The sequence below is a fragment of the Syngnathus typhle genome, linkage group LG11 (genome assembly GCF_033458585.1).
Source record: "Syngnathus typhle isolate RoL2023-S1 ecotype Sweden linkage group LG11, RoL_Styp_1.0, whole genome shotgun sequence".
NCBI classification, from domain to species: domain Eukaryota; kingdom Metazoa; phylum Chordata; class Actinopteri; order Syngnathiformes; family Syngnathidae; genus Syngnathus; species Syngnathus typhle.
In genome coordinates, this window is record NC_083748.1 from 3,009,400 (window position 1) to 3,126,144 (window position 116,745).

General features: G+C 41.6%; 5 protein-coding genes and 1 long non-coding RNA gene across 7 annotated transcripts; 2 read left to right on the forward strand and 4 right to left on the reverse strand.

The window, feature by feature from the left end:
- Positions 1–15,896: 15,896 nt before the first annotated feature.
- inka2 (inka box actin regulator 2) lies at positions 15,897–23,156 on the reverse strand. The gene is made up of 2 exons (XM_061292192.1): positions 22,895–23,156; positions 15,897–18,129 (listed from the first exon to the last, which is right to left on the reverse strand). The coding sequence occupies exons 1-2, from the start codon at positions 22,946–22,948 to the stop codon at positions 17,008–17,010; spliced, it is 1,176 nt and encodes a 391-aa protein (XP_061148176.1). The 5' UTR covers positions 22,949–23,156; the 3' UTR covers positions 15,897–17,007.
- Positions 23,157–26,478: 3,322 nt separating this feature from the next.
- On the reverse strand, positions 26,479–59,754 carry LOC133162479 (potassium voltage-gated channel subfamily D member 3-like). Of its 2 annotated transcripts, none has more exons than XM_061291690.1 (6): positions 58,619–59,754; positions 34,089–34,251; positions 31,807–31,908; positions 28,408–28,500; positions 28,077–28,327; positions 26,479–27,909 (listed from the first exon to the last, which is right to left on the reverse strand). In XM_061291690.1, the coding sequence occupies exons 1-6, from the start codon at positions 59,719–59,721 to the stop codon at positions 27,684–27,686; spliced, it is 1,938 nt and encodes a 645-aa protein (XP_061147674.1). In that variant the 5' UTR covers positions 59,722–59,754; the 3' UTR covers positions 26,479–27,683. The 2 variants fall into 2 exon arrangements, with proteins under 2 accessions (XP_061147674.1, XP_061147673.1); XM_061291689.1 differs by having other exon boundaries at positions 28,077–28,360.
- Positions 59,755–74,676: 14,922 nt separating this feature from the next.
- On the forward strand, positions 74,677–86,555 carry cttnbp2nla (CTTNBP2 N-terminal like a). Its single transcript, XM_061290756.1, has 7 exons — positions 74,677–74,809; positions 77,847–77,951; positions 83,001–83,228; positions 83,424–83,531; positions 83,616–83,804; positions 83,881–84,051; positions 84,140–86,555. The coding sequence occupies exons 1-7, from the start codon at positions 74,804–74,806 to the stop codon at positions 84,953–84,955; spliced, it is 1,623 nt and encodes a 540-aa protein (XP_061146740.1). The 5' UTR covers positions 74,677–74,803; the 3' UTR covers positions 84,956–86,555.
- LOC133161986 (uncharacterized) lies at positions 81,656–90,866 on the reverse strand. The gene is made up of 4 exons (XR_009716150.1): positions 90,727–90,866; positions 88,495–88,639; positions 83,407–83,498; positions 81,656–83,234 (listed from the first exon to the last, which is right to left on the reverse strand). It is a non-coding gene; the product is annotated as an uncharacterized LOC133161986 (long non-coding RNA).
- LOC133161985 (protein Wnt-2b-A-like) lies at positions 87,396–95,145 on the forward strand. Its single transcript, XM_061290757.1, has 5 exons — positions 87,396–87,839; positions 89,785–90,005; positions 90,773–91,050; positions 91,619–91,877; positions 93,603–95,145. The coding sequence occupies exons 1-5, from the start codon at positions 87,715–87,717 to the stop codon at positions 93,815–93,817; spliced, it is 1,098 nt and encodes a 365-aa protein (XP_061146741.1). The 5' UTR covers positions 87,396–87,714; the 3' UTR covers positions 93,818–95,145.
- A 3,318-nt stretch (positions 95,146–98,463) lies between these two features.
- Positions 98,464–112,089, reverse strand: st7l (suppression of tumorigenicity 7 like). The gene is made up of 15 exons (XM_061290755.1): positions 111,885–112,089; positions 111,374–111,456; positions 110,987–111,146; positions 110,852–110,906; positions 110,209–110,324; positions 109,945–110,023; positions 109,529–109,617; positions 109,335–109,435; positions 109,151–109,265; positions 109,001–109,073; positions 108,818–108,920; positions 103,985–104,135; positions 103,750–103,842; positions 102,293–102,432; positions 98,464–100,874 (listed from the first exon to the last, which is right to left on the reverse strand). The coding sequence occupies exons 1-15, from the start codon at positions 112,051–112,053 to the stop codon at positions 100,779–100,781; spliced, it is 1,623 nt and encodes a 540-aa protein (XP_061146739.1). The 5' UTR covers positions 112,054–112,089; the 3' UTR covers positions 98,464–100,778.
- Between the last annotated feature and the right edge of the window lie 4,656 nt (positions 112,090–116,745).

Sequence of the window (116,745 nt, forward strand, 5' to 3'; positions counted from 1 at the left end):
TATTAGTCATTGTGTCCACATCAAGTTTACCTAGTGTCTTTTTAGAAGATGCAAGAGTATTTTTTTTTTCTTAGAAAATAAATGCATGGCTGTCCCTGTAATTTATGACTAACTGGTTCAGAGTGGATCCCACTTCTCTCACTAGCATCAGTTGAGATAGACTTGAGCTCCCCTTTGACACTGATAAGGACAATTAAGGGCAATAGAAAATTGAGGAAAAGATGCTACCTGTGGTTTATTTTGTAGGCTAATGGTGGCCGGATGATGTGACGGACATTTATACAATAACACCCCCTTGTGGTTTACAAACGCAAGTGGTAATAATTGTCACCAGCAGATAGCGCAAAAAACTCATGATGTGTTTTGCAGTGAAAATTGGAGAAATTATATAATACATAGTTGATGCACCAGATGGCAGTATAGCGGCACAAATCACATCTCCATCCAGCTACAGACGTCACATGTTTAATAGAAGTGGTTGGTTAGGTGAGTTGTCACCTTATCGTGGTCGAGGGGTTTGAGTGCCCCTATGATCCTAGGAGCCATGTTGTCTGGGGCTTCATGCCCCTGGTAGGGTCACCCATGGCAAACGGATCCTAGGTGAGGGGCCAGATAAAGCACGGCTCACCCAAGCCCCTAATGCGAAAAAGACATATGGACTTTGTTTTCCCTCGCCCGGACGGGGGTCACCGGGGCCCCCCTCTGGAGCCAGGCCTGGCGGTGGTGCTCGAAGGCAAGCGCCTGGTGGCCGGGCCTTTGCCCATTGGGCCCGGCCGGGCATAGCCCGAAAGGAAAAAGTGGGTCCCCCTTCCCATGGGCTCACCACCTGTAGGAGGGGCCAAAGGGGTCGGGTGCAAAGTGAGCTGGGCGGCGGCCAAAGGCGGGGACCTTGGCGGTCCGATCCCCGGCTGCAGAGGCTGGCTCTTGGGACATGGAATGTCACCTCTCTGGCTGGAAAGGAGCCCGAGCTGGTGTGTGAGGCAGAAAAGTTCTGACTAGACATAGTCGGACTTGCCTCCGCACATAGTTTGGGCTCTGGTACAAGCCCTCTCGTGAGGGGCTGGATTCTCTTCCACTCTGGAGTTGCCCACGGTGAGAGGCGTCAAGCAGGTGTGGGCATACTTATTGCCCCCCGGCTGGGTGCCTGCACATTGGGGTTCATCCCGGTGAACGAGAGGGTTGCCTCCCTCCACCTTTCGGTGGGGGGACGGCTCCTGACTGTTGTTTGTGTCTATGCACCAAACAGCAGCTCAGAGTACCCACCCTTCTTGGGGTCCCTGGAGGACGTGCTCCTTCTGGGGACTCCATCGTTCTACTGGGTGACTTTAATGTTCACGTGGGCAATGACAGTGAGACCTGGAAGGGCGTGATTGGGAGGAACGGCCACCCTGATCTGAACCCGAGCGGTTCTATTATTGGACTTCTGTGCTCGACACGGATTTTCTATAATGAACACCATGTTCAAACATAAGGGTGTCCATGTGTGCACTTGGCACCAGGACACCCTAGGCTTGTGGTTATCAAACTTTTTTCAGTGATGTACCCCCTTTGAAATATTTTTTCAGCCAAGTACCCCCTGACCAGCGCAACACATTTCTGGTCGAAAAGAAAGAGGTACAGGATTGTCCCATCAGTGTTTGATTTATTAAAGTGAATTAACTTGTAGCAATGTACCGGACAGACACATTTATGTTTCAAACATTGCATATTGAAACAAAAAATGATAAACAGTAAACAGTGAACACCAAGAAGGCATAAACCCTTTCAAAACTCAAATACTGTATGCAGAACACTGCTAATTTTTATTAATCTTTCTTGTAATAATCTCTTGTAAGGAAATAAAAATATACAGAACTAAAAATGTGTTCACAAAATTAAATTAATTAAAAATAAATAATATTTTGTTTACAAGATAAATTGATAACTTAAGAATAAATAAAGATTTGCACATAAAAAATAATCAACTTTACCTCTTTTGGAATAAAAAAAAGAAACTCTTTTCTCTTCAAATTGAATTGTTGCATTGAACATTTGATTTTGATTTGACAAGCATTGAACAAGCATTGAACAGTCTTGAAGCTTGAATGAGTCTTTTGCACTCATACTACATTTTAGAGAGAAACATGGGCTTGTACCTCACTTTGTCATCCTTGGTGGCAGGGAGGCAACTGCCATGATCAAGTTCTTCTCCTGGCTTAGTCTGTTTCTTTGCTTTGTTTTGATCAAAGTCATTGCAGAGAAGGAGGTCTCACATAAATACGTAGAGGCAAAGGGCAGCAGCTGCTCCAAAGCTTTCTGTCCCAGCTCAGGGTGCTCCTGCCGCACACAACACCCGAAACTGTGTGAGAGTGGATGCGCCAAACTTCATCTGCAGGCCACGGTCAGATGCCACTTCCATCAGTTTTTCCTGGTGAGTGACAGGAAGCTTGCTTCTCTTTGCTTCAGACAAGAGAAATGGGTTGCTCACCCAATCCAGCTGTGCAGATCTCTCCTCCATGTCAGCAAAGTAGCAATGAAAGCCCTTTATCAAGTTAGCCAAAGGTCCCACTATGACTAACGTCACTGGAGCTGTCTCCACATCTTCATTGGAGAGAGAAGCATCCACCTGAAGAAAGCAGGTGAAATCCTCCTGACCACAGCTCTATTTTCTTCAGGAAACCACCCACTTTGTCATACAGGTTCAGGATGCTGGTGTCCTTGCCCTGCAGACACGTTCAGTTCGTTCAGTTTGCTGAATATATCTGCCAGATAGCAAAGCTTTGCAAGCCAGTCTGTGTTCTCGAACAAGGTGGCATGGGGAGATCCGTGCTCTGTCAGAAAGGTGTGCACTTCAGCTCGTAACTCAAACAACCTGTTGAGTATCTTCCCTCGAGAGAGCCAGCACACTTCTGTATTCAGGAGGAGTTGCGTGTGTTCAGCTTCCATGTTTTCACAGAGGCGGCGGAACAAATGTGCATTAAGTGGCCATGACTTGATGAAGTTGATCACTTTGATGCTGTCGTTCAAAACATCATGCAACACGGGGCTCATTTTCTTGGACGCTAACGCTTCCCTGTGAATCACACATTGAGTCCACTTAATGTCGGGATTTTCCTTTTTAATCCGCGCAATGAGCCCTTCGCGCTGCCCGTCGTTGATGCAGCCGCATCTGTACAGACGCTGCTGCAGGATTTCCAGCTGATACCATTTCTGAGAAAAATGCGTTAACGACATTAAAAATGTCCTCTCCGGTCGTTCTCCCCTCCAGACTTTTGCAGAAAAGTATGTGTTCACAAATGTCGTCAGTCTCAATGTATCTCACAAAAGCAACAACCTGTGCATTTCCACTGACATCTGTGGATTCATCCAGCTGGAGTGAAAAAGAGTCGCCAAGTTTTCCCACAACTTGTTCGACAATGTCCGTATGTATCCGCAGATTTTTTGTCTTGCATAGTTTCGGCCAATACAACAGCGGCGTGGAGCAAAAGCTCTTCAGCTATGGTGAACGTTTTTTGGCTTTAACTACGAGCAGAGAAACTGCATAAGAAGCCTTCAGGGCTTTGGCTGATGTAGTGGAGGCTTTTCGCATTGTGTCTTGGGATGACTTGAAGTCAGAAAGTTTCCTTCTGAAGAACCCCGGTGGCTTACCAACATGGCATCCGTGTTTTGTGTGTGCTGGAGATGTGCCGGCTTCATGCTAGCGTTGGCTAATTTCTCCCCGCAAAAAAAACACAGCGCTTTGGATGGGTTACAACTTGTGGACTTAAATCCCATCAAACGATAGTCTTCCAGGTACTGTCGGTACTTCTTCGGCTCTGGTTTTGCCTTAATTTTTACTTGTTTCTCCATGTTTTCAACAGCAGCATTGCTGCTACTCTTTAGTCACATCTCCTATCGGGCCGTTTTGGCCTGCGGGACTCTGGAGGCAGCTGACAGGTACCAGATGGCCAAGCGGAACGCGGCGTCGACAGTTGCTGAGGCAAAAACCCGGGCGTGGGAGGAGTTTGGCGAGGCCATGGGGAATGACTTCCGGACGACTTCGAGGAAATTCTGGTCCACCATCCGGCGTCTCAGGAGGGGGAAGCAGTGCACCGTCAACACTGTTTACAGTGGAGATGGCGTGCTGCTGACCTCGACTCGGGACGTCGTGAGTCGGTAGGGAGAATATTCGAAGACCTCCTCAATTCCACCGACACGCCTTACATTGTGGAAGCAGGGCCTGGAGACTCTGAGGCGGCGGACTCTCCAATCTCTGGGGTCAAAGTCACTGAGGTAGTTAAAAAACTCCTCGGTGGCAAGCCCCTGGGGCTGGATGAGATCCGCCCGGAGTTCTTAAAGGCTCTGGATGTTGTGGGGCTGTCATGGCTGACACGCCTCTATGAAATTGCGTGGACATCGGGGACGGTGCCTCTGGATTGGCAGACTGGAGTGGTGGTTCCCATCTTTAAGAGGGGGGACCGGAGGGTGTGTTCAATCACACTCCTCAGCCTCCCTGGTAAGGTCTATTCAGGAGTGCTGGACAGGAGGGTCCGTCGGGAGGTCGAACCTCGGATTCAGGAGGAGCAGTGTGGCTTTCGTCCTGGCCGTGGAACAGTGGACCAGCTCTACACTCTCGGCAGGATCCTCGATGGGGCATAGGAGTTCGCCCAACCAGTCCACATGTGTTTTGTGGACTTGGAGAAGGCGTTCAACCGTGTCCCTCGGGAGGTTCTGTGGAGGGTGCTTTGGGAGTACAGGGTGCCGAGCCAACTGATAAGGGCGGTTCGGTCCCTGTATCACCGATGGCAGAGTTTGGTCCGCATTTCCAGCAGTAAGTCGGATTCGTTCCCAGTGAGGGTTGGACTCCGCCAAGGCTGCCCTTTGTCACCGATTCTGTTCATAATTTCTATGGACAGAATTTCAAGGCGCAGCCGAGGCGTTGAGGGTGTCCGGTTTGGGGACCTCAGCATCGCGTCTGTTAGAGTGGTTCTCACTCTAACTTATTTTGCAAGAACCACACGGGAGACAGTATCCCCTTTTAAACACTTGCAAGTGGAGAGTCATTCGTTGCTTGCATACAGCGATGATCGAATGAGGTCTGACTCAGGCATCTTGGATGAGCATTTTTATTGAGAGAAACAGGGTGGGGGTGTGAGTGGTCAGGATGGGGGAGAAACCCCTGGCCTCTGATCATCATCATAGCAGGGGTTGTTTTACGATGTTGAGTAAACAGAACAACTTTGATTGCGTCCTCTGCAGCTGGTCAATCGGTTCAAAGGAACTTAGCACTTTGTTCTACTACTTTGTTAAGCCAGGACAACCTAGGTTAATTATTACGGGTTACATTCCAACATAATAATAGGATCAAACTAATCTATCAACCCTAACAGCGTCTCTGCTCTTTGCAGACAACGTGGTGCTGTTGGTTTCTTCAAGCCGTGATCTCCAGCTCTCACTGGAGCGGTTCGCAGCCGAGTGTGAAGCGGTCGGAATGAGGGTCAGCACCTCCAAATCCGAGTCCATGGTCCTCGGTCAGAAAAGGGTGGAATGCACTCTCCGGATCGGGGATGAGATCCTGCCCCAAGTGGAGGAGTTCAAGTATCGTGGGGTCTTGTTCACAAGTGAGGGCAGGATGGAGCGCGAGATCGACAGGCGGATTGGTGCAGCGTCGGCAGTAATGCGGACTCTGTACCGGTCTGTCGTGGTAAAGAGAGAGCTGAGCCAAAAAGCAAAGCTCTCAATTTACCGGTCGATCTATGCTCCCACCCGCACCTATGGTCACGAGCTATGGGTTGTGACCAAAAGAACGACATCCAGGATACAAGCGGCCGAAATGAGTTTTCTCCGCAGGGTGTCCGGGCTCTCCCTTAGAGATAAGGTGAGAAGCACGGTCATCCGGGAGAGACTCGGAGTAGAGCCGCTGCTCCTCCATGTTGAGCGGAGCCAGATGAGGTGGCTCGGGCATCTCATCAGGATGTCTCCTGGATGCCTCCCTGGGGAGGTGTTCCGGGCATGTCCCACCAGTAGGAGACCCCGGGGACGACCCAGGACGCGCTGGAGAGACTATGTCTCTCAGCTGGCCTGGGAACGCCTTGGGATCCCCCGGGATGAGCTAGATGAAGTGGCTGGGGAGAGGGAAGTCTGGGAGTCCCTCCTGAAGCTGCTGCCCCCGCGACCCGACCCCGGATAAGCGGAAGAAGATGGATGGATGGATGGATGGATGGATGGATGGATGGATGGATGGATGGATGGATGGATGGATGGATGGATGGATGGATGGATGGATGGATGGATGGATGGATGGATGGATGGATGGTACAGTCTCGTTGGGGCCTTTAATCCTGTTAGTAGTTGAGAAGCGGTGTGACGCTTTTTAGTTGTGAAATAACGCGCCACCATCCTCCAGGCTGCTTCTTTTTCCCCTCTCTGTGGAGATGTAGGAAGAGAGCTTCTTATGTGCCTAGCAGGTGGGCTGGAGACACATCAAAGCTCTCGCTACATGTGTCGCTACATCACCTTCAAGTGTCTGGATAGATGCTTGACAAGTCCTGCCAGACATCAACCAATTAAGGAGCGAAAAGCAGGACATGTCTGAGCAAAGGTCAGAGGGTTCAAAACCCTTTCATTACAGCAAGTGTTTTTTTTTTCTCTTTGGCGACATTGACCTTGACTTCTTACCTTGAAGAAAACATATTTTTACATTTTAATTTTTAAGATTTCTTTTTCCACTCATAATTTTAATAATTACAGACTTGTGCAAATTTAGTTTTTAAAAATAAAAAAAATTGAACCGCACATTTTTTTTAAATTGTACATGTACACATATGCACATCGAAACACATTTATGTGCACATACACACATTCACACATTTTCATGGTCAGATCAATTAAGAGATTGCAAGGACAAGATGGAGGATGAGGTGCAGTGTAGGATATCAAATGTATGGCTAATGCATTCTGTGCAGAATATGAGCTTCACCATCGAGGGAATTATCGACAAATTTTGTGAAGGGGGGTAGGGAGCTGATCATATCTTTAACCTACCGCCTCCCATTTCCTTCCTCCACTGTACTGTGATACCCACATCCTCCTTGCAATAAACATCAGATGTTGAATTTCTTATCTTGGCCTCTAAATGAATATTTCTCAACAAGCCTAAAAAAAATGACATTACTCCAGGAAATGGCTGATGCTGCCCTTATTTGGCCATGAGCATGCGTCATCATTAGAGCGGTCACACTTGATAGTAGCTGTAAAAGGTACGAGGGCAATTTCACTATCAGTTCCACTCCCAAGGCCTTCCTCCCCCATCTTTACTCTCACCTTGTCCTTGCCCCACTGTAATGAACACACCGCGCCTGCCACTGGGATTCATGTTATTGATTCTTCCAGTTTCACTAGTCTACACCTTCAATGTACTATGGATGGATGGATGGACAGACGGACGGAGTAGTATAGGCAGAAGTGAACATCCAAACTCCCCAATGCCTCACCTTGTATCGGATCTACTGTGCACAAAAAGTATTGATTTCTTACCCTGACAAAGGAACAGAGGGGAGCTCATATGATCACATGGATTACACACAAGCACAGACGCACATTCGCGCTCATATCAAATCCCCATCTCAAAGAAGAGCCGAAGCCCCTCCACCTCCTGTACACACATGCGCACACACACTCACACACACACTTTCATGTCTGAGGAAAAATGGCCAGTACAATGTACAAATCCATCTAGGCGATTAGTGTGTGTGTGTGTGTGTGTGTGTGTGTGCGTGTGTGTGTGTGTGTGCTGACTGTGAGATTTGAGGTGTAATGAATACATTGTCTGGGCTTGTGGGGGCTGCTCTGTATTCAGCTCAAGCATATCCCAGCTCCTTGATAAAAATGCATTACTGGCACGGCTACGTGGGGGGTTTACAGTGCTGTATATGGAGTTTGTTTGTGTGTTTTTAATATTAATAATAATATTTGCAGCATGAGTGCCCAACTGTAATAAATGGAGCCCTCCGGAAAAATCATTGGAGATGTAATTGCTTCCACGTCCACTTGTCACTGGGGTTTTGATGTTTAATTACACTAGGCCTTCACTGGAGTAAAAAAAAAAAAAAAAGACAAGCAAACAAAACCCAGTACAGTACGCCGTGTTTGCACTGCACAACATTCTTTTCTCTCTCTCTCTTTCCAGGAATACTGCAATAAGAAATGTTTATCCGCTTGACAGCGCTACTATTTATATTACGTTTATTTTGTTGAAACATATTTAATAGTTCAATTATATGAAATATAAATATTTTTATTTTATATGCCTTTAATTGTTTGTTAGTACATATTTATTTAATTAATTACGATCTTATTGTTATTTTTTAATTCTATATTCATTCTATATTTCATAATGTGTTAAAAAATTACGTTTATATGTAGCATAATATGGAAGTTTCACACAAACAACAAAGGATACGCTCATTCGTCACCACCTGAGTCCTTCAACACGATACGTGCGTGCACACACACGTACACATATATTACATATAAGCACTGAAGTCTGTGCTGAGCACTGAGCTGCTTATTGGAGCATGATGTCACACCAGAGGACGCAAATAAACACTTGAAATTTAACATGGATGAGGAAGTGCATAACATGTTAACTTTAATTTGGTCGTGTGCCGCTCTCACAAATAATTAACAAAGCCCCTGTAAAAACGAAAATGTCGTGTTTAAAAATGTATTTGCGGCCATGCTTTTCCACTCCAGTCCTACAAGGTTTGCTAGTGATCACACACACTGTGACCTCCTCAAGCAGCCTGAGGTGCTCACTTACAGTCATTGCTAATTGCACTAGTTGGTATTTTAACACGAAATGGCATCACCCCCTTGATGCAAACCTCGCGGGCTCTTGGTACTCCGCTTGTGCAGTGAGTCAGGAAATGTGTGTCATTTCTTCTGGGCCACATAAATGAATGATGTCGTCCACCACCGCCATCAGCGACAATCTGCAACAACTGCAAATTCGCCTCATCTGAGCCAAACGACTAACAGAAAACACAGTGGGAGCCAATGTCTATTTTTAGCATCAATCGTACTAGTGAACTGTAACCAAAATCTTGCAACATAAACCTTTAAAAAATTTAGTTTGAATCACTCACAAATTTTCATTATTCATAGTCAGGCTTTGCTCCCTTATCCCTGAGTCCTCTTTGTAGTTCCAAAATTTAGAGCACTTCTATTTGTTTCCTGCTAATTTGCCAACATACTTAGCAAATATAGTCAAGCAAAATAATATTAGCTTGCTCCTGTTTACTGTGATTATAAATGACACTTTTCATCATTGGTCTGAATTGGTGCTGGAGAGACTCATTGAGAAGCTAAATTTAGCAACGTTGCGTGTGTGTATGGGGTGACTGTGTGTGTTCCTGCGAATGTGTATCTACAACGCATTCCTATATCAGTCCTTGTGTGTGGGTTGTGGAATCAGTGGCCCCTTTGGGGGTCTCGTCACAGACTGTCCAACTGGTTTTAGTGGGCAGTTGCTCCTGGGCGTCTCAGAATAACACAGTGGTGGTTGTTTGCAGCAGACGGAGCCCCACGTTGTTGACCCCTGGAAGGGATCGTAACATGATTTCACATTCATTATTATCACGATTTGCTATAATTTACTTGGTACTTGCTTTGGCCAAGGAGACCATTCATTGTGGGCCAGCAGACCAAAAGATTAGTTACAATACAGGCTTTGTAATTGATTATTTGCACATCCATCCATTTTCTGCTAACCGTTAAATGTTTTTTCCAAACCATGCACAAGAAATCAAAGAACGCTTTAGAAAATGTTGAGAAAGTGTTGTGGTTAGGTGAAATTAAGGTTGAGCTAACTCAACTTGCTGTTTGGAAGAGCCATTGAATGCCATTATTAGAAATTGGGCATATACTTTCCAGTCATACTGCCATCCACTGGCCCGGCATGCAAATTGCAGCTCAAGCAACACCCTCTTCTTTACTCAGCCGCACCTTTTTGTTCACATTAGATTTTAGCTAATGCAAATCTGTCAAGCGTGTAAATGCACTTATGCATTCAAGCTTGCACGTTAATAGTCAATTTCCACACGATAACGTTCTCCCCTGTATCAGCGATTCAAAAAGCTCTAACTGCGTGCAGACATGCAGCATAAAAGCAGTCCCCATAAAAGTTTAATGTGTTTGTCATGTTGTTATGAAAGAGCTTCACTGCCCAAGCAATACTTTTCTTCACTCCTCAAATAAATCAAGAAAAGATGGAGAAGTGACTTTTTCTAAGTGAGTATTTTACCAACACACATGGGTTGGTCACCAGAAGGGGTTTGCAATGACATTTTGGTTGGGGGTGCTCATACTGTATCACCCTTTAATTGCCAAGCCACAAGCAGCTGCAAGTGCTTTGAGCTTCCAAATGCACATTCCATTTTGGGACATGTTTTTAGGGGAGGGATTTAATCACAGGGTACTTTTACTGTATCTTACATCTACATTGGTTTTGTCTCATTTGTATGCTTCATTGGCCCTAACCACTGTCTTTACATAAGTCACAATCAAACCTATTGAAGCTTGTATCTGTGTAGGTGTCTTTTGTTATTTATGACCCCATCTTTGGCCTGCAACAACTCTCAACTGATTCAAACAATTCCAGTATGAGAATCTCATTCGGAGCAATTATATTGCATGTTTCACTTCGACCCAAGATGAACTTGAATAAGCACTAAGATGAGCGCTAAGTCAGCAGAATGAAAACATGCCAAAAGCTTGCCCTTAAATGGACTCAGCCAATCAGTGTGGACATTTTAATTCCAACTAACTACATATCTTCTGCCAAAGTTTTGATTTTTAGAAAAAGCCTCTGCAGCCTCTTCTGCCACACTAGTGCGCAGTATCTCCAGGACCTCATTTAGCTGTGACGCACAAGCTCACACACACACACGCGCACACACACACGAGAACTACACTGATGTTCATCCTCAGGGGAAGTGCTGAGTGTCTCATCTTATCCCATCACACTCCTACTTCTCCTCCTCTTCCTCGGCCTAAAACGAAGAGCAGTGATGTTCGACTTTCTCGTCCCACTGATGCTTCCTAAAACGTAGCGGAAAGGAGAGATATGTTTGAAGAAAACAAAATGGGTCATCCAAGGCTGACAACAATATATGTTTCAGTCAAGTAATACAGCAGAAGATGATGTCTGGTGTCTATGGAAATGGTGTCACATTTTCCAAAAGTCGAGAATGGATGATGTTCGAGTACCGTGATTTACCATGCATAATGCGCAAAATTTAACTAATTTATTGTCCTAAAATCTGGGGTGCGCATTATGCATGGGTACAACAATTTTTGAAGAAAATCTCCCTCGCAATAAAACTTGAAATCACACCTTTCTTCTTGTTTGTTGTCAATCGCGCATCGCATTTAGCCATCCTGCCCAACACACTTAGTCCGTAAAATTCATAATTGACGACACATGTTTTGATGCGATGGTGCAATCCTTGATGGTGTGTTATTGTCAAATATTGTTTGTTTTTTGATCTCCATCGCAGACCGGATATCATATGTAGGCCGCCATGACAGTATGCGCAGAACGGATGCGCAAGACACGTCAGCTATATAAAGAGCGAGAGTTTAGTTCTCTACCTATTAGTTTCAATTCACAGTTTAATTAGCAGTTTCAATCAGCAAATAACAAAATGCGTATTACAGGTAATATTTTATTTCACAACACTTTGCCTTGTTCCTTTCTTCTCTGCTGTTCACTTCAAACACGCTCCATACGAACACAATACTCTCGTATTGACGAGATCAACTAGATTGACTAGATACTGCTAATCTTTTCACCACTACAAGCAAAAGTTACAAGCTACAACGCAGCTACAAGCTACGCTACAAGCTACGCCGAAAACTGCAAGCTACGAGCCACAAAGCTACAGAACAGAAAACAACATCATGCCTGGAGATAGACACAAAGGCCGACCTTGGAAACGAGGAACCTCCTCACGACCGGCATTGACGGTCCTACAGAAATGTGTTCAGCTGAGGCTGAACCACATCTAGCCAAGCCTGTAACTAACTGCCTTGTAGCCACGATAAGAAGAACTTCAAACACGCTCCATACGAACACAATGCTCTCGTATCAGACGCTTGCTCGATCACCTGCTCGTTTCCTGTCACAATGTACCCTACACAAATCCGAAACATTTCTTCGCTATCGAGTTTGCTAGCGCATGCGCAGTGATACTGACCGGCAGAATAACATCCGGTTGTTCCCAAAGATGATCTTTTTCTGAAATAATTTTACGTTTACGGACTTAAGTAAGAGTCAAAATTTGGGTGCGTATTATACATGGGTACAGGCTTTTTTCCAGCATCGACATGCCATTTTTATTGTGCGTATTATGCACGGGGGCGCATTTTGCATGGAAAACACGGTATATTGCATTCATTAAAGTGTGCATATGCTGCATGCAGTTTTCATTTTCGCGCAAGCTTCCAGGAAATATTAAAACCCGATGTTGCAGTTTGCCAACTCAGCTGTCCTAATTTAGTCCATCTGAATTAGCATGAAAGAACATTTTAATTCATTCGCCACAGATATTATTTAAAATTCTCGGGGGATGATGATTAGCTGACCTGGTGAGGAAAGATAGGAAGTCGAAGCAGATTCGTCCTGAAACTGAGTATAGGCATCAAGTCACTTATTTCACATTCATTTAATTCTTCAGGTATTATGATTACAGGGATGCTGTCTAAAGCGAGAAACTTGGCCTGTAATGATAAAATGGCAGATAAAAATTCTTCGTCCATGAAAAATGATTTAATCATCCTAAATGTGTGACGTCAAGGATGATGAATGGAGTCAACGATGACTTGTGTTGAGTAACGGGATGAGGCGTTAAATAACAGTGCATGTAAATTTGTGTGTGTGGGGGGGGGGGGGGGGGGATCGAAAGTGGAGATTTGGTTTTAATCTGGATTAATGATGGCAAGCAGCCCCCATTTTGCACCACTCTTATGATTTAATGAAAACCATGGCAAGGACATTGGCACCCTGTGGCGACCACGATGTGTGTGCATTTGTGTGTGTGTGTGTGCTAGCCTATTTCATAAGAGCAACACTCTACAGAGAAACAGTCATGCCACATAATTCAGTGAAGAGGGAACTGAAGAGCTTCATGACAATTCATGCGGTGGTTAGCCAGTAAGTGTCTGTTATATCACAGCAGTCATATCAGACACTTCATCCAAACATCAACACTACAATTTTTACATTTTTACCACCCAGCAAGTAAGCTGTAACCAAATTCCTGGCATTGGGCTGATGTTTACTGAACTGAACTGTACGACCAAAATAAAGCATCTAATTATATTTTGTAATGCAAGTTCTACATTATCTAATACTTCGAAAGTGCACACGCACACAATTCAACAACATGGTGACCTATTTAACAAAGCAGGGGGCTGTCAGAGGCAACATCTGCACAAACTGCTGCTGCTTCCCAACACTTTTGTTCAGACACTGCAACAATGGCAGCGTTATTAATGCATTTTGCCTGCATAGCACAATGCAGTGGCATTAATATTGTCCCATGCGGTATATTTGACTGTGTGCTCCGTACCAAGTTCATCGCTGTGTACATCAGCAGAACTAGTGTGTGAGACTGGATCACCGGCCAGATGTTAAATCCAGCAGTAATTCGCCCCAGTTTTAACTCTTTATCTCGTGCGCCAATCTGGTTTTGTTGAGTGGGTTTAGGAAGAATATATATACAGTATGTGTGTGCGTGTGTGTGTGTTTGTGTGTGTGCAGCTGCTAGCTAGCGCTAAGCTAATATGGATATTTTTGTCTCTTGTCTGGCCTCCATGTTTGCAAACTCCCTTGGTATGAGTGTGAGCTTGATTTAATGCTCATTTGAAGGTAGCGCACTTTTGCACTTACCAATTAGCGTTGTTTTTGCGCGGTTACGGTCAACAGTCATCATTATTGTTTTTATTAGTTTGTTGCTAACTCTCTGAATATGCAATGACCCATTCTGACCCGAATCTGGAAAGTCTAATTTGACGTTAAATATAATGGACAATTTTAATGCTTCTCTGTTGAAGTCACTACAGATTCCTACATGTGTATATATAGTTGGTGCGTCTGTAGCAGAGCTTCACTATATAAACAGGGCTACACAATCCTGATTATCGCATGTACACACAAATCCTATCGCCCAGGAGTGTTGGTGGGGTCTGGGTGGTGTTTATGTGCAATGCTTCAGCATGCCGCCATTGAAGACCTCTCATGTTACCTGTGGGAAAAAAATCAATGCTGAGTGATGATGATTCCTTACTTCTTCTCCTTAGTCTTCATGCTGACCGATTATAAAAAGTGAAACGCGAGCGCATTCCAGCATCGGGGTCAAGGCGGAGCTGGTGTGGCCACACAGCTGAAGGATCATTGAAAGATGAGTGGCGTGGTTTGGGGGAAAATGAGAGCGTGCACGACTTTATAGCGCAATATACTGGCATGTATTGCGTAATCACCCTCCCAAGGAACATATTTATATTTGATCTTCCTTGTAAGTTCTGTAACAAGACACATTATTACCGTTTTATGTCTGAGATGATGAATAGTTCGAATAGTTCGATTTCTCTTTTCTGCACTATTTTGAGTATGTCAGCTATTTTCAGCGTTTTTGGATGTTACATTTTTTGGTGGGTGCATATTGTTTTGCTCTTTCACCTGCAACATATTTACGACACCCCCGTTTAATTGAGTGGAAAATATTGGCGCTATTAGAACTTGTCTATGATGCGAACATCATTTTATTTATTGGTTTGTTTTTGTTACAACATTTTCTATTACGTTTTATGTACGCCAGTTTAAGATGTAATCCTATATGCAAAGTAGTTTATGTGCAAAAATTTGAGTCTTGGCCTGTGTGAGAGCGACAGCTGACAAGTCGAGGCTGGAAGGAGAGGAGGGGTAAGGAAAGCGGGGGGGGGGGCTCAATGTCCAGACAGTCCGCTGCTGGGATCCCGGGGGAAACTGAATTAGATGAGACGACGGCACTACTCTTGCAGCTGTTGGTCTCGCTCTTCAACACATGCACACCCATGAAAACTCCTTTTTCCGTCTGGTCACAGTTATTATCTACAAGAAAAATAAAAAATGTTCTTGGCAAAACTGGAATTAGGAGATTGCAGATGTGCAGAATGCTCTCGCTTGTCGGTATATATTTTGTATAAATAAACATGACAAAATAAATTTAAAAGCAAAGAAGAAAAGGTAATCTTTGCTCTATTATGTTGGAATCGTCACAAAAATGGATGGCATGCCGCTGGCTGATTAAATGTAGAGCCTCAGGACATTTGTATTTAATAACAAATTGTGTGCGTGTGGAAGCAATGGAAGAGAAGGAAAACAAGGAAAGGCCATTTTTGCGGTTTGCTATTGAAGTGCTGCTGTTAGGAAAGAGATCAAGATGGAAATGATATGTTTGCGTAAAGTATGTTAATAACATCAACTTTGCTTCATCTCTACTACTGCAACAAGCAAAGCTTTGTTTGCATGAATCCATTTTGACAACCGTATATGATATCATCAGAGTGGAGCCAAGAGAAATTCGTGACAAAGCCTATTTTTTTTTTTTGCCCTGGAGGCACACACAAGCTTTTGCACAGTCTTGGTTTACTTATTGAAGATGCTGTCTGGATCCTGTTCCATATTTAGAAATCAATTTAGAGCGGAGCCGACGAATCAGCTCAGTCAACTTTTTAGATAATAATAGTACATCGTTTGTATCAGTTTTAATTATTAGCTGTATGTATCCCGTGTCTTTACACGTCAGCTCTCAATTTGCAGTCTGTGTTCCGACATTGTCATATTGTTTGTTCCCAATTTATTTATAGTACAAAGTTGCAACACACAACCTAAAAAGTGATGCACAACACTACTCAGTGTTTTTTTCAAGTTTATTTAGAGTATACAAAAAGTCAAGCGACAAGTCTACAAAACACATAACATATTTATCACTTCATGAAAAAGCGAAACATCAAAACAAAAACTCTAGAGATGTACCCACGACATCCGCATAGAGTGAGTGAGGCCATTTTGCAAAATGTGTGTGTGACCTGGATCCTGAGACTGCAGCATATGGATCAACTGGCCAAGAGACTGCAGAAGAGCCGAAGCCTAATCCCCGATGGCTCCTTTTGATTGGTCAGTTAGAAATGTTTTTTTTTAAAAGATGTCATTTATAAGATTGCCCTATTATCAGTGTTCCAAGTGTAGGTAACATGTACATATATAAGACATTTCAGAATTTTTGCAAATATATTTAGGTTCAGTCTTATTCTCTACACAATGTCCTGATAGCAGATGGCAATCAGTGCGATGTTGTGCCATGCTCAACCCCCCCCCCCCCCTCCATTCTGCCAGTGGCCCATTTGGACTGACAGTTAACTCAGTGTGTGAACACAAAAAGAAGAGTCATTAACAATATGTGACATGACAGCTGGCAAAAAGAAAACAGCGCTACAAATTCAACTGAAGTGAACTAGTCATGCACTCTTTTGCTTTCGTTCCCTGCTGGGCCCAAATGATGCAATGATGGGATGGTCCAAAAATGGATGGTCCACTCAGTAACCTGGTTGTAATTACAGCGTCATGTCAAAAAAAGCTTTTTTCAAGTTTTACCATCCCATGTGATGTATTAATGGTTGGTGACACTGTGGCTCACTTTTGAGAGAAGACCTTGGAAAGAGATTGCAAGCAGTTAGAAAACCCAAAGTGTTTAAGATGTGAGCATATAGTCACATGCTGCTCAAGTGTGTAGGAAAACTCTTTAAGGTACTGAGTTAGTCAGATCACGTCCGACTTCCTGAAACAAGTGAAAAAATTTGGGATTGTTTTGAACATTTCAATGATTGTATACAAAAGACATGGTTTCCGATTGTCAGACAAAACCTGATCACCAGGATCGCAGGTGTGAAGTTCATGTTTTGGAAAACAGTCATTCAATCAGCCTGCACCCGCTACCGGGCCAACCATCAGACCCATACAGCTGTGTTGTAGTCAAACAAGGGCTGCATTTTCCGCAGTCTACCCTCTGACGGCCTCCGATCCAAGTAAATCCCTGCAAACGGCTTCTCGTGGAACTGCTGGAAGTTGATTTGGCTACTCGGATGTGTTTCCGACCGCCCTTTACTTTGCTGTCCGTTGGCCCAGAAAGGCAGGTAGAAGCTGCCTTTTGAGCTTTTTGGAGCTGCTTTTTTGGGCCTTTTAACCAGGTCGCCTTCTGAGATCTCCGGTGGCATCCAGCCGGGCTTCTCCTTGAGCAACTTGTCCCGGTCGGGACGGACGCCTCGGAGGAATTTCTTGAAGATGTTGGTCGTGAGTGAGAACTTTCGGCAGACCTCCTGTGATCGGCTGAGGCGTAAGGGGTGAGCCAGGGTGTCCGCTCTGTCTCCGCCCCCCTCTGCCACCCTTGCCTCCCTCTTCTTTTCTTCTTCCCTGCCTTCTTCGGGTTCTATTTCTGGCAAGTCCAGCCAGTTGCCTACGAGGTCGGCAAAGACATTGTCACCGAGTACTAATGGCTGGCGATTGCGGCTTTGGTTCATGAGCGAAGAAGTCCAGTCGCCAGCATCGTCCGTGCTGTCCTGAGAGTAGTCATTGTCCAAGGATGGACCTTCTCTGGAGAGGCTGTATAGGATGCCTGGCAGATCCACCGGTTGGTCGCACTTGGGAGGCTGCATGTAGGGCTCAGGTGGAGGGTTCCCTACCGCGGGTCCATAGAAATCCACCTGCGGTGCTTCATAACCCGACCATCTCCGCGGTACAGCCTCCAGGTCTCCTTCTTCGCTTCTTTCCATCTCCAGACTAGAACTAGACGAGGACAAGGTCCCTTCACTGTATCTGCTTTGTGACAACTCCGTAGAAGGCTCTGGACTTGGGCTGGGGTCGTTGGACAAGCACAACCTGGGATCTGCGTCTGAAGCACTCATCGACATTGTGTCAGAATTTGTCACGTCCTGCAGATGTCTCTGTCCTCGAGCTGATAGGTTGAGGTTGTCTAGAGCGGTCTGGACCTGAAGGAGCTTGAGTTCTTGGAGCGCACCCATCATGGAATTCATCTGAGCATGGAGACCATCTCCCGCTTCTTTCATAGACACCTGGAGAGTGAAGAGAGTAATGACAAATCAGAAGATGTCCAAACCTGAGCCACCAGCCGTTCCTCTTTTTAATCCAATTACAACAGCATGAATTGACAGAATGAAATATGACAGAAGGTCTACAGGCTGTTTTGGCTGAACGTTCGCATTGACCCATATGGCTGGCAGTCAAGAGTGAATTCAACCCATGACAGCTGCAAAACAGACAGGCTTTGCTCTTTACTTTCATTCGGCCTTTACTTACCAAAACCACGACAATACTGTAGCTGTAATGTAAGCTGCACCCATAAATCCCTCACGGCATTAATAAATAAGTTAAAACGTAATCTTGCATTATTTAAAATATATATATTGAATGCATTAATATAATGTATTAAGATTACATTTCATTTATTACAAAATTAATGTTTTATAAATTCAGCCCATCCCAGCAGTCTTTTTTCACCCTGAACTGGTTGGACACTAATTTGTTTTTCACGCCTACTTTTTTGCCGGCTGCTGCTATAATCATACTCGTCATCTTCCTCCCCCTCCTCCTCTTTGCTTTCGCCTCTCATCTGTTCTCAAGGCTGACTCATGTGATCCAATATCTTGACTCGAAGGCACACATACAGACAAAATCTCCAGTGGCCAAGTTCTGAATCATTTGCCTCCTCTGACCCACTTTGTGATCACCAGCATCACAAGAACATATATATAATGGGCATTGTAAATCTGATACATAAGCATGAGTGAACTTGGAAAACATAGCTTATCCAACTACTCAGCAACATAGTCAAACCAAAATGGCTAACATTCTATTCAATTTCAGATCTAGGTATTTGAGACTTTTTCATGCATCTTGTTACAATCGGCATTTCTTCACAATTTTCCAAAAATTGAATTTTGCAAAAAAAACAAAAATACCTGACTTCCAGTTCAGTTAGACACCCCCAAAAGACAAATGATTTATCGCAAGAATACCAACTATTCGAATATTTCTAATGATAAACAACAAGATACCAATGAAACACCATTCATTCTTACCGTTGATGTATCAGTCTGTCACTGTCACCAACTCACCAACCTAAGTGGTCCTTGTGTATGGATGCATATATATATGTACTGTAGCTGTCTCACAACGGGGGGAGGGCAACCAATCAGAGATGCAAGTCTAGACTAATCCCCTAACTGTGTGAGGGACGGGGGTCACTCGGGCGTAAACGGGGTGACAAGTCTGCCAGTGAGAGTCAGTGGAGTGAGATTGAGGGGGTCCTCGGCCATATGTTTACATGGTAATGAATGAGAGTCCATGGCTTCAATTATAAATGATTACATATGGAAGATCGACAAGGTCTGTCATATGTGACACCTCTTGTAAGCCTTGTGAGAGGACGACATGTTGCATAAGGTTTGTAATGTGGGAATACCCACAAATGTGATGTTTCTAAACTGAATTGATGCCATGAGAAAACAGCGCCTGGCTAAAAAATAATAAAAATATAATAATGGAATGCATCAAAAAAGATATTTCGAAATGCAATGTTAAAATCTTGATTGTTATACGGTTTACAATAATGACCACAAGATAAAATTAAAACAAAATGCATTTAAAAAATAAAAACAAATTCACATAAAAATATGATTCAATTGCAATTGTAATTAGAACTTTTGAGAATGTGAAAATACAAATATTTGTAGGAGGCAGACACACAAACCTATTTTTGGTTTCCAGAGCCAACATTAATAATTGATATTCCACCACAAAGTAAAGCCTCGTTATCCCACATGTTAGCAAAGTTGCGGTTGTAGCGAGTGGCCCAAATATGTCAGCCTCTTCAACCTTTAGCCGCCTGGCATTTATTTGCTTTAAAAAGACTTGAAAGTAAAGCCCAGATGTTTTTGTCTTGTTTAAGAGGCGGCGACAGCTCGAGAAGCTCGTTAGGAAACGTCCGTCCGTTCCGGTTTAAAGGAAAACCGAGGCCGGGGGGAACCAGTTTACTGCCCTGGTGAACATCTTGCATCATCAGTCTGCCCTTGTGATGTTCAGACGAGATAAAACCTGCTTGCGTGGAGACTTGGCAGGATTTCAATAAACTTTGCGTGATTGTTGATTTTAAAGCCCAACTGATGCATGACGAGTAATTATAGTATTATATAGCAGTATAGAGTGGCTATAAAGCGACTATCAAGCGACTTTGGGTACCTAGAAAAGCGCTATATAAATCCCAGTTATTATTATTATTATTATTATTATAAAAAGTCTACACAAAGCTTTTCAGATGTCACATTTTAACAATATATATATTTATTGAGACTAGTATAAAACGTTTTGAAATTTTATGACAATCTGCGCAATAACCGTTGATATTTTTGGTTGCACAAGTGTGCACACCCACTTATAGCAGGGGTTCAGAAGTTATTGCATCCATCCAAACATGTAAAATGCAAGTCAGCACACAACTGTCACCATTTTAAAAAGCCTCTGATTAACCCAGGGGTGTCAAACTCAATTTTTACGCAGGCCGCATTGTAGTCATAGCTTCTTTCGGAGGGCCATTGATCTTCTGCCCTCTGGGAAGAGGTATAGGAGCCTGCGCTCCCGCACCACCAGACTCAACAACAGCTTCATACTCCAGGCTGTTAGGATCCTGAACTCGCTTCCCCTTTCTGCGTAGCGTCCTGTACTTTTGCGCTATGCTTACTGTCTGCTGTATGCACACTGGCTCCGTTTTGCTCCTCTTATTTATTGTGTTATCTGTTTATTTATTATTTATTCATCACTCTTATTATTTATTGTTTGTGCCTTCTTGTTTTTATATTGTGTCGTTTACTTGTATGTCTATCGTGTAATATGTCTCGTCACCGTGGGATAGAGAAAACGTAATTTCGGTTTCTTTGTGTGTCTTGACATGTGAAGAGATTGACAATAAAGCTGACTTTTGACTTTGACTGTCAACCCAGGATTAGGGTTTCAAAGAAGGGTTTCATACTAGAGTTAGGGTTTCAAAGTAGGGTTTAAAGCTAGGGTTAGGGTTTCAAACATGGTTTAAAGCTATGGTTAAGGTTTCAAACTAGGGTTTCAAACTAGGATTAGGGTTTCAAAGTAGGGTTTCATACTACAGTTAGGGTTTCAAAGTAGGGTTTCATACTAGAGTTAGGGTTTCAAAGTAGTGTTTAAAGCTAGGGTTATGGCTTCAAAATAGGGTTTCATACTAGGGTTAGGGTTTCAAAGTAGGGTTTAAAGTTAGAGTTACGGTTTTAAAGTATGGTTTAAAGCTTGGGTTACAGTTTCAAAGTAGGGTTTAAAACTCGGGTTATCTGGCCCCCTGGGTCTTGAGTTTGACACCTGTGGATTAACCCCACATAAAGTTCAGCTGTTCATGTGTTTTTACTTTTATATTCTAATAATTAAAATGGATGAAATGTACCATATTTATCTTTCCATTGTTTCCATTTATTCTTATAGACAATTTGAAAATTTTAAATCACAAGTATGTAATTGATTGTTGAGTTGTCAACAATACAAACACACTGTCATTTACATGTCCAGACATGTCCACCGGGAATGGTGCGAGTCAGTTAAATGAGTTTTTCTCTTCTATATTTATCTACTACGAATGCACAAGCCACACTTTTGTGGCTCTCACGCAAAAGGCTTGTTGTTTGTTTGGTGGGTAGTAGGGGGCTTTATAACGTTGAGGTTATCGGACCCCTTCCTGTCCCTCCAGCCGGCTCATTAAAAATGAATGGTGCTGTGTGTGAGTGTGTGTGTATCTGTGTGTGTATGTGTGTGTGTGTGTGTCTCAAGGGCACAGGAATGGAAGCTTCTGTGGAGCACATACACAGAGGGTGTTTCTATATGGAAGAAGGTTAACATCAACAGGCTAATAAAAGTGTGAAGCAAATAACAGCAACGCTCTCGTCTTGTTTAAGGCCTCGCGGTGAAGTTTACATGGATAAATATGAAAACAGCCTTCTATGTGGACATGTTTTGAACTTGATAGTGAGCCCCAGCAATTTGGAAAGTTGGTGCGTGACCTGCCGTCACTCCGCAGAGCAAGTGTTCACACTTTAATAGCTTGTCAACGCTCAGGCCACCTGATGGTCCTTTTTAAGTGTATCATCTTGTCACAGTATACACATGTCATGCTTGCACTGATTAGCAAGCCATTTTAAAAAAAAAAAACATTGTTAAAAAACATCTTATTTGGCACCACATGTTTGTCAGACATCCATCCATTTTCTGTAGTTCCTCATCAATAAATACTAACTTTATCCCAGTTCACTTTTGGTGAGAGAAGCTGGATTCACCCTTTTAATCACAATGACCACTATTAAAATACTGAAATATAGTATAGTTTTAATATACTGCTTTGTCAAGCAAAACTCACCGGATCCATTTTTAACTTGATTTCTCTTATGGGAATTTCCCCACATATCAGGAATAAGGTAAATAAATAACAATGAAGTAAATAAGAGTGTACAATACGTTAGAGAAAAGAAATAGAATATGAAGAAATTCTGTGAATGTTATATACATTCATACGAAACTTAAAACAAAACAAATATAATCCGTAGTAATAATGGAACGGTGGCTAGAAAACTGTGAATTTGTTGCTTGGATGTCGCATGTGCACGCTCGCGCACGCGAAAATCCATTCGTGGGTCACGCCAGTGCCAATACAAGTAGGTCAAATATTACACATCTGCTCACATGAATCAAAGCATTCATCGTCAGAATTATTAAAAACAAAGGATAAACGCATAAAAAAGCAACACTTACCAGCTCCTGTTTCAATCTACGCAGACAAACATCCATACTCCTCTTCTTTGACATATCTTAATTGAATTTAAAAAAGACGCAAATCGTCACGCAACTCGTCGCATCATGTTTGTGGCACACTGAGAATAAATTTGCTCTGATGCAGCAGCGTGGGGAGACCAAAAGGCAAATCTATGAAATCCTCGCTTCTTGTGACGCCAAACGAGTGACGATCGAAGTGCGTCTCTGCGTGCGTGCGTGCGTGCGTGCGTGAGTGCGTGAGTGCGTGCGTCCATTCAAGAGGGAGCCCTTTTTACGCTTACATTGCTTATCCAATCCTGAGCCATCCTCGTGGGCGTGGAATTGTTCTCATGAGTAACCACGAGGTAAAATAAAATGTGTTTATTTTTATTTCGGTGTACAGTATATATGTTTGTGTTTTTTTTTATTTCACACGAATATTTTCCATAAAAAGAAAAGAAAAAAAGCATTTAATCATATTTAGCCACTCCAATACAAAACAAAAATTCATATTGAGTCACCCTTTTTTTTAATTTGATGTACAGTACATCAGTCTGAGTTAATTATCTCTAACGTCGACATATTGTTTTAGCAGACATATCTACACAGTAGGTCAGTATTGATATGAAATTGTAACACTAGTTCTTATTATGATAGTGTAGATAGAGCCTGCAGCTGCTGTTGGTGCGTGCCCTCGCTTCCGTTCAGCTGTCACGACACAAAGGAAACAGGAAACGCACAAAACACGTACGCGAGCGTGCATGCACGCACACAGACACTATTTGCCAGTCACTGCAGTCGACATAATGTGAGATATAAAAAAAAAAAACTAAAAATAAATTCGTTGTCCTGGCAACATGGTGTTTTTGTGTGCCTCACAACTCTGAAGTTTGGATTAGTATCTCGGCTCGGCTCAAGAGTTTTTATTCGCCATGTTTGAGCGTGCCAAACAAGGAATTTGATTTCGGTACATCACAGCCTCTGTACAACATTTAGGTTACTAACAACACTCGGGTCATGTGAAAAATGACAAATATTCTCACACATCCCCTGATCTTAAACTCCCAGGAGGACAAGGAAAAACTCAAAACTCCAACTAGGGGATATGAGAAACCTTGAGAAGAGACCACAGATGGGAGGGTCCCTCTTCCAGGATGACCAGGCTGCAATGGATGCAGAGAGGACACAGTACACTGTAGACAATTCAAAAAAGGTGTGGAGAGCAGGAAGTTTAAATGTTTATTGGCTTGCTCGAAAAGTAAAAAAACATTTGTTAGTTAAGATGAATTCCGTACAGACACGTTTTTTTGGGGTCTAATTTGTCTTATTTACTGGACGCCACTTTTGTCAGAATAGGCTGCAGACGAGCGCGTGCGCCAAATGTACGTTGCGTGTCACACCACCAGCGCACTTGAGTGTACCTTCGTTTGTCGTGCAGTTAACTGATGCAGAGATTTGAGCGCTACGACACTTCCATCTAGTGTTTATAACAATACACTGCACCACCATTTATTTTGGTTATGCCTTTAATAACGTTTAGAAAACTCAATTTAGCTCACAGGTGTCAAACTCAAGGCCCGGGGGTCCAGATACGCCCCTCCACATCATATTATGTGGCCCGTGAAGACAAATTGTGCATCAAATTCGTGTCATTACAAGAATTGCAAATTGTCTTCACTTTTAATAATATATATATTTTTAAAATATTTGACCAGTTTTTACTTGTCTGATTTGAAAACAAGTTATTTGTCAGTTTGGTTTGTAGCTTTTACTGTATATAATATGAGGTGCTCATACATTTATTTGGGTTGACAGTTATAATGGTCCTCCGAAAGAAGCTATGACTACAATGCGGCCCGCGAAAAAATGAGTTTGAAACCCCTGGTTTAAATCTAGGGTTAAGGTTTAAAAGTAGGGCTTTGTACTAGATTCAGGGTTTCAAAGAAGGGTTTAAAGCTAACCCCAATCCTAACCCCAATCCTAACCCCAACCCTAACCAAACCCTAAACCCAACCCTAACCGCACCAGTAACCCTAACCCAGTGCTTCTCAATTATTTTCTGTTACGCCCCCCCCTAGCAAGAAGAAAACTATTCGCGCCCCCCCTCCCCACCGTGACTATCCTAACTTGTCTTGTAAGTTGTAAAATGTTGCACTGTCGCAAACGTGACAGAAGTAACAATGAGAGCGCCACTGCCCCCTGCTGTAGTAAAACGCGCAATTACACTTTATTCTAGTACTGCCAAAAAAAAAGCCTGTTCCCCAGGGTCACACGCGCCCCCCCAGGAATAGCACCGCGCCCCCCTGAGAAGCACTGCCCTAACCTAATGTAGTGGTTAGTGCTCTGGACTCTGAATGCAGTGATGTGAGTTTAAATCTTAGTGCGACCTCAAACTTTCTATCCTGGAATATTTTGCAACATCGTTGCTTGGTGCTCCCCCATGATCTATTCTTACGCACTATTCGCTTGTTAGCTGCTCAATGAAACCACATATCTTCCATGCCATGCAAGCCAGAGATAATAAAAAAAAGAGAAAAGAACGAGATCCCGGATACAAGCGGCCGAAATGAGTTTTCTCCGCAGCATGTCCGGGCTCTCCCTTAGAGATAGGGTAAGAAGTTCGGTCATCCGGGAGAGACTCGGAGTAGAGTCGCTGCTCCTCCACGTTGAGAGGAGCCAGATGAGGTGGCTCGGGCATCTCATCAGGATGCCTCCTGGACGCCTCCCTGGGGAGGTGTTCCGGGCATGTCCCACCGGTAGGAGACCCCGGGGACGACCCAGGACGCGCTGGAGAGACTATGTCTCTCAGCTGGCCTGGGAACGCCTTGGGATCCCCCGGGATGAGCTAGATGAAGTGGCTGGGGAGAGGGAAGTCTGGGAGTCCCTCCTGAAGCTGCTGCCCCCGCGACCCGACCCCGGATAAGCGGAAGAAGATGGATGGATGGATGGATGGATGGATGGATGGATTATTATTATTATTATTATTATTATTATTATTATTATTATTATTATTATTATTATTATTATTATTATTATTATTATTATTATTATTATTATTATTATATTCTGCCCTTTGTAATAAGTTTAAGTAGAAACACGTTTACATGTAGCGCTTTACCTCCCTCTAACGGTTGCAGTGGGAAGTTGTTTTTGAGAGCAAATACCGAATGGCAGCAAGCAATGTCGACTCGTGTGCATGTGTTAAAAGCTGATGTTTAAACCTTTTATGTAGTGCCTTGGACAAGATTTGTTCATGAGTATTTAGAGCGTCGTTAACTCGCTGTCTAGCTGGTGAAAAACTAGATGCTTCAGAGTGAGGACAGCACAATTATTATTATTATTATTATTATTATTATTATTATTATTATTATTATTATTATTATTATTATTTATTTTATTATGGGTTGTGGTCCCAAGTGAGACAGAAGACACAAATATTGACAGTTGCAGCATTTTAATGTTCATTAAACTTCTGTTAGAACAAACACAGGGAGTCTCAAACATCCACTTGTACACACGCGCGCAGCCCCCCCCCCACACACACACACTCACACACACGCACACACAGATAAAGAACAGCAACACAAAACATTCAAGCCAAGACCTTCAGAGAAATGACAAGCAAGCAGATGTTCATTCACATTTTTGCATTACAAATGACAAGAACTATTATGTAGTTTGATTTTGGTGACGCGTTCAAGGAGTTTTGACAGAATGTTTTCTCCTTTTGAATTTCAACCATAACACAGGAATGAATGTCACACAAATGAATACAAGTACATACAGTAAATGACATTACTTGTCCTCTCGTCATTATTTAGTTAAAAATCATACTCAAAATGACTTTTTTTTTTCTTTTTTTTACAAAACCCAACTAGATTTGTGCTAAACTCTGGCAAAATAAAATACGTTTCAGCGTAAATAATTAGATGTTCCCACAGGAACAAAGCCTAAACAACAACAATATTTATGTGCTCATTGAACTGTGCCTTTTATTTTAGCCGCATTTACTTTCAAGAGTTTTTAATGCATTTTAAGCTTGCTGTCACTTCAACTTGTATAAAATTGTCATCAAAAACCACTCCAAATGTGTATATATTTATCAAACAAATGTTTGTTGGAAAGGAAACCATTACAAATGATGTAATCATTGGGTTTTTGGGATGCCCAATGTGACGCAAATACACACTTTACATGAACAACATACAGTGAGAACAAGTAGTGCCTACATAAGTTCGATTGGATGGACCACAAACTTTTTTTTTTTTTTTTTTAATTTTTCACTTTCAGTAGATGCAACTATGACCCAATTATTTTGTCCATACAGCACATTGATTGGCTTGTTCCACAAATACATAGTTTTTAAAAAATGCAAACGGAAAGTTAAGAGGAAAAAACGGCATGAATTGACTAAAACACATTCATTTAGTTCAACGTTTCCACCTGAACAACGGGTTTTTTTACTGTGAGAAGTCGGGGGCCATCATGACATCATGACCTGGTTGCAGATATAGTTTTATAAAACAAATTTTCAAATATTTATTTTTATTTTTAAATTGATGCTTTAAAGTAAAGGCATTTTGATGACAACACAAACACAGAAAAAAAACCATTCATGTAAGCACAGTCAACAATTTTGTGACAATTCTATTGAACTAAACTGTAGAAGCTGAACACCGCTACCTGCTGGACTGGTATGCTAGTTGCACCGCAGTGTCTCAAAGCTTCCACTGTGACGTGGTCACCCGTGTCCATCGCATATTTACAAAAGTCTTGGTGGCTAAAAGCGTCACAGGGCCGACACTTTGACGACATTGGCTGAGCTGGTGGTGGTCTGGATGCTGGGCCCCGGGGAGGGAGTCTGCGGCCTGCGGGTGGGGGGACCGCGGAGGTTGTTGACGTCGGGCGTACTCAGGGCTGGCAGGGACGGGAGACTGACGATGGCTGTGGTCATCCGGCTGCCTTTGCAATTGAGCCTCCCGACGTCATCTGGCTTCAGGTTGAGTTTTGAACGACTACGAGGAGACAAAGCACATCATTAATATTTAATACATAGCCTACTGTTGTTTTGACTTAGATTTAAGTTCTGAATTTTAATTCTGAATCTGTTCAAATCAGAGCTCAAATCGGCAACAAAAGAGTGTCATTCGGTGTTAGGGTGAGGCTCTTTCTTTTATTTCACCTGGTAGAATGCGATGGCCTATCAGGACACTGGATGTGGATGGCGCTGAGCTCCTGCAAGGGGCCCTGTTGGTTGGGTCCAGCTTGGAGAGCGGCATCAGGCAGAGTTATGTTCCTCTTGGCCCTGCGACCGCAGCAGGTCGGGGTTGAGGCCTCACGGCTGCTCACCGACGCTCTGTGGGCGGGGAAGCTCTGCATAACAGCTTCTAAATAGTTCTGCTCATACAGTTGCTCATCTACGAACTCATGAGCCTGTAGGGGAACACGTGTCAGAATGTTTAAGACCTGAGGAGAAGGCAAGAGGAGACAGAATTTTGAGGTGTTGCACCAACAGTTGTTTTTTCCAGACAGTGCAGCAGATGGTGGTGTTGGCTCTCCAAAAGACACGATGACTTGGGCAGCTTCTGCTCACCTGCATTTGCACCCTGATGGAACAAAGTTAGCAGGTGTTAGAAAAATGAAACAATGTCTTTTTTTTTAAACATCTAGTTTGCGCGAAACAGTGGCTGAATGGTTGGCACATCCGCATTCACACGTGTGTATATATACATATAAATACTGTATTTACAAAGATGCTCTAGCATGTTTAGGGTTGACGTTAGGTAGTGTGGTTACTAGGGTTTGCGTTTCAAACTTGTTTGAAACTTACCTAAAGGCTTTCAGGCGTCAGCAAAACAAACCAAAAACAAGATTAAAGATTACTTTCTCAAACGAGACTTTCAAAGGGTTTGAAAGACAATAACGCTTTGTCTCAAGCATTGCCAAGTAAGATGAAAAACATTGAAATTGTCTCCCAGCAAGTGTGCTCAAAGGGTTTGGGTGCCGGGCGATGAAGCCGCAACGATCCTCATTCACATTCCGCACGCTCGTGAAGCAAACTGGAAGAATGTAGGCTGAGCAACGTGACAGCTTCTCTGTGATTGCGTTCCTCCTTTCAATGCTTCAAGCCTCAATGCTAGGCTCTAATAATCCAAAACCTACAAAATGTTGGTGCATTGCATTAATAGTGTGCTTGACTCCTGAAAATTGCCTTTATATATTTTTTTTCAGAGGTTTGGGAAAATTCCACCCCAAAGCCAGTCTCACTTTAGGAACACATAATTTGGTAGATACTATGTCTGTCATGAGATCGTCTAGCGAAGCCAACACCTGAAAAGACACAGAAAGTCTGCCATTTTGGTTATGAAGTGTTAATTTGTTTCTAACAGTCCTTTGCAGACAAAATTGTTCTATGGAATTGCGGGGGGATCAGCCCAGAAGCCAGTTTCACAGAGCAACATGAAATATAGATTGTCAGTCTGTCACACAAAAAAGTCTCAGGAAACTTGGACTGAAAAGCTATTTTGGGTCAGTAGTCCTCGTCCTTTTTCATAAAAACTCTGAAGCCTATTTCACCGAATAACATTAAAAAAGATGAGCAGGTCAATCGTATCAGCCATGACTGAAAAGAAAGGAAATCTGCAATTTTGATTTGAAGCAGACATGTTTTTTTTTAAAACAACAATGTCATTAAGATTTGGTCCTATAACCCAATCGGAAGCACAAATACTAACCGGCCAGATGAGTGTGTTTTCCATTTACATTACTTTTTTTTTCTGGAAGGGGGGGACAAATTGAAGGCCATGTATTTCAATAAGTTCACGCAAGAAAACATTCAATCTTGAAATGTGATGAAACAAGGACATGAGCGCCAACTAATCTAACAAGGCCTCGGAAATTGACAGAATATCCAAGAAGACACCTTAAATGATAATGAGCCTGACGTGAGCCGCTAATAAACTCCGTCAAAACAAATACAAATCCTAATAGGGAGCCAGGAGCCGGCAGTTAATTTAACTGACGGAGAAAAGCGTCACATATCGCTTCAGCGCCACTGACTGACTTGACAGCCGCCGCCGTGCCGCTGTAATTTGACTCGCCGACAGCCACGCGGTAGATTTGCCGAGGGCCACTCGCAGATGGCATTTATATGGTAATACTCAAGCGCCGGCGTCGACTCCCGATTCGATTAGATCCAAATGGATTTGAGGAAATGGAAGGATATAAGCCATGTGCTAGTGTTAAGAGATGCAATGTAACGGCAGTGGAAGAAGAGCAAGAGAAGGCGGATGAATGAAATGAAGCAAAACACAAGAATTAGATGAGGAGATTGATACATGGATGCAAAATTTGTTTGACATTTCAAATTCAAGGTTAGAATCAAGAACCCTGTCTTTTTTTTCCCCAGTGCCATAAATAGCAAAGATCATTAATCGATATTCCAGTAGTTGACATATTTTTACTGGCTGTTTTTTTTTTTTTGCGATTCTGACAGGCAGAAATCAGACAAAGTTTGCAAAAAAAGTGAAGAAGCAGCTCTGAGGATTAGCGCCACCCCCACGTTGGCTGCCGTGAACCTTCAACTGGCTTTAACCCCCACAACAGACATTTCAACTTTCAAGATGAGCTCAAGATTGTTATTGATCTTGTCATGTCTTCGCATGAAAGTGAAAAATATATATTTTATGTCATATCTATGCTGAACCACATGGGGCCTTTTTCTCTTTGAAGGAATACAAGTCTTGTTTTATTATAGTCTCCCTCCCTTATCCCTTTGTTATGGAGTGAAGAGCCACACAGGAAACATTTAAAGTGTTTTTCTTTGTTCAGGGATAACGTATTAAAGGAAAGGTCAAATTCAAAAAACTTGACTCATATATTTTTCTCCCCACAAAATAAAATTAGAATTTTTTTTCAAGATATAATGAAGCAGTGCACCGTTAGCCTAATGGCATAATTGCAATTCATTGCTTCCTTGGCTTTCAAGTCATCTCTTCTTGGAAGTGCTTTTTACAAAGATACCAAACACATGTCATTTGTGATTGTTTCCCAAGAATCAAATTCAGCAAAACATCCAGTTGTCCCGATTCAATCATTACAGATTACCCTGACCGTGATGATTGACGTTCTACACAAATAGAAAGAAATAACAATTTATATTAACAACATTAACATATTAACATTAACAATTTATAATCAGCACAGACATTTGTATTTTCTTGGGGGGAGGCATTGTGCATTAAATTAAGAATGGCTATTATTATAGTCATCGCAGTTATAGTATTAGGCTAATATACAGCAGGATTATTTATTTATTTACATTAATTAATTAAGAAAATGTTGTTGTTTTTTTCTCAGATTCCACACACCATCTATTTTTGAAGTGTGGAACAAACTTATTTTTCAAGGGGGAAAAAAAATGGGAATCAAACAAATGGCTACTTTTTCCTGCCCTCAGAAGATACCAGTATTTTTGTAGTACTGGTACTGCAAGTATGTGTTCTCTTAGGGCCTCCTTTGTACTTTGTACATTGTTCTCCTCCTGCACACTCCTTTTATGCACATGATATTTAATTATCACCGGGAGCAACTAAACAAGCCAGATAAAAGTTTGAGTCTGACTTTTGAGTTTTGCAGGCAAGGCTTAAATCAATGTACGACGCAAGTGTGAAAAGTACTGCGTGTGATTTCGCTCTTATCACCTCTGCCCTGACAAAGTCGTCATTTCCACTTTTCCTTATAGCCCACGGAAGGACTTTTAAACTCTTCCTTGGTTAATTAAGGCAGTAATTGTCATTTTGAGGGCATTTAGATCAGTGTGTGCGTGTGTGTGTGTATGTGTGTGTGTGCGTGTGAACTTCTCCGTTATTCTACTTCACTGTTGGTTTGAAGAGTCAGAAGTCATCCCTCACCGTCAGCTCCAGAAGCTCGTTTAGGAGTCCGTTGCGTTTGCTCAGCAGGAAAGCGTTGGCGCTGCCGGACTTGGCTGAATGTATACGAGCCAGTCGAGCTTTCTGGACACAGAAAACAGGTGGACAAACTTGAATGTTACTTTAAGCTCTTTGTGAGTGTCGTTGCAAGTATTTTTAATGGTACTTATCCACTAACTGAATGTGCCAGCTAGTTAGCTAGCATCACTGGGCTACTTTCTTGTATCCTCGCTGCAGCTCTAAAGATGGTGAAAAACACTATTGGAGATCAACACTTTAAATTCTTTCTCTCTTGCGTAGAATAAATGAGTGAGCCCCTGGAAAGATGGATTTGATAACTCAGCAGAGGAAGGCCGATGGAGAATGCCACAGATTGAGAATTGAATTTTGCTAAAATGAAGAGGATATTAGGGCAGCTGCGAAGGATATGAAGCTCCCTCAAGTGCTTGTAAAAGTGAGCGATCTCCTCGACCGGGTTCAGCTCCTCACGCGGCCCAATAAACCAGACCTGGCATAACTCATAAAGTCAGAGAAATAGTTGGGGAACTTGTGGAAATTGTATCTGCCGAAACCTGCCAAGCGATTTAATTATCACGTTTTATGCTTCGCACGCGTAATGAAATGTGTCCGTCTCGGTTGCGATAAGTTAATGAGAGTGAGTTTGACAGCCTGAATGCTGCCTCTTGCTCGTCTCGGCTGATCAAAGTTTGCGCTTGACACGAGGAGGAAGAATGAGAGGGAATAACTGACTCTGATGCAGCAAGAAGTCGATTGCGATTGGTCAGGCTTGCGAGCACCTGTCACTCTTTTGATGGTCGATTGGGCCCAGATGGAGGTTGAGTTAGGTTTACTCAGCTCTGACTTTGCCTGCGGTCAAGTTCGGTCAGAATCACTGTCATATTGTTTGCACAAAATCTCAGTATTGGCCAATGGAATATAATGGAGAACCAAACTGGAGGCTAAAAAGGAATTTGAAAATTTCTATGAATGATGTCGGAATGTTGTGAGAAAGTTGTCATATTACGAGAAAAGTTGCAACGTTATAACAATTAAGGAAGGTAACGTCCATGTGGTGAAAAAGGAAGTCATAATCTTTCCGCAATCAAGTTTTAACGTTTTGAAATATGAAATCATAAGAATGTAATAAGAATAAGAACCCAAGATAAAAACAAAGAATTTAATGAAAGCATTATTCTGAAAGCTATATTTCTTCGATGCCACAGATTTAATGGTGCGTGTTTTGCGTTGGCTGAATGAATTTTGCCGTCGTTTGCTAATGATGGCGGTCTCTTTACCCTTCAGTCAGGGAACGACTTCTAATAAGGCTTATTATATTCTTGTGAAACTTTTCAAGTTCAGAAAGTCAGTAGAAAGTATTCTTATTCAGAAAAATCCAGCTGACTGGATCTCCTTTCCACTCTGCAAATCAAGATGGACGCGTAGCGTGTCGCTAACCTGCGATAGCCCGGTCCTAAAGTCTGAAGTAAATAACAATTGTATGCCAAACACAGCTATAAAAATGTGTCAAAAACGAGTGTAAATTGCTATTTGTGTATGTCTGCTGTCTGATTGGTTAAGGACAAAAGCTTAAAAAATAGATGGATGAATTCATATGAAGTAGAATTTCATTTTTTAGTATGCCCTAGTTTTGCCCGGATTCCAACGACCAAACTTTTGTCCCAGTTTTCATTCCGCTACTGTTATTTTGTTGATTTTTATTCATATGTAAACTCAAGTTGTGTCTCCTTGTGTGTTCTTGTCTGATTTGATAGAGGAAACAAGATTATTTAACAAAGCGTCCGGTGACTGTTGTGCTGAGACTAACGAGGGTCACGACCCATCAAATACGTCAACCTCCTCAATTTGCTTCCAGCAGCTCTTATCGTAATGCTTCTTTTATGGAGTCCTGTGGAAAAGGTCACACGCACGAGGTGAGAGCACTGAGTGGATAGCTAACATTTAACACTCGGCTATGAAGTGTGTGTGTCTGTGTGTGTCTGCGTGTGTGTGTGTGCATGTGTGTGTGTGTGAGACATGTACAAGAATGTCAAATAAAAGGGCAGTGGATTTGTGAGTTTTAGGGTGTTTGTAGCTCTGGGTGCTGGTTGATTGAGGTCAAACCTTTTGTCCTTGATCCTCTATTTCTACTCAGTCCATAAAAAATAATCATGTTCAATTAAGAGGAGTGAATTAAAAAAGCCGCAGAACAAGACGAGTTAAAATAAACAAAACCATTTTTGTAGAAGATACATGTAAGTCTTTACCTTCTGGGCACGGCGTTTGTCCGCCCTCTGGTTCTGATGGTAAATGCGACTGAAGTTGGAAACAATGACGGGCACGGGCAGGGCGATGACAAGCACGCCGCTGAGCGAACAGATAGACCCGAAGATCTTTCCGGCGATGGTCTTTGGCACCATGTCTCCGTATCTGCAAAGAACATAGATCACAGGTTGGGATATATTAGTCTTTTGTGGAGGTCAGCCTTCAACAGTGACCTGATAACAAGTATCTGGAAAACACTAATCCACACAAAATTGGATGATGAAATGCATAGCACTGTGCTTTGACACTTTGTATCCTTCAGCGAGACAATTACTCCTGTTAATCAACCGTGACTGCGATAATGGCTATTAACATCTCAAATATTCACATTGCAACATCGCACGCTCTGGTTTGATATTGACTTTGGAGGCATTTTGCTGTTTTTATCCACTCTGACACGATAAGACTCGTAAGCCCAAGAAGCAGGCAGGTGTCGTATTTTCTCCTCAGCCCCGAAGCTCTTGAGTGTTCATGCTGAAAAATGCACTGAGGACTGGATTATTGGATTGACTTCCTCCTGCGCCGTCTGCTGCTTCCTCTAAACTTCCCCTACAAGCATACTGCTTCTCCATACACACACAGTACATATCCAGTCCGTAATCACATAATTATTTTGCGGCATAAATAATACTGTAAGATAGGGCAGGGCAATTAATTATATGGTGTTGAGTTGTAATATCACAGCTGTCCACTTGATGGCAGACTTGTGAGGAAGTGCATGGTACCATGTCGCCCCCTAGTGGCACTAATAAAAGGTTGCCCATCGCTTTTGTAGATTATTCATGACTGATGCAACGACATGACAATATGTCATCAAATGATTGTGAACTAACAAAACTAACCCTAACCTTATCTTGAAATGTATAAAGCGCGTGACAAAAACATTTAATCTCAATTGCGCTTTTTTGTTGTCTTTGTCAGAGACGCAGAAGGAACAGCACGCTCTGAACAGATGATGCAACGAAAATAAATTCTAATCTAATGAGAGAAGAAGAAGAAGAAGAGGCAGCGTGAAACCAAAGAAATCAATCCGTCCGACTTGCGTTCTACTCCCGGGAGACGGAAAAGAAAGCAGTGGCAAAGTCACACTTTGTTACAACGGCGATGAAGATCATCAACTATTGCCGTCGCAAGGGCGACCAAAGGACGATGAAATGTTTGTGTTATTGTTGCCTTGACAGGTGTAAAGAGCACACACTGTAATTTGTCACTTTTATTTATTCTAGCAAGATTGATGACTTGAACACCAGAACGTGAAAATCCGCTGTAAACACATAAAGGAGCAGTGTTACTCGACCCGCAAGTCATCAATCTCTCATAGCCACTCGGCAGTTTACCTCTTAAACCTTCCATCGACAACATATTAATTTTACTCAACAATACCTTCCAAACCAGATGGCATATTACACTTGCGTGTAATTAACCCTGAGATGCACCAGTGACTGGACCCAAACTTTTATGGAAGTGGGTCACAAATGACTCATCAATTTGGCTAAAAATAATCATTTTTATTAAAATTGGTTTGGTGCCCAACCAATTAATCAGCTGGCTGATATTAACTGATTTAAAATGGTCATATTTCTGGTTTGGAGTCCAATCCCGTACCTTATTAAATAGCATCTGTTGTATACCTCACATCCATGATGAGAAATATCGGCAATGAGGAAGAGAATGATTTGAATGACAAGCAAAACTTGAACATTATTTAGCTATAATTTGTAAATAAATTAGATTATAAATACATAAATATGGAACTAAACACACCCAAAATACATCATGGTAAAATAGCCATATTTGTCAATGATTAATGCCATTGGAATTAATGTGGTACGGGCCAGGAATGAATTAATGGCAATTCCATTCATCTTAATGGAGTCTTATGATTTGACATAACTACAAAGTGGTCTTCACGCTTCTGGAGTATTTTTTTTTTTTTTTTTTTTATCAAATCCTCTGCGAGCCATTACATTTGAAAGGTAACATAAAATGGGTGTGAAATGATGTTAGTGCTTTGTTATCATAGTTTGGGGTATATTCAGAACTCAAGATGGTTGGTTGGATGGATGGGTGGGTGGATGGATGGGAGAGCGGATGGCTGGATGGATGAGTGGGTGGATGGATGGGTGGATGGGAGGGTCTTCCCACCCCGCAAAATCTTGTCCATTACTCAAGATTTTCACAGTAATGCGGGTTTGCTGTAGTTGCCAAATAAGCTAACAGTTTCATTTTCTATTCTATGATCATCATCATGAATTGCTGACATTATTGGTCAAAATAGAAAATCCAAAGCAAAAGCTAACCCAACTTTCTCGAAAGGATTTGTGTAAAAGTGAGAAGCCACGTGACAGTCGAGGGTGATAAATGGACTTGCTGTACTTGGCAGCTTGTGGACTGGATGAATATTAAGTAGCACAATGTGTGCACTTTTGGGAAAAGTTTGGCTCCAAATAAAAAGCGACTAAGACAAATGTCTTAATTCTGAGTCCAGACTGTTGTTCAATTGTTGCTCCCTCCATCAGTCACATGGCCTCATTGACTGCTTTAAATGAAGTGTGCGCAGTTTGGGCGGAGAAGGTGACGTGAAAGCCCTCAGCTTCGCATCTAAACGCGGCTGGTGATGGATGGCGTTCGCTTCTGCAGCAGCTTTAATATCCCCGGTGTAAAAACAGAGCACTTTGTTTCTTTGCCTCCCCTTTAGTAACAGCCCATTCCCTCCTTTCGGTGGCAGCGAGAATATCAATACGGCAGGTGGTCCGCGGTGTTGCTTTGCCTCCGCCTACATTTGATTGATGGTCAAGCATGCCATTACTCATGTTCGCTTTTGTTGAGGTTTAGTTTGGTTTTAAAACCGATGAGAGTAATAAACAGGTCGTGCTGTATGCAATGTTCTTTTGCAGGTTGAGTAGGGAAATCACATTAAAAAAAATGTAATCACTTTATAAAAATGGCAGGCACCAAATTGCTTTAAAATGCCAATTTTCCATAATGTCACAATGTTTTCATCAAATTTGGAATATTTGTATTCGCGCGTTTCATAAAGTGCATTATGATATTGTATTGTTCTTTATTTCATATACACAGCTAGTCATGGAAGAAATGGAGCAGGGCGACCAAATGCAGCTTGGACCAGGGTTTATTGGAGAACTCAAAGACAGACTATAAGAAGCTCGACTAGGGACAAGACTAACTGAACAAAAGACAAGATAAAGACAAGATAAAGACAGGAACGACGACAACGACGAGAGACAAGAACAATCCAACGGGTGTGTGACACCCAGACAGAATTTATACACGCGACAGGTAACGAGAGGCAGGTGACTGTAATTAGTACATAGATTGAGAGCCACTGGAAGGGAGGGGCGAGCACACAGACACTGACGCAGCTTTTATTTTCATAGATAGCGCATCTTGTTTTCACAAATTAAAAAGTGGAATAAAAATAAAAAAACATTCTGACCATAATGGAAATGCTGTTGACCTTGATTCAGTTATGCTCTGATATGATGGCTGGCAACGTTGAGCTATTCTGTCATTCACGTATGAGGATGTGTCCAAATGTCACAGCTAAATTATGGATAGATAGGATTTCCTGATGCCATGAAATAATACTAGCAATAAATTGCTCTACCTGTAATGGTCTTAAATTGCTGCCCTTTTGCTTGCTTTGTTTGGCTGCTCGCCTTTAAAGTGGACTGACATTTTCCACTTTGCTTTTCCTGACCTTATCCAACATGGATGCCGACTCCAGTTTGAAACAAGCGATTATCAGATGTGGTTTTTTTTTTAACATTTTTTGGGGGAGGGTGGTTAAATCCTTCAAAGGGAAGAAGAAACAATCAACGTTCCTGTTCAGTTAACTAATGGTTAATCATGCGCAACGAGCTAATTAAAAAGATTTGTCGGAAGCCATCTCATGGCAATAATTCATACGGCTGATATGACAAATCTTTTTTGTTTGGAGCTTCAAATGCGTCGCGCCAGAGTCCTTGAGGAGCATTTTAGGAAAACAAAAGCAAACATGACATTTATATCACCTTGTTAAAGTGAAAGTCCCAATGATCGTCACACACACATCTGGGTGTGGTGAAATTTGTCCTCTGCATTTGACCCATCCCCATGTGATTTTGATCCATCCCCTGGGGGAGAGGGGAGCAGTGAGCAGCAGCGGTGCAGCGCTCGGGAATCATTTGGTGATCTAAGCCCCCAATTCCAACCCTTAATGCTGAGTGCCAAGCAGGGAGGCAATGGGTCCCATTTTTATAGTCTTTGGTATGACCCGGCCAGGGTTTGAACCCACAACCTTCCAGTCTCAGGGCGGACACTCTACCACTAGGCCACTGAGCTTGTGATAACGTCATTATTCAATCGCTTGCTTAAATTCACCGAAAGATCTCCTAACTGCAAAATTAGTGCCGCTAAATCAACAAACCCGCTTAATATATAATATTGACAACTGCTTTTTTTTTATATTTACAGTATGATTCAACTTGAATCTAAATATGTCTAAATGTGTCTAAATGTGATGTGTTGAACCAGAATGTTCATTAGATGAGACTATTAACCTCATTTGGCCCGTCGCTGTGGATTTCTATATTTTGACCATTTTGTCAGTCGATGGACTTTGTCTACATTTTGAAATCTTTTGCTGAAAACTTGACAATTTGCTAACCACACGCCGTCCCCTGTAGAGGTGAAAGCAAATTCCTGTTAAAATACATGATAGATCAGTCTTTTGTGAAAAGCACAGAGAAGCACTCGGGCATTGAAGGTGAGAACGGCACCGAGGCTTTTTTTTTTTCTTTTTTTTTTTTCAGAAGCGGATAGCTCTTTTGTTCATTTTACCTTGTATATGTTCATACCTCTTATTCACTGCACTCACTGGTTATCATTAAAAGAAAAAAATGATATAATTCTTGGATTTCAAACTATGCCAATTTGAGGCTGACCGTTTCTTTCATTCATCAACCTCCAAGCCACCCAAAAGTGAGAATTCGCATGGCTGAATAGCGGACAGATTTATCGAGTTGAGCGGTTAACATTTCAATGTGTGTGAAACATGTCAAGATGATGAAATATTCTGTAAATTCAGAGCAATGTTTTGCAAGGTTGAAAAGAGCTTTTCAATCTGGAGCAGATGTGTTTAAATGCTTGATGACTTATTATTGGGAGCTAAAATGGTGTCAAAAAATGTTTTCACCTCAAACGTACAGCACCAAGATTGCACAAGATAGTGGCATATCACTACTTTTGTCTAGTGAATATCTTGTGGCAAAGCACTAGTTTTGTCTAAATAAAGCTTCTTCACTCACTCCCAAGAGGCCTCGAGTCAGATGTACATAAAATGCAGACAAGTACTATTGAAGTTCAAGTCATATTTTTCTTTTCTAGCTGTCTGTTATTGCAAATCATAGAGAATGGAATTTTTACATTTTAGCTTGTAAAAAGACAGACAAATAAAGTAAGAGCAGGTGTGATTGATGGCTTCATATAAAATGGCATGTAACCTTTATACATTGGCACACGGCTCTTGAGTGAAAACAACTGCATGGCTCATTAACCACAAACTTTGAAAACTTTCAGAAACTCCAAACAACTTCAAGCTCCCCAAAGACTAGTAAGTATCATATTTTTTGATAGTAAGGTGTTTGTGCCACTCCCTCCCTCATGGCAGGAGAATCACTGAAATATGATCATATACAAGATGAGCCCTCAAGAGAAGATTTTTGCAGGGAAAACTAAAAGAGAATAAGAGAGTCAGGAGTTTTTATCCTCCTCAGATGCTTAGGAGCATGACAGCATATGAATGTGCTGAGTGCTTTATTACTTTATAGTGACGCCTGTGGACAATTTAACTCTCCAAGCAGCTGTTTTCAAAATATGTGATCCTGACCATAACTGGGGATGCTAAGGGACTGGCTCAACAAATCGGAGTGCTTGGAGCTAAAAAAGAAAAGATTGCAGAATTGATTGATTTCAATGTGAACTATTGAATTACAGCAGGATCTGCCTGTAACACAAGGAGAATGAGGTTAAAGTAGAAATATGAGAAAACAAAACAGCTTCAAATTCATGTGGGTGATACACCAGCATATACCACACAAGCCATGGTTCCATAGTGTAGTGGTTAGTACTCTGAACCCAGTGATGTGAGTTCAAATCTTAGTGGGAACTCAAACACTCTATCTTGGGGTTGGGTCTAGGGTTAGGGTTAGGGTAAGGGGTTAGGGTAAGGGGTTGGGGTTAGGGGTTGGGGTTAGGGTTGGGGTTAGGGGCTAGGGTTAGGGCTGGGGCTAGGGTTCGGGCTAGGGTTAGGATTAGGGCTAGAGTTGGGGCTAGAGTTGGGGCTAGAGTTGGGGCTAGGGTTGGGTTTAGGGCTGGGGTTAGGGCTAGGGTTTTTTTTCCTACTCTGCTCATGACCCCTTGTGCCAGGTCAGTTCTATAACTATTTGCTACTAGCTGTAGCATCAGTTTCTGACTGCCTGAAATAACTGTCTATTATTTCACCAAATGATCTTATTCGTGAAATGCACTTCAGAGTTGGAGTCCGTGAAAGGAAAAGACAATTATTCCCGACTGTCACAGAGTCTTACATCATAATTCAATTGTAATGGGATTACTTTTCAGACTCCCAATTCTGCCATATCCAAAAAAACAAAAAACAAACCAGAGACAAAAGCGCTATATGCTGATACATTCTTACAAAGGATGGAGATGATGAATGCCGGGCTGTCTGTCTTCACGCCACATTACATACTCGACGTGCATTTTGATGACACTGTCACAGAAATAAAGATAATATCTTTATGGAAGACGGTGCTGCAATGCCTTGCTGGGCTCACTTTATACAACGTGGAACTATCAAAGGTATCAGGTAAAAATGTGTGCATGTCGATTGTTGTACTTTGATGTCACGAAAATAATCGTCTTAAGTCGAGCTTGTGCAGCAATAAGGGAAGACGCATGTAGATTGCTGTACTTTGTCGTAAAAATAAGTGCATTTAGTCAAAGCGGTGTGTGATGTGCTGCAGGAAGAAATAAAAATGTTTTTCGGTATCATGTGATTGAACTATAGAAGGAATGGCATATAAAGACAAAGCAAAACGATATGGGATGCAGAATTTGTCCGGGATGCTTAATGTATGGATGGTCAGACTTTTATATCGCTGGGAAACCGCATCTTTATTCATGCAAGTGCATCTTATGCTGCTGGGCCTCACTGAATTGAAAACGACAACTAATGCAGTAGCCATAGTTAGGGAAACCGTTTATCCAACCGTTCAAATTGATTCTTATTCCTCAACTGAATTGCATGCATTGAATCTCTTTGTCTGTACTAAAAATGAATGGCTGTCCCATTAACTCGCCCAGTGGGCTACCCCACACCAACGGTCTATCCCTGCTTACATCCCACCCTCCAATCAGCTGTCTTTGCCGGAGCACCCGGAGATGAGACCAGAAATGAACAAGGCTTTCTTTGGGATCTTTTAAAAAGCTTCCTAAGTAGGTTAGAGGAGAAAGTAGGCTGCCCAAGAGGCTCAGGTGGCCTGAGGAGCTCCTGTTGCATCGCTCCAGAGGAAATTTGCAGCTCGGCATGAGGGAAGAGAGCAGGCTGAAATTGGCCTCAAATGTTTCTTGGAAAATGTGTTTTGGGTGATGGAGCCAGGGTCTGAGGTCAGAGTTTTGATCATGTAATAAAGTGGTATTTTCCTCAAGGTGTCATGAACCGTAAAAGTTTGATGACTGTTGTAAAACTGATTCACTGCCAGCACAGTTTAAACACATCTTTGACGTCCAGAGGTGTCAATGGTAGCGAATGAGTTAATAAAAAAAAAAGTTTGTCACTCCTTCCTCCGCATGGACTCTCTGGGGTTACTGGATAATCTGGCTCCCGTCTGCTCCCATGAACCTTTTTATCCTGTACCGTCCCAAACCCAGAATTAAATGTAAACTTGACTCCCATCCCGCGGAATTTCCCCCAAAATGTCAGGCTATATTTGAAACATCATAAATTGGGCTCATAACCCCTTGTTGTGAATCAAAGTGAATAGACACCTCATTCGCGGCTTGCAACCAAGCACTCCAATTTCTTCAAGATACCATTAATTTATTTTTACGAAATCAATCCGTCAATTTATTGACTATTACGCCCTTCTCTAAAAACTGTACAAGCATCATATCATTTAATCCGCGTCAAGTTCAAATACGCTGCCTGTTTCCTGAGTCAGAATAGGACAAACAACAAAAGGTAATGTTTTCACATTGCAAACACGGAGCCATAAAAAGAGATTCCTAATTATTGTTTGTGCTTACGTGCACTCGAATGCGCCATAAAAACTAGAGTGCCATACGAATGTAAAAGTCGTTACTACCCATGCACTCAAACATTAAACCTCCTCATGATTTAAAATTGTTCTTTCAATTTAATGATAGCGTGAGGAAAACCAAGGTGTTGCCAGCTCTGTTGTTCCACTTTTGTGTCTACGATCTCATTGACGACTCTTACTATCGTTTTAAAAAGGCAGCCAAACACCCCAGCAAAACAAAAAGAGAGGCTCTTTAATAAGATATCTTAATTAAAGTCTGGAGACAAACATGGGATTTAATTAAATGATAACAGTCATTTCTTGTTGTTTTTTTTGGTTTGTTTTCTTTTTATGGGGCTAAAGTGTTAATGAGAGAACTACATATACACAAGAAAAGCAGGGCATCACATCTGAATGCTGCAAACAATGAGCTGCTTTATTAACAAACGCTACAGTAAGTAGTTCCACGGGAAGGTCTTTAGGATTGTTACCACTGTAAAACACAACAGGAGTCTCACTTTAATCAAATGTAAAATATCTGTAAATGAGGTTTGTTGTGCCGGGGGCAATAACACACTGGATCAAACTAAATACAAAAAGTACAGTACATTAAAGAAAAAAGCAAAAAAAATAGCTCACAAGAATCTATGAAGTCTGTTCACAAGAGAAATAATCCCCTCTTCCCTGATCTTCTTAATTAAGGCATACTAGTTTACAAGATCTTTGTTTTCCCTGTGTCGCTTCAGTAAATTTAGCCCTGCAGCTTGAAGAGGAGGAAGCAAAACTTTTTTTTTTTTAAAGATTCTGTTAATGTGGTTAACATTTGATATGACTGCTTTATCTGCAGGATCAAAAATAACAAAAAGAATGAGATTCACAACAAGGAATTCGGTCACGCAGTATTCATCCATGTTTGCGCTGGCTGCTCAATATTGACTGCGGGGTTGTTTTGAATATTTTGACCTTTATTCGAGTTTCCTTTGAGTATCAACAAATACTGATTGTCTAAATATGCATATCTATACAGATTCAAATCTGGATCAAATTGCCTTTGGCTCCAAGGTTTTGTTTGGGGTGAGAAATGGAATTAAATGAGCATGTTTCAGAATATAGTTGGCGAATTTGGATATTACGACTGGGATGCTTGAAAAAGTCTTAGGGAGCCTTGGCGGAAATTGAACCGATAGTTGGCAATTTTGGTTTCATGCTTTCCTTATGATTTTATCATTCACTCATTTTATTTTGACCTTTCCTCAATTTATTTTAGTCTTATTCTTCCTTACAAGTTTCGCCTCATTTGGTTCAGCTTTATTTTCTCTATATGAGCTGTATTTTGAGGTTTTATTTTTTTTGGCCCCAATTGGATCGGATAAATCAAGTCGATATTTCTTTTTTTAGGAAGTGACAATGCACATTAATCACATCATATGACGTAAATGCGCTCAAGTCAGCTATTTTAAACTAATCCAGCAGTCCCTTGGGCCGAAGTACAAGCCAACCAAACATGGCAAGCATTAAAATCAAACAATATAAACATAAAAAAGTCATGTACAGAGAATATTTCAAGATTTCCCGGTCTTGCTACAGTATATCTAACAAAACTCCAATTATTAATACAATTCAAGTGAACACTTGACACGTGTCACGCTTGTAAGCTTGTTTACACAGCATGCGCTTTACATGTTGTTGCTATCTTAGTAGAAGGTAGCCAGAGAGCTAGCTCGTGTCCTCCTCAACCCATTAGTGGAGAAACCCATCATTGCTGTAAACATATTTTCCCATGCATGTTTCCAGCACAGATTATTATTTCTGATGGATGGATTAAAAAAAGGACTCAGCCAGGCATAAAAAAACATGTCTGGAATAGGTAAGGATGGAAGACAGTTCGTAATGAGAAAAGTGCAGATGAAAAAAATCTGCTGACCCTTCGCTACAGGATGAGGTCGGCCAGCAGAAATTTTCGAACAGGTTGAATATGAAGCGTTTAAGTCACATTTGGTTCGTCCGGAGAGAAGTTCCATCTGTTTGAGTCTGTCTCTCCACACACTCGACCTTTACTCTGACAACAATCCTCCCGCTGTTTCCCTCAGCAAACATCTGCTCAGCCGCGATAGGTTTTGAAATATTAGGCGGCCAAGCCTCCCTGAGCGACCCGCCACTTGCAGAATAAATTACATGGGATTTTTTTCCCTCAGGAGCGATTGTGAAAGGAATCAACACCACAGGAAAACACTTTATTTCCCGGTGTTATTTACACACCCGTTGATTACCTGGCTTTTATTTGTTCTCTCTACATCGTGCCGACTGGGAACTCTCAAGGCAACTTAGAATGAATGAGCACGCGTTTGGAGTTACTGAGCACCCTGTGATTTTAACCATTAACTCTTATCGTGGTTCAAAAATATTCACATCACGCCCCAGTGTTACAAGGATGACATCTTTCAACTGTTGACAGTATCAATTCTGAACTTGGATTGCAGGTTCATTGGTCTTGAAATGCCTTATCCGGTGAATCCACTGAAAAGGATTACTGGATTTTTTTTTCACTAGTTCGACAAAGAAACTACCTTTTAGAGACATATCAGATAATCGGGGCTTTGCTGACTGAAGGGAATGCTAAAAAAATTTAAAATGTCAATCTGTTACCAGTGATGAGCATTCTGTCGGTTTGTTCCAATTTCGCGGATGGAGGACGAGAAGTTATTTTGCATAAGGCGGACTGAGTCAAGAGAGAAGTGGGTTTTCGTCCATCGCTGTAATCGTCCCCAACAGGGTCAAGTACGGACTGACAGAACAAAATAAATAAATAATGAATTAGTTAATTGGTAGTGACCTGTGAATTTATCCACAGGATTATTATACTAATCTTTATTTGTAGAATTTTTAATATGAATAATATGAATATGAGTATCAGATGAGTTCTGTGTGTTGGTTCATCCTCTTAATCCTGCACTCTAAAAACAAAACAAATGTAAAACCATTTCAGTTAGAGTTGCACTCAGCTAAGCCGTGACAGCAACGAGAGGATCATCGCCAACTGCACACCGCTTAGAATCTCACGCTTTCTTCTCACTGCCTTCTCCTTACTCTGAAAAACATCTCCTAAAATGCAAAAGATGAGTCTAAGTACTTTTCAACTGATGCCTGGTTTTAGCATCTGAACAACAACTGACCTGTAATCGGTGCAAAACAGAAAAGTATTCAATAAAAGCCATTAGACGCGGTTCTGCAATAAAATAACTTGGTCAATCTTTGTCATTCACCTACGGAACGGCCGCCCTGCAATTTACACATCACCTTTCTTTGCTGTCATTGGGCACCATTAGCGTTGGACTGAAAAGGGACGTGCGGTCACCAGAATCAGGACAGAGACCACAAATTACTTTCCTTAGCTTTGCCGTACCTGGTTCGCCTCTGGTTTGTTGTTCCAAGAAGTCTCTAGTGGCTAGAGAGGACACAACTTGAATAAGTTATTTTCTTGCACAACACAACCTGCAAAAATCAATGTCAGAACGCAACGTATGGAGGAGGGAGAAGTCACTGTGGATTCTTCTTGCGTTGACTTTTTTTGCTTGCTTACCTCTGCTTCACACTTTCTTAAAGCACAAAGGAAGAACTTCTACACCTTGTGCTGGCATGAGGAAAGTCTAACTTTAACCAAGTCAAACTTATAAGGCCACTTTGCTCAAATTTAAGGGCTCAATATTTTATACTTTATATTTTGCTTTTTTTGACCATTTTCATATATAAATTCATGCATCAAAATCATGTTTAGCAATACTAATATATTTGTACCTGTAAACATTTTACTTCTGGATTAAGTCTTCAAAATTACTTCTCCCACATAATTCGTTAGCGTGATTTAGTTGTTGCATTCACCATTCACTTACATGAAATTGTGCTGTGTTATTCATATTTATTAGTTTTGCCAATTTTTGATCTGTATTAAACCCAACACACTAATTTGAACTCTTTAAATCCATCAATTTAAATTATGCAAAGATTATCTGTCACCTGACACCATTGTGGGCTCCCGGTCTCAATCTACTTATTCCGTCCTTTTTTCTCTTTTTATTGTGTATCCACTCAGGCGTCAAGGCTGAACATATTTTCAGAAAAACATGAAATTGTCTTTGAGGTCTTAGGTCAACTTAGTACTCATTTGTACACAATGAGTCTACGTGTGTCTTTGCAGAAATGGTGGCATTGTGTGCTTCATGTCAAGGACGATTGTGCATTGAAATTTGGCCACACTGCACTCTTGGTGTTCATGGACGTCAATGGGGGGGAGCGCTGAAAACTGAATTCTACTAAGTCACCCTCAGTGTGGAGCCATGAAAGCGTGTGAACGACTAAAGTAATGTGAACAGATGGCGTTTAGGCAATGCCACCGCCATTCTCAATTTTATGTTTCATAATCACTGTTTTGGAAAGGGTTGGTGCTGTCTATGTTGTGCAGCTGTTAACATTTTGGACAACTATGGTGTCACAGGCAACACAATTATTTCTAGTTAAAGGCTAGGCAAGCGAGAGTTTTGGCATTTTTACAGATGTTCAGCGGGACTCAATTGCATTTTATAGGAATCAACTCGCTAAAAGAGACCAAGTAGCTACTCTTAAAAGTCACTTGCTAATGTTAGCCTTAAATCCTCTTGTTAGTTGTGAACAAAATCACCAAACAGCCTCCGGTTCGAGTGAACAAACACAGATGAGACAATTTCCGTGTAATTGCGAAAAAGAATTTATCCAATTCAAATTGACATTGTAATGTAATGGAATGCAATTTCCAAATGACGAAGGCTGGAATTCTATTATTACTCAAACACATCATCACATTAGCATTGATTACACACAAAAAAAAAACATTTCAAATCATTCAACCCCTAGCACCGCGTCATAACGCGTAGAAGGCATTTTTTATTGAATATTCTGAGCTTCTGTTTTCATCCCGGTGGAGATTCTCCCATCCCTTATAAAGTCGAATTAATTTGCCCTTTGTTTTACGCATTGTCGATCAAGGTTGTTACGATAATGCTTTTCCGCAATCGCTCTATTTTTTCCCCCGTTATTTGTTTTTTTATAACGTGTGATAACCGACATTGCTCCAGAAGCACTTAACCCGCTGCATGTATCTTCATAATGACATATCTTTAATTTCTTTTCGAGTGCTGAGTTGAGATAAAGCAAGCACAGGGCCATTGATTTTCCGCAAAGACATAAACATTCCCTGAGGTCTACTATTTCCAGTGATCTTCCCACCACAAATGTTGCATATTCTTTGTTTTAAATACCCTTGGGAAATTATATAAATATTGTGCGCTTCTATTTATAATTTTAATATATTAATATTAATTAATAAACTTAATATTTTAATTCTATGAGCAAATGAATTACTAATTTGAAAGAATTTTTTTTATATCCTTACGTATTGCAGATGGCCAATATAGCTCAAGTCTAAGAGTTCTTATTCCATTTAGACCGAATTTTTAGTATTACTGGACTCTGTCAAAGGAACTGATTGATTTCAAGGAGTCGCTCAACCAAGATCTGACTGAGTCGAAAGGTCCAGTAAAATCGATATTTGTTCCTTTTCAGCAAAAACTCCGCGACTGCCGGTCAATGTCAAAGTAAAAACACGATTGACTTGATTGAATATTTGACCCAAGATGGCCGAGGTTGAATGCAGGATCGTTCTGTGCGCATCAGCAGATTGCAGGCTTGATCTCCAATCATTTTTTTGTCAAGCTTTAAGGAATTCATTTACATGAAAAATGGCAACCATCGTGATTTTTAACGATGGTGGCCATTTTGAAAGTGTCCTCTCAAGTTATTTTCATACAATAGTTATCATATCTTATACAATATAAAATATAATAATATATTTTACTAGTACTACAGAAGGACCTCTTTGGATAAATCCCACTCTAGCTAATGAAGGCTTAAATGTCAAACTTAATTGTTTCTGGAGCAAGGCTGCTTTGTCCACCTGTTTGCACAAGCGACTCGTGAAGTGACGAGGCTTAATTGGAGAGTAAAATGGGGATTGATTATAAAAGCGGGCTGACAAAAAAAAAGAAAGATGTGGTGAAGAGCTCCATGGGCTTGCTGATTTCATCAGAATGCAGCAACAGCTCCTGCATTGGAGTGGTCCTCTAAACAAGGTTGAGCCATTAGCAGTGTCCACTCCATCTTTTGCAAAACAACTGCCCGTGTTTGTAGCGCTTAGCGCTGACATTTGGCATACGCTAGTGTGGCGACACGAACGAGCGATGTGGAAAAAATGGCTCGTAAACAACACTCCAGGGTTTGTTTTGTACACATAAGGACAATAAACCTTTGTCTAGTGGTGAATATTGAAACGAGGACAATGAATGGCTGATGTTTTTCGGTCAAGGAGCAATCTAGCAACAGCAAACATGCACGATTCAATCCTAAAATACACTATAGTGGGGCCTAAAATTTAAGTATAATCCATTCAAAGATATGTTGGCACTTTGGCTTGTATTGACTAAAAGGATCATGAGGGGAGGATAAACGTTTTCAGACAACAACACGGCTTCAGAAATCTTTCAATATTTCCATTAGATTTTAATGTTGAGATTGCAGCTATTGTACACATAACTGTATAAATATTCTTTTCCTTTTTGGTTGGATACAGATGGCAAAATCAATCCCAAATGGGTTGCCTGCCAAATCTTTCCAGGAAAAATGACACAAAAAGAGTGTGCGAGTGTTTGTGACTATTGTGTGGAGAACAGCGAAAGGACACGCCGCACACAATTCGGGAGGATGAGGCATTATGTCGTCACTTTTTCTTCTTCTAACCATACAATGACAGAAGAGAAAAGGCTCTCTGAGACGTGGTTGGTCTCCATGGCGATTTGTGAAGCTCTAACTATTCCAGTCAACTCACTGTTGAGCAAAACCTGCTTGGTTCATATGCTGGTTAATCACTTTTGGGGCTCATTAAACTGTTAATGATGAAGAATTATCTTAATTGCCTCAACTAATTTCAAGCACTTATTTTGATGTTTTATTCGTACAACAGGAACATTGGGGAAATTCTGCTTTCGGACAGCAGTTGGATCTTGTTGCTCACTGTTTAAAAGCGTAGCATGGAGCTTGGACAACAAAAATGACAACAGGTGTTTAATTCTAGAATGGACCAATATATTTCATTTTGACATCAAGAGAACACCTAATACGCAGTCATCAGACTATCACAAGCAAATGGGAGGGAAGAATCTCAGAAATGCATTCAAGTGGATGACGTCCTTGGAAATGTGTTGGCTCAAGTGCATTTGAAAGTTTAGAGAATTTAGAAAAAAATAGGTAACCAAAATATTCTATATTTTTTTCAATGTCAGTAAAATGATACTACAAACTTGCAACATTTTTAATGAATTACCTAATTAATGCTTTATGATGGAAATGGTTACTTTCCCTTCTTTCCAATTTTAAAAGTGTTTTCTAAACAAATCACATATTCACTTTTAGCATTTCCCCGCCAGCCACTCACTCAGTGCTGAAAGTGGCACTATGCCTTATTAACTAGGACATACACTCAGCAGGCGCAGGGTACTTCCATTGAAAAACGGCCACAGGAAAGTTTGAACACAGACGACAGATGGACATATGAAGGATCATAAGTTTCTGACAAAGGACTACAAAACCAATCAAACCGTTTTAATTAGAGTCCCGGTAATGGAGCTCATGATCACAAAAAGTATTTTCTCTGAGAAACATTAATAGCTCTTTGGCGGTTCGTATTCTTGTTAGTATTTCAATTCATATTTATTCATTTCCAATTGCGTTTGTTGTCATTTGGGTCACCAGCGAGTTGGCGTCTACCCCAAATGACTTGAACTGGTCGCTAACCCAGTCGCGGTACAATTCAAATATTGAAATGAGGTGTACTTGCATCGGCTTCCTGTAACATTGACACAACATTCTCTTCTAGGGGGAAAAGTTAATAGATAATCAAATTCCAAAATGAAAATCCATTGCATGTTTTGCTCTCCCGAGATATTGAGCGCAGGTAAATCGTTTCAATCTCCCACAACTATTAACCAAACAGTAATTTGGATGGCAGATTTAATGGAAATAAAGTGTGCACTGATTAAAAAAGATTATAAGCCTGAGTGCACATAGTTTGGGTCCTATTTTGGCAGACAGGTGCACATGCATAAAAACGAGCATATCTTTATTTTTGTGCCGTGGCAAGTCTAGTTTATTGTGCTACAAAATGTGGCCGACATCTTGTGTCAATGGCACCTCTCGCTCTTTGCTGAATTTAAAGTGGATGAGGGCAGCCGCTCGCATTAAATGGGAAAAAAGTCAGCTGTATCCCCTCCCACAACGGCGCAAACATCCCCTTCTACCAGTTTCGGAAAATATTTTTCAAGTGACTTGATGGCTATATTTCGAGTTGACCAACCCTTTCCAGTGCATCGACAATATTTCCTAATCGGACTATTTTATGGTCTCTTTATGAAGCAATAAATGGAGCGTGAAGTTCCAGCACGTTGTGTTTAAAAGTCCATCACATTCCGTTTTTTTCCCCACAGCCGAACAGAGTAACGTGACATTGTGACAAGCTGATGTATTATTTCATTGTTGGCAGCCAATACTAGCACCATGACACATTATCACTCTCTTACTCATTAGAGAAGCAATCTGTCGATCCAGGCGTGAGAATTAAAAAGAAAAAAAAAATGGCTGTCGCGGCCTGTTGCTGCTTTCATGAATCTGGCTAATACAGCAAACTCTAACCTACCCAACTTTTATGTTCTCCTGAATCACTCGGCTTGTGATTGGGTTTGCGCATTCCTAAACGGTGGGCATCGAGCGGAAGAAAACAAATGGCTGAGAGCTAGGCATAAATCACACTTTTTTCCGGACGTGCGGTGTTGTAAACATCTTGGCGCGGCAATGAAGCAGCAATTGGAATTCATTTGTGGTTACGAGTCTAGTACGTGAGGAAGATTTCACGTCCCTCCGGTGAGCGTTTGTTCCCTCTTTTCACACTCCAGACATTTGAATCCCCCCCAAAATAGATTAGATACACGCTGAAGTGAATTCCACAGACGCAGTTTATCATGCGTCAAAAAATTGGCACTTTGAAGCCTTTTATGGTGCCAGATGACAAATTAAATGGATTATGGCTCCGCTAATAAAATAAGTGGCCAATCTTCGCCCCAGCTGTTTATCAAAAGTAATCCCACTCTAATCACTACATTGACACCAAACTTTTTTAAACTGCGCACAGCCTTCAACTGTCTAAAATAATATTTTTAAAAAATCAAGTACAAAAATGCCAGCATTTTAATTGATTACTCACTTATTCATCTAATTCTGTTCATCCCACCGAGGGTTACCCGAGGGTGAGCTTCTGCCTTCAGACTCTTAATGAATTGATTATAAATGTTCCGCATACTTATTTATTAAAAGAAAATGTCATCCCTTATTTATTGAAACTGAACACAAATATGGAACATGGTTGTCTTGTCATATTAAATAATCCAAAAATACACTTCTTGCTTTCATCCATTCAGTGAATTATTGGATGAAAAGGCCGGTCGAGTGCTAAACATGAAACACATCCTGATACGACCTGAATTTTATGGATTTAATTTTCTCTTTCTATCGGAGTCGGTACATCCGAGATAAAAACCATTTGGTAAACAAATAAAACAGCAGCGTGGATCCATTAGGTTTATTGTGGAACCAACGTTTCCATAAAAGCCCGAGTGTCAATGAATATGTGATTTTAAATATTACTGGATGGACAAGTGATTTGGAAGAAACACTTTTCTCCTGATATGAAAATGTGCCGTCTGCGGGCGTACATTGCCAAGTCTTCCTGCTCGAAAAACAAAGCAATTTAAAATCAACACAGTCACGCAAGCTGTTGTCGCTCCCTGCGTACTGCTACCGTATCTGGAGTCATGACGTTCAAAAGTGGGCCATGAAATATGAGCTTATCTTTGCGTATATTCTTCAAATATTTTTTTTTAGAAAATGCAGCCCGTTTCATCAACTTGATATGTCCCGTTATGGACGCTTTACTCTGCACGGAACTATGAGATGGTGATCAATTTGGATCAGATGAAACATATTGTCTAACAGTAAAGATCTGAACTTGAAGCAGAGGTCAGTGCTGACCACACACGTCCGATCACTTGTGACGACTCATTGTAAAGGTCACGGAAATTCATAGAATCGCTAGCGCTAAGGTTTACCTTCGACCTTACATCATCCATTCCAAATACTACTTGAAATTGTATTTACGCCCAAAAAAATGGGATGGCCAGGCTCAAGTAAAGCCGTTGACCCTATCCAGGTGTCCTTGAGGAAGACACTGAACCCCCAATGAATATCAAATCTGTTCTTCTTTCTCCGGTCTTACCCGTTAGCTTACCGCTACTGTATGACGACCTGTCAGTATCGTCCATCACGTGTGTTGGGTTATCAGCAGGTTTTCTACAGTATTCCTCGTACGCAGCCAAACCTTTTGTCGCCTGCATTTGGAGATAAGGCCCAAGCCGCTAAAAATACGCTAGAAAACAGAGCACGTGGTGTCATTCAAGGTCCTTCTTTGTATCCTGACGCCAACCCCTTTTGATAGGAAACTTTGCCAGGAGGTATTAAAGGCTTTTACTTCGTCACAGGCCTTCATTCTACAATTCCTGACGTGTCTTTATCAAAGGTCCTCCTCTCATCTGTATGCTCACTTTGTCTTCTGATTATAACCTGTGCTCAGTTGGATTTTAAAAAATGTTCCTCCTTGTCAGGGTGAAACCTCATCCAAGGAGAGAGTCTTGAACTTCTAAGCCAACTTCAGATTCCTTATTCACTAGGCCACTCATGTACATAAATTGGAACGATTTTGGCTTGCATACAGTTAGTTGAGTGGCAGGATGGGGAAAACAAAAGAACAAAGAAAATGACTTTTCTTCACCGTCACACAAAGTATAATAGTTGTTGAACGTGACAGCAGCATTCAGCTTTCAGGGGACTCAAAGACAGGAAACATAAATCCAGGAAAAGAGGTTTTAACCTCCCTTTTATCAAGCTCATCACTAAAACGTCAAACACAAAGAAATCTGATTTGAGATTTTTTCCCCCCAGTTTTACTCGCATTAAGGATTTTCCTGTTACTAAGACAACCTCTAAAACCTTGCCCACAAAGGAACTCTGGGATTTTTTTTCACGGTCAAACTGACATTTCACTGCCATTAAGTATAGAGCTGGATTTCCTTAACCTTCTCGATGGAGTCTCTTGTGAAGAAGGTCTTGAGCTTGCCGTTACTAAGTTAACAGCCAACACCTGGCCCACGGATGAGCTAAAACCTGTAATGCTGGGATCCAAAGTCAGCACCGTCTCCAGTCGGCCAAGCAGTCACGCAATACTTCAACCTTCCTGAGTTCTTCAATGGAACTCGCTCACAAATTCTTGAATGAGACATACTGACCAACATGCGAAGAAGGAAATCTCATCTGATACAAAGAAAACAAATGCTATGAGGCTTGGGGGGTTCATTGAGTTTGTCCAACCAGAGATCTTACTGTGCAATTACGCTTTGGTCATTTAGGCCACTTAGTGATCCTGTAATCCTTTACAATAATTCCATTTTTTGGTGTGTAATGAAATAAAACTGGCACTGTGTTACATTACATTGCTATTGTTGGAAAGCAGCATCCTGGCAATTTGGCCGCAACAGCATCTTGGCCCAATAAAGACGGGAATATATCCAATCTCCTACTAGCGGAACTCGTTTTGACCTCTGGGTTCAATGAGGCGACGAAATCATCCAATTATTCATGCCACTGGGTAGCTACACAACCTCTGAGGAGAAAAAACTAAGATTCTACTATCAGAAAAAAATGAACTCTCCTTTAATGGCATTCAAAGAAATCATTTTCTTTTCTAGTCGTTGTTTGGAATTGTTACTAAAAAGTCAATAAATCCCTTTTGCAAAACTAAATTGCTGCAGTGATGCTGTTATGTGTTTTGCTTTTTGTGCTTTCCAAGCACAATAATACTTGTAATATTTTAAGGGAGAACACGGCAATTAAAAGCTTATTAGGTTATGAAAGATTCCATTTCCCTTTTACCAATCTAAAGTCCCCGTCGAGCACCCCGTCGTTGTTTGTTTAGCAATATCCGAAACAGCTCGGGCTTTTTCCGACCCTTGGGAACCTAGCTACATTTCGAAACAATGGATGTCGCTCTGCCTTTCTCATCTTCCGTCTCCCATTTTCTTTTGGACTAAGGAGGTCCAATAAACATCTGACCCCTCCCTCTGTCTAACGCTGGCCTCTGGGCCCGGTCCACTTAGTCTAATAGAGACGTGGAGGCGAACGCACAGAGGGAGGCCATCCTAAAAGTCTCTCAGAAGAAAGCGGATTATATATAGCCACTGATTAAGGCAGCGATGGGAACATGACCTACATGCATGGCAACATCTTTTTTTTTTTCCTCACTTTGCCACTACAGAACAAACCTCACGTCCAGGTCCGGGACTCTCCAACTGGGAGGCTCACTCTAATTATACCAACCGAGTCAGATTTCACTGCACACCTCATTAATATTTTCTCATTATTGGGTTAATCATGTGGTGTGGAAGACTCGGTCCAACATCCACTCTCACTGTCACGTAGGTATTGTCCGGATCATGTATCAAATTAGTAGATTACACTTGAAATGGATCACTGACCTCCGCATTGAGCAAATGGTCCTTATATTAGCTGGTGAAGAAAGAGGACTCGTGAGGAAGAAAATTAGTCTTTTAGAAGACACGCCACTGATCCCAGCAAGCAGGTTATCCGGTCGGTAGAAACCCGCAGGGTGCAAAACCTTATATCAGCTACCCGAATCTGATTTACCACCCTGGACAAACCTTGCGTCGAGCTTCCCTCCGTGGGCCCATTCCTCCCCCAGAACCGGCCCATTACCCAAGACACGGTGAGGAGGCCCATAAAAGCAAACAAGACCAGATTTAGTACGAGCAAATAAGTATGGGAGATGTCAGCACATCTTTTTCTATGACAGCAGTGATGGCGAAGAGGGAAAACTGCGATGATCATCAGAGAAAAATAAATGACCTTGTAAAAGAACCACCTGTGGCTAAAGCCAAACTGAGTTTTTGCTTTCTGGACCTGGATTCTCCATCTCTGAACTAGAAATAGATAGAAAAGGGTCTTGTTGAAATAACGATCAAGAAATTCTTTCTACACTTATATTACGTTCACCCAACAAATTATTTTTTTAGTGTACTGTACAGACAAACTGCCGATAAACCAAAAACAAAATGAAAAATGTCTTATGGAAAGAAAAGTATGTGGTGTTTCTGAATTGTAATACATCAACAGGAAGAAAGGGTTTAGTGAGGAATTATCAGATTCTTCTCCATCTGCCTGTCATGAGCTCTCCAACTTTATCCAAAATTAACAATATTTTACAAGGCATGTCCAAATCACATCTTACTATGGTCATGTGATGGATTTTCAAACAAGTTTCAGTGTGACCTGAGAAAAGTAAAATGTGAATAAGTCAGCCGAAGCCAGCGGTCGCTCAACAGAGCCTGAGCTGTGTTTGATTTTTTTTTTCCCCCGAGTTTTTCTTGCCTCTGTCGCCGAGTGCTTGCTCATGTGAGGTTCACATTTTTTGGTCGACAGTGAACCTGTCACTCAAGGATTTGGTTTGCGTGAGAAAGTAACAAAATAAAAAGCATGGGGACAACCCAGAACCTCAGAACTGAAAAGCCGACATGTTAACAGCCAGTCCGCTAGCTACACTTTTGCAGCTTGATAGAACATTCCGTGTTGTCGTCACAATGATTCGAAATATATATTCTATTGACAGATGGTCTTATTTGTGAACTTATCCCCCATGAGCATATGCGCATGATTGGAGGATTTTCTGTTAATTCCAAGCATCAGCCATGAATCATTTTTACTTACACCTACTGCTGTTTTTCTTTGAACAGCTTGGCGTTGGGAGATAGCTTTGAAAAAAAAAAAAAGACAACAGTACAAAGTTAGCAGAGAAAAAAAGACAAAGACAATTTAGTAATTACGATCAAAGGCGGGTGGAGAGTAGTGGGCTGCCAGAAACAGAATACTGAGAGGATATTGCTATTATCGGTTAACGTGGGGGCTGCACTGGCACTAAGTTTAACTAAAGATGAAACAACATTACTAATGTTACATTAGTCTATTTAGAGTCTTACCTCTAGGCTAATAAAAAAAAAAAAAAGATTGTGAGAGTTCCTTGTTATTGTCTGTCTGTATGACTTAGCCTTGAACACGCATCCAGTATGATTGAACGGCAATGCGGCTGTTTTTTCTTTTTTTTTCTTGAATTATTTATTTATTTTCCTGAAAATTTGGATAGACGCTATTGTTGCTTGGACCATCGCTCTCAAAAACATTGCTTGCGGAGCTCAATGGTGCATAATGCTTTCACCTTGGTATTTCTCTCCCTCTCTCTGTCTCTCTTTTTTTTTATGTATGATATCAAAGACTATGGAAAAGACTTTGCCAATGTACAAATAATGGGAACAAAGAAATTCATGCAGCCCTCAACTAAGAGAACCAAGTCCACATTTAGGCTCTGCAAAAAGGTTTGCACTTAATAGATTTTCCTTGAATTTCGTAAAGCAGCATTAACTTGCCTCATCTTCCACAAACGTAATTATAGATAATGGTAAATCGTAAATGGAGGTACTTATATAGCGCTTTCGCTACACCATATGGTGCCCTGAGTGTTTCCCCCAAAAAATCTGAAAACAGGTGTTTTTGTCTTGACAAAATAAAATGTCCCTTTTGTCAAAACACATGCAAATATACAACCATATAAGGTGCTAAAAATCTATTTTAACAAAAAATCAACCTGAAAAAAAAAAAATCATTGTTCAGAATCAAGCGCCACTATGGTAATTCTCCCCAACATATGCCGAGCAATTCAGTTCTGCTGATCATTAGTGACATTTAATTTGATCCAGAAAAGACAAGCACAGACAATGCGGAGAGTTCGAAGTCTGTAAAAAGTTACAAGGGCACATCATACCGTTTATTACAGACCAAATGAGGCTCAATGTGACATCTGGACTGGCAGCCCAGTGACGATTTGGACCTCCACCTATTTTGGCTTTATAGCTTTGGAACAGTCAAGCTCGAGATGTTAAATAATGCAGTATAAGAGGGGCGAGCGAGGAGGGTTGGCACACTCCAGTAAACAGCAGCAACTTTGCCGATCATCAAGCCTTGTGTTCACCTGAATCACTCAAAACACTACAATCTAATAGAACAGTCCAATCTATCCATCCATTTTCTACACAGCAAGAATCCCGTTAGAAACATGAGATCAATAGCCCAAAAACTAATTGGAAGTGTAAAATTCATTCTGTACCACTTCACAAGCTAATGAGGTCCATTTTCAAAGTTGATGGCAAAAAGTGCTTTTAAGATAATCTTGTATTGACTCTGATTAAAAGAAAGTAGGGGATATCATTCTTTTCACTTTGCCAATATACTTTAGCAGCACGTTCTGGTTTGCCCCGTGGGTCACGGCCGCGGAGCTCTGCAAGCTTGTGAAATATTAAGCGTGTTGAATCATAATAAATGTGACAGAAGGAGCCTCCTGGGACTCTTTGCCTTCGGGCTCCAAACACAATGCTGGGTGGACTTTATGATGCCTTTAAATCAATTCCTCACAAAGCAGTAGTTGTTTTGTTATACTCAACACCTCAGCCGTAAATATGCTCCTTGTGGGGAGGCCACTGGTCGAGATGAACCACAAAAGATAAACAACCACTCTTATTTCAGAAGTGCGTTAGACTGTGTATTGACAGTTTTTGTGATGCTTAATGAAAGTTTGATTGTAATGTATAAATCCAAAAGTTTTCAATTTAAGGTGCACAATTACATTGGAAAATCACCCTGTGATGCTTAATTAGAGATATGGACAAATTGATGTAATTGTAAAAGAGAGGAAACGTGACTGCTAAGAGCTTCAGTAAAACGCAACAATGTGGGAATGACAGAATCCAATTCTCCAGATATTTCCAGAGACGTGAAAGTGCCTGGAGAGTGGCCAATGATGGCCGTATAGCTTGGCTATACGTGATATGCAGCATGTGGAGTATGTGATGCGAGTGACTTACCCCAGCGTCGTCATGGTTACGATGGTGTACCAGAAGGATGCCGGAATGCTGGTAAACTTGCTGGAGCTGGAGCCCTTCTCGGCGTAGAACATGACGGTGGCAAAGATGATGATGGCCATAGTAAGCGAAAAGAGCAGGAAGCCCAACTCCGAGGCGCAGCTCTTGAGCGTGTAGCCCAGGATGCGCAGGCCCTGCGAGTGGCGCGAGAACTTAAAGATGCGAAAGACGCGGAAGACCCGCAGCGTGACAAAGGCGCCGCTGACGTCCTCATTGTCAGTCATCACCAAGCCGATGTAGTACGGGAGGATGGCTACCACGTCGATGATGCTCATCACGGAGCGCATGAAGCGGTAGCGGCTCGGGGCGGCGAACAAGCGCAGCAGGTACTCCACCGTGAAGATCATAACGCAGGCCGTGTCCATGCAGAAAAATGCTACCGTGTAGCGTTCGCCGCACGGCATGTCCTTCTGAGTGGCAGTGGAGCCGCACGGCACCGTCTCCACCACGTTGGTGATGACGGAGATGGCGATGAAGAAGCCGGTGACGTAGTAGAAGACCAGAGCCATGGTGGAAGTATGAGGGTTCTCAAACGCCCGCCACATGGTCTCTCTGAAGTTCATATGGGGCAGCTTGACATCCTTGTTATCCTCCTGGTCATCTTGAAGGCGCTCCAGGTTTTCTCGCTTCCGATCTTTGTACTCTTCGTAGCAGCAGTCGCCGATGATTTCCGGAATGATGCCGAAGAAGGTGAGCTCCTCGTCGTAAGCCGAGATGCACTCGTGCCGCGGGTAGTGCAGCTTCCCGGTACGGTAGAAATTTAGGATGCTCCGGAAGGCGTCAGGGTCTCGGTCAAAGAAGTACTCTTTGGTTTCCTCATTGTAGAAGAAGTCCTTCTCTGAGCTGCCGAGCAAGGTATCTGGATACCTGTCCAGCGTGGTCCTCCAGGTTTGGAATCGACGGCCACTGACATTGAGGACAATGAGCTCGTCCTGCCGGCGGCGGTGGTCCCGCGGCGCCACTGGCATTGGGCAACTGGCAATGGGCATCCATCCGATGGCGGCCGCCCGGGCAAAAGGGAGCCACGCGGCCACTCCCGCAGCCATGGTGAGTCTTGGAAGAAGTCCTCCTCTCCTTCAGGCTCCCTTGAATTCAGGTGACATCTTCAGGATGGGGGGAGGGGGTCAACAAATATTAGCTGCTGCACAGTCGAGTAATTATATTTTGTTGTCATTGAGGGATTAAGAGTGAACCTTATTGTGAATATTGAAAAGACCAAAGTAACGGACACCCCCCTAAAAATGTCTATGATTGTACCTGAGAGCAGTAATGTCACTTCAACATAGTTGCTCCTGAAGTATGCAGACGACACCACTCTCATCGGACTGATCCAGGACGGTGATGAGACTGCGTACAGACAGGAGGTGGAGCGGCTGGTCCACTGGTGCAGTCAAAACCATCTGGAGCTGAACCCGCTCAAGACCGTGGAGATGACAGTGGATTTCAGGCGAGACCCTTCACCACTTTTACCCCTCACTATCCGCAGTAATACTATTCTTTCCACAGACACCTTCAAGTTCCTGGGAACCACAATCTCTCGGGACCTGAAATGGACCGGCCACATAGACTCTGTCCGGAAGAAGGCCCAGCAGAGGCTGTACTTCCTGAGACAGCTCAAGAAGTTCAACCTGCCGCGAGAGCTTCTGAAGACCTTCTACACTGCCATCATCCAGTCTGTCCTCTGCACCTCCATCACTGTCTGGTTTGGATCGGCCTCCAAACAAGACAAGCACAGACTACAACGGACAATCAGAACTGCAGAAAAGATCATTGGAATCAACCTCCCATCTATCCAAGACTTGTACCTGTCCAGGACCAGGAATCGGGCAAGGAACATCTCTACAGACCCTTCTCACCCGGGTTGCAGTCTGTTTGAACTACTCCCCTCCGGACGGCGTTATAGAGCTCGGTACGCCAAAACCAGCAGACACAGAGACAGCTTCTTCCCCCAGGCTGTTGCTCTGATGAACTCACACCACTCATAGAGTCTCAGAGACATTACTGTGCAATAACATCCTGCTCCTCACACCTTCTTGAATTTGTCTACACTGTTTTTGCATTATTCACATGTCCTGAATGTTGTTAGTCACCTAAATGTTGAACAGAGGGTGTGTTTCTACCGAAGTCAAATTCCTTGTTTGGCACGCTCAAACATGGCGAATAAAAAACTCTTGAATCTCTTGAATCTTGAATCTTGAATAGTTCTTCAGCAATTTAGTAAGGCTTTTGTCGCCATCTTGTGGCTGTCTACTGTATTACCTAGGGTGGAGAATAGCATCTAATTACCTGCAATTTGATTTACCCACAAGACTGGGATTATCAATTTTCAGAAAAGCTTCCTTTCTTTTCCCTGGATTGTCTATCACTTGTCTTGCAGACAATTTTGGAGCCAATTCTTAACTGATTTATGTCAAGAGAAGCAGGGTCCATGCCGGACTGGTTGTCAGCCAAATGCAATTAGGCAGCTCCAAGACAAGAATTACTGAGAATCACATTCACAGGTATGGAGCCGGACTACCCGCAGAAAGAGAGAAAACCAGAACCTCTTGACTGTAAGGTATGACGTTCTGTGCTGGCCCATCTGTGGATGGATGAACCCAAAATCCCATTTGAAGCACAATGAAGAACATGCAAACTCCTCGCAGGAAGGACTGAGATTTTTGGGGGGGGCGGGGGAATTATCTCCTCTGCTTTTGAACAGAAAAAATTCAGCTGAGGTTCACAACCTGTTAAAGTCTGATGTAAATGTCTATGGGCATTTTTAGAAAGGTAAATCGTTACATTTGCTTATCTAAGTAAACGATAGCAAATTTGCTCCAATAGCTTAGTTGCAAATATTTAAAGTTTTCCATCGCCTGACCCGCGTTCAGCGCGATACCTTTTTGGATATAGAAGAAGCAATTCTCTTACCGTCTAAAAGTGGATGGGAGTCAAATCCAAGTGAGGGATAATGAGACCAGACGGCAGTCCATCTAGCGGGAAGAAACGGCAGGCTGCACCTCTCCTCCTCTGCCGGCAGATCAACAGCCAGTCTCCTGCGCTGAGGAGCAAAGCGCATGCAGGCAGGCAGCTGGCTGGATGGATGGAAGGATGGATGGAGAGAGAAAGGGAAAGAGAGATACTACCACAGTCTGTCCGGTGGGGAGGGCAGGACGTGGTCTGTCTACATCGTGACTTTTTTTTTTTTTACGTTATTTCTTTTCATCGATGAGTGCTATGAAAAACCACGCTGCGCTTTTCTGAAGGCTGCCTGCCCAAAGTGAAAGTGTGTGCACGTCTCTCTGTGGCTGATAGTGCCATCAGCAGCTTTCCTCCTCCTCCTTCTCCTCCTCCTCCTCACGACACGGTCCCGTGTGACATAAATTACACTGTCACTTTCGATACATTCAACAAGTCACTACAACAGAACCGTTTTATACTGATACTACTTCACTATGAGACGTTTTTAAACAAAGGCGGTTCGCTCTTAGTTAATGTACATTTTCTCTAAAAAGGAACAAAAGTCATTTGAAATTTGAAAAACTTCCAAATGTCTCTATAATGAAGGAAAGGTAGGCAACACAAGCAGTTATTTGGGTGCTTGTCAAAAAAAGTGACCATTATTGGATAGGTAATTATACATTTTTAAAAAATACATGAACATTTGTTGAGTATTTATCATGAGGAAAGAATCTTAGCAAAGCAGCCCATCTAGGTCCCTGATCCACCAAGAATACCTTGTTCTAATTTTCTTTTAAAAGTTTGGGGAGATTCAAGAATGGAATGCTAGCCTCCTTCATCCGACCACCAGCCCTCTAAGGATGCTTCTGTGAAGCTTTCATCATCAAGTTAAAAGTAGGCATTGCCTGAAGTCTCTGACTTCAATCCCGGGCAGGCAGTAGTGGGCGAGCCAGGGACCTCCGGGGAATGCTCTTGAGGGATAAGGCCTGCCTTTGAATGGATGGCCTTGTGTGTGTTGCAGGAGAGAACGCAAATAAAAGTGAGCGAGCCAGTGTCATAAGACAGAAGGGCCATTGATGCTCAGTGCATTGAGACGTTCAAATCAGCTTCTGGAGCATCATAGTAGACGTCAGGGAATTGAGACCTGAGCTTGTGTGAATTTCTCACCCATTTATTGGGAAGATTGAGCCCAGTCTATAAATAATATGTTTACCTGAACTGATTGGTTGGTTGTCTTCTTCTTCTACTCCTTTTTATTCACAATATGAAAGTTGTCCCTACACAGAGTTGTGAGTTGCTATTAGTCTCGTACCTGGCACTGTCGCTGATGAAAAGCCAAATGTTAATAAGAGAAGAAAATGCAGCCACCCTGCGAGAGCACGCAGTCTGACACAGCGCCAATTTGCCTGAGTAGTTGTCTAGTTTCCAATTTGGATTCTGAAAGATTTTAGACCTTCAGATTGCTTTGGAACGGGGAGGGATTTTCTCTGTGATTTCGAAGGGCTTGCGTACGGCTCTGGAAGAGGCACTAGGCATGGAAAACAAAGTCTTCAAAGCCTTTCCGCGGAGCTTCTTCTGCAATTTGCAATCATTGCTTTTCTTCAGCACATGAATAGCTCCAAAGATGATGAATGCCGTGCCAGATGAAGCCCAACACGGCTGACTGGTTAATCAGATATGCTATTGGCATCGGGGGAGTGGTAAAGTCAAAACAAATCGAATACAATGAATCCTGGCCCTGACACGAGAGGCGGAAGAGGTGAACAAAATAAGCTTTTCACCCCCTCCGACCAAAAGCGGCTCTGTTGCTAAATTTATATTGCGTTCAAACAAAATCAATCTGATAACAATGCATCAGCAAACGCCGCGCCACGCATCGTGCTTTGGTTGGGTGCCAGTGAAAAGATCAGCAAGAAAGGTCCACATCATCAGCAGGATATGTTTTTAAATTGGTGCCATCTGTCTCCAGACTTGTCATTTGGCTTCACCTGCAAGTCAATAACTTGGGAGGGCACCAAAAAACCAACACACACCTCAAAATGAAGATTTTTTTTTCTTGTATAATTATTCAGAAAATTCAAACTTTCCTAAAAAGAAGAGAATGAAATTATTCTATATTGTGAAAGAGTTACTGAAGTTTTTCTTAAATTTAAGGCAATTAACTTTAACATGTACATGGCTATTTTTTTGTTATTATGATTCTCTGTGTAAAATAGTGCTGAACCAGCTGAAGGAGGTCACGGGCCCCCTGCTTGACCCCCTCCAGTTTGCCTACCGGGCAAACAGGTCAGTGGATGATGCGGTCAACATGGGACTGCACTACATCCTGCACCACCTGGACACCCCAGGAACGTACGCCAGGATCCTGTTCGTGCACTTCAGCTCGGCGTTCAACACCATCGCTCCTGACATCCTCCAGCAGAAGCTCATCCAGCTTGCGGTGCCTGCCTCCACCTGTCAGTGGATCACCAGCTTCCTGACCAACAGGAGACAGCGTGTGAGGCTGGAGGCCATCACATAGACTCTGTCCGGAAGAAGGCCCAGCAGAGGCTGTACTTCCTGAGACAGCTCAAGAAGTTCAACCTGCCGCGAGAGCTTCTGAAGACCTTCTACACTGCCATCATCCAGTCTGTCCTCTGCACCTCCATCACTGTCTGGTTTGGATCGGCCTCCAAACAAGACAAGCACAGACTACAACGGACAATCAGAACGGCAGAAAAGATCATTGGAATCAACCTCCCATCTATCCAAGACTTGTACCTGTCCAGGACCAGGAATCGGGCAAGGAACATCTCTACAGACCCTTCTCACCCGGGTTGCAGTCTGTTTGAACTACTCCCCTCCGGACGGCGTTATAGAGCTCGGTACGCCAAAACCAGCAGACACAGAGACAGCTTCTTCCCCCAGGCTGTTGCTCTGATGAACTCACACCACTCATAGAGTCTCAGAGACATTGCTGTGCAATAACATCCTGCTCCTCACACCTTTTTGAATTTGTCTACACTGTTTTTGCCATTATTCACATGTCCTGAATGTTGTTAGTCACCTAAATGTTGAACAGAGGGTGTGTTTCTACCGAAGTCAAATTCCTTGTTTGACACGCTCAAACATGGCGAATAAAAACTCTTGAATCCTTGAATCCTTGAATCACATCTGACACCCAGATCACCAATACTGGAGCCCCTCAGGGGTGCGTCCTCTCCCCACTGCTCTTCTCTCTCTACACCAATGATTTCTCCTCAGGTGACTCTCCTGTGAAGCTCCTGAAGTATGCAGACGACACCACTCTCATCGGACTGATCCAGGACGGTGATGAGACTGCGTACAGACAGGAGGTGGAGCGGCTGGTCCACTGGTGTAGCCAAAACCATCTGGAGCTGAACCCGCTCAAGACCGTGGAGATGACAGTGGATTTCAGGCGAGATCCTTCACCACTTTTACCCCTCACTATCCGCAGTCATACTATTCTCTCCACAAACACCTTCAAGTTCCTGGGAACCACAATCTCTCGGGACCTGAAATGGGCCGGCCACATAGACTCTGTCCGGGAGAAGGCCCAGCAGAGGCTGTACTTCCTGAGACAGCTCAAGAAGTTCAACCTGCCGCGTGAGCTTCTGAAGACCTTCTACACTGCCATCCTCCAGTCTGTCCTCTGCACCTCCATCACTGTCTGGTTTGGATCGGCCTCCAAACAAGACAAGCACAGACTGCAACGGACAATCAGCACTGCAGAAAAGATCATTGGAATCAACCTCGCATCTATCCAAGACTTGTACCTGTCCAGGACCAGGAAACGTGCAAGGAACATCTCTACAGACCCTTCTCACCCAGGTTGCAGGCTGTTTGAACTACTCCCCTCCGGACGGCGTTATAGAGCTCTGTACGCCAAAACCAGCAGACACAGAGACAGCTTCTTCCCCCAGGCTGTTGCTCTGATGAACTCACACCACTCATATAGTCTCAGAGTCATTACTGTGCAATAACATCCTGCTCTTCACACCTTTTTGAATTTGTCTACACTGTTTTTTCCATTTTTCACATGTCCTGAGTGTTGTTAGTCCCCTAAATGTTGAACAGAGGGTGTGTTTTACCGAAGTCAAATTCCTTGTTTGGCATGCTCAAACATGGCGAATAAAAACTCTTGACTCTTGAATCTTGAAAATAAATACATGGAAATGGACGGATGGATGGATAGACAAATAAATAAATAAATAAAAATATAGTATGATGTAATATTATTATAATATTACATTTTCTCTGCAGTTTTGCAAGGAATTTATTAACTTGTAGTTGATGAAGACCAAGAATCTTCCTGATATGTTGATTTCCTTGAATCAGTTCAAATGTTCACATGTTCTGAACTACCACATGACTAAATAAATATAAATGCCTGTAAAATCAAAAGCTTAAAAGAACCCAAATAAGCCCGGCGTAAGATTTCAATTTTTAAATACCGTTTTTTTCCATGTATAATGCGCCCCCATGTATAATACGCACCCTAAAAATGGCATGTTGATGCTGGAAAAAAGCCTGTACCCATGTATAATACGCACCCAAATTTTGACTCCTACTTAAGTCCGTGAACGTAAAATTCTTTCAGAAAAAAGATCATCTTTGGGAACAACCGGATGTTATTCTGACGGTCAGTTTCACTGTTTTTTTTCTTGTACCCATGTATAATGCGCACCCCAGATTTTAGGACAATAAATTAGTTAAATTTTGCGCATTATACATGGAAAAAAACGGTATGAATAAACCCAGAAAAATCTGGAAGCTTAAATGAAGCTTCTGTCACTTCTAACAAAAATTTAAAAATATTATTATGAAAAGTCTACCCACACAATCCATGAATAACTAAAGCCTGCTTACAATTCATCTTGCAACACCTCACATGGAATAATTTTAGGGAAAAACTAAGACCCCTTGCTGTGTGATCCACGAGAACTGCACATGATGTAGTATCCCGTTGTCTTGCCGCCAGGCCATACAGGCCTTGTGAATATTCATCACTAGCGAGAGCGCTGCTGTAAATATTGAGTGCCGCTTTATCAGCTAAGACGACCGAGCCGACAGGTCCGATCACGCGGCCTCTTCGTCAACCAAACGTCATTTGCCATTTTTGTCTGAAAGTGACGACAATGGATGGAGTACCCTCGTTCGCATACAGTAGCTCTGAGCCTGTACAGATTCTCAGTTATCCAGGTCATACTAATCCGCACAACTGGGCTCTGTGTGACTTTGAAAAATAAATATCTCATTTCAAATGACTTACCGTATTTTCCGCCCTATAAGGCGCACCTAAAAACCTAAATTTTTATCAAAAGTCAACAGTGCGCCTTATAGTCCGGTGCACCTTATATATGGATCAAGTGATGAATTTGTCTATCCATACTGGTTGTACACAGTGCTCTGCCAAAATGTTTTAGTACGTTTTAGTACGACTAGTAAATTACAAGGTCGCATCGCTTCCCAAAATTACGGTAACTGTAGTCAGGGGGCGGCACCGAATAGCTGTTGTACCCGCGAGGCTATTTCATTTCAAAATAGGCTGCTCCGTTAATGTTTCGAGTAAATCTACGGATCGATATGGAAGGGAAACATAGGTAAGTAGTACCAATGCGTTAGATCGAACTTTAGTCAGTTCTGATCATTTTATAGGAGCTCGTTTGAGAAACGCGATTGTTTACACTTTGCTGAGGCTCATGGGAGATTGCGAGCTGAGGGTCATGGGTTTTTGCGGATGGCTAATGCTATAACGATAGCTGCTATACGCGCGAGGCTATTTCATGTCAAAATAGGCTGCTCTGTTCATGTTTCGAGTAAATCTACGGATCGATATGGAAGGGAAACATAGGTAAGTAGTACCAATGCGTTAGATCGAACTTTAGTCAGTTCTGATCATTTTATAGGAGCTCGTTTGAGAAACGCGATTGTTTACACTTTGCTGAGGCTCATGGGAGATTGCGAGCTGAGGGTCATGGGTTTTTGCGGATGGCTAATGCTATAACGATAGCTGCTATACGCGCGAGGCTATTTCATGTCAAAATAGGCTGCTCTGTTCATGTTTCGAGTAAATCTACGGATCGATATGGAAGGGAAACATAGGTAAGTAGTACCAATGCGTTAGATCGAACTTTAGTCAGTTCTGATCATTTTATAGGAGCTCGTTTGAGAAACGCGATTGTTTACACTTTGCTGAGCCTCATGGGAGATTGCGAGCTGAGGCTCATAGGAAATTGCGGATGGCTAATGCTATAACGATAGCCGCTATACGCGCGAGGCTATTTCATGTCAAAATAGGCTGCTCTGTTAATGTTTCGAGTAAATCTACGGATCGATATGGAAGGGAAACATAGGTAAGTAGTACCAATGCGTTAGATTGAACTTTAGTCAGTTCCAATCATTTTATAGGAGATCGTTTGAGAAACGCGATTGTTTACAGAGGGCTCGTTGGTTATTGGCTAGTGGGTGCATACCGCAACCCTAGTCAACCTCAGTTTGTTGCAGTAAAGCTTCTATTTTATGCGCCTTATAGTATATATAGTATATATGGACAAAGTTTTAAAATGGGGCGATCATTGAAGGTGCGCCTTATACCCCGGTGCGCCTAATAGGGCCGAAAATACGGTAATCCTTTTTTTTCATGTATATTCCAGCTATTCTCCATACGGCTTTATCCTCACTAGGGTCGCAAACGTGCCGGAGCCTATCAACGGTGTCTTTATCCATCGGCAAAGGTTAGTGAGTGTTTGAGCACAAACCCAAATGTTGATCTTTCATCAAGCTTCGTTCAAGGTCGCAAACTGTCGCCATGATGTGTGCCAGATGTTCACCATTTTTTAACAGTTGAAAACAGCTTTTCTTGTCGGCATTGCAAAAATAAAAAGGTTTGTTATCATTGAAAATGTTGGTGAACAACAGCTTTGCAAACAGCTGTGACCTTGAATGAATCCTCACATCGCTTTTATAAATCCGACGACAAAAACTGAAAATATCTCTAAACCTAATCTGCTAGAAATAAAAATGTAAAGATTTTTTTTTTTTTTAAACAGCATCAAAAATACCTTGAGGGACACATAAAGCCCTCTCAGATTACAATTTGTTGTTGATTGATGCTGTTGGTATGCAAATAAAAAAAAAAAGACGAGTCGACGGGTGAAGCTCAGTTTATCCGCTTAACAAACACTTTGGGGAACAGATCCAAGAGCCTTCAAAAAGTCCCTGACTGACTTTACCCTACTTCTACTAAATTACCACAGCATAGCTCAAAGATGGATTTATAAATATATATCACATTCTGAAATCATCTAACAACCTATCGATTGAGAAAAAATGAACGGATTAGATAAAAGCCGAAAGGCTTTCCGGTGTGACTCATGTGAAAAGCAAAGGGGGGGTCGAAGTGCTCTCTATTAACAGGTTTGCTACCTTGCAACACACACACACACACCCCTTGACTGCTTAAGAGTCTCTGGCTTGCTGTTTTTTTATTTGCCCTGCAATTGACTGTCAATCAGTTGTGCGTGTACCCTGTATCTCTTGGCCAATGTCAAGCGGGACAGCGAATGAGAAAAAGCGATATGGAAAAATGTGCCCTGTGATTGACAAGAAGATCCAGTGCGTGTCCCGCTTCTCTCGTCAAAAGCCGACTGCGACGGGCTGCGGCTCACCCGTGACCGTAATGAGAACAAATATTATATTAAAATGAATTCAAGGATGTGCCCTGTGATTAATTAACAACAAGTCAGAGGTGTATCCCACTTAAATTGCCAAAGGTCATCTGGGAAGGCTCCAGCGGTTCCTTGTAACAGTAATGAGAAGAAGTAGGATAGAATTTGGAATGACGGATATGCACTCCGATTGACTGCAGACCAGTCTCGGCTAGGACAGGAAATGAGGACAAGTGATGTGGAAAAATCAAATAAATGTATGGATGTGCCTGGGATTACGGATATACCCCACTTCTCGCGCCCCAAATCAAATGGCATGGACTCCAGTTACCGGCGACCTCATTAGAACGAGCAGTATAGAAAATGAATGGAGCTGGTTTATTTGACCTGGTTGTGGAAAAAGTTCCTCAAACGATATTAAAGAAAAACATTAAGAACACGTTAGGTTCAGGCAAGTTCTCAAGAGGCAATTTTCTGCATGTAACGTTGATGGCTGGAGAGATTAAAACTACAATTAAAAAAAAAAAAAAAAAAGTCTTGCTGAAGATGAGCACAATGGCCCAGATTTACCGGTAGAGACCTTGGGGACCTCTGCAGTCAGTTTCCAAATTGCTTCTCATGCTGCGTCATCAGACTGTAAATACGAGCTGATGAGACGCTGGGTTACAGAGCACGCTCGCTTCCTTCCGTTGATGTCATCGGGCAAGGGACGCAATGTTCACGCAATTTTCTTCATCAGGCTTGGATCGGCAGTTCGGCGAGAGATGCCAGAGGAGGTCAGCAATGGCATTTGCGAGGATATTTTATGGGTCATTTTATCTGAAACATGACTTAATCAGTGTTGCAAAATTGTTCTCTTGAATTTGGAGGGCAAATGTTCTTGTCAGTAAGAAGTGACAAGAATAGCCTTATTAATGAGTCTCTTTCAAGCGGGTTCTGGAACGCTGGCCAAGGAGGGCCATGACATCACTGTCATTTGATTGGCTAACACACTCCCATTTCCTGCTTTTAAGAGAGTGAATAGGATGTATACTGTGCAGTTTACAGAAAACCTCCTGCAGTACTATTTATTTTTTTATTAACCAATGTAAAATGGTTAAAATTGCTTGTTTCTTTGTAGGTAAGGTAATGTTTTGAACAAAAGTGCATTTTTGGACATCTCCTGAAAAGTATCAGACGGTGAAGCATGCTGTAAAGATTTTAGCAAGCACCTCGCCGAGTTCATTCAAATGAATGAGAGCGAGCCCCTTCTTTCAAAAATACTACATGCACTTTAATTTTTAGGCACACTGCAGGATGTCAACAGACTGATTGCTACAGAAAGAGGACGTGGAACACAATTTCACTCACCGATGCATGTGAAACTGTAAATATGGTTAAATATTGTTATAAAATGTTGTTTTTGTGTACTCCATCTATTTTCTTGGCAGCGGCCAGCAGCTGGCTCTGTCTTACTCGATTAAACCCTAAAATTGATTTTTTTTTGCCTTTTTGAAAGCTTCTGTGCCTTTGATAGGCTATAAATTGCGCTATTGTGCAACTGCAAATCTTATTTTGACTTCCTACAAAACCAGTGACTGAGACTCAGCCTCTCGTGAAATCTGCAGCAGCAGATCCCGCATACTTGCGAGTGTACAGTGGAGACTTGCAGCTGAAAGCGCCTCAGCCCCGCCCAAATTGATCGGTGCGCCTCTTGTAATTGACAAGAAACGAAGGCCAGACCAGGCCAGGACACGTGAATCTGGCAAAGCTCGGCCAGGCTGTTCAGAAACCCTTAATGGAGAAGCTTTTTTTGTCTCTCGTCGGCCTTTCACCCGCAGTCCGTTGGACTTTACTTTCCCTGCAAAGCTAAACGGGATAGATGGATGTATTAACGGCATTGTCCGTGAAATTAATGCGGCAAATGTATTTGCGTAATGGTCAACAACTAGCTCGCCACGTTTTCGAGTACCCGAGTTCTCAAATGGACTTGATTATATCATTACATCCAATTTTCATTCATTATACCGCAGCTCATTTGTCATTGTTGCGCTCTTCATTCCGAGGCTTTCATTTCCACCCCAATTATATTCGACTGGATGGAACACGATAGATTGTCAAAAATAAAGACATTTGGGGCTTTGTACAATGTTCTTACCTGAAAGGAATTATTTTGATTCTTCTCGATGTTTGGTTGCTGTGTTGTGTTTCATGTGTTTTCTTGAATTCTCTTTGATTCAACTGCAAAGATATTAACCTCGTCCCCTTCCAATCTTGTTGTTCCAGTCTAAGTTTGTTCGGCTTTAGCCCGAAAGCTTGAATCTCTCGACACATACAAACAGCACACTTCAGCGCCTCTGATTGGTCCAATAATTCATTCTGTCAGATGCATGATAACGAAAAGCTGGAAGTGGAGGAACTTCACATGAAAATTTGTAGTCCACAGAACGATGCACACTTTCACAAGTGAAAGACTAAAGGCATGAGGAATTTTAAGAAAGGGGTATAACTAACTCGGTTGAGAACAGATTGACAGAAGCAATTGTCGTTGTTAGTTGTAGTTGAAATGCTTAAGGAATTCTGGAGAGTGTGGAAGAAGCCGTCCGTTATGTGATTAAACTACCTCATCCTCTTTCTGTAGGCTAAGGTACTTTAAATTCTGGATGGTTGCCCGTGTAAACACGTCACTGCAACGACCTTTCTTAGCACGTAAAGACAAGAATTCCAGGTTGATTTTAGAGCTGCATTGCTCTATTTTTAGTCTGTTACATTGTCCTTTTCTGTGACATACCATACTGTATATTTTTTCCACAGTTTACGTTTCATTTTTTCAAATACCGTCTCAGAATCCTAACACCAAATAACCATAAGTACTTAAGTATAAAGTTGCTTATTTTCAGAAATAGAAAATTGTGATGTTGAGATTTGTTGATTTTCTCTGTTTGCGGGCTATCCACAGTTTTACGTTGCAATGTCGCCATTGACCAGTAGATGGCAGAGATGGCTTTGTTGTGTTTGCATCTGGTCATACTAGTCGGAGTCAGTCGGAGTCAGCTTTATTGTCAATTCCTTAATGCCAAGACACAAAGAAATCGAAATTACGTTTCCTCCATCCCACGGTGCTATGTAACGTGAGTCGGCGTAATAATGTTTGGTGGATTTGGAATGAGATATAAAACAATCATAGTGCCTCAATATTATTCAAATTGTGAGTTTATATTTGAGGTCAAAATGCACAAAATTACTTCTTGCACTTAATGATTTAGTTTTGTGTTGTCCTTGAATTGTAATTTGTATGCGTATGAGCCCTTTGCACTGGGGGGGGGGGGGGGGGGGCAAAATCACAGTATGTGGTTATTTTCATATTGTTCAAACACTGTTGGTGAAGGTTGGATTTTTTTTAAATGCATTGGGAAAAAAAAGTTTCCGTATTATTGCCACACATTGGTTAGGATGCACGTGAATGCCACAATGACACTCTCTTCTCCACAGGTAGTCAGGTGAGTGGCACATAGACACATCCACCAATATATTGAAAGGCCTCTACACACTATTTAAAAAAAAAAAAAAAAAAAAAAAAAGACCGGTATGGAGCAACAAACTAAAAAGGAGTGGGAGCATGCCAGCCAACAGAGTCTGATAACTGTCTCAAATGAGGTCCCAGATTGTAGTTAGCTGCAGACGCTATATTTACTACTCTTGTCTGATTCTATGTGTGCCACAGCCGCATTACGTCTGCCATGCATGACTGGTGCAGCAGGTGTGAAATTGAGATGAAATATTGATTTAGAATACTTTCCCTTAAGCAGGGGAAACGGTACGGAGACGTGAGAAGAGATTTATGCATCAGATGACTTCGTCGGGCATCAGATGTTTGGATTAATGTAGATTTATCCAGTTTTAAGAGAAATTAACTTCTGGGTGGAAGAAGGAATCACTCACATTCTCGAAGCAATTTCTTGCTCATTAAAATTGTTGTTTCAGCAGTTAGTCTTTACTACTGAGCTTTGAAATGTTCTTTGTGTAAATGAATATTAACAGCCTATTGAAGTATTTTTTTTTTAAAGGTTTGTTAGATTCCAGTTTCCTCCAGGTGTAGCTTTTGGTCTTTTGACTTGAATTAAATCATTTTTCCTCATTACAATTTGAAGCTAACCGTTAGCATTAGTAAGTCGGTGGTATTTTCAATTACGTTTAGCAGTGAAGTGGAGGGCTGTTAAGAAATTGGTTGTTTTACACACAAAATATGTTGTTTATTTAGTTTTATGTTAATTCTAACAATAAACCTCAACTGCATTTAACAGTTTAAAACCTTTTTTCTGGTAAATTGTTTACTATGCAAAACTGCAACTGGGATTTTTATGCAGAGGCAAACTTCAAACCGATCGTGCTGAATGGCCTGTCATTGGATTGGAATTCTTGTGTGTTTACAATCTTTTCAATGCAGTGAATATGTTTTTAAGCAGGTCCATTTTCATGAAGGTAATGTAAAATTTCCATCCTGGTGAGCCACTACAGTGTAGATCAATTAGAGTCTAATTGAGAACGAGCAACTAGTGCCCTCTACTGGCAACTCTCAACTCTTGTGCTGTTCAAGGCCAAGCCGAACAAATGATGTCGTATTGCATGAGTGGCCCAGCTGCTTAATAGCACCAACATAACAGATGTCAAAACCAAGCGCTCAAACCTCTGTAACTCTATAATTTCCCTGGTGAGAGCACATACATATTTATTATTTACCCATTTTATTTCCTCCAACAAGCGCAGACGTCTTCAGATGACTGTTTTGTCACATGAAGGCAGCCAACAGTGATTTTTTAATAGACTATTGCACATTCAGGCGTGACAACTGACTGACATTGGAGTATAAGGTTTTGTGTGCCATGCAGTTCTTTTAACATTGCGTAATCTATCCATTTGTGGTCCACTTTAGGGTTTGGGCAAACTGGAGACTCTCCCAGCTGAGTTTTGGCTGTAGAGAAGCAGGGTAAATGCACAGGCAGAATTTCTGTGTTGTTCTCAATATAGCATGAATACTTATACACATTCATATATTTGCATGGTTCGTGTTTTTGTATTTGATGAGTACGAGTGTAACTAATGTTGTGGCCACAGGGTTTTTCCATAGAGTAATACAATTGGCTCCATTTAAAGTCCAGGCTTTTGGTTCGGATGGACCTTCTATGTGCTCAAGCATTTGAATATGCACGCGAAATGTTCAAATAGTCCTCCAAATAATGTATATCTAGATCGAGGTTCTTTTCTTTTTTTCTCCGAGGAGCTCAGGAATGCCTAACAAAGAACTCGAACCAAATCCAAGGGGGCAGGACGTTATTGTCCCGCCCATTTTTCTTTGAATCATCGCTCATTGGTTACTGCTCGGTGTTCGCTTACGCCTATTGGCTAGGACAGCTGTCAGTTAAATGACACTTCATCCAACTCCGGGATCCGTTTGCTTCGGAATCAAGACGACCCAAATCAAGGTGAAAAGGAGGCGAAAAGTTCATGTCGGACTTTTTAACGGAACTCTAAGGACCACATGAAGGTAAATCGATGTTGAAACGTCGCTGCAGATGATAAACGCGAGTGTTTTCATATTGCACGTTCGCTTGATCCTTTTGTTTGGTAAAAAGAATGAGGCAAGTTTGTTAAGTTAGACAGCGAGGCAGGCCGACACCGATTGTCTGTCTTTTCTGGACATTTCTGCAGAAAAGAAAGCTGATATCAACAAAGGCAAGAAAAAGTTTGAATTTGACTAGTTGTCTAATTGACCCACCGCGGACGTCCCAGTTGTCTCCATCTGGACGTCAACAAGTAGTCTTGAGAGAGTATAAGTCAATTATATTGTCTAATTCCAATGGAGCTGGGCGACATCTGCTTATGCCTGCTGCACAAAAACAGGTTTGTTGTTGAAGAACAGCAACAACAACAATAACAAATAATGATTATGATGATGACAACACAGATCTACACGCTTGTGCATATCAAACATGAGGTTATGCCTCTGGAATCAAATGTGTGACAAAATGTCATTTCTCGTTATTAAGTTCTTACAAAAGTTATTATTATTAAGAAGTTACAAAAGTAAAACGTCATCCAGGCTTCTACCAAGACGAATTATTCCTTATTTACTGCATCCGCTTCAAAATACCAACTTCCAAAAATACTTCAAAGTGGTTAAAATAGTTAGATTTCTTTGGAGCACAAAACGAAAACAATAGAACATGACTGCCTTGGCTGAGGTAATCATAACATCATCATAAAACTCACTGAGAGTCGAGTATGACTTGATTATGTAACTTTTCCTGAATGTGCCAAATGCAGAGGGCAGAATGGTGGCAGTTGAGAGATTCCTGGTTTGAATGGTCGGAGTTTTAGCATTCAGCATTTTCTCTAGGTAATCTACTTCCACTTCCCCAAACTATGCATGTTAAGTTCATCAAAAACTCTAAAATGCCACAATGTCAATCTAAGATTGACTGGCGACCAGTCCAGGGTGGCCTCCGCTTCTGGAGAGGCTCCAGTTCTTTTTCTGGTGCTGCCTTACAGTGTGATCATTTATAGACAACGCTGCTGTGTGTGTTGTCACTGTCACCTGGCCTCAGACAAACCCCCGATTAAAAGATTAACTTGGCGGGAGCTGACGGGCGGAAGCGAAGGCAAGAAACACGCAGCAATATTTGTGTGGATATGTTCAAAAGAAAAATCACAAGATTGTTTTTGTGATCAGGGAGGCCTGTGAAATAAGCAAATGGGGCTTGTAAAAAGTAAACCCAAGGGCCGTCATGCAAAACGGCATTTAATTAGCATTTCGCCCTGCGGTTGAGGCTGAGTGATGGCAAGAACACTGCGGGCCTTCTTTTGGTGAGTGGGATCAAATTTTGCAGCATAAAAGACAACCCATAGACGGAGTGTCACTCAAGCAACTATTTGCAGTCATCTGATCTTAAACTAACAGCTGGTTAATCATCTCCATGCTTTGCTGTCTTGTAATTTGGAGCAGATCTAGTCATGGATTGCTCAGAGTGGGCCAGCCGGGACACCTCACCCAGAATGACCTTCTTAAATGTTTCTGAAATTTGGGAATGGAAATTGAATAATGGGGAAAAAAACCCAAAACATTTCACTGAATTCCGTAAAAATACATTTCCCAAAAATTGGGGAGGAAGAAAAACATTGAAATATATTGTAAAATTCTGAATTTTTTTAATTATACTGTTAGTTGGCATTTGTTTACAGTTTAGAAATTTTATGATATTCCCAAACTATTTTCTGCTACTATTAGCGGCCCTTTGTTATGGCATCACATCATAAAAAGACCATATTGTTCAATTTTGGAGATTGCTGGACCACTTTGTGCTTCTCGTAGGGACATGAACGTTCGCTCTCAGGAAAGCTCTTCATACTATGTCATTACAAAATATGCCTGGGAAATCTTGCAGCTTTCATATGAAGTGAAGCCGGCTGCCGCTGCTGTCTCTCATTATGCAACCGCCCCCCTCCCACCTTCTCCTGATGACTTCATGATGTGGAGAGTTGCGGAGAAAGGCCTCGGCCCCAATCCATGCTTGTCATCCACGTAGATCCCTCTCCAGTGCCATTCGATAATATTCTTGAACCAGAGCCACTTGCGTTACAGGTGGCAGACACGGTCAGCGCTCAGGTCGTTGTCGTCGGAGAAGACGTGGCTCAATGGGGGAGAGAAAAAAATGTCAGCCCGCACATGCTTGACAGCCTTGGAACCTGGCGGGAAGTTTGGTCTGCAGAAGCAACACAGCTGTGAGATTACAGCGCGGCCACGCTACAAAGAGACCACACGGCATTTTCACACACGCACGCAAAATTGTTACTGTAACCGCTCTGAATGGGACGAAGCAACCAAAATGATGTGATTTACAGTCTTTTCTCATGCTGTGGTTGAGGGGCGTTTATTTACACTATGGCAAATTGTGCCAGGCGTCTGTTTGGGGCAAGTTGGGAGTCCCGCTATAAAACATTGTTCATGTAATATGTAATGTTTGGTGGGAATGGCATATTCCAAGGTAATTACACCCACACCTGTTACATCATTTTCCCACAAGGGTAGGAGGAAGCATTTATTTGTAGGGCGGTGTGTATTTATTTAAGTTTGATGACACTTCTGGCAATTAATCAGCGCAGTGCATCTTTTAGAAGCGTTAACCGTATTTTCTTACACAACGTCTGGAAAGTGATTGCGCCTTGGCGTCTATTTGACGGGAGCACAGAAACCCTCTTATGGTTGCGGGTGTTTATTTATTTGACTGCAGAGACGACCAAATGTCTGTTGGAGGAACGATGTTAGCGGGAGCCCCTTTTATCTACGCAAATAAATGAGGATTATATAACTAAATATACTACAGCTGTGTGTCTTTGTTGTTACTCCTTTCCACTCAGCTGCAGTTAGTGGTACATTGTTTATTAATTGGGAAGCATTTTATTTGTGCAAATAAAATTTCTCGGTTAGATACGTATTTCATTATGTTTGTCCCGCATTGATGAAACGCTCTGTGCAGACCTGCAATATTTAAAAGATGTTGTGATGTTATTTGTCTTCCTAACAGTCCAAGCTGAACATGGACAGTTTGACCAAGCCGGAGCTGCTAATGCTCTTTAGTATCCTGGAGGGAGAACTGGAAGCACGAGACATGGTCATTGACGCTCTTAAGGTACTTAAGCTACTTTTTCGCCTGTGAAAAGTATTGTATCTCCCAAATGTGTTTGTTTGTTTATTTATTTATTTATTTATTTATTTATTTATTTATTTATTTATTTATTTATTTATTTATTTATTTATATAAATATATACATTCATATTCATTTATTCGTACTTATTTATTCATATTTATTTATTTTAATGCAATCAGTGGTGGGTTTGGGCAAAAGAACAAACAAACAAAAAATACTAACAAAATCACAATTTGGAGGTGGGTGCTTTTCAATGGACCGCAGTGATAGTTTTACTTGGACAATTTTACTAGGCCCATTTGAAAGACTCCGAATTCCCGTTTAAATACGTTTCAACACTCTCATCCGGTTTATGCTCAGTTCCAGCCAAGACAATTAGGCTAAGTAGCTGTAAAAACTGCCTCCACTTCCTGTTGTTCTTGATACGTTGCAACGAGAAGATTGTCCGATCAAAGCCACCTATGTTTGGGTGTGTGCATCCTTGCAGATTCTGCCTCATAACTGCTTAAATCAGCCTTCTTATGAGATTTAATGGGGAAACGTGGCTCGGCCGAGTGCAACAAAGCCTCCGTCGTGTCTGACGCATAGCCGCTCGCCCCGACCTGGCTGTGTCTTACTTTGAGCGGGACTAATGCTGCCTTTCAATTAAAGGATTCCCTGCTTATTTCCCACAGTCCTTTGCTTTGCTGTAGGCTCACACGCTTGTCTACTTAAGAGATTTTCTTCCCTAATAAAAAGGAACTAGCAAGAGAAAGAGAGAGCAATGGAAATTCCACCAAATAGTGCCCACACCTCTGCGGAAACGTTTATTCTAATCCCCCCGTGCTCTACGAAAAGTGTTTGGAGTGTTATGTCTAGACCTCCAGACCGCATTCCTGCCTCCCTCCCGGGACGTGGCCATCTAAGGCAAGAAGAGATCCAGCACGCCGGGTGTCCGATGACTCCGAGCGAGCAATAAACATCAGCCAAACTGTTAACCCATTCAGAGCCGGTTTGGCATCAATGAGCCACTGTGGAGGGTCCAATGACTCCTGAGAAAGGCTCTCTTGAGGAAAAGTGGTCACCACTTAGCCTGCAGCGTGTCACGAGCGTGGACTTGGAGCTCTACTGGGACCACATTTCAACCTCTCCCAAAGTCATAAGCCTTTTTTTTTTTTTAAAGATTTGAAAAAATGTTTATTTAGCTGCTATGTTATTTATCGTAATTTTCGGACTATAAGTCGCGTTTTTTTTTTCATAGTTTGGGTGGGGGGGCGACTTATACTCAGGAGCGACTTGTATACATATATATGGTTTTTTTTTCACTTTTTTGGGCATTTTATGGCTGGTGCGACTTATACTCCGGTGCGACTTATAGTCCGAAAATTACGATAGCTCGTTTTCGGCACATTGATATTTTCAAGCTGGAACTATAATATAGTATTAAGTTTGGTTGTACATTCCATGTTTTTTACTGGATCTTAAAAAAAACACAAAACAAAAACTCAAAGTACACGGCAACAGATCCCTGAATTCTGAATTGCTGTCATGAGTCAACATTATATTTTATTTAGCTGTTTTTGTATTGAATTTTTATAATGCACTTGGCCTAATTGGCTTGCTGCTGTGTGTGCTGTTTTTCTTTTGAATTTCATTTATCAAGCACACTTTATAAAATAGTTTTTTTTTTGCTTAGAACCGGTGTTGATTTTAGTATTATGTTTGACCTTGTTCTCTCTCTAATTGATATTTTCCCTGGATGTGAAGATTAAAAAAAACAAAGAGAACAAACTTCCTGCCCTTTATTCTTTAAATACCATTAAGGAATGTTTGGTGTTCTTTGTGCTAACAAGATGATTATCAGGAGAACAACATCAGCCCAAATTCTTTTAGACCATCCCCCGCAGTAAAAAAATAAACCTACCGTAATTTTCGGACTATAAGTCGCGTTTTTTTTCATAGTTTGGGTGGGGGGGCGACTTATACTTAGGAGCGACTTATATATGTTTTTTTTCACAAATTTTTACTTGATCATTAACACATCACTTACTGACAAGTATAGTTGACCACTTCACATGTTATTTTTAGCATAGTTGATCACTTCACATGCTTTGATATCTTTATCTTGAACATATTAAAAACATGAAAAATAGAGAGAAAAAATCAAATAAAGTAATTAACATTTTAAAGCGCCATATTCTCTGGACATGTCCTCTGTCACCAGGATGACATAAAGGACGAGAAATTTGATCGATGGATTTAATGATTTGGAGTGACACAAATGGTTTGATAATATTGTTGTTTATGTGATAGTTATTTAAAATATAGTTTATATATCGTTGTATGGGCCTGTGGAATAATTTGAACTGCGGCGCGGCACACGGCATTGTTGACAAAGGACGATCGATGGATTTAATGAATTGGAGTGACACAGATGGTATTATAAACGTGTTATTTATGTAATCGTTTTTTTTAAATAACTGAATGTTACGCCAGGCCCGTTCTCAGCTCCTCGTTTGTGTTTGTCGCGTTAGCATACCGTATCGTTTAGCCTGTTGTTGCTCGTTCATGTCTGTTGTTGGTGTTGGATTTTGTCAAAAAAATTGCCCCCCAAAATGCGACTTACACGTATTTGGGTTTTTTTCCTCACATTTTTGGGCATTTCATGGCTGGTGCGATTTATACTCCGAAGCGATTTATAGTCCGAAGATTACGGTACTTCTGGTAATAGCCCATGTCGTTCTCATGTGAGAAATGGAAAATCCACAAATTACCACAATGACAAAAGCTTCTTTTAGCTTTGAAGAAGAAAAATTATTGGTAACTAGTAGGGGTGTAACGATTCATCGATACACATCGATTAATCGATATAATGCTCTACGATTCATTGGCATCGATGCTAAACATAAGCATCGATTTATATCGCCGTGTTTGACTTTGGACATTAGACGCAACTTTAGTTTGAAATCCAGTTCATTGTTGCTTGCTTCCTCTTTCCGGGAGCAGTGCGCGGCGTTGTGTTGTGAGCAGAGCAGGCACGTGAAAGGGGAGTCGACAACTAGTACGCGGCTCCTGGGCTGGTGCTATGGCTAGTGTCCAAAAAGACGAGGAAATTTGCTCCCCTTTAGGCTTCAAGTCATTCGTTTGGAAGCACTTTGGATTCCAAAGAAAAGATGGCTCAACGGACAAGACACGTGCAGTTTGTAAATCCTGCCATGCGGAGATCAAATATTCAGGGAGCACAAATCTCGCCGCACATTTAAAGAAAAAACACGACATCAAAGTTCAGTGTTAAAATAAGCACTTTGTATACTACAATACTCTTGTAATTTCCTAAATAGTTTGCAGTACCTTGTTGATTTTGCGTATGAATTGTTATAAATCAGGATATTGTTCTATATTTTTTAGTTTAAAAAAATATATCGATCGTAGAGCACTATATCGTGATATATCGTGAATGAATCACAGCAGGCTTTAAGATATCGGCAAATATCGTATCGTGATTCTTTGTATCGATATGATATCGTATCGTGACAAAACCCGCGATTTACACCCCTAGTAACTAGAATGCAGTCAAGTTACTGAAATTCATAGAAAAAAATAATTCACCTCTCTTTGCACATGCATGAAATTGTAAAACTGTTGCTGCATTTTCTTTCCCCCTTTCATGAGTCACTTCTGCAGCTGCTCGACTTTGAAAGGGAAGTTGTTGTTTTTTTTTTTTTTTTTTTTTTTTACTTCTGCTGGCAACGCTCGTGTTTGGCCCACAGATCTGCAGTAGCCACTGAAAGGGAATATTGGACTCATTTGTGCAAAATCCCAAACACGCATATGAAATTTCACATGGCGGCTATTGCTACCAGTGATCCAGTCGTGAATTACAGCACTGATGTTTGGCTTTGCAGTTCATTCCTTGGATGATTCTAAGAGCAGACACACAAAACCTCAGATAGAAAACACAAGTGCTCAGAAATTTACAAGTGTAGAATAATTTTCTACGTCATGTTTAACATCGGTTTGTCCTTGTCGTAATTTTAAATTATTTTATTTTTCAAATGCTTTTTTGGGGGGGATATTCTGCCAGTCCCTTGCTTTACCTAGCAGACTAATGGAAATAGGTGCAGACTAAGCATTGATTCTTTTTTTTTTTTTTTTTGTTCGAGCCGCAGTGATGAACACCGTTCATGATTAAGGGTGTCCTTGTGCAACACAAACACCCAGAATGGAAAGTCTGACCTAAGATCTTTGCTAAAATGACACATAAGCACACTGACGGGATGTGGGCCCCTTTTACAGAAAAAAACAAAACTTGTCATCTACTTTTTTTTTAACGTGACCTCCATGACTAATTGAAAGACAAAAAAAGTGATCCACTCAGCCTTAACTTTGCTGAATCTGTAGAAAACATGGAAGGCGTGTAAGAGGGGAGACTCTTCACGGTTAGCTTCATGTCCAGTCCCGACATCTTCATCGTCTCTGTCAGGGTTTTCCAAACTATCTTTATCGTATGATTATGTTGGAATGTATGTAACCAGTAATAAATAACCTAGGTAGATTAGTTTTATGCTTGTGGTTTTTGCAAAATAAGTTGGAGTGAGCTCCACTCTAACAGTCTCCGCCGCATTTTTCAGTCACTGGCAATTTTCTGTTGCAAAATTACACAAAATAGGAAAAGTTTTATTAACAAAATTAGTAAATATCAAATTAAAAATATGTGGCGTGCTTACGGTCTGTTCCTCTAGTTTCATTTTTGATAAGAAACAATCGCTGTGCCAATTAAGCTAACCTCAGACGTGCCACCCACCGTCTTGTACAACGCTGTCCTCTCCGTCGTCACTCTTCCAAAGAAGATGGCGTTCGCTGTAATCTCTTGATCCTCTTTTGTTGAGACCTCTTCACGCCGTGAACCATCTTGGCGCTGCGTCACCTGCTTCGAGACATCTCGCCTGGCTCTCGGCCCGGAAACAGGCCCTGGCCATCTGTTGTTTCATCCTCGTGTCACCGCTGCTGTTTTGTGAAATGTAACAATGAAGTACCTGTGTCATCATCAGGCTCAGCGCAAAGAGTTCTTCGTGCAGGAGCGCTACGGCCGCTACGACCTCAGCGACCCCTTCCTTGCTCTACAGAGAGACGGCGAGGTGGTGGGAGATCACCGGGGCAAGGAACACGCAGCCACTTCCAACCCGCTGGTGGTGCTCAAGCTGGTAGTTAGCCACTGCAGGAGGATGCAGGAGAAGATGCTGGCCCAGTTAGCGGCAGCGGAAAGCAGGCACAGAATGGTGGGTCTGTTTGGATGGACAGTACAGTAAAGCACAGGCAATGATGAGTACAAAAAGTTTTTTTTTTTTCTTACACTTGCTGTCCATTGATAATGACGTTCGTTGAGGTGGATAAAAACAGGGTGAACTTTGCTCCTCAATTGATATTCTGCCATATTGATCAGAATGCCATGTTCACCTCTGTCTTGTATTTAGGTGATCATGGATCTGGAGGAGGAGAAGAGGAAACACGCCGAGGACACGGCCGAGGGCGATGACGTCACCTACATCCTGGAGAAAGAGCGGGAGCGTTTACAACAGCAGGTGACTCAGCAAAGGTTTATTTATCATCATACTATGTCACCATCAACAAGTCGGATCATGTGGATGACTCTTGTCTTTCTGTAGCTGGAATTTGAACGTGGCCAGGTTCGGCGCTTGGAAAAAGAACAGCGGCGCGTCACGGATCAGCTGGAGGAAGAGCGAGCGCAGCACAAGCAGCTCTCCTGCGCCCTGGCCAAAGAGTGCAAGTGGGCCAGCGCCAGAGCCCTGGAGGAGGGCCACCGCCTCGCCGAGGCTGGCCGCAAGCTGGACAAGGTGGATATCTCTGTTATAAAGTTCAATTCTAAAATATAGTTTTTGAATATTGCTTCACTTTATGGGTGTTGCTCAGGAGCGGGAGGCCTTCCAGGCACTGAAGGAGGAACTGGAGGAGGAGAGGAGGCGAGCACTGAGGATGGAAGCCAGGGTGGAGGAGCAGCTGGCCGAGTTCGACACGGAGCGAGAGCAGCTACGCTCGCGACTCAAGAAGGAGGAGGCACACTGCGCCAGATTGCAGCAGCAGGTGATGCAGCAGCTCATGTCAACAAATCATATTATTATTGTCCCAAAAGGTGGAGCCCTATTGATCATCATTGTTGTTTGTTTGGAAGGTGGAGGAGCTTCAGAGGAAGCTGAGTGACATCAATGTGGTGGCAGACGTTCAAGAAGAAGGTGTGCAGTGGGCCACAAAGGTTCCTTTAAAAAAGAAGACCACAGAAGCAAAACTGGAACACAACGAGGACGAAGGTCAGCAGGGAGCCGGGGAGCCAAAACTTAACGGGCACCATTATGCGATGGATGCCGACGAGCTTTCTAGTGGCGGACCCTCAAATGGGAATCCTCCAATTCAGCAGAGTTCCTCCCCGTGCGCTTCGCCCGTCCTATCCAAACATCCCAGCATGCCGACGGGTTGCAAGTCTTCCTATCAGGCCGGAATCAACCAGCGCTTCCACGCCGCCCGCCACAAGTTCCAAACGGCGCCCAATGACCCCGAGCCCACCCAGCCAACCACCAGCACCTCCCCCACACCTTCTCCAGCAGAGTCCAGCAAGCAGATGGCCCGTAGCACCGTCACCCAAGTCCTTTCCCGCTTCACCACCACGCAGCAGGCACCCAAACTCTCCACAGTCAACCACTCCCCCTTCGGAACCGACTACCGCTGCTTGGCGGCCCCACTGTCTCCCACCGCGGGACGGGCAGCGGCCCCACCTCAGGGTGTCCGCTCGCCCACAATCCCCAGGGCAGACAGGGGAAACCCTCCACCTATCCCGCCCAAGAAACCTGGCCTGGCTCAAGCTCCGACTTCACCGCCTGCCGTCCCGAGGTCGGGCGGCCATTTTAACGACGCCCCCCATTCGGGAAGCTGCGGAATCACTTCCGCCCAAGACGGCGTCAAAGAACTGGACGTGGTTCTTTCATCTAATTAACATCAAACACTGTTATATGACCGTATGATTTTTGTATTTATTATGTCAGTCTAGAAATATGCATGGTAGTTGATAGAGAAAAACAACAATCCGGCTCTATTTGCAGGATTACGGTGCTAGCCATGAATTGATGCTTCCTCCCCCAAATGGTTAAGAATTACCTTATAGATGCCACAAAACAGGGTTAGCAAACAGCTACATGAAGCTTCGTAACTCACTTCAACCTAGTTCTTTGCTCCAAAAGCAATACTTTCATATTGCTTTAGCCTGAGCCCAAAGAGAACTGTCTGCAAGTTTCACTAACAACGCAGGTTAAAATCCCTGACAAAAAGAACTCCTTTCACAGTCTAGATGTATCACTTCCACATGCCTCACAGGGACCAATTAGCATGCTACTTTCTGTTTAGTGCAGGGTTTCGTAAACCTTTAAAGGAGCAACAAAAAAAAAAAAATGCAAATCAGTCAGTTTTTAGAAAACAATTGAGGATAGGCTCTCAACAGACAAATTTAAGTTTAATTAGTGAACGATGAATATTTTCTATATTGTATGGTCTATTGATATCAGTAACAATGAACATATATGTATTCTTATTCTTAATATGCAGTCTTTAATTCTTTTATTTTTATAAAACTGTACAGTTTATTATTTTCCTGTAAAAGGTTCCTTATCTACCACAGTATATGATAGAAATATAGTTTTATATAACTTAAATGTATATATACTTATGATGATCATACATATTATTATACACAATCACAGTACAGTTCTATGTATTTCTAAGAGATTATTAATATTACAGTCAAGTTGGTATTTTTGTGCACTCATTGTATCACATTCCTCTTCTATATACACTAAAAGGGTTAATAAATGTAACCCAACGACGTGTTTGTTATTCAACTGTGGTCAGCATGTAAAAGGTTTAAGAAAACTGTAAAGCCGCTGCAATGGAATATGTTAAGTGCTGTCACCTGAAACTAGTCTTTAAGTGAAATTATTTTCAGAGTACACCAAAAAAGACTTTCTGCCCAATTTTGTATTATTTATGTATTAAAAAAAAAGACTTGTTCAGTATTTTTCATGAATGTATTTCCACATATGAAAAGGAAATATCTAGTAGCGTCAAGAGCTCGAATTCATTTTAGCTGCACCTCTAACAAATGTCCTGTAGGGAGCAGTATTGGATTGTCACAAAATTTTTTCAAGCAGTCTCAACAATACTCAGATACTTCTGTCAATTTTACTTGTCCTAATAAAGGTCATAGGTCAATAGGAGCCAAAACGCAGACGGACTGGTTGACAGATAATCAAGGCTGGCAAGGAAAGCCTACAAGAATATCTGAACTTTGTTTACAGTTAATCAGCAGCACTTCAAATTGTGGCAGGTGTGCACGACCTTCGTTTGAATGGCAATGGTCAATTCTGAACACAGGTACATTCTGAGTTATGAGGGTGTGTGCACTTTTGCAAAGTATGCAAAATGCTTTTTTTGTTGCAATTTCTTTTAATATCACAAAACAGTGGCATTTGGGCAGGGGCGTGTTGACTGGAGAAGAACTGATGAGAAGTAATGTTATAAATAAAGTCCCGAGAAGAGGATCACCACTGTCACCATTTTACTTTATGACTTTGCACAATAGCTGCTCTACAATGAAGATAAATGATGGCACAGCGGCGAGTTCAAGGAAGTCTTGTCATTACTGTCCTCCCTCTCCGCCCCATCCGTCTGACATTCTCAACATCCGACGGGTCTCCCTCTGCCCCCCAAATTTAGCTCAGGGCCATGAGAGCAGCCCAGAATAGGAGCTCTTGGACCCCCTGCCTGCCTCTGGGAGCCCCTGGAAGAGCGCAGCTGGCGGTTAGGATGAACAAATGATGACGTCACAATGTCACATCACAGGACATCACCCACATGATGACAAAAAAAATTGTCTTATTAGGCAATCACTAGGTAGTTTTTGTAGTCATATTATTTGTTTATTTTATAACATTGATGAAGTATTATCCCATTGAATATTCACTTTTAATTTGGTGATGCTTAGTCCCTATTTTGATGATTCCAGTTAGATTACTCTGGAAAACAATATAGACATTTTCTATGATGGTCTTGTTATTTTGAAACAATATCCATAATTTATTTGAATTTCCGGTTTCAACTTTATTTGAGTCATTTTAAAAAACACAACAAAACAAAGCTTTTGGCTTCTTATGATTGTCATATCTCCAGATTGTTTTCTCATTAATTTTGTTTTTGTGTGTTCTCTAATTTAAAAAACATATGTATTCTTTTTAATAAAAAAACTTGATTATTTCTTATTGGTAGTGATATCTTTGAAACTACAAGAAAAAGGGACGTGGTGGGTGGTGGGCTCGGTTCTTATGTGGGCTGGTCGCGGAGGGGGGGGGGGGGGGGAGAAAGGGGGTGTGTCAACCCCATCACAAACGTTTGACGCGCAAGAGCTGCGCGTGTGCGCGTGTGTGCAGAGTATTTGCACATCTTCTGTCGCGAACTACGGATATACATACAGTATCATTAGTTTTTTTTCCGATTCTATTCAACGTGCGCAATAATTTTGATGAGCGAATCGCGCTTTAATTGCAATTTGATCCTGACGTGAATTACGCGGCACCTTACCTACGCACGGAACACTGGGACCCGCTAATGGAGCTTCATCACAGTATTTAAAAGTCTTTTGATTAGATTTTTTGGGGGAGCGTCATTAACGATGGACGCCGGATTAGCACCGAGCCGCGACCAAACATGAGACTACTATCTCCGGACTCTACGATGGGCAGGAGGACGCTGCGTGGAAACTCCAAAGTCAAAGTGTACATGCTCATTTGGCTGCTGCTCGTCTGCACGCCAAGAGTGGATTCCTCCTGGTGGTGAGGGACCATTGAAATAGAGTTGAACGAGCTACAGAATATATTTTTATATTTATTTAACACTTTCCGATTGCATGTGTGACTACAATTGTGTAGGAATATTCCGTCATCCTATTTGCATGCTGAGAAGACAATTTCAGGAATATGCACTTGGAAAGTGCATTAAATGAAATAATAATGATTTATAGTATGTTAAAGGAATACTAGAAATTAACATACCACTGAAAAAATATTATTCAAAAATAAATATTACAATATAGCTATAATATTATAAACGTATGATAAATTACTCAACATATAAAACAAACGAGGTCAAATAGACAAGGGATAATATAATATAAAATATAAGTAAATAATACAAATTAAATACTTAAACCAGTAAATATAAGGATTTTCTGAAAAAAAATAGCAATGATTAAAAACAACAACTGATAAACCGAAATAATATTATCATTAAACTAATATACATTAATCAGAATTTATATTATGGATATATGCTAAAATTTTCAAACAAACAAATGAATACTTTTAATGAAAATGAAATTAAGGGCTGTTCCTTATATTTTGGTTGACTCATTGAGTTCCACGAGAGGGCCCTCAAACACGCACAACAACACACATTCATAAATCTCAGTAAGAGTGTGTTCAGGTGTACCAAATATTTTGGCTCATGCCTTGATGAAGATGAATGGTCTGGTGGAGGATGTACATCATCTCCCCTATCCTGTCCCATCCATCTTTAGCGTCAGGTGTGGGTGCTGGTGCGTGAACAAATGAGCCTTGATCAGTTGTTAAATGGCCTGCAAGGAAGACAAAAAAGAAAAAACCACAAACACAGTTCAGTGAGCATCAAAGTGTGTATGTGTGTGTGTGTAGAGGGGGGAGGTTGGAAATGGTGGGACATTGTTGAGTCACTTGAAAGTGGCTCTGGATCTGAGCTGAACAAGTCATGGGCAATGCAAGACAGTGTGTGGTTATTATGTAAAGTCACAATGAGGCCAAACTGTATTTTCATATACTGTATAGGCAGCTTACAAACAATTTACTTGGTTGTTTAATTTCACACTTGGATGGTAGTCAGGCACTTGTAAACACGCCATCCATTCCGTCAATTGCCACCCCCATTAGGCAGGCGCCTCTCTCTGTCCAAGTGTGTGTTCTCAAGTGTCTTTTGGCTCAGCTGCTGTGAACAAGACAATAAACATAAGTAGCGGCCCTGCTCAACTTTTAACATGGGGCCACACGGTTATGCTCCGAGGAGCCACAGCCATAACGGGAGTGGAAACTGGGTGACGCGCAGCGATTCAAGGGACTCTTGTGAGGATGTCGTCTTGAGTTGTCGATGGTTACTTGTGCCGTACAGCGGTATGGGATTGGCCCCTTTCAAACATTGCAGTCGAGTGAGTGGAGAAGGAAGCAATAGAGGTACTTGCTTACTGACAGGAGAATTTCATAAGCTCTCTTGAGTGTGGCATCCACCAAGGGCCAGGAAACACAAGCACCAGAGTCCGGTTTAAAAGTCAACAATAGGAAAATACTGAAGACGTATTCATTTCAATGAAAAAAAAAAAAAAAAGTAGCACTAGCATTCAAGGGGAGACCATGTAGGCTATGTGTGAGCTGTTTTGAACTCCCATCCCGCTGTCATGCAACTCATTTACGTAATACCAGTCTCTAAGAGGTTTTCCATCTTTGATTTGGGTGGGTGAAGATCCAGAGCCACTTTCAAGCGACGTCATCCAACTTGAGGCTGATGGCCCTTTGCCTCCCCTACACTCCAATGGCGATTGATAAGTCTTGCCGACAGGCCTCTGATCGTTACTAAACGTGATAATATTCAATCAATTGAAGAAGAAAAAATACAGATTCCTATTTGCTTTTCAACTGTAAACATTTCAACACTTTCTGCAATGACACCTAATGACCACCGCTCGCCGTCACGCAGGTACATCGGCACGCTGGGTGCTCGGGTGATTTGCGGCAACATCTCGGGCCTGGTCAACAAGCAACGGCAGCTGTGCCAGCGCCACCCAGACCTGATGCAGTCCATCGGCGAAGGTGCCAAGGAGTGGATCAAGGAATGCCAGCACCAGTTCCGCCACCAGCGCTGGAACTGTAGCACAATGGAGCACGATCACACCGTGTTTGGCAGGGTGATGCTGCGAAGTGAGTCGGCGCAACTGGGATGGGGAATGTGGCTTTTTTCCAATGTGTGTGAGACACTCCACTTGATCACCCTTGTAAATGTCTCCGCTACGATCAGATAAGCACATAATGAATGGATGTCTCATGAATAATTCCGCTGTATAAACACAAAGAGGTGGTTTTTTTTCCTTGTGGGGATAAGGGAAAGCGGGAACATGTATTTTTTTCTTGGGAAAAAACAATTGAGAGATCCACACTGGTAATGTATAAACCGTAATAGGAGATGTAAATATTTGGCAAGATGTTTCTGGCATCCGGACAAAGCTTGACGGCCTGACATCGCCTGTGTTCTGCTTGGTTGCGTGAGCTGGAATGAGGACAGGAGGTGGAGGTGTGTGTAGTGGGGGACCCGAATAAACCCCCAAATCTTCTCAAATGAAAACAAAGTCCAGTGACTGAGAAAGTATCCACATGTGCACACAAAGAAAAAGGTGAAAGGAGAGTCGGCCATGCTGTGATGTCACGGTTGACATGCCGCTACAATCCACCATACATGGACTGATTTCTCTGTGTACTGGACATATGCTGCTGTAAGTAGTTATGGATTGTACTAAAGAACCAACCAAAATCGGACAATTCCAACCACTCTGACAACTATTTTGTCCAGACTCAACTACAATCTGTATTATGTCACCCAGTGCCACACCACTAAACCAACCAAAGAATATAAAAAGGTACTCACAGGTAAATTTACGGCATTAAGTCCCACTTGTTCCTCTTCTGGACAGGCAGCAGAGAAGCAGCCTTTGTGTACGCCATCTCGTCAGCAGGGGTGGTCTACGCCATCACCCGTGCATGCAGTCAGGGCGACGTCAAGAACTGCAACTGCGACGGGCACAAGCGCGGTCAAGGTAGCGACCACCGGGGCAACTTTGACTGGGGGGGATGCAGTGACAACATCAACTATGGCATCAAATTCGCCAAGGCCTTTGTGGACGCCCCAGAGAGGATGGTGAAGGATGCCAGGGCACTCATGACCCTGCATAACAATCGCTGCGGAAGAATGGTGAGTTGTTGTAAGGTTCTGAGTTATTAGCTAACATTAGCATCCTTTGGGGTCTGCCAATAGCTGTTTTCTAGGACTGCGCGCTTTGGAAGACCCAATCTGCGTGGTCTATGCCAATGACATTAGGTGTCGACCCTTGATAACAAGTTGCGTTTGAGTTGTTGACTAGTTTAGATAAAACTGCTGTTATGTTTGTGTACTCACCATCTCCCGATAGCTGTCATCCTAATCTGGGGTGGAGATGACACATTCGTAGGAAGCTCTGAAAAAGAGACCTCGTTCAAGAGCTTTCTACCCTTACATGACGATGCCAGATGGCTTCATGTATTAAGGTCGAACAAACATAACTGGCAGTAGCTGGAGCCTTAACCTTTGTTCAACTTGTTGGTCTCGTACTTGCATAGACTTTTTTAGACACGCTCTCGTGTATATGTCCCATAGCCCATTGTTTCCTCTCGAAAGAGGATCTCTATAAGAAGAAGTGACCTACCTCTTAGGGTCATTCACACCTTGGCCGCAGGCCAACATGGAAAGCTTAACGCCCCGTCAACTCTGACCTCTGCTGCAGGCCGTCAAGCGCTTCATGAAGCTGCAGTGCAAATGTCACGGTGTCAGTGGCTCCTGCTCCCTGAGGACCTGCTGGCTGGCTATGTCCGATTTCAGGCGGACGGGCGACTACCTCCGCAAGAAATACGACACGGCCGTGGAGGTGACAATGAACCAGGATGGCACAGGCTTCATGGAAACTGACTTCAAAGGGAGTGCCAAGAATGAGTTGGTGTATGTGGAGAACTCGCCGGACTACTGCCTCATGGACCGAGCGGCAGGTATCACAAACATTCGGCATACATTTCAACTGGCACATCAGGAAAACATGGATAGTATTATTTGAGGTGTGGGATTTGTTCCTAAAGAAGAATAGCGACCTGAGATTGGAGGTGAAAATGCCATAGGGAATCTGTGTGAACAAATGTGCAAATTTGTTTAGTAAGGGAAAAGTGTTGCTACTTGAGCAGAATAACTGATAGTCGAGCTGGTTTTCCTCGAAGTACCTCAGGAGGTGTCCATTAAGTTTGTCATTATTGACCAGGGTAGGTTTCAGGAAAATGTCGCTACAATTGGCATTTAGGGTTTAAGATTGATATCTGGATCTACTTTTTGCGGTTTAAACAGGCACTCGCTTGATGCCACATTACCTTGGAAAACAAAATGAAAACCCAAGGCGTCAAGTGAAGGTTCGCATTCCATCACAGCTTAAAGTCCATTGGTATGCCCTTTCCCATCCGCTTTAATTCCTGCCGTTTGCTTTGCCTTGTTAAGGATCCGTCTCCCTGCTCACATGCAGTCTCTTCAACAGAGCGTGAAGGCGCTCACCAGTTCTTTGCTTGATGACGCGGTGCACTTTTAAACTAATACCTTCACTCCTCCTTGGCTTTGGGCTGATACCTGATGTAATGACTTAAAGGACAGGTTGTTAAAAAGTGATCTTAAAAGGAGCTTATGATGCCTCCTCACCACTAATCTCTCTTGTGTAGGAATTCACTGCCCGAGGATACATGCAAGCTTAATTTTCAAATCCTTCCTTTGGTCACTTTAAGGCAGGGATCCCTTCTCAGCCTGAGGGAAATATCTTCTCTTATCCCTTCTCTTTACATCAGGGATGCTCGCTCATTATTGGTGGCATCTGATCTTCACACCTGAGCAGAGTTTGAGTTGGGGTCAGAGAGTATTCAAATGACCTGTCTGGGAATGTAACCTCTGTGGGAAAGTTGATAACTGACTTCAGACATTGAGATCTCTTACAAGGTTTTGAGCGTCTTGGTTTGACATTGTGAGATCATTCCCTGACAGTCTGCAAAAGATTAGTTTACAATTGTGGCTGTAAGAGGACAGACTCCAAAAATGGCTGACGACCCCATGAAAACAACTTAACTCCCCTTCTGGCCTGTCTTTCACAAAATAATAGATATAAATCTTGGTGTGACATTTTCAGATCATTCTATTCAAGATTTGAAGAAATTTAAGAATGATGACCACTACAGCGTCAACTGGAAACAGACTCTGACTGACCTCAACTATCTGAACAATCTGGTGTCACATATCTTCCAACATTGACACTGTGGACAATTTGACTAAACAATGAAGAAGTGGAGAAAGAACGACTGCTCGAGTTCCATCTAGAAACAAGCGCAGAGTATTTCTTGGGCTATCTAGTGTGAAATATCTTACGGTGTAAATAGTTTGACAGTAAGTAGTTCCACAAACTACTTGACTGTTAAGAGTGCAGACTCCTTGGATGACATACCGAGTAAATTCAATGAAGGTCTAAGGGAAACCGTGACTGCTACAAACATTTCACTGTTGACTGCAAGTTTTTGTTCTCACATATATTCCAGTATAAATAAGATTCTTGGTTTGACAATTCCCCCCGTGAATAGTGAGTGGCAGAGTGCCCATAAGAAACACTCACCGGTAGTTATTTTAAAACGTCAAGCTGGAGATGTGAGTGGATGTGACCCCATGATATTAACCGACCTATTTTGGCTCGGTAGGTTCCCTGGGTACGGCGGGTCGCGTTTGCAACAAGTCATCGCGGGGAACCGACGGCTGCGAGGTGATGTGCTGCGGCCGAGGCTACGACACCATGCGCGTCAAACGCCTCACCCAGTGCGAGTGCAAGTTCCAATGGTGCTGCACAGTCCAGTGCAACGACTGCGAGGACACGGTGGACGTTCACACCTGCAAGCCCCACAAGCAACCCGATTGACTTGACCTCACCTAAGGTCATCCCGCCGTGGTTTTTATTGCGGGATTTTTCACAAGAAACATTTGGCCAAGGATCTTTAATGACTGATGCTAAAACTGGAAAATATGTCCAGTAGTGGATTGTAAGCAGCTTCAACGTCTTTGATCATTTGTGGCAATTTTGAAATATTTGTTGAAAATTGTATTATACATACGCAAGCAGACAGTGCAGTCAACCCCCAGATTAAGATTTTTTTTTTTCAAAGAAGATAATCAAAAATACAGTCTAGGTTAAATGATAACAAACTTTCGTTCTAAGTGTATCTAAACATTTGAATGATAGCGCACAGTATATCTGAAACTAGCATCTTACGTTGAGTAGCTAGCAGTTAGCATCTGATCAGATGGTAAATTCCACCACCGCCAATAACGATCTGTAACGTTCTCTTCTCGTGTCAACCCTGCAAGGAGCCTCCCTTGCCTGTAGGAAATCTACTGGAATCTTCCACCCCGCTGCTGATCAGTCACAAAAATGTGTTTGTCAGCGAATAGTTGTTCTCTAAAAAACAATTGCAAACATCGAGCTGAGTGATAATAGCCCTAATGTTTAGCAAATCCTTCTTATTCTAGGTAAACATCAACAGACTCCATTTAATAAGCAATAGAGCTTCTGGAAATGGCTGCAATTGTATCTCCAACAAGTGAGGACTTCTTGGCGAAAATCCCCAGGGGAGAGAGCGAAAAAAAGCACCGTCTTGTGTTGATGTTGGACACTTGTTGTTTTTGCACATTCACTTCTGCCGCCTCATTGAAAACCTTGTTCGTTTCTACCTCTGGTCCCTCGTCTTTGTTTCCATCTTTGCTTGTTTTCATTTGCACACGCACAACCTCAAGCCTCATTTTTTTTTTTTTTTTTTTGCTCTCGCTCCATGCTTGGATGTTTTCGTTGTGGTCACAAAGTAAATTTCCAAATATTCCGAGTATTTCGGTTAAGAAAAACTGCAAAACCTTGGCAGGCTATGTGTTGGACTCGCAATTTCTGCGTTGCAGTGAGAAAAATCAATGACTTTTGTAAGTAGTGGGGAGAGAATGGTTGGTATACCGGTGTGAAAGAAACCCACAACCATCACGGAAATAGCTTGAAATGGACAAAACTTAAATCTGACAAACCACAGAGCTGTGAGTATGCCATTCAGATGATAATGAGCCAAAAACTGGAGCTTCTTTGGCAATTTGCTTACGTTCTGGATCTGAGTTGCAGAGTACAATGAAATCTCAAGATACCAAAGCATTCTGGAGCAAAACTGTACAGTCCAGTGTCAACCTGGACAATTAAATGAATGTACATTTGATCATTTCACCTCATCCACAATCTAATATCACGCAAAATCAATAGACCGCTTAAAGTACAGCAATTCTCTCTAGAGTTTGAATGTATCAATGTTTTATAAGGCAACAAAAATGAACAAAAATTTGGTCCTTTTGTTAATGCACTGAAAAAAAAAAGAGATGTGCTGACCAAAAATACATTAAAAAAAAAAGACTATTATGAGTCACTATTTGCCGGAATGCTTTACAGACCCGCATTCCTGTTGAATTACTTTGGTTAAATGTGACCGCTCATCTGGCAAAGAAAAAGACATCTGAAATAGTTTCTGACAAGCTAGAAAGTCTTTCCTATTTCAGGATTTCACACATATACATATGCTTATAAATATGGTTTGGAATAATGGAGTTTTCTGTTTACAATCTTGCATTGTTTGTGATAAATCATGTCAATTTCATTGCAAGATTGTATTTGTTGATGAAAGTATTTTCTACCTGAATATCTAAAGGTTTCTAGTATGTAATATAGTTTTTAATGGTAGGAACATGTAATTTTGATGGCCTAAGCTTACATATTTGGTTGTAAATTACTTTCATTAAGGAATCAAGTGTTTTGGGGCAAAATATGGAAAACATAGTCAGATTTTTTTTTTCCTGGACAGTGCAACTGAGCGAGCATTCCTCCAACTCTAAATAGTGTACAAGAAATGAAAATGAGCCAAGACGGAGCCTCAAATTGGGACTTTTCAACATCTGGTTAATGCAGCCTGAAGTCATTCTAAGCCCAACAGAGAATCTCTCAAGGGGCTTTAAGAGGGGTTACTAAATGGATGTGACAAAAAGTGGCTAAATGTGAAGCATCGACATTTCTTCTGAGGAATAAGAGCCAACGGAAAGTATGTGGGGTTTTTTTGTTTGTTTGTTTTACAAAAGAGGCCAAACGTCACGCAAGTGAAACAATACAAAAATAATGTAAATGATGACAGTGTGGGTCGTGTTTATTGTATGAAATGCTACTTTTTTTTAAAGGGGAAGTCAACCAAAAATGTTTTTCTTTACAATATGTTGTATGTGCCCCGAGTAGTTGAAATACAGTGTTCTGACAAATATTGCATCTGTTGAACATGAGGTAAGTAACAAAATTCATCCGTTTTTATCCATTTCAATGGGCGGCCATTTTGTAACTTAAACTGTCGGCTGAAAATGACATCACAGTTACCGAGTCTCAGGTCACAACCAATCACGGCACAGCTTCAAAAAAACAGTGAGCCATGACTGGCTGTGACCTGAGTCTACTTTAAGAAATGAAAACACCTGCACACACACCCTTGCGTGATATCACAACCGACGATTGTCTTTCACCGATTTTGCGGCACATTTTCCCCCAGGAAGGCTTTGATTGCACCGCAAAGCTGCCACAGTGCATTCATAATAACGTTGATGATGATATTTCATATTTTGATGGCGTGACACCGGATCATAGCCTTTTGGTCGGGGAGGTATGTTCACCTCGCCAATGCAGACCTTCCTGAGTCTATATTAAACCTTGTTGATCCATCCGGTGTCACTCCTACGAGAGCGTCGACCCACTCTCCTCCCACTCGGCTACTACATGCCATGAATGGGATGGAGACAATGCGAGCACCTACAGTAGGTCGGGCCGCGCTAAATAACTTCAGCGGGTTCAGTGTCAGGTGACTTTCCAGCCAAACAGTCGACAGTCACCGCATAGTAACAGCGTGACAAAGTCAACGGGATTTAAACATGGTTCTAAAAACAGGTCAACCCCAGTTGAAAATGATACATTAGATAAAACATGTACTCACCTAATATCTTTGAGGATGTGCGACAAACACTTTGGTGTTGCTGACTTAATCATAATGTACTGAGCAGCCTGGACAGAAATGCATGTTAGAGAGAACATTGAACTGCAAAGCATGCAGCTTTTATGGCAAAGTCAATCATTTCCATTTAATAGCATAACTATATGTTTGATTATGTTCAGAAAAATAGGTAAAAAGTATAAAATAGCAAGTCTGTTGGTATTTTTTGTTTTTAATTTGTTCGATATTAGGCAAACAATTTGGCTTTTAGGAAAATCGTGCCGTTTACTGGTAAATTATGGAGTTTTCATCAATTGAGTGATTAAAAGATTAAGATTGTTGTTTTTGCAGAACAAGACAAACATTTTTGTAAATGTGTACAGGGTGATGTGATGGTTCAACATTTTTATGCAACTCTTAAAGACACATTGTTTATGAATATTTTGGCTGCCTTCTGAATACCTTTAATCTTCACAGGCTGTGCTGGAGTACAATTCAATACACTTCAAATCTAAAATGCTGTGTATTTGCTGCGAAAGCAATAAAACAAATAAATTTCCCTCTTCTAAGACACAAAGTGATTTAAATGAGAGCTCTATGTGATGTCAGGGGTGTCTGAAAGTTTAACAAAACTAAAAACAATCCCAGTAGAATTTTTAAAGAGCTATCTGTACTTTTTCTTCATACTAAGCATATTGGGAGGGAGGAGAGTGATTTAGTGCTGCGTCCCTAAAAACAGCATGTTCAACTCTATCACATGATAAATATATGAGTATATACATCGAACTGAGAAACATCATGATGTAATTAGGCCATTCTTGTAATGCAGCCCATATGGCCTCGCTGTAATGAAGTCATTCATTTTAGCTGTAAGCCATACCAGTGACTGATGGTACAGATATTGAATAATCATTGCCTGCTACAGTGAGACGCAGAATAAATGAACATTTTGATGAGGTAAGACACAATCTTTACATGTAATGATTTGAAACAAAGCAGACACTTCAGAGGTGATTTTGAATTTTCAAAAAGCTTCTGGGTATATTTTTACTTAGTAAATATGTCCCGTTTTGGATGAACCAGAGAATCAGTGAAGTAGCCAAGCCGGGGCGAGCCGGGGCGGCGCCCCGGTTAGGACTCCCTGCGCCCCGGTTAAAAAAGAAAAAATCGAGCTTTTTCGATTCTTCATTTTCATGCCGTTTTTTTCTTTCGGTCTTGCGCGAATGTGCTTGCGCTATTCTATGTGCGCGATGTTATCTATTCACCGATTGCCTCCCGGACCCGGATGTTGATTTAAAGATCAGCGAACGGCGTGGGTGATGTTCGATATTTTTTCCTTTGGGCGTGCGCCCCTACTGGAAAAATTCCTGGCTACGCCACTGCAGAGAATGGTTATACAACAATCAGACACAACTGAACCTCCCGAAGAAAGATTTGCCGTTTCCGACCGGTAGGAAAATGTGGAGTCATGTGGATGAAAAACAAAAGGACGCATAATAAAAACACCCCAAAACAAATATTCGACTTTCACAGGAGTCATTTTATTGTGAGTTTTGTCTCAAGCGCTTTTCAAACATGGGGAGAGTCTCCTGTCTTCAGCATGTACTTTTACTAGGGGTGTAACGATACATCGATACACATCGATTAATCGATATAATGCTCTACGATTTATTGGTATCGATGCAAAAGGTAAACATCGATTTATATCGCCGTGTTTGACCTCGGACATTAGACGCGACTTTATTTTGAAATCCAGTTCATTGTTGCTTGCTTCCTCTTTCCGGCGTTGTTGTGTTGTGAGCAGAGCACGCGCGTGAAAGGGGAGGGGACAACTAGTCCGCGGCTCCTGGGCTGGTGCTATGGCTAGTGTCCAAAAAGACGAGGAAATTTGCTCCCCTTTAGGCTTCAAGTCATTCGTTTGGAAGCACTTTGGATTCCAAAGAAAAGATGGCTCAACGGACAAGACACGTGCAGTTTGTAAATCCTGCCATGCGGTGATCAAATATTCAGGGAGCACAAATCTCGCCGCACATTTAAAGAAAAAACACGACATCAACGTTCAGTGTTAAAGTAAGCAATTTGTATACTACAATACTCTTGTAATTTCCTAAATAAAGAGTTTGCAGTGCCTTGTTGATTTCGCGTATGAATTGTTATAAATCAGGATATTGTTATATATTTTTTACTAAAAAAAAAAAATATCGATCGTAGAGCACTATATCGCGATATATCGTGAATGAATCGCAGCAGGCTTTAAGATATCGGCAAATAACGCATCGTAGTTCTTTATATCGATATTATATCGTATCGTGACAAAACCCGCGATTTACACCCCTAACTTTTACAGCTTCAACACGTAGCCCTAAATTGTGTCATTAAATAGAATTAAAACAATGTCTGTCGGTGATGAGTCAATGCCTGGTTAAGATTTTGTTTTTTAGAACGAGACTAAAAAAAGGCACTTTTATCACTTGTGATTGTAGCGAGTTATGAAATTATATAATATTACCCCGTGGCTGTGGATGCCTTGTGTTTACTAGAACCTGCTAATTGGTTTGTTACACAAATTAATTTGATTTCATTATATCCTGAAAATTGTAGGGCTTTGGTCTCTGCGGTCTAGATTTTATCTAGGGGTGTAAATCGCGGGTTTTGTCACGATACGATATAATATCGATATAAAGAACTACGATATCCTGATTTATAACAATTCATACGCGAAATCAACAAGGCACTGCAAACTCTTTATTTAGGAAATTACAAGAGTATTGTAGTATACAAATTGCTTACTTTAACACTGAACTTTGATGTCGTGTTTTTTCTTTAAATGTGCGGCGAGATTTGTGCTCCCTGAATATTTGATCACCGCATGGCAGGATTTACAAACTGCACGTGTCTTGTCCGTTGAGCCATCTTTTCTTTGGAATCCAAAGTGCTTCCAAACGAATGACTTGAAGCCTAAAGGGGCGCAAATTTCCTCGTCTTTTTGGACACTAGCCATAGCACCAGCCCAGGAGCCGCGTACTAGTTGTCGACTCCCCTTTCACGTGCAGCAACGCCGCGCACTGCTCCCTGCTCCCAGAAAGAGGAAGTAAGCAACAATGAACTGGATTTCAAAATAAAGTCGCGTCTAATGTCCGAGGTCAAACACGGCGATATAAATCGATGTTTACCTTTAGCATCGATGCCAATAAATCGTAGAGCATTATATCGATTAATCGATGTGTATCGATGTATCGTTACACCCCTAATTTTATCACCTATTGAAAATGTGCTTCAACATTCCTTGGTGCCTGAGACACTCTTGAAAGTGGCGTGTGAAATCGTCACTGACCAGAGAGGAGAAAGTGAGCCTGGTCTGAGAACCACAAATCATTGACAAAGTCTGAGTTGACATCGACTTTCGGAAATCAAGTTTGGACCCCTTCGGCTTCAGAGCTAAAATTCCAAACAGATACTTAAATTTATGTTGCCTGTAATGTGATATCATCATTAATATTCTGCTATTTTACCGCTATTGAGGATGACATCAATGAGTGCTGTGCCAAAACGGATAATGGATACACATAAAGTGTCAAGCAACTTGTTATTGTACCACCGGTTAAAAAGTGGTGCAAACCATTTCAAATTCCCCCTCGTGACAAATAAATGTAAATGCCGAATTCTTGGACATGCTGCAGGCAGCTGGAAGAGCGAGTGTCTTAAGAGTGGTACTGACTGCTTTGTTGATACGACCCGGGCCAATATAATCAGTAACAAAGCGACAAGTAGACAGTAATGCTGAGGGCAGGAGAGCAATTTTGTTTTCCCCCAGTGTGTGTATGCATGTTGGGGTCAGATCCGAGTCAGTTGGTGCCAGAAACTGGACGGCATGAAGCTTTCCATCTTGTCTGCGAAGAATCCCAGTGGCGCGAAGAGTGTGCTGAAAAACTGGAAAGGGAGGGAAGCTGAGTGCCACTGTACTGGATAACCTTTAGAAAGTGACATTCTAACCACCGTTACAAAATGGGCTGGATGCATGTAGTGTGTCATAATTAATTTGACACCCCCCCATTTGCATACATATTTCACTTTTGTTCATAAACTGACAACTAGGCTTTCCGTTCAATATACAATTTTTTTGTAATCCACAAAAAATGATTTCGAATGATTTAGTCTATTTAGAAAAACACAGGTCACTACAAAAATAGTACATGGGAAATAATCATGAGGTGTTCCATTCAAATGAATGGACCAGCAAGGCATGGACCACTCGAATATTTTTCCCACGAACTTTGCTATTGTATCCACTGGTACTTATGAAATTATAAATATGGTTAAGTATGGTTGTAAAACACAATATATGTAGTATGTGTTCCTGTGGCTTGACAGCACACAGCTGTGTCTCGCTTGCTTATGACAGAAATGCGTGTGTGCTGTGCGTTTGTGCTCATGTTGGTCGCTTTCTCCCCCTAAATGGCGGTTGGCCTGACCGTACTGTTTTATTTTCAATATTAATGTCTCAAATGCTCATACAATGTCTAGAAGATATCGATACGATTTCGATACATCGCCCAGTCATCATAGTGAAGTGTAATTTCTTCATTGTTCTTCAAATAATATAATTATCGGTATTGTTCACCAACTTTGAAAATATTTAAAACTGGGGGAATAGAGTCATTCAATGGAAATGTATATCGGATTCAATCAAATTTATTCGCACGAACTCCAGTTAGATCTCATGGAAAAATTTGAAACTTTCAGAAATTAAAAAAATGACAATTTTGCCCTGACTTGGATGTTCGTGTCAGGAGCTTAAGAAAAAAAGTGTTTTTCCTTCACAAAAAAAGAAAACCTTGTGTCTCCCCTAACCCTGTCACATTTTGTGAACATTTACACAAAAGCCAGCTTGCCAAACTTGAAATCCCATCTGCGCCTTATCTTCTCTCAAAACAAAACAAAGAAGTACTCGATGTTCTCGGGGACCGTGTTTCGGCCTCACGTCGGTCGGACTAATAAACATGACGGCCGTGAAGTGAGATGCTCGCCAAACAACACCTTGGCTGTAAATAAACAGCACACGGAAGTCACGCACATAGAATTTTATGCGGCTGTGTTTGCAATTGGCGGCCGGCGATACCTCCGCTTGTGTTGGCGGGGGAAACGTTTTACGGGCCTACGACTCCCATGAGCCTGACAGTAATGCAAGGCGGTAATTACCGCAGGAGGCTCACATTGCAAATAAGATTATTTAAACTCGTAAAAGGGAAAAAAAAAAAACAGTGGGGGGTCAAGCGGAGATAAGTTGAAGGAGCCGCGATCTGGAGGAGCCTTTTAAGGCGAAGAACGTGAGACATGGGGATACTTACTGCTTTGGCGAAGACGCCCATGAGCTCGGGAAACTGATGTGTGAGCATGGCCAGGATGGCGGTGAAGGAGCAAAGGCCCGCGGTGAAGAGGATGAAGAAAGGAAGCTCTTTCTTTGGGTAAACCGACACCTCGTGGAATGCTGCAGGGTGACAAGGTGGAGCCAGGATATAAAATTGACAAAGAAAAGCTGTGATGGAGACAGTGGTTCTTTGATTTTCGACCAAGCTTGTAAATCATTTTACCTGTTGTACAAATTACGGTTCCAGATTGAAATGAATTAAAATGCCCTTAATCCGTTTCAACTACCGTAATTTTCGGACTATGAGTCGCTCCGGAGTATAAATCGCACCAGCCATAAAATGCCCAAAAGTGTGAAAAAAAACATGTATAAGTCGCTCCAGAGTATAAGTCGCATTTTGGGGGGCAATTTTTTCAACAAAATCCAACACGAAGAACAGACATGAACGAGCAACAACAGGCTAAACGATACGGTATGCTAACGTGACAAACACAAACGAGGAGCTGAGAACGGGCCTGACGTAACATTCAGTTATTTAAAAAAAACTATTACATAAAAAACACGTTTATAAAACCATCTGTGTCACTCCAATTCATTAAATCCATCGATCGTCCTTTGTCAACAATGCCGTGTGCCGCGCTGCAGTTCAAATTATTCCACAGGCCCATACAACGATATATAAACCATATTTTAAATAACTATCACATAAACAACAATATTATCAAACCATTTGTGTCACTCCATATCATTAAATCCATCGATCAAATTTCTCGTCTTTTATCTATCGTCCTTTGTCAACAATGCCGTGTGCCGCGCCGCAGTTCAAATTATTCCACAGGCCCATACAACGATATATAAACTATATTTTAAATAACTATCACATAAACAACAATATTATCAAACCATTTGTGTCACTCCAAATCATTAAATCCATCGATCAAATTTCTCGTCCTTTATGTCATCCTGGTGAAAGAGGACATGTCCAGAGGATATGGCGCTTTAAAGTGTTAATTACTTTATTTGATTTTTTCTCGCTATTTTTCATGTTTTGAATATGTTCAAGATAAAGATATCAAAGCATGTGAAGTGATCAACTATACTAAAAATAACATGTGAAGTGGTCAACTATACTTGTAAGTAAGTGATGTGCTAATGATCAAGTAAAAACTTGTGAAAAAAAACATATATAAGTCGCTCCTGAGTATAAGTCGCCCCCCCACCCAAACTATGAAAAAAAAACGCGACATAGTCCGAAAATTACGGTACTACACTTCTTTTTTCATGCTGTTAATAAAGTAAAATAACAATATACTGTAATAAAACAAAAAAAAAATTAGAGAAAGTAAAAAAAAAAAATATGCGGCATCATTATGGGAAAGTGGCAGCAAATGTACTAGTTCATATTTCCTCTTATCAAGCTGTCTGTTTTTTGCTTACATGGTAGCAGCTCCCGATCTGCTGTTTCTGTGCATCCTGGGTAGGGGTAAAACAGGTGACCCTTCTCCAGTGGGTAGGGAATTATCCGGAAGGCTGTATATACATAAACACTTTAATTAACTCAAAAAAAAAAGAAAAAAAACAATAAAATAAGAGGAGAGAAGTGATGAATCCCTCTTCAGAAGCAATTTGTCATTAAAAGTGTGCAAGCAACAGAGATGGAAGAGGTACTTACTGCCCTCCCATGTGCAGTGAAGAAGATTTAAGGCGCCTTCGGCCCTCTTCCAGTGCCGCAGGTGGAAGAAGGCGTACGCCACTGCCTCGCTGTCACCCCTCTTCAGGATGTGCTCTGGTGGCAGGATCAGGCTCTTCATTTCTAATAAGTACTAAATAATATAGAAGATAGAAACAGTTTGCCTGTTTTATTCATATTCCACAGAAGAAACAGAACACGGAACATGTGATGTAATTCAGGGCTAAATAAATGAAATTGACTTCGAAAATGGTTGTTGATTAACGATAATACACTTTTCAGTCACAAATACGTAATCTAGGTGTAAAATCAATTTTTAAAAACCACACAAAAGGCATACCGTTTTTTTCCGTGTATAATGCGCCCCCATGTATAATACGCACCCTAAGAATGGCATGGTGATGCTGGAAAAAAGCCTGTACCCATGTATATTACGCACCCAATTTTTTTTTTTTTTTAAGTCCCAATGATCGTCACACACGCAGGGAGGCAATGGGTCCCATTTTTATAGTCTTTGGTATGGTCTTAACTAGGCTGGATGTATTGTTTTTTTGTTGGCGTTGATTTCTCCGACTGCCCGTAAAGGCACCACCGCGATCAGTGCGGACATGTGAAAAAGGCGTGCGGACATGTGAAAAAGGCGTGCGGACATGTGAAAAAGGCGGCTCTGTATGGGAGAGAAGTTGAAGAGGAACAAAAACACCCTTGGAAACCAAAACTTGCCCCTTGTCGTGACTTGGAGCCGCAACAGATGTTTCGGATTTGTGTAGGTTACATTGTGACAGCAAACGAGCAGGTGATCGAGCAAGCGTCTGATACGAGAGCATTGCGTTCGTATGGAGCGTATTTGAAGTGAACAGCAGAGACGAAAGGAACAAGGCAAAGTGTTGTGAAATAAAATATTACCTGTAATACGCATTTTGTTATTTGCTGATTGAAACTGCTAATTAAACTGTGAATTGAAACTAATAGGAAGAAAACAACTCTCGCTCTTTATATAGCTGACGTGTCTTGCGCATCCGTTCTGCGCATCGGATCCATAGTGCGCATGCGCAGTCATACTGCCTACGTATGACGTCCGGTCCGCGATGGAGATTGAAAAACAAACAATATTTGACAATAACACACCATCAAGGATTGCACCCTTGCATCAAACGATGTGTCGTCAATTATGAATTTTACTGACTAAGTGTGTTGGGCAGGATGGCTGAATGCGATGCGCGATTGACAACAAACAAGAAGAAAGGTGATTTCAAGTTTTATTTCGAGGGGGATTTGTCATGTCTCGTCCCCAGTTTTGCTATGTGTCTAGGTTGCCATAGTTTCTGTTCGCGTCGCCCCTCCCTTCTTGTGTCACCTCAATCAATGTAACGTGTTTTGTATTTTAGTCCTGTTTGCCCCTCGCTCACCGTCGGATCATTGCATGTGTTACTGTCATGATGTCTGTTTGGTTTCTGTTCCTGTCTTTGGTAATGTCACCCTGTCTTTTTGTTCCACGACTTTGTCGGTCAGTCCTGTTGCTGGTTTTGTTGTACCATGATTTTCTTAAAAAAAATAAAAAAAATAAAAATAAAAATAAATAAATTAAAAAAATAAAAATTAAAAAAATTTGTGCCCATGTATAATGCGCACCCCAGATTTTAGGACAATAAATTAGTTAAATTTTGCGCATTATACACGGAAAAAAACGGTAATCTGTTTCTATTTTTTTTTTCAAGCAAAGCACCAAACATGAAAATGGATTCCAATGCAATGATGCAATCTATTTCCATATCATCCTGATGTGACTTAGCTTTATAAAAGGAAAAAAAAGTCTTCTCTTTGTGGTCAAATCAATCTCTTTTGGTTTCTCCCTCCCCTATAATTCCTTTTCTTCCGCCTCACTGACTATATCCCATTGTGCAATTCCCTCTGGCAAACTCCCAGCAGACTAAAAACATACTTTGCTCATGTGAGGTATTTAGCGAGAGCCTTCTTTTTCGCTAGGAGGGAGAGAGGGTGAGGCTTCCCAAAGAGAGGTGTGTTATTGTGATTCCGTGCATTTGCAACTTCTCACCCACCCGTCTTGTTGTAACTTTGTCCTAGTGACTCAGTCGGCTAACCGGGCTGACAACCCAATTCCACATGTAGACCTTCAGCCGTCCGTATTAAAGATGTACCCCGTAGACTTTGATGAACACGCCAAGCTCTATCTGTCATGTCTGTGGTTTCGGGAGTGGCAGGACTATATGTCAAACAAAACCCGCATTGCAACCCCCCTTGTATGCCCCCCGAGGCTGGATTCCCGGGCGGCCAGCTTCACAGCGCTCCGGATCTCAAACACTTTGGGAAGGTTACCCCCGCCGCCCCTTCCCGAGCTAATCCTGTCTAATCCCCTCCCATGGTCACAGGCTCATCCAGCCAACCAGCCAACCCGGGCGACCATGCGGCCCACGCTTGGTTTACCATCTGACTCTCGTTCATCCATGTCAGACGCGTCCTTTTGCCTTTATTTATTCCCCTACTGGAGTCCCATGTCCGAAGAACCTGACGATACGAAGTCTCCAAAATCTGACCAAAACAACTGTTGAGTTCAACTGGTATTCAACTACGTTTCAAACCAAAGTATGTTGTAACGGCAAATCTCGCAAGACTTCACCTGAGTATCTAAAGGTGCGAGTTCACAAATATATACTTTTTCTTTCACTTTTTGCTATTTTAGTGATGCTCCCACACAGTAGTGATATAAAAGAATGGGTTAAATTTCAAGTTAGATGATGCATTGCAATATTTTTGATTAATTTGACAGTCATTAAAATGTCCAAATGTATTTGTACATAAAATGTATCATTTTCCAAAGTTATATCTTTTTTCATTGGTGCAAAAATAAAATAAGAATCATTTTAAAGATGGTGAACCAAAAATAGTCAAATTGGGTTTACCAGGCCAGATAATCGACTTTTGGGTGTTTTCCAGTTTTTCCGGGAAGTTTTTTCAACATTACTACCCGTCCCCTCTTTAGGACAATTTCTGGGGTTTTGTTTTGTGGACCCCCCCAGGATAACCTTATATTATAGGCGATTAGTGTCATGATAAGTACAGTACATAAGAATTTACGTATTATTGTTTCGTGAAACACAACAGTTGAAGTGACGAATATAAAGACAGATCGTATTGTCGACAAAATCGCAGACTATTTTTCAAAATCGTTGCACCCGGGCCCAAAACGCAAAGAAGAAAAGGCCAACACAGCACACTCAATGCACATGGCCGAAGATTGATCATTGCAAGAGGCTCAGCTGTCCCTGCTTGCATACCACAGCATTAAACCTGGTGACACCTCAGTTCTCTGCACTGGCCTGCACCCCCATCCTCCCTCGCTTCTCTTGTTCTCAGATCTGCCTCTTCGCTCACCGTCGCCTCTTTGATGAAGGGATTGAGTTTCATGTGCTCTCCTTTTATCCCTGGGCACTTTTAAGCCCGGAGCATAACTCATAAACTGCCTTCTGACTCCAATCTGCAGCCTCTTCTACAATGGAACACTGTGAGGAACAATACCATCGGGGCCTGTAATTATGACACTTGTGTGTGAAGTGTCACAAAACTGTCCTAAAGCAGAAACCCTTAACTCAACGAGTGCCGACTTGATACTCCGGGTCCATTTACGAGTGAAAAGAAAGCCAAGTCTTTGTAGGCGAACACATCTGAGCTCTTGAATCCGGACGGGAGACTGTCAGCCGCAATGAGGTGAGAGGAGAAACTGTCAACTAGCGAGGAAGACGGGGAACTGGACTGCAACGGCTTTGGAGGCCAATGTAAATGTAAAGGAGATCGGCGTAGCTGACACTTTTATCAGCTAAACCAACAAGCTTCCAACAAGATGTCAGCTTCCAAACCACGCGGATAAATAATGACTGATTGAAATGTTTGGAGGGAAGAAAAGGAAATACTGGGGAAACGGTGTCCTTTAGAAGATGAGCACATTTTGCGGTGTGACCCGGCTGAGATGCTCCGTTCTGTCATCTTGTGTCGAGCCACGGAGACAGCGGTTAAAATCATTACAATTCCCGCTTTGGCATAAGAAAAAGAGCACATTTTCACTTATGGAGGCAGCGTTCAACAGACAAAGATACCAAAGGGCCCTTTTTGTAAAGCCGACACGATTTTCAGTCTGCGTTGGGTTTGAGCAGGTGACGAGAGGGGGTGGGGTGGGGTGAGGGAACATGAGAGGCTAAGAAACGAGATGAGGGTGTCTGATGAGAGGCCTGTGGGCTCACAGTTCTAGGGGGGGTGGAAAGATGATGAAGATGAGGGCCCTCACATGAAAATCAAAGGTTGGATCAAAGAGACTCTCTGACATCGCCAATCCCCCAAACAACCTCACCCGGCGCTCACTTTTCTCTCACTCAGATATGACATCGGACTTATGAATCCACCACACCTTGGCAAAGAAGTTAGAGGCGAGGATCCAGTTTCATGGCTCATGTGCATGTTCAATAAGTCTAACAGTGATGTGTTTTGTAGCAAACGCGTCAAACACACTATGCGGTACGTTTTGGTATTTTATAGTATTTGACTGTTTATTTGAAAGCGACAAAGCACATAATTGGTCAAATACCTGCATCAATCTGCCAAAATGAGCAAAAAGCTCATTTACATTCGTAGTCCCTTGGCAGGTAAACAAAGCATAGACATGTTAAAACTTGGTAATTCACACGTTCGGAGATCAGAAAGTATTTAAATGTAATATAATCAGTCAGGAGGGAATTTAAGTGATATCACGCTGCCCTCTGCTGGACCGAGAGTGGTAGGGAATACAAAGACGGATTCACTGACCTTGGGCACGTGGGGATTGAACTCCACGGCTCTGTGAATGGCCTCCACGGCGTTCATCTCAGCGGTGCTCAGCCCCCGCCGCGATGCTGCCTCTGGGGAGAACCTCATGAAACAAAAGCGAGCTGTAATGAAAAGCCTCAAATGTTGTTGTTTTTCCTTGCTATGACAGGGAAGGATACGTACTTATCTGACACGGCCCGCGCTTTTAGCAGGGCAGATGTGTAGCATATAGTGGCCGATTTCGGGAGGCTTATGTCTGAGGTGGAAGCAGAGAGGATAGAAAAGGACGTGAGCGATAGCGGAGATGAGGCTGGGGTGCAGTGCAGGTTATACCATCGTATTTGGCGAGGACGGCCTGCACGTCGGCGTACGCCTGAAGCTCAAGGAGCGCCTCCAGGAGGTTTTCGTGTATATTTAACATCCCTAATAATGGGAACTCCTTCATTAACTGTCGAGGGATACAAATGAATCAAAACAGGCTGCAACGGGACAGCGCAATGTTGTGTTTCTCACTTACGTCTCTCATCATTTTCACAGCTTCTTTAATTCGCCCAAGCTTGCGAGCACACATGGCCAGTCTGCGTTTAATGTAAACCAGCAGGTTGATGTCTTTGCCTGCTGCAAAACACAACAGGTACTAAAATGATTGTTCATTCCTAAAAATTATATAAAACGCTATAGTTTTACACACAGTTCACATCCATTGCTTACCGATACTCAAAGCTTTTTTAAAGAGGCGCTCAGCTTCTGTGATTGTTGTGGCTTCTTCCTCTGCGAGAAGCACGTAGGCTGCGGCACATCTGCAGAAAAAGAAAAGTTTTCAGTACAGTACTTTTATTGAAGACAATTGCATTTTCTCAAATAGAGATTAAGAGGTGGCAAGTTCAAAAGATGATCCAACAAACATCTGGCCAGTATGTGGTCCTTCCACATTGTTGTGTGGTTCTGCCTTTCGCCAGAATAGTCCCTCTGTTTTTTTTACTCCACTTTCACTTGAAATCCAATGTAATGTCACAGTAATTTAATTCAATTTCATATGATTCCAAAAAATGCATTCAGGCAAATAAAGGCTAGCCCCCCACAGAGCTGTACTACATGCACCCATAGTATTTAGGAGTAGGACTCACTCATGGTTCATCTCTATGGCCTGGTAAGCTGCTCTAATCCTGGCTTGAGGATTTCTTTCCCTCCAGGCCTTCTGCATGACTGTAGGGACAAGAAGAAATGCGTTTGTGTGTGAGTGCGTCTTTTAGCATGTTTGTGTGTACATGTATTGTTTTGTTTGTGTGTGAGTGCATAAGCATTGGAGTGTGTTTGTGTGACTGCAAATGTATATGTCTCTGACAGAGGGTGCGTTTTTGTGCGTGCGTAATAATGATATTGCCACGCACCCGAATCCTCAGGCCTGAACTGCTGCGTGTCTCCTGTGAAAAAGGTCTGATGGTCTTGAGCCGACAGATTCATGTCATAGTACGTCAGTGGTTCTTTTCCCGTCACCCACGTGTACCTTAGTACCACAGGAAAAAAAGTTATGAAAAAAATTATCTAAAAAAAACAAAACAAAAAAACTTCCTTTCCAACGCCTCAAAAACCATAGCCTACCGTATTTTCCGCCCTATAAGGCGCACCTAAAAACCTAAAATTTTCTCAAAAACCAACAGTGCGCCTTATAGTCCGGTGCGCCTTATATATGGACCAAATTCCTAAATTCAAAATGGCCCGAAATATTGTGTCATGAAATCAATCATAAGTGGCCCGCTGAAGACTATGAATCATGTCTCAAAATGACTATGGATCATTATTTTATGATTATAAAGTAATTTGTTCCGTCTGAAGTTGAAATAAAAAAGATAAAATGGAGAATGATTTGATTTGGATTAAAAATCTGACATGATGCATTAATGGTGCGCTTTATAGTCCGGTGCGCCTTATATAAGGATAAAGTTTTAAAATGGGCCATTCATTGAAGGTGCGCCTTATAGTCCGGTGCGCCTTATAGGCCGGAAAATACGGTATTTATCCGTTTTTGAATACCTGTTGTATTCGGCTCCTCTGAACAGATTCAAAGGATTCCTCCAGACTTTGCACTCTATGGAGAGGAAGACATCAATACTATTAGTAATGTTAGCATTGAAGATGTTACGGTTTGAATGTGTGTCTGTTTCTTACCTGACACGCTAGGTCTAGGCTCAGCCTCCCCATTGACAGACGAGAAGAGGCCGGTGGTGGAGCTGCTTTCCACTCCGCCGAGGAGGGGTCGCAGGTGGCTCACGGAGACCTGCTCGATGAAGGAAGTGCCGTACTTCCGAAAGTACCACCACTCAAATATCTGTGACAGGGAACATTTACAAAATCATCATATGTCAATGCTGTCCAATGTAATGTAAGCGTGATCTATTTTTTAAATATTATTGTGCTTTTTCATTCCAAGTGGTGAACAGCGTGAAGACTTTAAGCTTGGTCATTTGGATGTATACTTCTAAACTACTTAGTACTTTAAAAAAAATAAAAGGGGGATTCGCGGGACCAAAACAATAATATTAATTTTTAACTCACGAGGATGAGTCCAGAGATGAGTGAAGAGGTCCCGGTGAGAGCCACGTAAAACTTGGGGGTCAGTGTATTCAGAAACACCGATGCTGAAACAGCAAGTACAGATAGGTCACGGAACTAGAGACACAAAACCAACACATGAACACAAATAGACAATTAGACAGATGGACAGACAGAAAAACTGGTAAACACTGAAAAAGCTGCAGCAGACAAATATAGTATCATCATTCAATTGTTCTAAAGTTGAATACCTACAGAGGTAAATAACAAATCAACTGCAGGTCTGTTATTAAGGTCAATTCTTAAGAATACAAACAAAATTTACATTACAAGATATCGGGAAAGTAGCATGAAATTCGTGCTATTGTCTTTAAAGCAAAAATAAGCATTACAGAAGGAAAGGGGGAAAGTGATAAACAAGCAGGTGTCAAAACACTGCAACGTCTGTCTGATGGCAAATAGCAGAGGCTAGCGGAAGGCTAACAAAAGCTAACAAGTAGGGGCGTCCATTCACCCGAAGTGAGGCTCTCCTGCAGTTTGAGCGGGCTCCACAGCACGTAGATCATGATGACCACCATGCCGAACCACACGAAGCACACGTACGTCCACGACCACGAGAGCCACGACTTTAATTTGTCTATGAAACCGGGAGATTGGGGATTACTGCCAGTGGAGTCCTCCATGTTTTCTTCCCCCTCCCCGGATGTCTGTAAACACACGACCCACGTGACTAGAAATAACGACGCCTTTCGTTTGTGTTTGTTTTTATATTATTATTATTATTGTGTGAAGGCGAAGGCCTTCACACATATGTTATTCTACTCCATTTACTTTATTATTATTCTTCTATTTTATTCTCCTCACTTTTTTGTCCCGCTTCTTCTTTCACAAAATTCACCCGATTCACTCTATTCCACTTTTCACGTATTCCAAATATTCAGGAAAGGGTGGCTTGTATTTTTCTCATTCCGAAAATTTTCCGATTCCGCAAAATTCCCCAAATTCCGACAAATTTTTCCCCATTCATTCTTAATGGCACATTCAACATTTCACATTTACGTCGTTCCAATTTGAAATTCACATCATTCAACACATTCTAATCACATTCGGAAGGATTCTCGACATTCCCAAAATTCCCAAATTCAAAAATTTCACGTTTTCACGTTAAAAATTCAGACAAAATTTCGCAAAATTTCGTTTTTCACCTCTAATTTCCACAATTTTCAACCGATTCAGCCCATTCCAACTTTCAACTGTTCATCTTTTGCCTACCTATTCCACAACTTCCCACTTACCAAAAACTTCACATCTTTTATTTTGAAATTCACCACAAATTCTCCAAATATTCTACATTTCTCAAGTAATTCAACACGTTTCAACATCGTTCTGCAGCATTCCCCGAAGAAGTTATTCATACATTTCGCCTTCACACGCAATTTCTCCAGAAATTGCAAAATTCTAGTTATTATTATTATTATTATTATTATTATTATTATTATTATTATTATTATTATTATTATTATTATTATTATTATTATTATTATTATTATTATTATTATTATTATTATTATTATTATTGCTGGTGTTTTTACTACATAAGGGCGACAAGCGAAAAGGGATGTCGATTAAAAAGGAAACAATTATGAGACACAAAATAGTCAATAATATGTAGTCAGTACTTATAATTCCTAAATGTTCAATTGTGTTCTCTTTCATTGTTTGGTTTAAACTAAATAATTTATTCAAACCATCAAAAAAATATTGAGCAATTAGATCACATCGCATATGCCTATTTCACCTATAATAAAAGGTCGTTTAAAAAGTTAAAAAAAACATTCAGATGTAAAATATTGAAGAACGTAATTATACATGTATATGGTAGTATACAATCGCTCAAAAATTACATAAAAACACAGAAACAGGACACATTGAAATGTAATTACTAGGTTAATTACACGGCCAAAAAAAATTACAGTACACCCTATTCATCATCCCATTTGTTTTCCATTTGGCAAGTACTCCCTTGAGGTCTTCCTGAAAACTACACCCTTGGAAATTTCCCCAGAATGTGGTGTTATTTACAGCCAGTTGGTGGGGCTATTGCATCTTTAATATATTCACACAAAATGCAGTTGTTTGAGTTTAATGTCACTCACCCCCTCCCCGCCTCATGTCAACCCTTCCACCTCCTGGTAATAGTCACAGATGGAAATGCTTTGAGATCACGTGAAACAAATTCAGCACAAGTCTTTTAGGAGAAATAATTATTAGCTCTCTTGCTGAGTATGTTAATTTGCTCACTCTGAAAGAAATCTCACTCTCCTATTTACTGAAAATGGCTATTTATTGATCATAGTAATGGACAAGACGTCAGTCAAGAATCCATGAGAATTTGATCCCTAAACAAAACATAAAAAACAGGTTTTGCCCAACAACTCTAAATTTTTTAATTTTCTCGGCGGCTACTTGGAAACTCCTAGCAAGTTTATTCTCATTTTTGCCAATGGGTTTGTAACAGGTGAGAAACTCAGTACCATTTTAATGTTTGGGGCAAACAGAGAACAAACGGAAAATTTTGTACCCTGCGAATGCAGAAAATATAGCCCATAAATGAAAGATAGGCTACTGGTTACCCAAACACATGATTTGTTAGCCAGTCACAAGCAATTAGGTCAACATTCCCCCCCGCTCACCTGTGTGCTAAAAGCTTCATTTACCATTTTCACATCTGGTATCTATCTAACACTTTTTTATTTCTCCTAGCTTTTAAGAGTCCTCTTTTAATCATTCATAATTGATCAGGGCTTGCACTTGAATGCATTTGCTACTTAAGAGGCCAGATTTTCAAGATGCAAAAACGCAAAGCACCATTGTGCATAAATACATAGAAATGTCATGAGACTCAAGCAAAGATGATAAGATTGCAGCCCATAATGTTCATTTATCTGTTGGTCCACTGCAGAGTTGTGGAGTCAAACTTTCTGAGACTGCTTCTCGTCCCTCACAGTATTTCCACTCAGCAAGTTTACATGACTGGTCCCTTTCCTCCTCCACTACCTCCACCGCACAACTCATTTCTCTCAAAACACTTCATTTAAAAAAAAAAAAATGGAGAAAAATGCGTGTGTTTGCTATATTCACCCTCCTCCTTTTTCGTTTTTGACCACATCTGAGTGGAATGCTGCCGCAGAAAAATGACTTCACCCCAGGGTCTCGTTCTCTGTAAGGCCATAAAAAAAAAGAAATGCAATTTTACATATTGCCATATTGCTTATAATTGAGCACAAAGGGTGCTCCAAACAGCAGCCAATATAACACTTCAGAAAATAACAATGCATTGTACGCGAGTTGTGCAGCTGATGAAGACCTTTATTTCCTACAAATGCCTTTATTGTATAATCTTTAATGACATTCTACATATTTCTTACATTCCCACCAAATGTATTATCTCCACTGACCCTCCCTTTTAAACACGACTGTAGACATTAGTTTTACAGATGGAGATGGCTTCCACAACACGTGGGGTGCTGAGACCACTATGTGAGCAAATATGGTTATGGATACATTTTGATGTGTTTTTTTTAGGGGGGGGGGGTCGTAATTTATGCAACATGCTGCAGTAATGTATGGATAGTGATGCAGCAGGGAGCATGCTGTCACTGAATGCAGTTCCCAATAAGCATAAACAGTTGCGGCAGAGACGATGAATAATACATATGCGTTACCTTTACGCAGTCAAAATTGTTGCAAAGAACACACACACTATAGAATAGAACTATTCTTTATAATGTTAATTAGGCCGCTAATGTTGTCACAGCGCTAGCGCTGCGGTTGATGCGAAGTAAATGTTTACCATACATTTGTTTTTGAAATTCCTAAATGCAACACACACAGATTTGCTCTTTTTGCTCTTTTCCCATAACATATTCAAAGTATACACGTCGGAATGGAAAATTTGCAAGTATAGACTCATATTACTGTATATAGTTTTTGTCATTAAAGCATCTGTATGTTCATTTAAGCCTTAATAATAAGCTGTACATATTTGTATAGACAACAATAGTTGTCGCATTAAATATATTGATGGATTGTAAATTCAAAAAAAAGTTGTAATTTAAAGTTGTTAAAATTATCATGTGAAACAATTGCTTAATTAATGAATTCTATAAAATCAATTATTAATAATAACGTTATTTTCTGGAGGAATCCTTCACCCTGATCTTTTATCTTTAATACCTGCTATGTTAATAGTAAGTCCCAGAAGATATTCTCAGTTGAACTATTCATGCCGGAAAGATCTCCTCACCTATGTGGTCCTACGGCCTTAACTGGAATTAACTAATAAGTGTGGCAAGGGTGTCACAGATAAGAAGATGCCAAACCGGGAGGAAAGGTCACAGCAACACAACGACCTAGCTCAAGTCACCTAATTATTACCAGGTCCAATCTAACAATAGAAACAATGAATTATTCATATATTTATTGTTATAAACTTGTATACACCTTTTACTTTTTTTTGTCTTCAGTACTAGTCTAAAGTTTGAAAACACTGTTTTGTCATTAAACCTGCAGCATAGACACCAGATGAGGTTGGACCACGAGCGTGTGAAAGCCGATGAGGATGCTGTTTCATTGGTGTGGTTTGTGCCGGCATCTTGAGACTGGTGTAACCTTTACGTGCTTTTCAAAAGAAAACTCAAGGCTGACATGAACCACATGCAGCACACTCTTAATGATCTTAACAAGAATCGTGTGGGCAAACAAATAAGGAAAGTACAGTTGACGGGTGATTTACACATAATGTCACACATGAAAATAATGCTGAAATAAGTGTGTGTAATGATGCTGCATATACATAAGTTTGCATGCAAAAAGACTTACACTCCAGGAAATAAAGACAAAAAATGGGAAGCAACTTTATAGAAAACAGTCAAATGTGTGACGTATTTGCTGCATGCTTTGAATAGGAAAAAAATTACCATAGAAGATAGCATTGATTTATGTAATGATAAATGCGGCTTATACGGTATATTGTATTATATTATATTATATTATATTATATTATATTATATTATATTATATTATATTATATTATATTATATTATATTATATTATATTATATTATATTATATTATATTATATTATATTATATTATATTATATTATATTATATTATATTATATTATATTATATTATATTATATTATATTATATTATATTATATTATATTATATTATATTATATTATATTATATTATATTATATTATATTATATTATAGAGTATTCTGAGTTGATGTGGAAAAAAATAGTCAAATGTATCTACTATATATGTAGCCCTATGTAATTAAATATAACACAGCCAATGATCTGGAAGTAA

Bases quoted from the DNA above. Each gene is read 5' to 3' on its own strand.
- LOC133162479 (XM_061291689.1), bottom strand. From the start codon at position 59,721: ATGGCTGCGGGAGTGGCCGCGTGGCTCCCTTTTGCCCGGGCGGCCGCC. The intron at 31,909-34,088 runs GTAAAGACTTAC...TTCTGTGTCCAG, and splicing joins ACAAACGCCGTGCCCAGAAG to AAAGCTCGACTGGCTCGTAT. The intron at 28,361-28,407 runs GTTGGTGCAACA...CCTTCTCCTCAG, and splicing joins ACTGTCTGGAAAAAACAACT to GTCTTAAACATTCTGACACG.
- cttnbp2nla (XM_061290756.1), top strand. The intron at 83,805-83,880 runs GTGGATATCTCT...GGTGTTGCTCAG, and splicing joins CTGGCCGCAAGCTGGACAAG to GAGCGGGAGGCCTTCCAGGC. The intron at 84,052-84,139 runs GTGATGCAGCAG...TTTGTTTGGAAG, and splicing joins GCGCCAGATTGCAGCAGCAG to GTGGAGGAGCTTCAGAGGAA.
- st7l (XM_061290755.1), bottom strand. From the start codon at position 112,053: ATGGAGGACTCCACTGGCAGTAATCCCCAATCTCCCGGTTTCATAGAC. The intron at 111,147-111,373 runs GTGAGTTAAAAA...TCCCTGTCACAG, and splicing joins TCATCTCTGGACTCATCCTC to ATATTTGAGTGGTGGTACTT. The intron at 110,325-110,851 runs GTATTCAAAAAC...TGTGGTACTAAG, and splicing joins AGAGGAGCCGAATACAACAG to GTACACGTGGGTGACGGGAA.
- inka2 (XM_061292192.1), bottom strand. From the start codon at position 22,948: ATGTCAAAGAAGAGGAGTATGGATGTTTGTCTGCGTAGATTGAAACAG. The intron at 18,130-22,894 runs GTAAGTGTTGCT...TTCACTCTCCAG, and splicing joins GTAGATTGAAACAGGAGCTG to GTGTCTATGAAAGAAGCGGG.
- LOC133161985 (XM_061290757.1), top strand. From the start codon at position 87,715: ATGAGACTACTATCTCCGGACTCTACGATGGGCAGGAGGACGCTGCGT. The intron at 90,006-90,772 runs GTGAGTCGGCGC...TCTTCTGGACAG, and splicing joins TGGCAGGGTGATGCTGCGAA to GCAGCAGAGAAGCAGCCTTT. The intron at 91,878-93,602 runs GTATCACAAACA...TTGGCTCGGTAG, and splicing joins CCTCATGGACCGAGCGGCAG to GTTCCCTGGGTACGGCGGGT.